The 117,310-nt window shown below is 46.5% G+C and overlaps 4 protein-coding genes and 1 long non-coding RNA gene across 5 annotated transcripts; all 5 read right to left on the bottom strand.

Annotated features, from left to right (window-relative positions):
- Positions 1-9,169: 9,169 nt before the first annotated feature.
- LOC149363390 (uncharacterized) lies at positions 9,170-12,088 on the bottom strand. Its single transcript, XR_016289079.1, has 2 exons — positions 11,948-12,088; positions 9,170-10,830 (listed from the first exon to the last, which is right to left on the bottom strand). It is a non-coding gene; the product is annotated as an uncharacterized LOC149363390 (long non-coding RNA).
- Positions 12,089-26,113: 14,025 nt separating this feature from the next.
- On the bottom strand, positions 26,114-39,862 carry LOC149363389 (uncharacterized). Its single transcript, XM_089568511.1, has 5 exons — positions 39,858-39,862; positions 38,548-39,691; positions 27,134-27,731; positions 26,765-27,022; positions 26,114-26,220 (listed from the first exon to the last, which is right to left on the bottom strand). Coding segments are annotated over exons 1-5 (2,007 nt in total). The 3' UTR covers positions 26,114-26,218.
- Positions 39,863-41,343: 1,481 nt separating this feature from the next.
- On the bottom strand, positions 41,344-55,755 carry LOC149363388 (uncharacterized). The gene is made up of 3 exons (XM_089568510.1): positions 55,615-55,755; positions 53,482-54,439; positions 41,344-41,525 (listed from the first exon to the last, which is right to left on the bottom strand). The coding sequence occupies exons 1-3, from the start codon at positions 55,753-55,755 to the stop codon at positions 41,344-41,346; spliced, it is 1,281 nt and encodes a 426-aa protein (XP_089424636.1).
- Positions 55,756-73,079: 17,324 nt separating this feature from the next.
- Positions 73,080-93,247, bottom strand: LOC149363387 (uncharacterized). The gene is made up of 6 exons (XM_089568509.1): positions 93,224-93,247; positions 84,335-84,805; positions 83,813-84,262; positions 75,029-75,425; positions 74,567-74,902; positions 73,080-73,123 (listed from the first exon to the last, which is right to left on the bottom strand). The coding sequence occupies exons 1-6, from the start codon at positions 93,245-93,247 to the stop codon at positions 73,080-73,082; spliced, it is 1,722 nt and encodes a 573-aa protein (XP_089424635.1).
- A 7,073-nt stretch (positions 93,248-100,320) lies between these two features.
- Positions 100,321-104,840, bottom strand: LOC149363386 (uncharacterized). The gene is made up of 3 exons (XM_089568508.1): positions 102,990-104,840; positions 101,335-102,257; positions 100,321-100,351 (listed from the first exon to the last, which is right to left on the bottom strand). Exons 1-3 carry the CDS (start codon positions 103,050-103,052, stop codon positions 100,321-100,323), a joined length of 1,017 nt encoding a protein of 338 aa, XP_089424634.1. The 5' UTR covers positions 103,053-104,840.
- Positions 104,841-117,310: the final 12,470 nt, after the last annotated feature.

The raw sequence follows: 117,310 nt of genomic DNA, 5'->3' as shown, positions 1-117,310 counted from the left end.
ATTTAGACGAATGAAAAGTCATGTGCCGACGGCTAGCGAGCCTAGCCGCGCACACTGGCCTACACAGCCCGGAGATGGAGAGGCGCAGGCCAGTCAATATTCCCTGTCGGCTGTAGCGACGCGATACGACAAGACACTCAGCCAGGAAGTAACGAAAGCAGGCGCATCTAGACGCGGTTTTCGCCACTCACGCTTCTTCCTTGCGTCTTGACAGCCCAACATCCGAGGCTTATAATATCATAATATACCATGGGAAGTTTGATTTCATACCTAACAATGAATACTGGACGGACAAATGACTCGCTATCAATGACTAATTACTACAAACGCCAAGCAGTTTTGCGCCAAGAGGCAATGATCTCATTTTGCTTAACCACCCTGCTAATGATCTTATATCTCGTTTTATGATGTCGGCCAACGCCGCCATTATAATCGGGAAGCGATCTGTATTGCATCTGAAAACATCCATTTTCGGGAAATACTTAAAATTAAGTTTCCACACGAACACGCACCATTTTGTACATTTCGTTCGTAATCGAACGTCGTGTCAGGAACTCCAGGCTGCACCTGGCGGTGCCAACAATCATCAGGCTCCAAATATATACCATGAAAGAGCGCTTTCTAATCAGAATCCCCGGTCATAAAAGCGGCCATAAAGAATTCTATTTCATTTGTTTTGACTGCAGTTTTTATTCATACCACCACACCCTAAAACTTTGAGGACTACGATATCAGTTGATTTGAAGCAATAACGGTGTGAACGATGTCTGAAGGGCTTACGAGGCTATTAGTCACAGTCCGTAACGCATCTGGAAAAGAAATATTAAAAGTGGTGGCGACGAACAAGCAGCGAATCAACCTCGCTGCTGCTTGGTTGGCATTCGCATGCACTTACTTCTAACCTCCCAGGTTTTCATGCAATCATTCAGTTTACGCCGTCTTTCTCAGATCGCAGCGCAAGCAAGCTTAATGTTGTAAGCATGAAATGCTTTTTAGCTGCCGTTCTCTGCAAACTGCGCTGAGAGGTCGGGAGAACCGAAGGGAAGATGTGACGCCGAAACTGCTGCTAACTTTGCATAACTGTCCGCCCACGTGCTAAACGAATTGGCCGTCTCAAAACAGCCGCGCCTATCACTCAAATGCTGGGTTGCCGGTGGTAGCTTGTAGCAAAGCAGTGCTGCCTCGTCGTCATTCCCAAACCGCGGCGTGGAAGTGACCGAAATTTCAAAGTTTTGTCGCGCCACAGCTGGGCGCTAAACGTTCAGGCACGGGTGACAGCAAAAAAAAAAAAGAAAAGCTGGAGGGGACACTTGCACTCCATCTTAAAGGTATGGCACCATAGCGTTAATGGGTTAATGCCCATGTACGCGGATTTTGTAATTCTCTACTTTACACTCATTCATGGCTGGGAGTCCTCATACCGCGCCTGGCGCCGTGGCAGGGGATGTCACTGGTTTAACTTTAGGAAACAGGTTGCTCTTCTTGAGCAAGGTCACGCGGCCAATCATTAATTTAACTGCCACTTGCCACGTACGGCGTTCACTTTACTTACATTCCGAAGTGAAGGTTGTGATGAGGCCGCAAGGTCATGAGACCTAGTCAATTTTTTTATCTAACATGAGTGTACTAACGCTTTCGTTTTAAAAAGAACCGCAAGGGCGGGGAAACGGAGTTGGCTAAGCGAACTCTTTCTCGCCACGCTCCCGCGCCTTAGGGGCAGTGCGGGTATTATGCTTGCGTTTTGCATTTTTGAAGCATACTTTTGATGACGAAAGAGGCGTTTTTTTTTTCAGAGGTTAAAAAAGAAGAAGGATCGGAATCCTTTCTGGCCGGGCATGTAAGAATAAGATCCGGAAGAAGAAAATGGTTTCGATAAAATGCATACTTCTAGAAAAAGAAGTTTTTCCAAAAGCTGTTCAAGTACACGCAAACCTTTTTAATAATGCAGGAGAACGGCTGTAACTTTGGGGCGAAGCCCTCCCATAATTCTTTTTGACGCTTGCATGGTGACCGGTGTGGAGGTCAGAATACCGCGCCAACCTTTCGCTGCATGCATTCAATGCGCAGAGCACACGAAGAACAGCAGTATTCAAATCCAAGGCACGTCATTCTGGCGAGTGAAGAGGACGATGGTGTGAGGGAGTTTTTTTATTGAGGACAGATTTAGACCCGCATCTCAATGAACCTGAGCAGTAGACGCTCAGCATAAGTGCCATGTAGTCTTCGGTTGTTAATGTGGTCGCTGTTTGCTGATATACGATCTTGATGTTTATCACGCAGGTATGGGCCGCATATTGAACAAGATTATGGTGCCGTTCTACGCGTCTACGCGTCCGTTCTACGCGGCCGGTCATACGCGTCCAAACATGTCTTTTTTTTGGAAAGAATGTAAAATCACTTCCTAGCCTCAGCGATTGGGCAGACTGCATAATTCAACTCATTTATTTTCTGCCAAGTGCAGGGTGGTACGGACTGAAGGAAATTCAAATCGTGTGTTCGACAAGTAGAAAGGAGTCCAACTTTTCCGCCAGAGGCACAGTTGGGATTTAAGTTCTTGCTTTTTAATAATCGGGATGCACCTGTTAGATATCAAATGCTCAAGAACGCATTTCTTCGCTGCCTTAATTGTTAGGTTTATGAACTTAGTAACATTCCACATAGAAATCGCCGAAAACAATATTTCGAGCAAGAAAGAATGTGTAAATGAAAAATTCTCAGGCTGCCTTTTCACAGCACTTAGCTGTTATGGTATCTGCTTTCTTGGATATTTCGAAGCGGACAAAATTAATAGCACAACCGGAACAGTAATGAGGAGAAGTCCTTGGGAATTAAGTAATACGCTACGGGGCGGATGCTTTAACTTAACTTTTATGGTGGGAAATTATTCACTTTAATGAGTCGAAGGCAGTACAGTGTTTTATGAGAGATTTGCTTGAACACCCCTTGCTCTCAATGGGTATGGTATTTCATGATGTAAAAAATAGCGCACAGGGAACACACGGGACGGAAAGTAAACGACGCAGACAAGCGCTAACTCGCAACTGAGGTTTATTGCTGACGCGCGCAATATAAGGTAGTCACTTTAAAAACATAAAACAAAAACAACCACAAACAGTCCCTCCTGGAAAGACCAAGTCAGAGGAAAAAATTGAAATTGAAGCATCAGGCGCCACTCATCGCTGTGGAAGATCAGTTAAAAAACCATTATCAAAAAAGGAATTCAATGCAACGCTGAGGCTAAAAAATCGATTTCACAGTCTGCCAAGTTAACAGAGGGCTCACTGATACACGGATTCCGACATTTCCTAATATGGTATGCCTCCATTATCTCGCGTACACGCTGATCTCGATGTCTGAAAAGTATGACAGTACTAGAAAAAATCGGTTTACAAGTTTTCCCCTTCTGCTCTTCTTTTTTGCTACATTCCCGGCAATGCTCAGGAAGATTGCCATAATGATCTTTTAGGGAGTTACGGTGTTCACCAAGCCTAACGTTGAGGCATCGCCCCGTTTGTCCTACATAGACAGCTCCGCAGGACAACGGTAGTTTGTACACTACACCCAAGCTGCAGGGAACAAACGGGGCGCGGTGCCTAACGGTGCATCCGCGCTTTTTTCGCTTATCTCCAACACCTTCTTGCCTGTTCCGTATCTGAGAGCATAAACTGCTCAGCTTGCTTGGCCCGGAAAAAACCACCTGGACGCCGTAGCGGCTCCCTACCTTCTTTAACCCATGTGCCATTCTTTCCGTCCCGTGTGTTCCCTGTGCGCTATTTTTTACATCATGAACGTTATCCAACTTGCCCAACTTTCCGCTTTGCTGAATGTATGGTATTTCATACACACGGAAGAGAAATTGAAACATTTAATTTGTTAGTGCACTGGTTAATAAAAACTTTCACGAGATCCAGATGTAGGGCCGTTATATATTTCTGAAGTTTCTTGCTAAATTCTAGCGCAGACAAAGGATGAAAACTGATGTGCATCGCCCCAAAGCATCCACAGCTAAGGATATTGCGCTCGCCACCTAGGGCTAGTTGTGAGCTTTATTAGAGGGTGCACGAACATGTTCTCCACTTGGTTCTCCACTATTGAACGCTGAAGAGTACGTGAACACAGATGCTTCGAGCCAATCGCGTGTAGATTGGAAGCGAAAATTCTGTTGGAAGAAATTTGTTTTATATGCATTGTAGAAGAAAATTAACAGGGACGCTTGCATAATGTTGGCAGTACCATGTATTAAATGCTGTTGATGCCTTTACATCGAGTTTTGTGCCATTCGGGCATGTTTGAGTTGCATGCACGTGTATCAGTAGTGCATGTTGAGCTGCTCGTGCGTTTCCGTGCTGCCGCCCGCCAGTACTGGCAGTCGTGTTTCACGCACATATCTTGTCGCTTAGAAACGAAAAGAAGAAAGCGAATTCCTGTTGAGGCGGTGCCATGACGTATACATGTGTGGTTTCCGTCCCTACTTGTAACAAACACATGAGAAAGGCGGGTTTTGTTTGCGATGACACGTCGACAGTAGAGGCGAGAAACCGACTAAAAAAAGTACTGCGGGGAGAAGGGTGGCGAAATCGCTTCGTTATGACGGCTGTACCGCACCCTTAATAGACACCTTTAGCATACCGTGTACCGTGTTACCGTTACCGTTACCGGAGTACCGTGAGCCCGCCCACCGCCGGTGAGCAGACGCTGATTGGTCCCGATGCTACAGGCGCGCGCGTATCTGCCGGGTACGTGGCGCCATCTGGCGCCGTCAAGGAAATTTGCGCACGCGCATTGGCTGCGCGTGGGCTCCCGGTACTCCGGTACCGGTAACGTAAACACGGTACACAGTATGCTAAAGGTCTCTAATGAATCAAAACATTTCGGCAGCTGTGTGTTCCCCAGACGACGCTTGTTGGCTATCATAGTGCAGCAAATTTTCGACAAGCCGGCGGTAACGGGTCGCAGGAGAGTTGAAATCTGGGTTAGTTGGTACATACTTATGAGAAACCAGCCAAAAATACGGGGATAAAGGAGAGACGAGGCACAAACAACGTCTTGACTAACAACTAATCAGTTGCACCGGACTAACAACTAATCAGTTGTTCGTCCGGTCGTTATGTGTGCCTCGTCTCTGCTTTGTTCCCGTCTCTTTGGCTGGTTTCTTATAAGTAGGTAAGGGGTCGTTTAAGAACAGTGGTATTGAGGCGGAAGCCTTTAATGCCTCATCGTTGTAAGCAGGAGCTGTCGACAGAAATGTCACGCTTTTCAATTGGTCGAAACGGTCGTGACGTCGAAGTGCGCGAACTTCAAACGGGGCCAATTGTACTTTGGCTACTAACCATGCAACCAATTAATGGGATCGTATAGTGATGCCCCAGTAAGTCTGACTTAGTTTAGTAACTTGCTTACTTACCCAATTAGTCTAACCTTTCTAGTCAGACCAGGTAAATAAATAAAACCGAGTAAGAAATTGGCCGAGCTTGGGAATCGAACCCCGGTCTGCGGAGTGCGAGTCGAGTACGCTACAATTCTGCCATGCCAGCTCGATGGTTTGGAATGAACAAAGGTGCGTCTAGTGAATACGATGTCTTCGTTCACTTCCATCTTCCTCCCTTCCCGTTACGGCGAGGTTTAGGTGTCCACCGAGATATGAGAGACAGATACATTTCCTTTCCTCAAAAACCAATTTACCGACGAGCAAGGCGTATTTGTCCGCGTTTCAGATTGCTCCAAATTGTCGTGACGGCACCGCGCGCGAATTTTGACGGGTGTCCACCGAAATATGTGAGACAGTTAATGCGTAATTTCCTTTCCTCAAATACAATTTTCATTTTCTTCATTATGGCCCCTCTTTCTTCTTTCACTCACACTTCCTCCCATCCTGTACGGTGCAGCTAAGGTGTCCACCGAGGTGGCAGAATTACAGCCCCATTTCCTTTCCTCAAAAAGCTTTGAGTTCAAAGGGCAACACATCGTGCCGAACGGTTGGTGGCTTTCCTTGGACTCCGTGGCAGCGCTACAACACGCTGTCACGTTCCACTCCTAAAGGCGAAGCTTAAGCGTCATTAATTGGCAGTTTAATAATGCACCAACAAAATGTGCAGTGAACAATCGCGTAGAAGAATGCAGCACTCAGGCTTTCGCCTTTCACCACTTTAGTCGCTAAAGTTCCTTGTAATTTTTTTTGTTAGGACTCAAAAAACTGTACAGGGTAAATCACACTTAGCGGGTACACGGCTTTGCGTGGCCATGCACCTGCGAAGTGCCATTACATCTAACCCTTTCATGAATTAATGCACAATGGCGCACGAGAAGACGGCTCTCGACGTGTTGCTTCGTCTCATCTGTCCCTTTGCACGGGTTTGCAACCGGCTTGGTCGCACTCTGCGTGTGGGCAGCCACGTGGAGCCGTGTTCCCTCTAAGTGTGATTGACAATGTACTATCGGGGACAAAAGTGGTATACTACACGCGGCGGGAGCCGCAGCTACGCAAAACTGCGTTGCAACGCCATCTAAAGGCGGCATCCGGGATTGAGACAGCCAATGCGTGACCTTTACTTTCAGCAGGCATGTCGCCTGGCTCGTTTCAATGTTTTGTGCTTTTGCTCGCCTAAATGCCGATGTTTTCCGTTGCTCCGGGTCCCGCCGCGTAGAGTATACCACTTTTGTTCTCGATAGTACGTACTTCCCATTGGCACGGCCGCTCAATGGAGAGCGCACTGGGTGCGGCCCGTCGCGTCGCCCGAAAGAACCGTTTTGCGCCTAGTTCTCATCGCCACCGCTGCGGCGCCACCGCTCCGGGACGAGTCCGGGCGGAGAGCTGTGCGCAGCGGCCGAGGCAGTGCTTTCGTTTAGGCGTCCGCGCGGTAGGCGCTTTATAATTTTAGCCTCTCTGAGCTGCGTTTCAGAAATTATGGTGATGCCACGTGCAAGTTTGCTATTGATAGCGTGATAGCGGCATGTCAACATCACTGCTATTGATAGCGTGATAGCGGCATGTCACCATCACTGCGCTTTTCCAAATCGCACATGCGTTTACACCGAGAATCGAGGCAGAAGTGCGCTTCGCCGAGCGGTCACCCATTCAGTGACGAGCGTTTAAACCACTGTAATAACTTATTACATATTACAATCTTGAACTCGGGACAAGGTTTCGGGTCACTTATTCAACGTGCACTTTTTGTAAACTTACGTTTGTGGTCGTAACCTTCAGCATTATAGTTCAGCCTGTTGCTCCGTTTCCACTAGAAATAGTTTCAAGTGGGTACCACCCCGTACGAAGGTCATCCCAAAATTAAGGCCTGCAGTTTCTTTATAAATCGAAAGATATGTTTATTTTAAGTAAATTACAACTCACTTAAAAGGGACACCATTATTCTACTTTTCCACATAATCGTTGTTGCGGTCTATGCATTTTTAGACACTGGGGCAGTTTTTGTATGCCCATGTCATACCAGCTCGCCGCTATGCCGTTGAAGAAGCGTTTGACCGCATCTTTCACTTCGTCATCATCAGTGAAGCGCCTTCCAGCGTGGTGTTCTTTTAGCTTTGGAAAAAAGTGGTAGTCAATTGGTGCCCTGTAGGGTGAGTGGCTGATGACGTCCTATGCAAACTGTTCTAGGAGAGCGATGGTTTGACAGGCAACGTGGGGGCAAGCGTTGTTCCTTTTCTGCGATTTTGAATCGCCCGTCTGAGTTTCTTAAGGTCTCACAATATGTCCGCGTTTATGTGGTGCCAGGAGCCAAGAAGTCCAATCGATCCCAAAACACAGTTGCCATGACTTTGCCGGCAGACTTTGTTCGCTTCAATTTTCGCGGCTTGGGCGAAGATGAGTGCCGCCACTCACGTGATTCTTGTTTGGTCTCAGGCGTGAAGTGGAATATCTAGGTTTCATCACCCGTAACAATGAATACAAATATCTCCGTTTCATCTCCAAAACGCGGAAGAAATTCGCGGGAGGAGTCAACGCATTGTTGTCGATGGCCGTCTGTGAGCATTCGCGCAACCTGTCTTGCGCACACCTTCCAATATTTCAACTTTGCTGTTAAACCCCTGTGAATAGTGCTTTTAGAAACACCAGAGTAAATTTCGCAGGTTCTTCCCAGTGACAACACTGACGTCCTGTGGACATCCGTGCGATGTCGCAACAGGAGATGCGGATATCCCCAGCAGATCCCAAAATCATCTGGGGACATCCCTTACACATCACTTTGGCCACCTTTTCTGTATCCCACGGAGGTCCACAAAATATCCTTGGGGATATACAGGGGACTCGGCAGGGTCGTCGTGGCTATGGTTCATTTTGCTCTTTAACAGGTATTTCAAAGCGCTAAAGCAGCACAGGTCAGTGTACAAATGAACACGTCCATGCAACATGACACTCACAGCGAAGCTTTCTGCTACCTGAAGTGTTTAGGGTGTTTGAAGTGTTATAATAGCAGCAAAATTGTCACATTTTTCTTGTTATATGGGTCCCACCACAATCAAAACTGAGACAAAAACACGAGAATGTGTCGTGCGCTTCCATCTCAGTCTTTGTCATCTGCATTAGACCCAGCGTGACTTTAAACTGGCTAGCCCAACTTTCTTTGTTTTGTCAGCATTTAGACACTCACAGTATGCTTGAAGGGATGCACTGGAAGCCCATGGCAGGTGTCCAATAAATATGCAGCTGTATGTACCGACATAAACTGCACAGAGTAGCTCCAACATCAAGAAATTTATTTCACTGAATATAGCAATACAATAATGAGTACCTCCTCAGTTAATGCACCAAAAAGAATATTTTTAGAAAGAAACCGTACACAAACTATCTGCCACAAAACGAGTTACAGAAAACTACTGAACACTGCTGCTGTTAAAATGAAGACAACACGCAAACTGCAACCCATCAAAACTTGTTATCAGTATGTTCAATGTGCAGAAGTGGAACATTCCACAGATTTCGTAAAACTTTTCATAGCAGTTTACAGTGTTTTACAATTTACGCTCTACACATTGAGAGAATTATGTTAAATGTTATAAATACAGAAAGAAAATACTAAACACAACCGCATGGTCGAGCTGACCAGCCTTTGGCTGAATGCTAAAAATGTGTGAAATTAACCATACAAAAAAAAAACCAGTCACACAAGACGACGGACGAGAAGAGTGTGTACACTCTTCTTGTCCGTCGTCTTGTGTGACTGGTTTTTTTCCGTTTACAATGTACCAACTGGCCCACATTTCAACCCTTCCGTAACCATACAGAAGCAGAACAAAGTATTTGGAAAATCTTGTTTGTACCTTACACCTACTAGAAATTGCATAATATGCACATGTTATAACCTAGACACCAGAAGTCACAGAAAAATAAAGAGTAAGGAAATATCAACTTGAAAAAGCTTGTACCATGTTCAGCATACACAAACCTTGCTTGTGCCCTGCAGTATACAAAACACATAATACGCCCACATTATACGCTATACAGGCTAGAGATCACAGAAATATACACTAAGGAAATTTCAAACTGCAAGAGCTTGCAGCATGTTCAATATACAGAAGTGGAACAAAGTTTATGCAAACCTTCCTTAAGCCTTGCACACAACAAATTGCATAATATGAACAGGTTATAATAGAGACTAGAGTTCACAAAAAAAATACGCACTGTAAGGAAATTTTTACTGAATGCTAGAAAAGCTTGTAGCATGTTCTGCCTACAGAAGTGAAACATATTTGCAAACCTTGCTTATGCGTTGCAGACTAGAACACATAATAGAATGCACACATTATAATACACAGACCAGGGAACCCAAAAAATACACACTGTAAGGAAATTTTGACTGAATGCTATAAAAGCTTGTAGCATATTCAGCATACTGACTTGGAACAGTTTTTTTCAAACAATGCTTGTGCTTCGCGGACTAGAAATGACGTAAGTGCACTTCATAACCTAACGAGAATACTGCACTCAACCTACCATGAATGGAACAATGATGATGAAAACAGAGCACGTGTCACTGGCATGGAGCTCTGGCTAGCAAGAAAGCACAGCAAGAAAGTGCCCCAAAAGAGTACTGAGAGCGCATCTGATGTGTTACCCCAGAAGCAAGCCCATAGATAGCATGCCTGCTCTGACTACAAAGACCTTCAAAGAAAAGTTTTCATTCATAAAGTCCCTATTATGAAATTTTCACAAAGCATTTTGGTGTGCAGACTCCAAATACGTCATTAATTTCATGTAAAAGTTCCTGTGCGCTTGTCTAAATTTAAATGCTATGCAAGTTCTTATCAAATTTTCAAGAAATTTTGCAGCAGGAAACTTGCTCAAATGCAGGCTATTTGTTTTTTCTTGACATCAGGGATTGAAATAAGGGTACAATTATCATCCTGCTTATCTATCACAAAAACCCTAAAATTCAAGTGCTGAAGGATGATGTTACCCTAACTGCTTTTCGTGCTGTCAAGAAAAATAAATGACAAGCATTTCAGCAAGTTCCTTACAGCAATATTTCTTGAAAACGCTCGACAAAAACCAGCACAACATATTACAGAAGTGCACAAGGACATTTTTCATGAGATTAACTGACATATTTAGGGCAGACACACAAAATTACGTTTCCTGAAGACTCCAGAATTGAAACTTCGTCAATAATAAATTTTGGTTGAAGGCTACCCCCCTCTTAAGCAAGTACCACAAACTTAAGTGCTACACATCAGACTCATCTCCAGGGCTGTCATCAGAAGCAGGGGCTGCTGCCATAACTCTCGAGGCTGCCACCACAGTTTCAGAGGCTGCCGGATCAGCAGGCAGTGCCGATGTCTGTAGTTTCGTCCTGGAGTTGAATATCAGCTTTGTAACTGAAAGCCGAAAAAAAAAACAGCTGTTGCAGTAAAGTTTTTATGAAAACCGGGACAAGGCCACTTAATTTTGCATTCCGGTATGATACCTGACCTGAGTGCGCAATGTGAGAATCTGACATGACACCCGACCACTGCATTAATGCCATTATATTTTAAATGGGATTAATACGCCTGTCACATGGGCACTGCAAAGGCCTTAGAGAATCGGAGCCCTTCTGCTCAAAGGCACACGGTGCGCGTCTATGCAGCATGCGTAATGTGCCATCGCCTCATTAAAGCTGGCCATCCGAGACCTTTGAAGCCAGCAGCATTCAAGAAGCTGCGATTGCAGCACCACCACGCTAGAAAACTAACCGCAAAGAGAAAACCTAAGCAGTTCAATAACTTTGAAAACATATCGGATATAAAAAAAGTGCCTAAATCTAGTTTTTGGATGCGTCCTATGTTATGCTAAGATCTCAAGACAGTAAAAATGCAGCAGCAACACCGAGTAAATGGTGCCCAGAGCGATAAACAAACCCTGCTGCTGCTGACGAGAGAAGCTATCACTATTTTTCATGAAGGAAATATCATGAAATAAATTTGTAATTTTTAAGCTCAAAGAATGAATAAAATGCTCCACTCCAGCTTTAAAGCTATGCTTCTGCCGCTTTATGCAACTGCAACCGTAGGAGCACAAGTGCAGCTGTTCAACATTTTGAGGTGAATGATTACTTGCAGCGTCACTGCTCCTTTGGGGAAACGAGAAACTTTGGCTGGAAAGGCCTTTAAGGACTAACGTGTGACGGGGGTATAAACATGCTTGCTTTTACTTGAAACCACCGCGATAGTCATCGCTCTCAACCGAACCACACGCCGGGGAAGAAGCATTGTCTGGTAGAGTATGACACGGCCTCGCCTCATCATCTTACGGCTCCGCAAGTTTCAGAAACTGAGATTAGGTCTGCTTCTAATGATGCTGGGCATGGTTCACGGGACGCGGTAGCCGCTGCAATACTGCCCGAGACTGCCTCTTTTAACCGGCGCCGAAAAGTCCGCTTCGAGAGAGCAACGCCATACCCTGCGTATTAGCAAGGAACGTCAGCGCTTATAATAGCAAAGAAAACACGCTTACCTGAAGGCACACTCCTGTCCATGCTTGCTGAGAACACGGACAAAGGAAGTCCGAAATTGGCGCGAACAAACAACGCAACGGCGCTAAGGTCTCAACGGCAGCAACAGCGCATAACAGACACGCAAACAGCGCGAAAGGCGAAATAAACAAAGGCTCTACGGACCCAGGCAATGGACAAGCCGTGGCCGTGGCAGTGCAAGCAGCACAAAAAGTGAGAGGGCGCGACCAGCAGGCTAACTTTAGCGAGCTGCTACAGCCATGGAGGTAAAAAAAACTAGGAGAGAGTGCGCTCAGCCTCTGCAAGCCATCCTGACGCCGCTGCCGAGGGCCCTCTTTCGCACTGACTCTTGGGAAATAGGCCCTCCTCCACAGTTACCAGACTGCCAACCAGCGGTGCTTTTTAGCGAACGTCCGTGCTCCGATGTAGCGCAGAAGCGCAGCGCCTGTGTTGCAGCTTTGGCGGAATGCGTACCGAGCTCGAGGTTGTCTGAAGGCTCCGCGTCTCAACACTTCTGTTGATTACACTAAGCGTAGAAATCGAGAGTAGGCGAAGAAACAAGCCTCTAAAAAAGGGCGCAGCGGCTTCCAGAGCGCTCACGGCGGACGGACGTGTTGAACGAGCGCTCTGGCGCGCTGCGCAAGATTCTATTTCTCGGGCGGACTTCGGCCCGCCCATGGGCCCGCCGTTCTCCGCTATTCTCAAGGCACAAGTCGCGCCGAATACGCTAGCGCACATACGCGGTTCCGACGTGAAATGCAGCAGTGAAGTATTTCTCTCTCTCGCTGTCGAGAGAGAGTGCCGGCGGCTTTACGTCTGCCCCTGCGCGGGGTCTCCCGGCCACTGCGCACAATCACTTACAAAAATCAAACTGTATGTACATAGCCGCGCGCACGTAGCGTCCTGTCTCGGACTAATCGCGCGCGCGGCACACTGCACTAGCGGCCGGGGTGGGGCGCCCGGCCGCGTATACCGTCCGAGGTAGCACCCACGGAGCGTTCGTGTCACGCGTGCACTACCTGGCGAAGAGCGAGCGGGAAGTAAAGCCCGCCTGCTCGATGAACGCACAGAGGCTCACCATTATTCTGTCACGGGTGCGCGCACTGCCGCACGGCCACAGGAGCGCTTCGAGACTGTCCGGGATGATTCCCAGCGCCCTGCAGGCCGCGAGAATCTCGCGACGCGGCACTGCAGAAGCGGCACAGTGAAGGAGCATGTGCTCCAATGTCTCCACTGCGCCGCAGTCAGCGCACGCGTCGCTCGGGGACGGTGGCCGCTGCGGCGAGCGAGCAGTTTGCGCTCACCACGGAGCCGTCAGTGAACACAAGCAGATGGTCGCGCAGTTGCTCGTACATCGAGAGAGCGAAACCGAAACCGAAATCCGGCTAAGAGCTACCACTGCCTTGTCACGTGAGGGCCTATTTCCCATGATTCTTTCCATTATATTTTTTATGACTAGGCTTCAAGATTGTGACGTCATGCTCCCTCCTAGTTTTTCTTCCTCCATGACTACAGCCAACGGCTACACGTCCGTGGCAGATGTGAAACGAATTTGCTCACATTTGAGTAGTGCATAGGCAAGTAACTACTTTTTTTAAACAATTTTTAAGAATCTGAATTTGATTTTGGACATTGCGATGTGCATAATGTGACGTACTTGGCTCGAACACGGCGTAGTTTGAAGCCAAGGCAGAAGCCTTGCAGAGCCAAAATGTGGCGACTGGCCGTGGGACTGGCGCTGTGCTTGCACTCAAAAGGGTACCAGACAGTTGTTGCAATCACGAAATTGTGCAGCATATTAATGTTCTGCTGCCTTCAGCTAATGTTGTTTCGGTAGAGCGATGCGGTACTCACGTTGAGTGCTTCGCAGTCAACACTGGAACGATATTTTGTTAATGCAGCCGTGTCCAGCGCGATACATACGTAGTTGATGCGCGCGGAGCCACGATATTTTATGAAACTGGATGCGACGCTAGAAGCTAGCGCATAATCCTGCCGAATAAACTGCAGTGTGAACCAGTGTTTTGTATCGCACGAACTATTGCGGCGATTTTTGCAGGTGGCTGCAAAGTATGTCTACTTGGTAGAATGAAGTGGTCTATTTAAAAGCGAACAAATCTGAAGGCCGTTGGTATGTATACCAAGCAGCTTAACTGCGCAATAAATGTTTGTTTAAAATGTGCTCTAGATAAGTCCAAATGCGGTGTCCAGCGGACGTCATCTGCGGGACATATAAAGCGAGGACATCCGACGTATATCCCAAGGAGGTACGACCAGGGACTAGGATATTCGGTCCTAATTCGGATATCCCTGGGATATGGTGTTTCACTGGGTTCTTCTTCCACGCACCAGAGGTGCCCCGTCAGAGGCGGTTTGTTCCAACTGAAAGACAGAAGCTTCTTTCTTCGCACCAGGGGTGCCCCGTCAGAGACGGCCTTGTGATCAGTTGAGATGCAGGGATAAAAAAAAGGAATAACAAGATTTATATACAAATATTTACAGAATATACAAGTTAGATACCACGGCAAAAAGACAAACAACCAAAATGCGGAACTGGCTAATACTAGGTGAGGACCCTACTCGGCGTAGCCGAAGATGCATAGCATCTGACCTTAGCGCAGAACCCCGCTTCCAGCTCCGGGGCCCGGTTTTAAAGCCCTAAAGGCCCGGCCCACATTTCATAGCTTCCAATCATGTTGTGCTCTTAACATGATTGGTTCTTCATGGCCAGCCCTCCGGCTTGAACAAGGTAAACCACCCTCTCTACCACTAAATAAACATAAAAACAAACACAAATACACCTTCGTGACAGTACGTGCGCGAATCGGTACCGCGGGGCGGGGGGGGGGGGGGGGACACCCGTAGTTCCCGGCGCGTTCGCGAGCGGCCGCGTTCCAAGAAAGGAGACGCTTCGCTTTGAGCGCCCCCAGCCGCGTTCCGATGACCCCGCGTACACTACCGATCCCTTACACGCCCTTCCCAAGATTCTACAAAGGGCTCAAATGCCACTTTTAGAATTATAACAAAGGGATCGGTACGGGTCACAAAACCACCCTGTGGGTGACATGCCGCAGCTACACCAGCACTGGAACCAACAAAACCAAAAACAAAAAAAAATGCAACGGGCACCAACACAACATTACGCAAAATGCACACTTAAATACACACAGTGGCATGCCTGCCGTGCGCCATAACACAGCGTCCAAGTTGGTGCGTTGCACCCAGTTCACCAGCATGCACACCGCGTCCTGCTCGACACACACACCGACACTCGCAACTGGAGCGTTCAGTATCACTGATAGGGGCCACGTGAGCCTCCTTGGTCGCACCGAGGGTCCCTGTGTGCGTTCGAGCCACCACGCGTCTCAACACTAAGAACGCCTAATGGCCACTATACTCATTAGGTTGGTGCCACAGCGGGGCAAGAACTCAACAGCTGGTGCCCTCCAGGATCAAACACGTCATGATCCTTGACTGGTCCAAATATTTCACCATGCGACGCCCATAAGGGCACGCTCTCGTCGGCGCGCCCGTACGGAGCGCGTGCAGCGTAAGGAGCATAGCCCCTGTCCAGTGTAATCATATCAGTGCGGCCGCTTTTGCCACACGGGATTTGGCGTACTGCAGTACGGAACGTACTGCTCCACGCGCCGACTTTCAACGTTAAGGCCACGCACCTGCCTCCAGCTACTCTGCCTCGCTTGGAGCCATTTGTCCCGTTCCTGCACGGGCAAACCTTGACGTTGCCGTTCCCTGCTTGATAGGCATTTGCCGGCTTCGTGGCATCGTCTAACTCCGAGGCTCCATGAGCTCCCTCGTAGTCCCTTGACCCAAGCTTGTCTTGCGGCAAGTCGCCACTCATTTCCGGGTCCTCAAATGACCTGGCCGGACACACACCGAGTGCGTTCAACAACTGCGCGGCGCTCTTCCCGGTAGGCGCAACAGGCCCACCTCCGTTCTCTGCCTCAGATGAAAGGCTCTTGCAATCAGCAACGCTACGAGGCCCTTCATGCCCTATGACCGACACAGTGTGCCGTTCCGGCAACGTTAGCCTTTCTCCTGTCACTAGCTCCGTGTCAGAGGTCACAATCTCATTCATAGAGCCTGCAGGAATTAGATCACTCTCCTGCTTGGTTTCGGACAATTTGGTCTCGATTGGCCCTAGACCATCAGAATTGGGCAGCTCTTTTTCTTTGCTAGCCGCCCGCAGTGGCGGAAAAGCTGATCCCTTCAGAAATCTCGTTTTCGCTCTTTGCGGCATTTCCTAACAAAGAGGCGTCCGCGCATATACGCTGATTGTCCACAGCGACCTTACTGCTCTTTCCTCCACCTGTGCTTGAGCAGCATAAGGCTTTACCTTCCAGCACAGGTGCCCTCTCCTCTCGGGACTCGGAGTAGTTGTCCCTCGCTAGTTCACTAGCTCTCCTAGACTCCTTGAGCTCAGCGAGCTCCAGTGCTAGCTGCTGGCGCTTTCCTTCTAATACCTCCAAGACGCACTTAACATCCTGAGGTCTTTCCTCGCACAGCGGCGCCTTTCCTACATTCACTTTTGCAAGCTCAGCCTGAAAATAAGCTAACCGCGCCTTCGCCAGTTCCACTCGATACCTCACATCGAGTGAGGGCCGGCATGGATAACCGTCCATACCGCCGTCTGTACCCCTCAACTGTCCTACCGGCTCGAACGCATGCATAGGGACGTGGACAATGCGACGAAGGAAACACGGTTTCGATGCGTCGATCCGCATTGCCAGCTCCTTGGCGTCGCAGTCCACCGCCACTTTCACCGGACGCTGCGATGAGCTGTCGCACGCCGCTGGTGCGCTGCCCGTTGTCGTCACTTGCTGCGACCCGCCGGTGACTGCCGAGTTCTCGACGCGCTGCCTTCGTTGACCGGACGCAGTCCCGCGTCGCTGGACTACTTCCGTGCTCCTTGCATCCTTGCCGCCGTCTCTCCGCAGGTCCTTTCTCGAAAGCTGCTGTTGCCTGACCGTCGCCTTTCTCCCTGCGTTCAATCTTCTTCCTGCGCCGTATTCCGATGGCCGCAGGATCCTCGTCGACTGCGCCAGTAAAGTTCACAGGTTCTTCTGCTTCCACGCACCAGAGGTGCCCCGTCAGAGACGGTTTGTTCCAACTGGAAGACAGAAGCTTCTTTCTTCGCACCAGGGGTGCCCCGTCAGAGACGGTCTTGTGATCAGTTGAGATGGAGGGATAAAAAAAAGGAATAACTGAAGATTTATATACAAATATTTACAGAATATACAAGTTAGATACCACGGCAAAAAGACAAACAACCAAAATGCGGAACTGGCTAATACTAGGGGAGGCCCCTACTCGGCGTAGCCGAAGATGCATAGCATCTGACCTTAGCGCAGAACCCCGCTTCCAGCTCCGGGGCCCGGTTTTAAAGCCCTAAAGGCCCAGCCCACATTTCGTAGCTTCCAATCATGTTGTGCTCTTAACATGATTGGTTCTTCATGGCCAGCCCTCCGGCTTCAACAAGGTAAACCACCCTCTCTACCACTAAATAAACATAAAAACAAACACAAATACACCTTCGTGACAGTACGTGCGCGAATCGGTACCACGGGACGGGGGGGGGGGGACACCCGTAGTTCCCGGCGCGTTCGCGAGCGGCCGCGTTCTAAGAAAGGAGACGCTTCGCTTTGAGCGCCCCCAGCCGCGTTCCGATGACCCCGCGTGCACTTCCGATCCCTTACAGCCAGGAACCAAAATGCAGAGTTCATCGTGTGTGATCCTCCGATACTGCCGCATCATTTCTTCGACCTTCGCGACTTTTTCATCAGAAATTGACGGCCTCCCGCTTCTTTCTTCGTCGTTAATTTAAGTGCGACCAGCTGCGAACTTCCTACACCACTTGCGGAAGTTCTTAACATCCAGGCAAGACTCTCCGTACACTTCCTTCAACTGGCGACAATTTTCTATTGGTTGATCGCCATTTGCGTCAACTTCGCTCCTGGCGGTAGTGGCAAACGGGAGCTCCATTTCAAATGGTTGCCGGGCCAAGACTGACAGTCCCTTTCGCGCTGAGTCATGGCTTGTTTGGAAGACGGGGAACAATGAACACAGCAGTATAGCGAGCAGCCACGCATATAGTTTCCCTGCGGCCGCAGCCCTTTGGAGACCTCACTTTTGGGACTCAGCAGTGGTCGCATTAGTTTAGTTAGAAAGGCTTTGCAGAGGTCCTCGGTGTAACTGCGGTCCTCTCTCTCGCAATTCAACTCCGGACATTGCTCAAAATAGGGTTGAAGGGCTGAACCCACCATGTTGCATAGCTCGCTGCCTCTGCAGGAACTCATGGTAACCGACCTTCGGATCTTTTCTTGGGTTTGTGGTGCACAGCGGCACGTAGCAGTTGCGTGGCATGGTTTCGCATGCGCTTAGGACGCTGTTGACACAGGCACCGATTAAAAGCACGCAGAACTAGCAGAACCACGCGGTCATGCAGAGCATTTACAGCGAAAACACAAACGCCAACATAGCCAGCGCACTCCTTCCGCGTCGGCGGCTTGTCACGGAGTGGTGGCGCCCCCGCGGAGAATAGCGGCGGAAACTTGAACTTCTCCCAATACGCGCTTCCCCAGCCATTGAGGCGCGACGCGGCGGGCCGCACCAAGTGCGCCTCCATTGAGCGGCCGTGCCATTGGTAAGTTATGAAATGACAATCTCTGTTGGTTAATGAATATAATAAGGAATAATTCGCTGAGAATATTGCCCCCCCCCCCCCCCCGCCTCCCCTCCAACCGATTCGAGTCGCGGTCTATTGCTTAAGTCCCTTTCAGTTGCTTTCGGACCTCATTCGAGCTTGACATTCTCACCGTACCTCAGTTCAGTACTCTCCGTTTGAACCAAATTCGTCGAGTCTGTCCGATTCTGAACTTTGATTCCCTCAATTTCACTGCAGAAATCTGTGGGTTTTTCAATAAGTTTTATATAAACGTATTGCACATGCTCGTGTCATTACCCTTATCTATGTAATCCTCCCCCCCCCCCCCAAACACACACAAACACACAATACTCCTTTCTTGAAGCCTGTGAGGCGATATGAATAAATAAATAAATAAATATATGATTTTCTGACGGGAAACCGATTATGGCGCAAGGAAAGCAATGCTTTCAAGTGTTATGGTGGGCCAATTTGGGTTTGGCACCAAGGTGAAAAATACACAACGTTTACGCCTGCTGCATAATGCATGATGCTCGGCGATAGTTGCTCGACTGCTCGCGCATGTGTGGTGTGTTGTGTGGCACTCAGGCTTCGTCACACGTACTGTTGCATGCAGTCACGCATGAATGTCACGTACATGGAGCACGGAGCGAAAATACTTGCCCCTTTTTAGCGCTACAGCGTTAAGGGTACCGTTTTGCAGAAAAGCCAGCGTTGTCGTCGGTGGCTGCCATCGAAAAGTGCTGATGTAAGCCAAGATTTAATAAAATTGAGTTGCGAGCAAAACCGATTTACTTGGTTCTGGGTGGGAATCTAGATCATTACCTTCAGATTGCGAGACGGGCAGGGTATACCTACAGGCCACGAAACCTTTTTGTTTCTTTCAGGAACGGGGTTTTTTAGAGTGAAATTATGTTTTGTTTGCATTAACATTTACATGAACATTATTAACAAACATTTAAAAAACGAGACGCCACCACATATCAAAAAACGAGAGGGCAAGAGAGCATTAGACGGGAGGTAAGGCTCAGCACGCCACCAAGATGGAGTGCCACTGCGGTTTAAAGTCTCTGCGTTCATACCCTCCCTCAGATGATCAGTCATTTCAGAGAAATAAGATTTCTTCTCAGCAACCCAATCACATCGTCGGTCCATTATTGTAGTTGATAGAAGGCTCGTTGGTTCGAGCTGAATAAAGGTGAACATAGTGACTGCGCTGCAGTCTTTCACTCACGGAAGTACCTTAAATGATATGTACAGATGCGTACGTGGGCTATTATGAGTATGCCAACCAGGAATTCGGTAACTTAGTAGGTGATGCAAACGTGACCAGATAACGCCATGAACTTCCACTCTTAAAGGCGACAATTAAGCGCCCCTTCTCCTCCTCCCAATACACAACTTTCTTTCACGCTCTTCGCATATATTTTTACCTTGTTACGGAAAAATTGGTGGGCACTTTTTAACTGCAATAGCATTAGAACCCCTTAGACGGGATTAATCGTCCGGGGCATGGTTGTCTCTGAAGCCTCCGAGAACCACCTGCCGCCTGCCAGGTGGCAAAGAGCAGAGATAGGGATTCCCCATCTCCCAATGTAGGGGAGAGGCCAAACGATGGCATCCAAGATACAGACGATGAATACTGGGATACTTCGGAGCAGCTCGTGAACGAATTTTGCTCCAGCAAACTTGGTGTCTTATCAACCTCGATTGGGAGAGCGCATCGTCTGGGCCGTTTTTCGACATGTAAGAAGAGAAGAATCATTGCTCAATTTTAAAATGATAAATATGTTGAATCTTTGCTAAGTAATGGTTGAAAGCTAAAGGGCACAGACTTCAGCATCTTTCGCGATTCTTCTGAGGCTGTCGGTCAAAAGCGCCGTCATCTCTGGCAGTACGCCAAGTCCGTGAAAAAGGAAGGTGACCGCGTTCGTCTCGCATTTAACAAGCTTCGCATTAATAACGATGCCTATGTATGGGACACTGAGGCTGATCGCGTAGTATGTGTTTCTCAGCACCCCACGCAAGAAGAATGACGTGCTTCTGTCACTTACTCTAATCAGATCCCAGCTTTCCTTTCTTCTCAAAGTATCATCATGTAATACTCCCAGAACTGTCTCTTTCGTTTACACTAACATCAGAAGTGTTTTATCGAAAGGTGTCGCAATATCTTCGCTTTTGTGATGAAGACTGATCTCGCCAACCATTACATGGTCCTGACTTTGACATTAGGTGCTTCGGGTGCAGTGGAGCTGCGGCTGCGCTTAATCCGAAGTCGCAAAATAAATTGTGGCGTTTATCGTACGATCCCTCAAGCAAAATTACATACCGGCCCGCCTCACTTTTGCATATTCAGGCACAACCGATGTCGGCGAGGGAAAGTGAGCGAGGATATATGAAAATAAAGTGCTAAAGGTAAGACGCACTCAGCTAATCCCTGAGAGGTGCCACGTTGGCACCGATCTGCCGAAAATGATAGAAAAGTACGATCTTGAGATATAGGGTATTCCCGCAGACATTTGCGCCTTCACGATGTTGTCGCGGCGCTTAACGATGGGTGTCGCAGGAGTCGTCAAGGACTCCACGAGACGTCGCAATTTTATGGGCCGGTAGATAGAGGCGAGACCGTTCTAGTTATCGCTGACTGCTTGCGAACGCTCTGCGGAGGCAGTTTGGCGGTGGGTGATACTCAAAGGAGCCATAGATTAGTTATGCTCGAGGTAAGTTAACAGTGAAATTTTTATTCTTTCAGGTTTGGTCATGTAGCTCGAACGAAGCGGAAAGGCCTGTCATTATGAAAGCCTGTTTCTGCTACCACGCGTATTTTGAAGGACACTGCCACAAAGGTCATGTAGGTATACGCATCGGCTTTCACATACGTATATTTGAAAACATGTTCCATTGACAATGTTCTTGACTGTTGGTAATAAGAAAGTTTTTGTTTGCACTGCGGGCTTTTCGTAAAGACGGTAATATGCATGGATAATCACGGGTCGTATTTTGTAACATGTCTTTGCAGTCACTAACGTTTGTTCGTGACCTCAACCGTTAAAAAAGGAACAGGAGGTAAGGAAGCAGCCGTGCAATCATAGGGAAAGTAAGAGCTACGCGAAAGACACCGACAAAGAAGACACCAGTAGGAGAACACAGTCGCAGACTTCCAAGTTCGTGTTCGTGTCTTCTTTGCCCGTCTTCTCTGGGCTGGCTTTACTTTTTTAAACATAAATAAACTAGACCGCAAGCATCGGAACTGCCGTTGCGGGCTTGGTACCTCCGCTAGCCATCATATATAATGCCGCCACTTGCAGTCCGAGCCAGTTACTGGGACCAGGTTCTGCCAATTGGTCGCAGTACCAACACATGCTTTATTCATGGACATGGGATTACCGCCGATAAAGCTCGACTTGCACAGGGATTATCCAGCGTCTGTGCCGGTCACTAGTGCAGCGTGGGGCGCATTTATTAAAGTGATTGGCATCATCGGCGTCTTATGACTGAGACAAAGCGACGTCATCCCTCCCCCCCCCCCCCCCCCCGACGTTCGTCGCCGGGAGCAGGCACCAACGGCCTAAGACAGAGTTAAATCAAAACGAATGGAACGTTTACAAAATACTTCACGATATTTCACAAAATGATCGCGCTCCTTCGGTCCGGATTCTATTCACAAACTTCGATATGGAATTTTCTTTCACACTAAACAAAGTTGCTCCCTGATTAGAGCTAACTACAACGGCTACAAAGGGACCTGGGGGGCCTCCTGTATAAATTGAATATTGGAGACCTTTGTTTTAGCGCAAGGATCGAGTATTGAATCATTTATGGGTAACACCTTACTGGGCCTTAAGCGCACACTTTTTCGCAATTCTGTATTCCATACATTCTACAACAAATTTCTTAGTCTGGTTTTGTCACTGTTCATACTGCGCGAACGTCGAAATGTTCACTGAAATCCATGGGCTTCTAAAGTTTACGTGCGTCACCTAACAGATTTCATAACTATTTTTTTTCTTACCAATCACAATACGACAGTGAAATCGGCTCCCAGAAACTGTTTGCGTCGAATTTGACACTGTGAGATTAAAAAACCGCCTAATTCAATAACTATTGGTATCTCTGTTTTTTCATCACAGTGCTCTGTTTAATTGAATTATGACCGTCTGACTGTAAGCTTTTGATCACAGCTTGAGTTCGTGAAATGTATTACCATTTTACCCCTCATGATTTCTCGTTAGTTTCAGTGACTATCGCTGTCTCTCGTAAGTGTATGATAACGAACAGCTCGTTTCCTCACTCTTATCTGCTTTCGTTAGTTTGTTGTCCGGCGAAAAGAATTTTGAAGGGCCTAAAAAAATGCTGATGAATTGAAGTTGTCCCCAAGATGGTGTGCTTGTATATATGCTTCCACACATTTGCACACATATCTTTCTCATGGTGTACTCATTGAATTTGCGTAGAAGCACCTTTTTTTTTCTGAGTAACTATTCGTCTGTCTTAGGCAGTCGGTTTATTGGAAGCTACCTCCCTGCCCTCTAAACTCTCTTTTCTTCACCTGCTTTCGCACTATGTTAGTACCGGGTGTTGCTCCTAGGATGTTCTACAATTTGAAAAGAAAAAAAAGGCTTTTTAAGTCGAAAGCCTTCTATGGCTCATCAGAAACGTAGCCTGCCGTATGTCCAGGTAAGGTGGTATCAAAACCCACGTGACCCCGTGACGTATCACAGAAAAATAAAATTTCTTACGAACGTGCCGGAAACCGAATCGAGGACCTTCAGATTGTGAAGCGAGCACGCAATCTCTAGGCCACAGAGCAGAGTTGTTCGGTGGCGAAGAAAGGTGAATGTAACATTTCCTACGATTGTATTCTAACGGCTTGTGTGTCATTAGGAAGGCAGGAAAAATATAAATTCAAAACTATATACTTTCCCCTTTAAAGCATGTGAGCAATATTAAGTGCACTGCGTCATTTTGAGTTAGGACGATTTTTTGCCATAGCATTTGTAGCGGTGTAGCGCCGCAGATTGCAGCAAACACATGCTAACTATACAGCTGGTTAAATAATATTAAATAGCAGGGTTTAACTATTACTGTTAGTATTCGTATTTATTGAGAGACGTGTAACCAACCGTAAGTACTAACCCTATCTATACACCCGGCACCCTGGCACCACAAATTTTGCCCATTTCGACGAGTTACGTAAACTGGCTGGGTGCTTTGCCGGCAACCTTTCCGAAAGCGCATATATTTTGGTTCGACTTAGGCAAAATTTCTTTTGTCATAGCGCCAAGGGTAATTGCGGTTTCGAATTTTAAAAACTAATACAGATTTTACATAAAGTGAGCTACACATCTCTAAATAAACAAAAAGACTAACGTTATCATTTAAAAATTTTGCTATTCTCTACTACTTAGAAAGTCTATAAATGCATGTCATAGCTGTTTTCTTATGTGCTAGACCATTGGCAACGCTGTGCCGAAAAAAAGCGCTCTTCCAGCTTAAAGTAAGTTTTTAAAAATTGCAGATCTCCTTAGGTAAAGTACCCAGTGAGATTAACGGTTCGGCTGTACGTTACTTCACAATCGCCGAGTCTTACTGTAAACTTGTTTTTCGATCTTCTTATCGATTGGCAGGCCATTTGGCTGAGCCTTCATTAAAAAAATTATTGCTGCTAGCTTTCGGTTTCTCTCAGCCGTGAGCGATATTCTACAAAGGACTGGTTCCTAGCTATTTGAATCAAGGGATGGCGCATATTTTAAACGAAGTTGAAATGTGTCGTCCTAAAAGAGTGCACTCATGCAAAGAGTGCAAATAGTGCACTCAGTTTCTTGTTATTATGTTTCGCACCTCTTTGTTGTCAGCGAAAGTGCCAAGTGAATGGAAGGGAGCCCGAATTGTGCCCATTTTTAAACAAGGTGACCGGCTCGTATTAAGAAACTACCGCCCTATATCATTACTTTCGTCTTGCTGCAAGATGATGGAGCATGTTATCGCCACCCGCATTAACGAATTTTTAGAGTGTAATTCGGTGCTAACAAATCACCAACACGGTTTCCGGAAAGGTTACTCTACCGTGACGCAGCTAGTATCCGTAGTTCATTCCTTTGCCTCAGTATTAGATATTAATGGTCAGATTGATGCAATCTTTCTAGATTTTAGCAAGGCATTTGACATAGTCCCCCACAGCAGCCTAATATTAAAACTACATTCCATTCGCCTGCCGCGTATTCTTATTTCTTGGATAAGTGATTATTTGAATAACCGAAAACAATACGTTGCTCTTGGTGAACAACAATCCGGCTCTCTTCCTGTCACATCTGGTGTGCCCCAAGGAAGCGTCCTGGGGCCTTTACTGTTTTTGCTGTACATTAACGATATTGTCAATGAAGTTTTGCCCGGTGTTCAGATTAGACTATATGCTGATGACTGTGTGTTATTTCGCGAAATCTCCAGTGTTCATCATCAAATAGACCTGAATAATAGCCTCACTAATATAGTGAACTGGTGCAGTCGTTGGGGAATTACTTTAAATCCGGAGAAGACTGTTTCTCTCTGCATTACTCGTAAAAGAAATCCGATAAAACATGCATATATTCTTGGTTCATCCCCGCTTAAGGAAGTCACTTCGGTGAAGTACTTGGGTGTGACAATCACTCATGATCTTTCATGGAACGCCCACATTAACAACATCTGTTCATCTGCGTTCAGAAAACTATGTTTCCTGAGACATAAACTTCGGAATTCCCCTCCCAATGTAAAGCTTCTTAGTTATCTATCTTTGATCAGGCCAAAACTCGAATACGCGTGTGTAGTCTGGGATCCGCACACGGCATTCAACATAAAGAAGATTGAAAAAATACAAAGGAAGGCAGTTAGGTTTGTGTTTCTGTAAATTTTCCAAATCTGATTCACCCTCCGAATTAATGCAATTTCATGGCATTCCGCGCCTTTAGTGTCGTCGACAAGGTACTCGTTTAGATTTTCTTTCCCTCTTGCTCAACCGTAAGTTGGGACTTGACCCGTCATTATATCTTTTCCTTCAGCCCGCAAGAAGCACACGCCACTATCACACCAGCCTGTTAGCACCATATTTCGCACGCACAAATCTGTTCAAATTTTCTTTTTTTCCGCGCACAGTAGCGGTCTGGAACTCTGCCCCACACGGACCAACACTGACATATTTGACATCAGCCATGCTTTGTAATTGTATGCATGTTTCTTTTTCTTTTCTTTTTTTTTGCCATGTGACTTTTTGTTGCCATGTGATTTTTCTGATGTACTCAGTCTGTACAGTGCCCGTCCTGCTTGGACCTAACCATGGTCTGCAGTATGTACATAAATAAATAAATAAAATAAAAGGACGAATATTCGATCTCGGCTTTCAGTGAGTGCCCGTAGTAGAAGCAATCTAACGCATAACTTCACTGGCACTCACGCACGCTGACGTTCACAAGGCAGGACGCATCCAAGGAGCAAACGTAGACCAAAATATTCAACAAGGATTTTATTCCTTTGAAAGCATCACAACTCCAAGAGAAACCTCCATGCGTTGAATTGAGCCGTTGAAAGCATCCTCTTACGTCTTGACGAGTATTTCTGTAGAGAAAAAAAAAAGAAATCACGAAAAGTCAATAAATATCATTAAATGATTCAATGAGTTATCACATGTCATAATCGCTTAATTGTTACACAGTGTGTTCTGCCCTAATATTAATACGTTGGCTGTAAACGAGATTTCGTCCGAAAGAATTAGAAGCACTTCGGCTGTAGGAAACTTCATATTCATGCTGGTTCATACGATCTTCTGCGCATGAGCGAGTAGCAAGTGTAACCATTGTTTAATATTGTCGTAAAAAATGCAGCCAAGTTTGTTGTAATCAAGTCCGGTGCGCAGAAAATGAATTCTTATGACAGCCGCATTTCTGCGTGGGAATGAATAGCGGTCATTTAAATTGCTGATTCCTATTTTTTACTTTATTTCCATGAGAAAGCACCTATTTTACAGGATAAAATCGACTTTATTTATTTAAAACAAACGGAATTATTCCTCGACACGACTTAAACACCTGCTCGTAAGCGTAACTACTAAGAAGTTCTCTAATGTTCTCAACAAGGCATGAAAAGGAGCCTTTCAACTTACACTTCTTCTTGCGGAGGAGAGCGCCGTAGTGGTAGGGAGAGCCGAGGCCATAGCCGTAGTTCAGGCCGTAGCCGAGGAGACCGTGGCCGTATCCGTAGCTGCCGACGCCGTAGCCGAGACCGCCAACACCGTAGCCGTAGACTGGAGCAGCGTGGGCGACGCCGTACGAGGCCACAGCTGGAACGGCGTGGTGGACGGCAGCAACTGCTGGGGCGGCGGCATAGGTGGCGACGGCTGGGGCAGCGACAGCGGCAGCGACTGGGGCAGCGACAGCGGCAGTGACTGGGGCAGCGACAGCGGCAGTGACTGGGGCAGCCACACCGGCAAAGGCTGGGGCAGCCACACCGGCAAAGGCTGGGGCAGCCAAACCGGCAAAGGCTGGGGCAGCGGCATAGCTGGCGAAAGCTGGGGCGGCGCCCACGGCGGTGACAGCTGGAGCAGCAGCAATTACTGGGGCCGACTGTACGACCCTGGTCACAGCTGGAGCAGCATAGGCAACCCTGGCGACGGCTGGAGCAGCGTAGGCAACCCTGGCGACCGCTGGAGCAGCGTAGGCAACCCTGGCGACGGCTGGAGCCGCAGCATAGGTGGCGACGGCTGGAGCAGCGTGGACAGCGGCCACAGCTGGGGCGGCGTGCACAGCGGTGGCGACGCGGGTGACAGCGGGAGCAGCGACAGCGTAGCTGGCAGCCGGTGCGTAGCCATAACCGTATCCGTGTCCAAGGCCGTAGCCGGTGAGGGAGGAGTATCCAATGCCATGACCGAGGCCATATCCGCTCAAGCCAGCGTAGCCGAGGCCGAGACCGTGACCAAGGGCATATCCACCAGCGAGCCCGTGACCAAGGGAATATCCACCGAGGCCGTGACCAAGGGCATATCCACCGAGGCCGTGACCAAGGGCATATCCGCCACCGACGTAGCCAGCAAAGGCGCTGGTGGCCAGGGCAAGGAGGATGCAGGCGCGAAGCTATAAGGAGGTAAAATATTGTAATTAGGCTTCGGGCAGCCTGACAGTCATGCACTCAGAAAGGCTCCGCATAGTCGTTTTGTAAAAGAATAATTCTCAAATCTGGGTTGCGTTAGCGTAGACGTTTGATGTTTTTTGCGCGAAATGTGTGTTTTTGGGTTTTTATCATGAGACATTTTAAAGAATGTTATGTTTAAATTTTTCATTTACGATAAATCTATACATCCGATTCAGTATTGCGGACAAGGAGGACTGAGTAAACCGCTCTAATATTACCATTAAAAAAAAACTACTTTTATTAGACAGACATCACTCTACGAACACCGTCAATTATGGTATCCGCAAAGTTACTATGGATTTCATGTATAACTTCCATTGTAGTAGGTATACAACAGTGATTCTTCATTTAAAAGGTCTGCGAAGTATTTTACACGTCAAAAAGAATAATGAATAGCTATTAATTTTCCTTTTCTTGCCTTTGACTTAGTTTCGAGTGCATCGCTTTTGAAGTCGTTCGCAGGAAACGTATTAGTGCGCTATCATTGGTCGTTATCCACCGGATGTTTTCCTAAGTGTGAGGGGTTGAACTTGATCGCCTTTTTAGGGATCGCATTTCATACTTGCTCTTAATGCTTTTTTTTTTGCTTCTTTCGTCGATTCTGTGCCAAAGATTTAATAACTATGACTTTGCTCTTTTAATCAAAGAGTGTTAAAACTGTTTCTATTGTATTATTCTAGTTTCTTGCATCTTATTTTTATAGCGAGTGAATTCAGGCCGAAGCAAACGTAAAATTATGTTAGGATCATTGGCTTATTAAAGAATACACTAATCGTGCATGTGTTTCTAGTACTTCTCGGAATAGTAGCAGAAAAAAAGAGCCCCATTATTAGAGCATCTTGCTTAAAATAAAACGTTCCACTCATCGCAATATTTCTTTCTAGATAATCGACAAGATTGTTTTCACAGCTTTACTCCTGCGGTGAGCGATGAGTAAGTACAAATGCAAGGTAATTTAGCGCAAAAAATGAAATCGTTGATTTTAATTGAGGCAAATATAAAGTATAGTTAAGCTTCAATTCAGGTGAATCTTTTGTTCATAATTTCGTCGTTCCCGAACCAGTCCCCTTTAGAGTACGGCAGGCGATTAATGAAGGCTAAAAAAACTCAGCCAACTAGCCAGTTGCTCGCTGTGGATAATTAAAGGAACAGAACTATCGCCAAAGCCTTCGGCCATTTCGAACCTTGATGACCAGGAGGCATGATTCGCACTCTTAACTTTTCTTCTAATTCACAGGCTATTTTTCCTTCGAGCTTGACGGTCGAAGAACGCGAGGCGTACATGGCAAAAGGCTGCTGACGGGTATCCTGCTTACCATGGTGTCGGTTTCTTCAAGGAGAAGGAGCTTCTGAAGCTTCCACTGCAAACCGCCTCCCTTTTATACCCACTTTTCACTGGAAAAAGAGGCGAGAGGCACTGGGCGTGGTATATGGCCGGCAACAGCACTCAGCACGTTTCAAACCCGTCCTGGCCCAGTGAAAGGATACGAAGTCGCCGCCGTGGCGCGAGAGAGACAGAGCATCGAACGTCGAATTGTGTAAACATCGCCGCAGAAGCGAGGGAAAGAAAAACGTGCACCACGGAGGTCAAGTCAGATATTCCCGTTCCCTTGCCTCCTCTTGCGCCAATCCTTTCTTCTTGTTGGGTCGTTTCTCTGCCCTATGTCACCTTTTCACCAGGGCCATCCGAACTTCGCCAACGTATTCACGTAGCGTCGCACCGCCGCTTCCCTGCTGGCCCACTTGAAGGAAACCGCATTAATTATCTTGCTCTTTCTTCATACGACGGGACCCCGAACGCCTGCCAGCCGTCAGGAAGATTCGATAATTCAATCCGCGGCCGCCCCACAACAGAGAGCGCGAGATCTGTGAGCGGTCGAGAATCGCTTTTGTTCGCTTGCGCGTGCTTATCTCGTGTGCTTACCGAGGTGCAGATTTTTCGCTCGCATTTGGTTAACAAAAGGAGAGGTGTGCCTTGAGCCCGGAGTATCTTTACGCCTAATGATGCCTTGACGACGCATAGATAGCGCAGAGCCACAACCTAGCTAAGACACTGCTGTGTTTTGTTTTAAAGCTGTGTGTAAGTTTAAACATACTCGTATATACCTCACTTGTATTAACATTAAGATTGGTTCATAAAGATGCTGTGCACAGCGTGCTTTCTTAACAAAAACACATGGTATTATTATGTCACGTGGACACATGTATTTATTATCGCATGGCAGTGACGGGGACCTGAATCAAGATAAACTACTGCGGAGGATCGTTTTTACCCCTTGATCCGCTCTCTTTTTCCTGTTTTTCTACTGCATAAAAAAAGTACACATTTCTTATAGTAGGTTTTTATTTTGCAATTAAGTTCCAATCAAAGCAGACACAAACTGCAGTGGAACTTCTCACATCTGAGTTGCGACAGTTCTGCAATAGTCCTATGAATGCGTTTCTATTCAACACCTTTATTAAGACTCGTGACTTAAATTACTGTGCCCTGCCATGGTTCTTAACATGAAAAAAAGTGTAAAGACGAAGACGTACTTTGTGAGTGCGCGTTCTCACCGAAGGGTCGCGCTACCAGCTTTGTTCAAGTCGCGCAGATCGCAGGTCCGAAAAGCGGCCTGTCTGAGGCAGTACCCCACTGACGGAAGTTTCGAGAAGTGAATTGCAGTCGAAACTATCTCCGTACAGTACGGATTCCAACGGGAAATTCCGCCATGGCACGTTGCATATGTCTGCACTCGACATTGAGAAAAACATTTTTCTGAGGGCGCCGCTTTACTGAGCGTATGGCGATGCACGTGCTCCTCGAGATAGATAACGGCTCTGCCAACTACGCCATATTTGTTCCCAGATGCAATTTTATAGCGCCGCTCTACTCTTGCAGCTGGTTATAGTCTTGGGAGCGGGCGCGGAGACGTCGTAACAGTACTTGCAGGCATGGATGTCTTCAGAAAACAAGATTTTCAACTTCCTCTGCACACTGCAGCTCTCAAACGTACAAGGGCACAGAAATGGCGTTTGGCGAGAGACGCGCAGTGGGGACAAAGTATTTCAGCTACATTCGAGAATTGGCGACATCTACAGTGCTGGAAGCGGTAACCGCTTCCGCTGATACGGATCGTGAGAGAGAAATAACTATAAGAATAAAAATGGTGTGGAGTGCATTTTGCAGGTTTTCTCAGATCATGAATGGCCGTTTACCAATATCCTTCAAGAGAGAAATATAAAACAGCTGTATCTTATCGGAACTCACCTATGGGGCAGAAACGTGGAGGCTAACGAAGAGGGTTCAGCCTGTGTGAAGGAGAACGCAGCGAGATATGGAAAAAAATGATAGCTGTAACGCTTAGAGACCGGAAGTGGGCAGAGTGGGTGAGGGAAGAAGCGCGGGTTAATGACATCTTCGTCGAAGTCAACAGGAGGAAATTGGCTTAGGCAGGGCATGTGATCTGAAGGCAAGATAACCGCTGCTCCTTAAGGGTTACGGAATGGATTCCAAAAGAGGGCACGCGTAACAGGGAGTGGTATAATGTTAGGTGGGCGGATGAGATTAAGAAGTTTGTGGGGATACGGGGCCGCAGCTGGCAAAGGAAACGGTTAATTGGAGAGGCATGAGAAAGGCATTCGCCCTTCGAGCGCTGCACACTAAGGAGATACATCAAACTAATGAAGACGAATATATTACTTTTTAGGATAACTACTGATGTTTTTTTCTGCGTGGAAAGGTGGATGCGTTGCTGAGGAAACTGCGAACGAAGTTCCTGAGACGCCTCTAGATTCAAAGGACCTGCGAAAAAAGTGCCTTCCCTGAAGTCAGTTCTATGACATCTTTGGTGTCCGACCAATTGGAGGCGCCATGTTGAAAGACCGCAAATTCGGCCGCAAACCAAAAACCGAGGGTCAACAGATGAGGGGACCGAAGTGCAAGTGCTGGCGGCCTCTGACCCCCAATATTTCAAAGGGGCTTCTCGCTACATCACGTGCATCTCCATCTCGTTGCAACGCCCGCATACTGTCGCAATATACTCACTGAGTGCAAAACTACATGAAGCTATGAGTGGAAGATTCAGGCAGAGAAAACTGTTGTCCGCGTTCTCGCATGTATATATACATTGGCGACGATAACACGAGCGTGTTGCCTTCGGTGCGCTATGCTCTGTCAGGAAGTGTACACGAAAGCTTAGAGAAATCCTTGACAGCATGGGAGCAGCAGCAGCGCCCGACCGTAATTCATTCAATAACATATTTGAGTTAAAAATTCCAGGCGCATTTCAATCGAACCGCACCTCTGCTGTCGATTCATGCGTGATTTGTTGACTGATTACTCAACAAGTATTATCGCAGACAATCCTTGTGATTGACTATGCTGATTTCATTGCGATTTCTACGTTTCTTGAATTGCTTCTTGTGGTTCGAAAGCTGAAATGAATCAAGGTACCTTCCGCCCAACTGTAGTGTGCCGCCTGTTGGCTATAGCTATCGGCAGGGGATGCAAACACTTGACGAAGACGCATCACCTGGTTAAACGTTTCTCCTGCGGAAGACCCTCTCTTGCGTGTCGGCGCTTCGGGTACTGCGGGCGCTTTGAAACCTTTTCTTTAATGAGCCAAATGAGAGCTGATGGTTCAAACATCTAGTTCTTATCAGATATTTTTCAACTCATCTAAAAGCATATTCGCTTTTCCATTGCGTCCAAAAAAACATGGACGACCAAGAGCTTCTACAGCGTTTCTGCCTTTTGCGTACAAAGAATAATTGAAATAAAACACTTCGAAATTTCAACACACCCGCAGTCTACACAAAGTAGCCGATTAGACGGCTGAAGGCATAACGAAACCTCAGAAAGCTCACGAAAACGTCACTCGTCGCCGCTACACAAATTTTCAACCAGGGGCGCCACGTATACGTCGCTTTTACAGAATTATGTGGTTTATAAAATTGTTGCTTTCGCAAAAAAAAATGGCATATTTACTGTCATCTGACCCCAGCATATAAGTTTAGACGGACTAAGTAATCCCATTTAGTATCCCTTTCAGTAAGTGCGGGCGTTTTTCGTTGAAATTGATCGCACATTGTTATCGCAGCTACTGCGAAATATATGTTCTGGCACTTGTGTCACTCACTTCTAACACATATGACATATAACACTCACTTATAGCACATATACATCTAACACATATGGTGTGGTTTATTTGGTTTTTTGTGGTTTAACGTCCGAAAGCGACGCAGGCTATAAGGGACGCCGTAGTGAAGGGCCCCTGAGATTTCGACCACCTGGGGTTCTTGAACGTGCACTGAAATCGCAAAGCACACGGGCCTCTAGAATTTCGCCTTCATCTAAATTCAGCCGCCGTGGCCGGGATCGAATTAGCGTCTTTCGGGTAAGCAGCAGAGCGCCGTAACCACTGAGCCACCGCGGCGGGGCACATATGGTTTGATTCAGACAAGTTATGCTTGTTCGCTGTGAACGTATGCAAATCTGCAATGAAGAAAGTTGTTTTTTCGCAGGCCAAGAAGCAGATATTTTATTATACTGTGTCGACTTCGTCATAATTTCATCTAGCAGCCTTGCAAAACGTATTTTTATAGTTTCTGATACTCGCGCGTACTGTTCCAGCTGTACGCTTTGTCTAGAGGTTCTTGTCCTTAGCATGTGTAGCATTATCGTCACCTTATGGTACACAAAGCCGTGCATACAATAGATGGACGAACGAATCAATTGCTAACAGATAGTTAATTTCCAGAATGCTAATCAGCATATTACTTTTTTGCACAGCAATACTTGCGGTTTTTACCTTATGAATTTACTTTTGAACAGCGGAATCACAGTGTCTCAAAAAAGAACCTTTTCTGTACTGAAAGAAAGCGAAAATTTTCTCGCACCTTAGGAAATAAGGCGCGCAGGATACAATATTATGCTGTTTGAAATACTCACCTGAAGCCAGAGATGTCTATTTTTTAGTACGCGAGTATCCAAACTATTCCTGAGCCCAGCGAACGCAACGGGTTAGTACGTCACATAACATTGATATGCAAAAGAAGCAGCAAGGTCCCGACAGCTTGCGTAGCGCCACTCTTTTTCATTTCTTGTTTGCTTAAAACGCGAAAAATTAAATCGGAAGCAAAGCTTTGGCAGAAACTTATTCGGGGTCTGCGTACACTTTAGAGGAATCACACTCTATCAAGATGCCCTAAACCTCGATATAAATGCAAGCCGCCGCCGTGGCTCAGCGGTTATGGTGCTCGGCTGCTGACCCAGAAGACGCGGGTTCGATCCCGGCCGCGGCGGCTAGAATTTCTTCGGAGGAGAAATTCTAGAGGCCCGTGTACTGTGCGATGTCAGTGCACGTTAAAGAACCCCAGGTGGTCGAAATTTCCGGAGCCCTCCACTACGGCGTCTCTCATAGCATTAGTCGCTTTGGGACGTTAAAACCCCATAAACCAAACCAAACCTAAACCATCGATATAAATGCGCTCCTCCAAAGCAGAAGCTAGCAAGAAGAGGAAATGTCCTCTCCATTGCACAGCTGCTGCTGTTCAGCTAGCCCCTAACACACGTCTTTTGGCTTCTGTCATTATCGGCAGATCACGAAGCAATTTTTGATGCAGCTGGAATGAAGTGCCTGGTGCGTTCGCTTTTTTCTCATAACAACCAGATTTTTTTCTTTTTTTTTTTGGGGGGGGGGGGGCAAACGACTTGTGCTCGCTGTGAAATGTTGGAGTTTTATACGCATGCTTTTTAACTGCCTGGGCGTCAACTGACGTACTGTTCTTCTTATGAGCTGGGTCGTTCCTTCTGGCACGTCGATGACAACGTGCTTCCGGAACGAGATGCAAATTAGCCGAAGCTGTACTTGTAGACTGCATTGGTGGCGATGAACGTCTCGCTTTTTTTTTTAACTGCAGCAGAGGTGTTCGATGTGACTTCAAGCCATGTGGCGTGTGCCCCTGCTTCATTCGCTGGTTGCAACACGGTGTTCTATGTGAATGTTGTCTTTTGTGGCTGCCTGAGCCCGTCACGACTTTAATTCTGGCGCCAACAAGCTTTCATGCGTATCAGAGCCACATTTGTGTTGTTCTTACGCTACCGTCACAAAGATGATCGTCGCGTTCGCCAAATCAACTAAGCCCTAATGTGTAGGCCTCCCGGCCTATAGCATCATACCTGTAACAAATATGGCATGTAAACTACTTGAAATTACCATTGCATAAACCATTATGCAGCATCCAGAAAAAAAAAATTGGAGAGGAAACTTAAGCTACCCCTTAGGGGATGACGCCATAGCGTAGTGGTTTAGGCTTTACATTATGACCAGTATGACAACCTTGGACACATTTTTAAATTGTTCAATAATTTCAATCAATTATATTAATGCTTAATTTTTTTAATTACCTTCAAGAAACATTTTCTGTTCGTTCTCAGCATTTTGACAGCTTCGAATCTCTTTTTCAATTTTTTTAAATTTTTTCAATTATACATTCATAAAATTATTAATATCATTCACTAACTGATCATGTTCTATCACACACCAATCAACAATCAATCACTAGAACGAAAAATTACCATGATACGATTTTTTTTTACGCAGCCCCTGATTACTTCCAACAAGATCTGCCGACTACTGCTACGCCGACGGCTTTTCGACCGAACGAGCTGTATACGCTCTCGCTTAAAAAGCTTTTTCTACCCTCATCAAAATGTTTGCAAGAAATGGGGGTCGTTCGATACACGACCGAAGAGGTTTACTCGTAAAATGTTATCTAACGAGAACCTTAAACATCAAACAGATCGTATTTTCACTTTAGTTCATAAGGCAGATGATTGGGTACCGCACTGTCATGCAATTTCCGACCTCTTGGCGTGAAATGGGAACTCCGAGTTTTTGTTTTACATTTATGGTTAATTATTGCATTCCATTTCTTGGAGTCCCTTGTCTCTGGTACAAGACACCGGATTTCGAAATAGCAAATATAGCTATTTTAAACCAGCAAAACAGCAAGCAGAAACCAAAACCCGGTTCGTGGCCAAGGCGGTTGCTCCCGTTGACGTAGCAATGAGGTCGCAGACGTGGCTAGAAAAACACTCGTACCCGGGTTGGACGGCTGAATTGACGACTCCGTTCGTAAAATGCCTGGAACGACCTCATATAAGGCTGAAAATGTTTTGTAAGAAAATGACACAAGATTTATGTTTGTGCACGACGTCGCAAACGCATTGCTGCCCGAGAAATTACGGGTTCTTTACAACCCACACTCCATCACTCGTCTGGAAAATATACTCATTGGCTAGCTAGGGGACATGATAACTTTACAGAATGATTGGCTATCCCGCTACCATTCATATTATTTAATGACTCCACAGAAGCTTCACAAAAATCCTAGTAACAGCTGCCTTTGTGACGTGAGCGGTAAGGTAAATTTCTCAAGCAAAATAAGGAAATGTTAAACAGCACGTTACGGTTGAATGATTACCTAATATTCCAATTTGGTCAGCAATCTAGAGAAGCAAAGCACACATTTTTGTGTTTTTTCCTTCCTGCTGCTATCGCTTTGATGGAGGGCTTTATTGTGCTTGTCAAGCTGCCGTTTTTCGTGCTGCGATTACCCGATGCATCCAACCTCATTTACATGAAAGTAATATATGTTACTAAATTTATATTTGTTGTTACTGTATAGAATATCCAACACTCCCCTTTTTACTTTGTCATTTGTTTTTCTACCTGCGTTCATAAATTTTGACTGCGCCGCTGTGAAATGGAATGCTGCCTTCGTTTTGAGATGTGTAGGCAGAGGTCTGCGGTACACGGGGGCGGGACGCTATGGCACTTCGCCTTCACTAATTTTTACGCGGAATAAGATGTCTTTAGAAGAAAATGTAGGGTATGAAAAGAGGCTAAACTGCTTTCCCGGTTCCAACCAAACTGAGAGTGATCCCTTCAGGAAGCGGCGAAGTCAGGCAATTAGTATGTCGTTCATTTGTTTGTTTTCTTTATTCCGTGGGAGTAAAGACGTTGCAGGGATTTTAACATATCCTAAATGAAACGACTACGCGAGGTTTATAGCTTGCTCATTTTAAAATCACTAGTACATGGGCTGCGAAACGAATATGGTGCACACAGTAAAAATTGAAGCTTTAATAGAAAGGGGACGGCTTGCGAAACAACGCTATTTGTACGTGTCTGTCATAGCGCGGAAGAACACGGAATGGCAGAAAGCTCTTGCATAGTATTACAGTAGGAATTTTCAGATATTGGGTTGTGCTCGGCACACAGAAACTAATAATTATGTTCGGGCTAACATACTTATAAAAATGGCTCTTTGAAGCGAAAAATTTACAACTGACAAAAGGTACAGAAATATATATCACAAAGTCTCGTCTCTCTGACACGGAGGCCTAAATTAAAAGAAAAATAGCGCCTCTTCGCTGCATATTTTCGGGCCCTTCAATCACTGGCAAGTTTAGCTCTAAGCGGCATAATCGAAGCCCTTCGAAAGCAGCAATAAAAGGCTTGGCTAGAATAATAAGTGAAAAGAAAAATTTTCGCATGTTTGCGAAGCGAACCTTTGCGATCACGTACCTAGGTGTTTTAGCGTTGTTCGTAAAGTGTACGTTAACTGGAAAATTTGAAGCTGTCTCACGTGCGGGCATCTTCGCAATCAAAAAATATCGAAAGATTCCACTATGACGGGAAAACCTACTGTTAGCGAGGCCTACTAATCGTTAAAGTTACGCAGACGTTATCGAACTGCACTGTTTGGGGGACATTGAGGGGCACACTGTTAATGTTCACGCATTTTTTAAGTTGGGCAATTGCTTGTGTAGACACCACAAGTTTCCGTCTTTCTGCACCGTGGGTTGCTGTATTCCCTTGCAACTATTCAATGAACATTTTTTCCAATAAGAAAGTAAAAATGTGCATGAGGATGAACAGAGCCTGTACCTTTTTCTGAGCCTGCGATGCCACAGGCGATGATCGAGGGAAATGATACGGCAGTCGTTTTAGATTAGAAAATATATCCCAGAAAGTGTGACGCACTCTTCTGTAAATTTCCGCCTCTCTTGAATAGCCTTTGGTCAGCGTTTGTTTGCATTTCCCCTGGAATGAGCTTTTCGTGAATCCTGGGCAGGGAGAACTCCAACGGTGCTAATAAGTTGCCAAAAATTTATAGAAATTAGAACACTGCATATGCCCAGATGATGGGCCGAGAACAGAATTACGTGGAGTGAATAAACTGATATGAAATAATTTTAAAGAATTAACACCCATAAGCGTTCAAAAATTAAGGCCGCACATCGTGTGTAACTAAATATTGAGCATGTGAATCCATTGTCATGGACGCAAATTTTCAAAAGTATCGGTTGCGCAAGTACATGTCAGTGAAACTTGTCGAAGCCTTGAGGCTTGTGTCAGTAGGCGATGGGGTGAATACTTAAATAGTATAGAACAATTTAAACACGAGTATCCATTTTCTATTGGATGAATTTCATTCTTGGCTTGTTAATGGCCAAGACCCAGTTGTCAGCTCTATCAATCATTGGGAGATGAGTGAAGATTTGAATACATCAACAAACAATGCAGGTAGTGACGAACAGTTTATTTCTCGGCTATTATCAGTGCACCTGATAAAGGCCTCGAAATCTGCTCCTCCATTGTTGTAGGCTTCGATCCTTGTGCGATGTACGAAAGGAAATGAATTTCTGGAATGTGAAAGAGAGCAACATATTAGAGAACCAGCGGGCAGATCTGATAGCAGTTGTACACATTTCCTTGAATACTTACACTTCTTCTTGCGGAGGAGGGTAGCGTAGCTGAGTGGGCTGCCGAGACCGTAGCCGTAGTTCAGGCCGTAGCCGAGGAGACCATGGCCGTAACCGTAGGAGCCGACGCCGTAGCCGAGGGAGCCAACACCGTAGCCGTAGACTGGGGCAGAGTGGGCAAGACCGTAGGAGCCGTAGGTACCGTAGGTAGCGATGGCTGGGGCAGCGTGGACGGCAGCGACAGCTGGAGCAGCGTGAACGGCGGTGACAGCTGGGGCAGCAGCGTAGGTGGCAACGGCTGGGGCAGCGTGGACGGCGGTGACAGCTGGGGCAGCAGCGTAGGTGGCAACGGCTGGGGCAGCGTGGACGGCGGTGACAGCTGGGGCAGCATAGCTGGTGGCGACCCTGGTGACAGCTGGGGCAGCAGCGTAGGTGGCGACGGCTGGGGCAGCAGCGACAACTGGGGCGGAGCGGATAACGCTGGTCACGGCTGGAGCAGCATAGCTGGTGGCAACCCTGGTGACAGCTGGGGCAGCATAGGTGGCAATGGCTGGAGCGGACTGCACAACCTTGGTCACAGCTGGGGCAGCGGCGTAGCTGACGGCAGGGGCAGCGGCGTAGCTGACGGCTGGGGCAGCGGCGTAAGTGGCAACCCTGGTGACGGCTGGAGCGGCGGCGTAGGTGGCCACGGCTGGGGCGGCGTGGGCGACGGTGGCAACAGCTGGGGCAGCGTGAACGGCAGTCACGGCTGGAGCGGCGTGGTAGGTGGAGATGGTGCGGGAGACAGCTGGAGCGGCCACAGCATAGCTGGCAGGCCTGGCCAGTCCGTAACCGTAGCCAAGACCGTAGCCAGTCAGGCCGGAGTAGCCAATGCCGTGGGAGAGGCCGTAGTGGCTGATGCCGAGGCCGCCATAGCTGAGACCGGAGTAGCCGAGGTTTCCGTAACCAAGGCCGTAGCCGAGGTTGCTGGCGAGGGTGTAGCCACCGGTGCCAAGGTGGCCAATTTGACCAGCGAAGGCGCTGGTGGCCAGGGCGAGGACAATGCAGGCACGAATCTGGGTGAGATAAAATGTTGCGTTATGACACAGAATATATATGATACAAATCTTTGTGCAAGTTCTTCTCAATAGACAATGCTGCGACTTCCTGGGATCGAAGGAAATATTGTATTAATTACTCTAATGCATTTGTTCGATATTCGATTTTGGAAATGCGTTGGCCCAAAAATGTACATTAAGAAGAAAACGATCGCACTGCGATACATTTGCTTTATTTCAGCTGGTTATCAGCTTGCAGTTACCACTGCACATACCTCATTCATCTGACATTAGCATTACTCACTTGGGTAAAGGCGGGACGGGAGCTATTTTTCCGCGTTCACTTTGTTTTACGAGTTGATTTGGTGCATATGGCCATACATTCTTGGAGTGGCAGGAAAGTCTCTGAATGGATGTGTTCAGTTGTAAAATCAGTATTAATGATCAAGTTATGGAGTGTGTCCCGCGGAATTACTTACATTTATACGCATTTATGGCAAACATTTTCGCGGATTTTCTCATTACATAATAACAAAGTTTCTGAGAACTTCGTTTCGCACACACAAAAAAAGGTTTAAACATCATTTCACATCTGCAGCGAGAAAAGGACGGCGAGGACATGTGAGGTCTGCAGTCATTACCTCTTACTCTTACTGTAAGGGTTTAGCTTATTCGGAGGAATGGAAAGCAATACGGTGGCTTACCATTGTGGTGGTCCTAATCCGTTGGAGGAGCAGAAGCTTCTGATCTGACCGGTCCGCGAAGTCCCTTTTATACCTGATGGTTGGTCACAGGGAGAACCTACAAACCGGCCCAAATGATATGCGAGGGTAAAAAAAACACCCTGTTTTAAATTAATGATTACTTGCCGCGTATACCTCAAGCAGGTACTCTTGCACAACGCCTTTGAGGTTTTAGCAGATCCATATTCCCTGGCGTTCCTCCTCACTTTTCCGGAGTGTTAGCGTCAGACAAGCGCCTTTTCTTCTTGCTTTCTCTTCCGCACAGCTTTTAGCGTTTTCCGTGCCAGAACGAGTATTACGCGGGCACGTGTGCGAGCGGTGCGCACTTACAAATTCAGTCCAGGCTTTTACGCGGAACCTCACGAAGAGCAATGAAGACAAAGTGTGGGTCTGTTCGCGAGATAACCGTAACCGGATGCGTCTAGCTCTCGTCTGGTAATGCACACGATTCTTTCTTTTGTTTTTACAACTCTACAGTGACGAGCCTTGTCACTGACACATTAGTATTTCAATCGCCGCCTTCACATATTTACAGAAGCTGAAGAGGGTATGAGAAGCGAAAGGATTAAGATAGCTTTTTTTCCTTTTACCAATACGCAGAACGAGCCGCAGGGAAAAGAAAGATATCATTATTGGTTTCATGTCACGTTGGGCTCCATGCTTTGGAAATGAAGCGAGTATTTTTTTTGTTTTTGCATGAAACGTAGTTAGTCGAGATGGGTGATTCGGAAGTCTTTCTTGCGGATGAGAAGTAGTGAAGAGGCGGTTATTTTAAAATTTGCAGTTAATATAGGGTAGGGAAAAGCAGAGCAGTATTTTGGAAGACCAAAATTGTTACTGATTAAAAACCTTTAAACGCTGTGATACCTTCTTTTCGGATAAAAAATGTATAACCTAAGTGTTGCATGCTCCTTGTTGATGGAGCAACAAAAGGTGCATCATGGAGTTAGAGAATGGCGGTAAAACATTTACTTTAGGAAGGGTGACTCTGGACGGACCGGTCCTCGTGAACCGGTGCTCAGTCCAGGGCTTCGACAGCTTCTGCTATATTGTGGTCCCGTGCGATCAGCCAGTGCTGATTGCTCTGGAGTGAGCAATCGTTCAGGACAGAGCAGCTACCCTTGAGGAGGTAGTGGGGTAGTGGGGCTACGGTTGGCGTTTGGACACTCTCACGTGGAGTGGCGTAGAGCGGTTGGGAAGCTGCAGCATGAGGGCCACTGCGAGAGTTGTTGTGTGATAAAGATGAGGGACTGTTCTTTAAGAAGCGTGGCGACTGAGAAGGAATCATTGGCCTGAGGTGTCAAATTTCTACGTATTACAAAATTTATGAAAATGCAGTTTTTTGATGTTGCCTGGACGCGAACCCACGCAGAGTGGTTTTATGCCGGACGTCGTTTTCCTGAACAATTAGAGTCAGCGCCCAGAGTGAATTCACCGACAGGTACTGTACAGACACATAAAAAGGTATTAAGGCGAAAGCCTTTAATGTCTCATCGTTGTAAGCAGCAGTTGTCGACAAAAATGTCACGCTTTTCAGTTGGTCGAAACGGTCGTGACGTCACAGTGCGCCAATTTCAAACGGGGCCAATTGTACTTTGGCTAGTAACCATGCAACACCAATTGAAGGGATCATATAGTGATGCTCCAAGTAAGTGGGACTGAGCTTAGTTAATTGCTTAATTGCCCAATTAGCCTAATCAACTTTTCTAGTCAGGCCATATAAATTAATAAAAACGAGTAAGAAATTGGTCGAGCTCGGGAATCGAACCCCGGTCTTCGGAGTGCGAGACGAGCATGCTATCCACTCCGCCATGCCAGCTCGATGGTTTGGAATGAACAAAGGCGCGTCTAGAGAATACGGTGTCTTCGCTCACCGCCATCCTCCTCCCTTCCCTTCCGGCGAGGTTTAGCTGTCCACCGAGATATGAGAGAGAAATACATTTCCTTTCCTCAAAAACCAATTTACCGACGAGGGAGGCGTAGATCCGAATGGGCGATGGCGTTGTATGGACTCCCTCGCAGCGTTGCAAGACGCTCTCGCGTTCCACTCTTAGAGGCAAAGCTTAACATCATAGCCACACATCAGTGACCGCACTTTAGGTCAAAAAAGTGCACCCCCACCCCCTGAATTTTGACGGGTGTTCACCGAGATATGTGAGACAGTTACTGCGTAATTTTCTTTCCTCAAATACAATTTTCATTTTCTTCATTACGGGCCATCTTTGTCTTTCTTCTTTCACTCCCACTTCCTCCCTTCCTCTACGGTGCGGTTCAGGTGTCCACCGAGATGACGGAGAATTACTGCGCCATTTCCTTTCCTCAAAAACCGTTGCGTTCAAACGGCAAGGCATCGCGGCGAACGGGTGGTGGCGTTCCGGGGACTCCCTGGCAGCGCTACAACACGCTGTCGCGTTCAACTCCTAAAGGCGAAGCTTAAGCGTCATTAATTAGCAGTTAATCAGTATTCAGACATTAATCAGTAATTAACCATTAATTAGTTATTTGTCATCACTTAGTAATTAGTACTCAATTACATGCGACGCCACCAGCGCCACAGAAGCAGTGAAAGTGGTGCGTAAAACGCTTTCGCCTCTACGCACTTTAGACAAAGTGCCCCCAGAATTTTTAAAACCAGACTCCGACAGCATAGATTTTCACGAGAAATATTGTGAGCAACACTTTTCGTCACTATGAACAGACTGGAGCCAAACTAGAGGGGCATATAATGGCTGATGTAGCGACGTGCGCTAGACGGCCGCGCGGGTTTGAAGTTACACGTTAGGACAGTTCAATTCATTTGGCAGCCGGAACGCGCAGAAGGGAACGTCTTGAAAAATTCAGCTCAACATGGAGACAAGTGCAAAGAAAGAAGACACATGCGAGCGCTTCTTCTATTGTATTCGTCCCTTTGTCGCGCTCGTTTTTCCAAGATGCATCCTCTCCAACTTGCCCAGCTCAACTTAACCAATAGATATTTTCAAAGCGATGTGAATTTTTCAGCGGCTAGCAACACCCTTGTAACTGCAGTCGGGCGCTCAGTATAAATGTCTAAGGGGAAAGCCTCGAAATGTAGTTGCTCAGCTTGCAGGCAAACAAGAATGGTCAGTTTTATTTTTTTCGCCTCCATAGACATTAGCACACCGCAAAAGCCACGGTGATAAATGAGAAACAGTAGGTTTAAGTATTATTGGTGAGTTTAGCTCAAACCACCTCTATGTGCCTGTCTTCTGATTTCTACATTTCTTTTTCTTTTTATATATGTATATCCTTCTGTTGTGTTTCAGCTTTATCCCTGCAAATGATCATGCTTTAGCGCTTTTTATCTCCGAACAATCACCAACTGACATTGGCAGTCCATTACTCGGGACCCCTGAAGATGCTATCGAAGCTGCGAAATAGTGAGACTGTAATTGGCATGGGGCTGCTATGAAACGAAAAAATTGAAGTAATGTATCGATATGATGCACGCCACTTTAGAATGTACATGCTACCTGAACATGGTAATCATGTGCTGGGGATGATGCCAAATCTTTCGCGAAGAGATTCTTGCGTGATCAAAAATGTCACAGAAAATATGTGACGTCGCGATGAGACTGTTGCAAGAACCAAAAACACAAGTAATATTGTTTTGCTACTCGAAGTGTTCGGTGAACTGCAAGCAGTTCTTCCAACCTGAAGTTCACGACACCCCATTTTCCGACGTAAACTGCTTATTCCACTTTGTTCTTCATACGCCAAAATACTATTAATCAAGCTCTGTGTCATGTCTGTAAAGTAGATATCTGTTAAATGATATGTTTTTTTTTGTTTCAGTCGTTCTTCAAACGCCAAAATACAATTAATCAAGCGCTGTGTCCAGTCTGTAAAGTTGATATCGGTTAAATTATATGTTTTCTCGTTTCAGTTGCTTACAGCCGACCGGTCTTGCAACCCTCATTACTTACGTCAGAAGGGCCTAACTGCCTGCTGGGCGGAGTTGCCGGCGTGCTGTGGACTGTGGACGCTTCATAATTTGGATTAGCTCATTGATACTAACTCATTGTACTTCTTTCTGGATACCGTAAGCGTAGTATAGGAGCGCGCGAGAGAGAAAGAAAAGTTTATAAAGAGAAAAGGCGGGTAGGTCGGCGTGCTCATTGCGTTCTTCTTGGGGGTCTTAGAAGAGGCAAATTTCTACGGGAGCACGCGGTGGCATTAAAGGTTACTTTTAAAAGTACAGTATTCATTCGTTATGAGAGTGGTCGTTTGTTAGCAGCCAATTGCTTTATATCATGTAACACGCGGCGTGTCGTGTGCGTGCCTCCGCCATTGTGCTCATAAAGAGCGGGACAATGTTGTTCCATATCTCACTGGCAAATTGTTTTCTGCTGCACTTATGGTTCGATAATAAAAACATGATATTAGCAAAAGGCGCCAAAGCCCACTTGTACGGCACGAACGGAGCGCGGAAATTTAGGAACGCTGCGACGGAAGAACAGGACTCGAAAAACTATTTGAAATTCAGGACAAAAGTATAACAGTGAACATACACTTTATGCAACGAAAGTAAATGCGCGAAAGAAAAAGCCACCTTCGGATTGGAAGTTTGCTTCACCCCCTTGTACGGAAAGCCATTTCATCGGAGCTGGACGGTCGAGGAAGACTGCGACAGCCAGACGACGCTGGGAAAAGAGGCCTTCATCTTCCTTGTAGTGGCACCAGCGCGGCAGGGCGAGTAAAGGAGCTTATTACTCGTCTCTGGGGAGAGAACACGACAACCTTCTCGGAGCCTGGTGACGTTCCTAGGAAGGCTGCCCCAAGTAGGCCTTCGTCATTGCCCGAGTGCAGGTGGGCTGCTTCACCTGGCGGTTCCTATCCGCCCTACCAGAACTGCAGCGTAATGGTGGCCTCATCACCATCGTTACTGCGAGAGGGCACCGCTGCCGCATCCCCTTGTGAGCGGCCTCCTTAAAAAGCATCACGTGCTTAGAGTCAATTGGACTCTTCTGATGTAACTGCAGTCCTGATCTGGTGGTTTAGGATGGCTCAAGCTTTGAAAAGAGAACCGATGTATGTCCTTAGCCGTTGCTCTCGAGGCTCTATTGCCTCCCTCTTCTCTCTCCTCTTATTTAGACTTCAAGCTGATCATCATGTAAGTATTTTGTGTAAATTTTTCTCGATCCTTCATCGCAACCACGTCTTCGACCTCATCGTGCCTTCTCAGTCCAGACCACGGTACTAGAGCTTTCAGGACTATTTGCCCTGCGAGAACTAAGCCGTGCATATTTTGCTGCTTCTGGGGGGAACTGAATATCTTCATGCTAATTTTTCACTTTACCAACAAAAATACGCGTTTTTGTTTTCGCTTTTCCGAGTGACTTTTCCTCAGCACCATTTCAATCGCGTCGATAAAAGGATAGAAGTCGCGGCCTCTGAATTCACGGCTCACCGAGCGAATGATGCGGCGACGTGTATGTGCATGTTACGTCAGACGAGCATTTGAATATGGCGGTCTCTGTAGGTGAAGGGAGCTCTGTGGTTAGACTACCAATCGCTTTTTACGGAATATTGAACGCGCCCAGGTCACTTACAATTTGGAAGTAGAATAACACGCTCGTTTACTATCCAGTGGAACACAATTCTGCACTATGTTGAAAACCATGTCATCGACCCTTTAAGCTCCTGGTTGTCGCTTTGGTAGCCAGTGATAGTAGTTCAACACGCGTTAGGAATTTTCCTTCTTTAAAACCACCCTTTTCTAGTAGCGATTCCTGTAGACAAAGTAAGCTTTCGTTGTTATGGTTTGAAATACAACTAAGAATTAAAAAAAAACTGATTTTTGAGTCCTACATAGGGCAGCCTAAGACGCACTATTGATGGCTCCCATTACGCAGAATTTTGGCGAAGAAATGTTATCTGGGATTGCTGGGAGATTGTTTCGATCATTCCATGATGCTTGCTTATCTGATATCATCTGTGCCAAACCTGATTTTATAGAGGGCCGGAAGCCTCGTCGAGAAAAGCCACCTTAGGTACTAACCCGAGCATTTCAAAGCGCGATGATGTGAGCTGCACTTACACCAGCAAAGATGTACTGCATTAAAAGAAGATCCGCTTATCAACGCGGTTATGACAGGTAATTTCCTCAGAACAATAAAGATTTGCAGCCAAGAAATAAAGCAGTGTTTGATAGTCTAGGTAACTCTGTGGAAGTGAAAGAAAACCTAGTTAGGGAAGACAGAGGGTAGAGTGGACTGATGATGAGAGAAAGTTTTCTTGCTTCAGGTTTGTTGGTCGTAATATATGAGTAAATTAAACTGTCTAATGAAAACGGTATTTCTGTTGTCAATTGATGACGGTCGCGAGGACTTCTTTCCGGCTACCATCATATATGTCGGATGTTTTCGTCCATTATGCACATCACTATTCGCCCGAAAGTTGCGTCCACTTCAATGAGCAATACTGCCGTGGAAACTCCGCTCTAATATATCCGCCTGAGCAATTGAGAATAGGACACCAGTGGATGAAGTTTTGACATAGAGGGATACAGAACAGAAGCCGACTAGTCTGTTGCTCCAGATATTGTCCGCAAGGACAACAGAGCGGCTTTTTCAGCGTGGGTAATGCAGACTGGATTACTTATAGAAGGCTCAATATCAAGAAGGTGTTGTTTTCTTCTTTTGAAATAATAATACAATGCATTTTGCAAACCTGACTGCTTTTTTTTTTATTCCGAAACTACTTTTTAAGCAGGTAATCCTATTATTTGTGATTTAAAAACAGTGAGCTTGCTGAATAGCGGCATGAAACAGCAGGCTGTTCGTAATAAAAACCAAATGAATGGCAAGAATTTGTGACAGTAATCGTGAAGGTATATTAGGCAGATACGCAGATCAAGCGTGCATATTTATTTGCAAAAAGTGTCAACGTCAGAGCTTCATACAAAGCAGCAAATGACCCAATTTAGAGTCAACAGAGGAATACATTGAACGTTTTCGAAATGTCCTAAAAAGCAGTGTGAGATTCGCGAAGGGAACGAAATTTCACCTCCCCCCCCCCCCTTCCCCCACTGCCGTTCTCACTCACAGGGGTTCCTTCTGCGCGAATAGGGTCGTAGCATGTTGGCGGCTGGCATGAAACCACTGACAGGTATGACATATAACTGCAAGGTGATGGCAATCGCAGTTAAATCAGGTGCATGTTTTTTGGACTGTAGTAGAGTGTTTCCATAAGCAGCTGTTCATGTAAGCTAACTCTTTCGCTCGCTTCAGGCAATTAATAAAATTTCGATACTTGTAATATTTGTTCGAGCAGTTACTGCACCGCACACAATGAATATCAGAATTTGATATGCGGTTTTGCTGAAACAAAAAAAAAATTATTCGTTTGTTGGCATGCTTCTCTCGAGGGAAACGATTTTATCATCGCTTCTAAATGACTAAGTACAAACTCTTGGTTTTCCTTTGTAGGAACGGCAGCAGTGAGTGTATAAACAAATATATCACTATAATGAGAGACTTAGCTATCAGTTGAGAGGATAACGTGATCTCTACCGGTAACACATAACACAGGAGCCATAACTACTTCAGAAATTTAGTTGTATGTTTCCGCCAGCAGAGGGGAGTCGCTTAGTGGGAAGAAGCTTTGTTATTTGGACGGTGCTGCCCCGCTTGAATGGAATGTGAAACATCGTCCAGCACGAAGAACGCCTAAATCATCCACAAGGCTGAAAAAGCAGGGCTGGTATAAACACATCAGGTTTGGGAAAATATCCATGCTAAAGCAGAAATGACTCAAGGCCTGTGGGGAACACTGCGGCATTGCTTGAAAGGTTGATCTTATTTTCGTTATGCATTCTTGTGCGAGTGGCCCGAACGTAGGAGCAAGGAAATTAATGAATGCGTTTCTCTCTGGGCTTTTGTTACCTGGCTTTGCATTTTGCCGGCAATACTTGTTCTTTAAGCCAGGGCATCTCCTTGAATTTGAAAGTTTTCCGATGTTGTGCATCTGCTAGTTCTGTTGCACACCGTGCTAGACCACGGCCCACACCATTGATGAGAATGAAAATCTGCTTTGAACACACATGCTTACGTTTATTGCGCTAAAATAGGCCTTATCACAAGAGTTTTGAGGAGAGGAGTCCGTGAGTGATGAACTACCCTTTCGTTGTCAGAAAATGCACTCGTGCATTTTTTTTCTTAAAATCCTTTATTTGAAGGCAATGGCCATTGCAAAATATTTTAGGTGTGCTGGCCTCAAGAATTCTCAGATGATGTAATACCATACCTGTTGTTTTCCTTGAATCCAAAGTAGTGACTTTGAACCTATTCTAATGCATACATCGCAAGCTAAAATTATGTGAAGGCATTTCAAGATTCCTACGCGAAGCGCTAGCAAAGGTTACAGATCATTTCTGTTGAATTTGAAAGGGGTTGTGTCACAAGGACAGAATTCAGGTAAATTTTTTTCCTTCCAGTTGTCGGTACGAAAACCGCCTTTTTGCAATACCGATTCAACTTTTGCGTCAACAGTATAGCTCCTGCTGTCCGGTCTTTTATCTCGCCTTCTAAGCATGTCAGTGCCTCGATGCTAATATTCTCCATTAGTTATTCGAACTGAAACGGATGTGGCTCGCGGCTTTCACATTTTCGCAACTGGAATAGTTTTCGCGCACGCAATACAGTGGCATGCGTTGACTCGCCAGCTTTCTTAGTCTTCTTTCTAATGCAGCCGTCTCGCAAACAGTGTATGCTGAAAAGAAATAAACCAAGGGCACATGAGTGTCGTAATGAAACGCGGCCGGGACAGGGAAGACGCACGTTAGGAATTTTGTGCCAGAACACCAGCAAGGGCACTTCCACTTTCGCAACAGGAACAGAATGCTAATGCCTAGCGAAGAATACAAGAAAGTCAGCACACTCGCTAGTATGAAGCGCGCCATATAGTCAGCTGTGCAAGTGGATTTCGACGATGGCGAGGATCTTGTTGGCGTTCACTTCGGAACCACCAGATATTTAATGAGCACTGAGCCCAATCTGGAATTTCTTTACGTGTTCAGGCTTGACTGTACCTCACATCATGGCGAGCCCGAAGCTACCAGGACGTAGCCTAGTGCAGTGCACTCGCCACCAAAGGTAGAAATTGCGCTACTCTGTTCCGGTCCATAAGTGTAACCAGGCACAAGCGCGCTTCGCATTTACCATCTCCTTGTCTGAGATTTATCGAAGAAACGTGTCCATGTTTTTTGTCTGCCAATGGAGGCTGGTGAATGATGCAGTATTCTATCTACAGATTATATGACGCATTATGCCGGTGCGCTGAGGAGATGACCAAAAAGCAAGCGTTCAAATAAAAGGCATAAAATGTGTCTAAGATGCGAAGGGTCCTAATTTAGACGATTTTTGGAGAGAACAGCTACAGAGAGAATTCCAATTTATAATTGTCATTTTTATACAAAGAAGATGACCACTGTCTCCTTGACAAGAAAAGCCTTCAAAATTCGTCTTCCGAACACAATAATGCGATTTTCATTTGTATCTAACTTATCTCTTCCGACGCGATTTTCTCGCCCTCAGATATCTGGCGAATGCAAAAATAACGATTCTTGAACCCCTGTCAGCCACCCTGAACTCTGCGGATGCAGCCTAGAAATATCTAGCCTAAAAAATACTTCACGCTGTGTTAGCGAACGCACGCTTGCTCCCTTCTTGGGAATAGCAACTGCGAAAACTGCATTCCACCAACTTTTGCCGACACAGCTTGGTATTAAGCACCAAGCTGTACTCTTGAAACGCGAAGTTCGTTCTGCGAAATTGTGAAAAAAGAAACATTGCTCTGAATTGCATTTTTATTCGTTCCATAGAGGTCTATTTTCATTGACAGCATTATAGTTCCCTTGTAATCTTGCGTGTATTTTTTGCCGTAAGCTTCAAGGTTAAATTTGGTATTTTGCTTCCCAGTAAATAGCTTATTTAATCAACTCGCTTCTTCAGGTGTCCTATGCATTAATAATGAAAGGGTGTAAGCATGTAGAAACTATCGGTACACTAATTTTATATTCCATTGGTTCGATTGCTTATCAAACTAAGTCTAACTTTTTGCTTGCAGTCCATAAAATAGTGGCTACCTTATATGCGATTACATTGCTTTAGTAGCCTTGCAACGATCAACTGCAAAAGACTGGGCACGTACTGTCTCTGCTTGAATTCATGTGCACATGCGGAGACCTATCACCGAGCGCAACATGATTTTCTTGTGTGAGGCCTATAAAAAGTGAGGCCTTTGAGATCCGACTTATCAGTTCACATTGATTGTAATCAAGCAGAGCATCGCTTTCAATAAGAGCTTTGTTCTTTGTGTTTTTTGTTACGGCATCTATGTGAGGTGTCATTAAGCGGAGTAATTATCAAATAGGAAGGTAGACGTCTCTAATCGAGGTACGTCCGCATTATGTAATATCGTTCATTATTTATTGAAAGGGGCCCGCTGAGGAAAATCAGCGAAGAAATGCACGCAGGAAGAGACAGAGACATACGGATGATTTTAGGTTGCAAAGGAGAACGTCAATAAAAAAAAACAACTGCAGCGATAATAACTAGCTTCTATGTGATTTGAGTACGTGTTTCCGCCGAACTCATCTATAACTAGCCTCGTTTTTTCCATAGTCTTCATTGGTGGAGGAGCAGGGGGCCGTCCAGGACTTGCCGGACTTTTGAGAAGATGGCACTTCGCTCCATTGGCTCACCGGAGAGAGATCCACTTCAGTGCAGAGTTCAGTGTCTCGTCCCACCATCGAAAACCACGCACGTTTAGTCGGCAACCAGAAAATACTTAGGGGATTGAGTAAATAAATATCAAGGGGGCAGCACGAGAAACCTTTCGTACCCGACCGTATAGAACTTAGCAACGTTTTCGTTGCCGTTGAGACTGTGCGTCTTGGTTCTGAGAATCCAGAGGGCGACCTAATCCCCTTGAACCCTTTGTTGCCACGACCTCAAAGCACTTTTCAGATGCACCTTCTCCCAAATAGTTGAAAAAAACAGGGCTGCGGCTTTGATAAAATATTCGCGGAGAGACGCGTGAGTCGCAAGTCTGACGTGGAGACGGTGGCTGCTTAGCGGAAATGCTGCCTACACCCTCACTGCCGTTCGGTATTCGACGATCGTGCAATATGGCGTTTTAAAATTCAGCTTCTTCGGGAAAGAAGCCGTGGTCAGGTCCGTGTGGGTGTGCGTGTGTGCAGGATTTGGCACCAATATAAGAGGTGAAAATGGTGGAGCACCGAGATAGGTAGGTGCCCAGCACAATCAGCTCCCCTAGAGAACATCGCAGGATATCGGGGCGATTTCCGGGCACTATCCAGTCCCGAAAGGAACCAGGAGTGCACTAAACGGAGAGAGCTCCAAAGGACGAGGCACAAGCCTGAAGGATATTTGGAGGAGGTAGGTGCCTTCCAAAGCACCTAACATCGCGCGCATCCCCGGGCACCTACAAAATTCTACGGGCCACACTTGCGCGAATGCCAAGGGTGGGTATATGCTTGGGCTTGTTGGTTCATAACTGCAAGGTGAAAAACGTAGCGCAAAGAGACGAGGACACAGAAAGACGGACAACACACGGCAAGGGTGGGTTCCATATAAATGCTTTCGCCGTAAAGCAATATAATGTTAATTTTATCTTTCTGAGTGACGATTCTCAAAAGCTTCAAAACATATATGAAAGAAATAACTGGCTGCAGCGGAGATCTGCTTAATTAAAAGCCAATTAATAAAAACAAAAAGAAGCCAGGCACCAAATAAAATAAATTATTAAAGGAAAAAATGCCTTGCAAAAAAATAAAATAAAACAAGCAGAGTGTCCATCTCAGTGAGTCGTTGTGTGGGCATAGAAAGAAAAAAAAAATCAAACGAAGACAGACAAATCCAAACAGTCGGCATATTACGCGATAAGGCTGGGACATGGCAGACAAACACTGAACGAACCAATCTCTGCCATCTCTTTTGTGAAGATATTGTGGTGGTTCTCACGTAAAAAATGATGGCATAGTTCATTGTAGTGCTTTGGCGCCTTCCGCTGGCGGTCTTTCATATCATGAACTACATCGTCGTTAAGAGATGGCGAGATCAGCTGAAGTCTCTTTCTTAAATACCTGACGGCGTTTTTTGTATGTTATCATTGAACGAGAACTCAGCACAAACTGAAAAGCAGACCAGACTTAATTATGTGAACGGATACGACACGCCTTAAAATGCTGTCTATGAATAACCAGAGTAGGTTTCCGACAAAGAGGAACGAGCACAACATGACTTGGCCATTCTCCGAGGCTCTCAATACAATCGCGCTAGAAGCTCAAACATGCTAAGTGCGATACAAAAATCCTCTCTGGTCAATAAATAAAAACCCACCATATCAGTATCTCTAACCCCCGAATACATAAGAAATACGCAGCGTAAACAACTTGAACTGCACCTGCATGACATTCCAATTAATACCCATTACCGCAATCACAACGCTACAATCGACATGGGCTAGACACCTCGACATAAGAAATTTTGTGTATTTCAGTTGCGGCATTAAAAGGTCTGCTAAACTGTCATCAGGGCGACATCGACATCCGAGAGGAAGCACACACACGGCTCACATAGGGCGCGTGACTCCAAATAAATGGTTTATGAGCGTCCACTTTTCTGACAACTACAGAGCTCCACCACGTTTGTGATTTATTTAAAGTGATATGCAAAGCCATCGGCCATCATCACTAAATATCACTCAGAGCTTTCCAACCAAGGGAGGTGTTTAGCCGGCGCGTGTTAAACTGATATTTACCTTTGCAGTCACTATCAGAACCATTGCTAACTGTATATGCGGGTCATCATAGGAGAGCAAAAACATTTATCAGCCTCCTTGACTTTTTACATCTTTGCCATTATAGCTATGCAGCGGCACAGCTGTTATGACCCTAAAGAAAATCCAGAGATAAGTTCAGCAGACAAAGAGTTTATTTCTTGGCCATTACCAGTACAACTCGTAGAGACCTCGAAATCTTCTCCTCCACTGCAGTAGGCGTTGATCCTGGGGCGATGTCCACCAAGTAAAGAATTTCTGAAATGTGAAATGAATGTGCTTACCAGGTGGAAGACAAGAATGGCGTCAGTTACACAAGTCAGTAAGTACTTACACTTCTTCTTGCGGAGGAGGGTGGCGTAGCTGAGTGGGCTGCCGAGGCCGTAGCCATAGTTCAGGCCGTAGCCGAGGAGACCGTGGCCGTAACCGTAGTGGCCAGCACCATAGCCGAGAGACCCAACACCGTATCCGTAGTAGACTGGAGCGGAGTGGGCAAGACCATAGGAACCGTAGGTACCGTAGGTAGCGACGGCTGGGGCAGCGTGGACAGCAGCGACAGCTGGAGCAGCGTGGACGGTGGCCACAGCTGGGGCAGCGTGGACGGCGGTGACAGCTGGGGCAGCAGCGTAGGTGGCAACGGCTGGGGCAGCGTGGACGGCGGTGACAGCTGGGGCAGCAGCGTAGGTGGCAACGGCTGGAGCAGCGTGGACAGCAGTGACAGCTGGGGCAGCATAGCTGGTGGCGACCCTGGTGACAGCTGGGGCAGCAGCGTAGGTGGCAATAGCTGGAGCGGACTGCACAACCCTGGTGACAGCTGGGGCAGCAGCGTAGCTGACGGCTGGGGCAGCGGCGTAAGTGGCAACCCTGGTGACGGCTGGGGCGGCGGCGTAGGTGGCCACGGCTGGGGCAGCGGCGTAGGTGGCGACGGCTGGAGCGGCGTGAGCGACGGTGGCAACAGCTGGGGCAGCGTGAACGGCAGTCACGGCTGGAGCGGCGTGGTAGGTGGAGATAGTGCGGGAAACAGCTGGAGCGGCCACAGCATAGCTGGCAGGCCTGGCAAGTCCGTAACCGTAGCCAAGACCGTAGCCAGTCAGGCCGGAGTAGCCAATGCCGTGGGAGAGGCCGTAGTGGCTGATGCCGAGGCCGCCATAGCTGAGACCGGAGTAGCCGAGGTTACCGTAACCAAGGCCGTACCCGAGGTTGCTGGCGAGGGTGTAGGCACCGGTGCCAAGGTGGCCAATCTGGCCAGCGAAGGCGCTGGTGGCCAGGGCGAGGACGATGCAGGCACGAATCTGGGTGAGATATAAGTTAGCATTACAGCGCAAAATGCTCGCATTTCTCTTGCGAGATTTCTCATTTCGTACCACGGTAACAAGCTGATAAACATGCGGTTATCAAGACATTAATATTGCTTTATATGTGAGACTTTAGAGAACGGAAATGCATTAAAAAAATGGGCGTAGAATGAATCGCAATGAGACATCGGGAGTTGCTGTAATTAAACTGAGAAAAAAATGTGTAGGCGAGTACTTTGGCTAGGGGAGTAAAGGTTGCGTTTTAAAGAGGTTGGCTATTAACAGAGGAAACTTCATTTTTGTGCTCTTCATTTACTACGACAGGCAATATATCGAAAGTTTCTGGGGATCTTTGCTGACTGCAGTCAGTTCGCAGGGGCGCCATTCAGAAGTAATATTGTTTTAGACATTTGGTGCGGTGTATAAAAGTATATTTAAGAGTCAGCGGGGTAAGTTTTAGAATTTCACGACCATACATAGACGTGTATTACTGGCAGTTAAAACATGTAAATTCCTTTTGGGTTAGTGTGTTAAATGAACTTGCAAGGGCTGGTTTAGTTGGCCACGGCGTTCAATTTTCTCCGCAGCACGCAGCGGCAAGTGGGAGGAGATTTATGACGTCATTAACGGTACCGGTATAATTCCAATGCACAAAAGGTTGCTTTGAAAGATGAAAGCCAACGGAATCGATGGCAAATCCTGCCCTTCGTGGTTTGGCAGCATCCAGGGACGGAGGGTATGGTGACGGCAGTGGGAATTTCAAATCTAACCGTCTGTGGCGTCACACCGAGCTTCCCCACGAATCTCTAGAAGAAGCCTGAGATTTTCTCGTCGGTTACGTCATCGTTTGAAATGCTAGCACAAAAAAAGCCGTGTTTAACTATAGCTGATATAGATTTTATAGCTTGAACATAAAATAATTCCCGAAAAGTCGTGAAATTGGCTTTCGATAGTTCAACCGCCGCTCTTATTCTGCTGATTGATTCCCTGTTCTATTGACGGGATAAGGATATAGTTTTAAGAGGGGATGTTTAAACAGTACAAATTATTTGGTCCTCAAGCACACATTTACCAGTGTGGTAGATGAAGTCTAAATGTTCTTTAAATGTACATAGCATAACCCCAGTGCATTACCGCTCTCCGCGAGAATAGAAAAGAATTTAATGACTAACCATAGTGATGTTCCTAGTCCGTTGGAGGAGCAGAAGCTTCTGATCTGCGCAGTTGGAGAGGTTCCTTTTATACCTGATAGTTGACTGCAAGAACAAGCACGAACTGGTTGTAACCATAGGTGAGAGGGAGCCTCCGCCCATGTTTAAAATGACCGTTACCTGCTTCCTATGCTCAGAGCAGGGACGCTTGTGCAACACTTTCCAGGCTAGTGAGAATTCTTATTCTTTACCATACCACCTAACTTTACTATTTTTTTTCTTCATCGGGAGCTGAACGGCTTTTCAGATTCATTTATGTTCCACGTACCTTTCGCACTGCGCGTGCAAGTACGAGTATCGAACTGTCACGTATACGCTTGTGCGTAATTGCATATTCAGCCCGAGATTTCACGCGGGGAGCGTGTGCACCACAATGATGTACCCTAATCTGATACATCATGCTACGCCCTAGACTAGTTCTTCCTATCGCTCTTGAAACTCTAAAAAGGCGCCTCGTGCAACTAAAGTATTAGTATTTCACTCACCGTTTCCGCGTGTGCAATGAAAGTAAAGGACCAACCAGTAGAGAGATTATTTTATCTTTTTTTACCATTCCGCCACGTGTAGTGTACAAGAATGGCTACTTATCTTTTTGTTTCAGAGACTGAGTTAAAACGATGAATCAGCGATTATGTCGCTTCGATTTCATGTCTCACTCCACATATAATCTTTGACGTCACACCCAATGTTCGGCTGTTTGAAGCAGAAACCGAAACAGGACGCAAAATTTCTATTATGAATTATTCAACGGTTTAAGGCGAGTACCCCGTGGTGATTCATGCCTAGTAGTGTCTTACGCATGTTTGTAGAGAAGGAACCATGCCACAAAAAATAGGTGTCTATACTCCATTAATGAAGACGACGACGTATAATGCCATTAATCACGAGGGATAATCAGTTTAGGTGATATTATAGCACTGAAAATTGAATTACAAATACAGCGATAGCGCTGTGATATCGTGCAATGACCAGGGACGCTGATATTTTCGCACCTTGGAGGGTTCAAAACCTAGGAGGGGCAAAATCGCGGCCATATTTGTTTTATTTCTCCAGGTCTAGCTGGCTTCAGACGCTCAAACAGACAAGGGTGTGTGTTTTTTTTTTTAATTTGAGGCCTTAGCTATAACGCACGAAAATACAGGCTTTTGTGTCTTTGCTGTGTCACTGCTCCAAGTAGTCAGGTTATTAAACGAGCCTTGTTTTCGCCTTCACCCAAGCTCCTTCCCTGGCCCCCCATCTCGCATGAAAAGGTGCGCTATTTCATGCCCGCCTTTTCAAAGGTACCGGCAATACCACACCTACTATCCTGTGCTTACAGTTTATGCTTGTGCAGGTCAGTTACGAACACGATCATTGTTATCGAGATGACGATCGCGTCTTTATCTGTGTAGCGGAAAGGTGGCGGTTAGTAGCATGCTCGCTGTTATGGATGATATCAATGCTGCCTGACACTTCTGGGCGGAGATGTCACACTGACTAAGGGCAAATGCTAGAAAGCTTCCGAGCTTACACCGTTTCCGTACCTCAAATGAGCGGCCTCCAATACTTCCATAACTGAAAGAAGCATTGAAGGTAGCTGTCTAATTTTAGAAGCATTCTGAGAGCGAAGAGACTTCGCGCACATGGAGCGTCTGGCATCGCTATCATTGTAATAAAAAAATATATTTGCCTAATGAAAGAAAGTCAATCACATTTATAACTATGTATTGATTTTAGATGCGAATGCCTATTTACATTCGCTTGGTATTTTAGGCGCATTGTTCCAGTGTTATAGATGGCTTACCAGGAAAATCATATTCGTGAAATTAAAAATTATTTGCTGTGTAACAGCAGCGTGAATGTTCGCACATCACTCTCGGAGACGCGCATGACTTCCTGGCTGCAGCAACCTCCCCCCTTTTAGGTAGGGAGCTGGTGAACTCAGCCGCAGACATCCGCGACCTACTTTCTCCTAACTTACCACAAAGAAAAATCCTGCGTTCGTGAAGCGCCGGCCTAGAGTACCAGCATCCTGCGGAGTACAAATATCACAGGGATCGTCGAAAGTAAATCCAACTACTTTCGCAGGATTGCCGCATCAATTAACTCATTGTACTATACTTTTAATACACACTACCATTAGCATCAGCATTAGAGTCGTTCAGCACTCTTTTGTGCCAGTAAAGCTTAGTATTACTTAAACATGTCACGACCACATTATTAATGGTAAGGTATTTGCATCTATTTTGAGGTGTTTTGGCTGTGGTAGACAACACCAAAGATGTGGGCGGTGTCCTCATTGCGGTAAAGGAAAAAAAAAATCCTAGCTCCACCAATCAGTATCAGTTCTATTCTTGAATGTACATTGATTTAAGTGAAGGCTTGCTGCAAAACTCTGTGGTTATAGTTGTTTTTACCGCCCGTCCAACAATCCTCGTCCGTTTTCCGATGGATAATAACCGGTATTAAACAAAGTGTTGCGCTTGTTTTTATTCATTGTACAAAAACTAATTGCTCAGTGTTCTCTGTAGGTTTGGTTTGGTTTGGTTTATGGGGTTTAACGTCCCAAAGCGACTAAGGCTATGAGAGACGCCGTAGTGGAGGGCTCCGGAAATTTCGACCACCTGGGGTTCTTTAACGTGCACTGACATCGCACAGTACACGGGCCTCGAATTTCTCCTCCAAAGAAATTCAACCGCCGCGGCCGGGATCGAACCCGCGTCTTTCGGACCAGCAGCCGAGCACCATAGCCACTGAGCCACCGCGGCGGCTGTTCTCTGTAGGGGCCACAGATGCAGCGATGATTTCTTTTCTGAAGAGGTCTTCACAATTCAATACAATAAGCCATTAATCAACTAAAGCCATTAATCATACTCCTGTATATATTCTAGACGTATCAATTTGACATATCTTTTGATAAAAATTTTGAGGATAGCATTACTGACGACGTTATTATCACTGAATGCATTGTTTTTGTTCTCGTAAGAGGATAACTACCAGAAAGAATATAACATGTTAAGGTAAAGCCAATTTTTGATGAAAATAACCGTGAGTTACCTATACTGCCACTGCAGGTGCACAGTGGTTATACTGTTAAGGTGCTGACCCGAAAGGCGCGGATTTGATGCCGGCCGCTGCTGTGGCATTTCGATAGAGGCGAAATACTGGAGGCCGTGTACTGTGTGATGTCAGGCAGATTAAAGAGCCCCAGGTGGACGTAAAAATCTGAAGCCCTCCACTACGGCGTCCATCACAGCCGTAGTCGCTTTGGGACGTTAAACCCCGTAAAACCAAATCAATTATCTGCATCTCAGTTCAGCTTTTACAAGATTTCCTTTCGCTCTGCATAGTATAGAACAGGGTTCTTTTACAGCTACCCTTAATGATTTCATCGATTCACTGATTCCAACCATATCCATTATATGCAGCTATGGCCGACTAGTTCAACAACTGCATTCGATGGTTCGGTAAGATAATAAAAGATTATTTTAACTCGCACAATGTAATGGTCTCGTGAGCGCTCAAAACAAATAGAAAACATCGGAAAGGAATATCAGGCTTTGGTGATTTCTACTTGGCATAGTTTTTTGCTCATGAAGTTATTTTTGTAAAAAAAGCGATCGAAGCCATGGCACACCTAGATTGCCATGCACCAGGGTTGCATGCGCGCTGTTTAAGGTTTTGGTCTCATGCACCCTCACAGAAGAACATAACAAAAGTTGTAACTAAAAAAAACATAATGCACGTTTGGTCCCTTGTAAGCATGTAGCTATGACGTAGCGTGTACGAAACTTTCGCCTGTTACCGGCGTTTTGATGAAAGCATTTGTTTTTAATTTCAGTTACTTTCCAATTCTGTCTTGCGTTGCAGGTGAGGTAGGTCTGGCGGATGCAAGGATTGAGGACGCTTCAGTTTTCACCAGGATATTTAAAGACATTTTAAGCGTGCGATGAGCTAAAGACCAAACAAGTCTATCACACTTAAAAAGAGCTAGACACTCGTGCGAGAGAGGATACGAAAGTGTGCTCGAAAACAGCAGAGAATGCATCAGAGAAAAGGCATTGTGCGCGTTCCGCAAGCGCCAATATCCTTCGCCATCTCGTAAGTACTTTGCGCATTCGTAAGCGAATAAAGTTTATGTGATTTATATTTAGGCTCACTGTGGTTCCGTCGGTGGGAACCAGGTAGTAGCATGACGGCGGCTGAACTGAAAATGCTGCCGTGTGCAGTAATTTGAAACATGCGCTGAAGGATATAATTACGAAATGAGGTCCACAATTTTAAGTTCCGTAACAGAGGTTTTATGCGAAGCATATTACTCGCACAACCGACCTCTTCTTTGCTGCGCCGCGCACGGCCGCGTAGCTACCACTTGACCTTCATCGGCGCACCACGTGATATGACGTCAGAACAGCTTTGAAAGCTGGGGCCTCGTGCGCTCGCTTGCGGACGCGCAGCCTCCGCCGGCGGCCTAACTCCCGCTCCTACCGCTAGGAGATACTGACGTCACGCAAAAGGCGACGCACTCGTTGAGTCAGTTGAGCAGCGAGATGTCGGCCAGGGAGAGGGCGGCTCGCCAGACCGCAAAACTATGCTTCGCATCCTAGGCCATTTTTTCCTAAAGAGTTAGCTGGAGTGAGCTGAGAAACCCTGTTGTGCGCATCATGTTTAAATGTTTTAAGCATATATGATATATGTTTGGGCAGTCTATAAGTGTAACCAATAAATATCAATTTAATATGTGCTTTCACAGCAAAAAAAAATTGTCCCTTGTTGAAGCGATGGTCTCAAGGGAAATAATTTATGACCGATTGTTTAAAACTACTAACTGTACCCATTTTATAGAGGTATATCTTATAGGGAGTGTGCAAAAGAACCAAAAGTGCGCTTTACTGAGAATACTTCGTATTCGGTTGCACGGATAACGCGAGCTGTATCCGCGCAACATAACATAGACAGTGGCCATAACTGCTTTTGATAAAGCATGCGCCGTATTGGTCAGAACGTTGTGATATTACCAGGAACTACAAGACGGCGAAATGCGCAGTGGCGCAGGAAGGAGCGCTCATGCATGCTTCGCAGCCATTAAGTTTTCCAGCCCCATCCGTCATGTCCTTCTGTTGTCACTGGCTTGCCGTAACGTAGTACTTGGTGGAATTGCGGGTGACCCAGATCGTCCTGGTACTGTAGCTTCGGTGCCCTGCGTTTGCCTTGTTAGTCGGCATCATGTTCCACGCAAGTGCCACACGGCTGCTTCTCAGCTTAGTAGATTATAAGCACCCTGAGCTTTCCATTCGCCCTTTCTTCCGCCCTGACATGAAGACATGACATACTGAAAATGAGGGAGGGACTAGACATTCTGACCCCACCAAGCCGAGAAACCGCCCACACGTGGTCAACATACACCCTGCCCATGCCGTTCAAGGCGGCCATGGCCGTCGGTCATGGACGCCTGGTGACCTGCGTCCCGGAAGATTTCATGGCCATTGCTCAAGCGATCATGTCTTATCCACCGTGGCGGCAAGCACTTCACGTTCTTCTTTTCATTGCGCAACTATTCAGTAGCGCCCATCGTCATTTCCTGCTTCTGAACGTTAGTGCTCTTCTCGTTCGCGATCGATCGTGACGATCGCTCGGCTCGGCGGTCGCGCATCATGTCCCGGTCTAGAAGAAGAAGTCGACAGTAGCGAAGGATGGAGCATTCGCGATAGGCCAGCCGCCAATAAATGGTGGAATTGCCATGCGTCATATATCTCCGTCGGCTTGCCATGGTGAAAACTTATTTACGCCGGCGGAAGGTAGTTGCATAGTTGGACGAGGCTTAATAATCTGACCGCTTCCACTCAGAATGTCAAGCAGCAACTGTGTTCTTCACGAACAAGCTGAACTTCTCTACAAGGCTGAAAAATAATGTTTTAATATTTATTCAAGAGTGTTGAGAAAATAGGCAGACTAATGTATAATTGGCTCAAAAACTTGAGAGCCTTCCTGGAAAGGCTGACCAGATTTTCGGCATTTCGTTGTTCTGCAGGGTGTCAGAACATGGGTATATGAATTGAAATGAATTATTTTTCACTTTACTTTTATTACTTGGTAGTACATTTTGTTCGTAGTGCGCACGTCTTACCAGCCAGTGCTCATGCTTAAATTAGTAGTGTTTAGATATTCCGTTTATGCTAGTTACATTGCACACCGTCCTCGAACAAGTACACCTTTGAAATCACGCCGTGAATGACTTGAATGCCTTCATAGTACAACGTGTGCTCTAACGCAAGATTTTTAACCGAGGAATAACGGTTGCATGTTGGTAGTTCATTTTAAAGTAACCGCCCCACAATGATACTTGAAAAGCAGGCATTTGTTGACTACTATTCTTTGTGCATGCATTTGTGTTGTAAGTATGAGTTCGGTGTTGTTTGTATAAGAACGTTGTGAGAAGAGGTGTCCCTTAATGAAGCCCTGCGTTTTTACTATCGAATAATGGAGCCACGAATTCCTACTGAGAGGCCATAAATATTAAGAGACTCACTGTTGTAATTTATTTCAAGGGTGCCGAAAAGCCAGAACCATGAAAACCTATAACCGTATAATGCCCTTCCGCTCTCAATATGAAAACAGAAGCTGCGATTCTGTATATATTTCTGTTGAATTGCAGAAAGTTTGTGTGATCTGCTTAACAGGACCTAAATTGGTTTTTTTCTTCTTCCAGCTACTGTTTGCGTAAATGCTCGTTTTTGCAATAGCAGGTCAACGTTAGCGCAAACAGTACACGTCTTGCTGTCCAGTCTTTTACGTGATTTCAAGCATGATCGAGCATCGCAGTGGCTGGGAGTTGCAATTCTGCATAACTTATTGCTATTGAAACGGATGTGGCTAGCGGCTTTCACATTTTCGCAACTCAGATAGTTTTCACGCATGCAATACGGTGGCTTGCATTGACGCGCCAGCTTTCCTAGTCTAGTCTTCTTTCGTATGCAGCTACCGAGCAAGCAGTGCATGATAAAGTGCAATAAAGCAAGGTCGCAAAAGTCTCTTAATGTAACGTGGTCAGAACGGGGAGAAGGCAAGTTAGCTATTCTGAGCCGAGGCGCCACCAATGACACTTTCGGTTTCGTATTTCAGCTAGAATGCTAGAGGCTTGCGAAGAGAATTAGGAAATCAGCGCACACGCTAGTATGTGGCGCGGTGTTTTGCCTGCGATGTAAGTCGAATTGTACGATGAAGAAAATCTTGTTGGTTTTCAGATTCCAATGACCAAACGAATAAAGGAATACGAATCGAATTTGTAGTTTTCTTTCTTTTCATGCTTTAAAGGCCCATGCAGCATCGCTAGCGGGCTCGAACCGCTGTCTCTGTGTATGGTTCTTGAGTCGAGTATTGTTCGTTCCCATGAGTAGCGAACTAACGAAGTTAAATATGAACCAACTATGCCCATTTGCAGCTTTACTTGTTATGCCATATCCTAGTTCTCATCTCTCACCAGCGCCGGCACAAAATGGGCTACACTCTTCCGACTGTGAAGTAATCATGGAGGGCCGGGCTTAGCATTTCGTAACTTCGCGTGTAAGAGCCATCGGAAAAAAAATTAAAGCGGACACTTAAGCTCCGCCTTAAGGGTGCGGCGCTATAGCGTAGCATGTTAATTTTTTATGTATGGAAAAGATTATTTATCCTTTACATTCTTAGATGCCTGTTAGCCCTCATATTCCTCCTGGCGCAGTGGTTCAGCGGCTCAGCGATGCGCCACAGCTCTGCGATGGCAGGTGCTCCAAGCGGTGGACCTTGTGAGGCGCGGTTTGCTATTCCCGAGCCATCAGTCATTAACTGTCGCTCGCCACGTAGGGCAGTTTGTTCACTAACCGGTGGCCAGGCTGTGATGGCACCGCTGTCACGTGACCTATATGGCCTACCTGAATGCTAGGTTGCTCTCTGAAGACAACCTGCGACAGCCACCGCACTAATTTTTCGCTCATAACGCCGACGCCGCTTTTTCTGCGTAACGGGTCCTTAAATGATATCGCGTAAAAAGTGGTCCTCTTTTCCTCTCTAAGCAAAGCAGTTCAGAAGGACGATGGCGACTAATGCGGCATTCTTTCTGCATATTTCGTTACGTATTGAACTGGTGTGGTTCGGAAACGATAAAAATATAAGGATTAAAATAAATGCATAAAATGTGTCTAAAGTATTCAGGGCCCTTATTTAAGAAGACTTCGGGACGGGGCGGGTGCAGAAAGAATGATCATTTATAATCATCTTCTTTGGAACAGAAACATGACCCTCATCACCTTGACAAGCGAAACTGATCCACATTCTTCTGCCGAGAACATTACTGTATTTTTGCATATAATTGGCCTCATTTGTGTTAACGCTATGGTGTTGTCCTGTAATATCCTCTTACGTATTTATAACTGAGGCAAGTACAGCGGGACGCAGACAGGCTGCAAACCATTAAACATCCTGAGCTGTTTGATTGTATGCCTGCGGTATTTGATGCTAAATTTATGGTAAGCTCCGTAGTTCCTGTCTTGGGAATAGCAACAGCTAGCTAATACAGCCAGCTCGGAACGTTTAGCTGCCGAAGTTTGTACTGAGGCAACAAGCAGCAGCTTTGGAAATGAAATTGCCTAATCCGCAATTGTATAGGTCTATCACTCGTAGAGGACTCTGATGCGTGGGTCCAACATGTCATTTCTGCTTTACTTTATTCTGTATTGTAGAGATTATGAGTGTAAATTCTTAGAGCATTGTGCGTCATAACTGCCTCACTTATTTTTCTTTTCTTATACCCGTGCCACACGGACAAATTTAATGCCATCAAGTGCTTACTGCCTTAAGTTTTAATGGCATTCGTGCGGTGCCACATGCATAAATTTAATGGCATTAGCCTTACTGCCATTCGCGACGTATTGAGTTCGCCACAACTCATTCGCCCGTGCAATGTGTACCCTCGTTCACATTCCGCACGCAGAAAAGCATGCAGCTTTGTTAGTGATAACTTCCTAACCGGTAAGAAATGGTTAGTTCTTAACTTTCAGTCAGATGAGGCATCTACCGTATTTTCGATGCGAAGAGCGCCATTTTAACCAGCCTTGTTGACAGGTACTCTCGACTTACGAGCGAGTTTATAGCTATCTTTTCGACTTGTAAAGCAGGAAAAGCCGTATTTTCTGGAAAATCGTTTTTACATTATATTTGAACAACATTCGCGATATATATTGCTCATTAGGAATGTTTCTATTGAGATGAAACTTTTTACTACCTTGCAAGCGTAATCGTTATCGTCAATTTCGAATTTCGATAATGGCATTAAATGTGGACGTGTAGCACCAACTCCGAAAATAATGGCATTAACAATCTTAAGGCCTTGAGCATTTACTGCCATTTCCTGTGCGCGTGTGACACGGGTATTAGTTGCGCCCTCTCTCTGAATGACTTTTAGCTCGGTATTTATCGAGTCACAAGGTCGGCGTGCCTATAATGCGTTGTGATTATTTGGAGTTGAGATCAAACAGCGCAGAATGGAAGAACAGAAAGATAGAGAGCATATGGACTCATGGAAGGTTTTTGGTGCAAAGAACAATGTCAAGGACAAAACAACGACCGTGTCTAATCTTATTATGACGGCGTACTGGTTTCATCAGGTCTGATCTCCGAAGAAACCTCTTTAGAGATTAAACCCACTAAAGTAACACACATTAGGCACCCTCGTGGGTCCAACAATGGAAAATGGGGCTGGGGCGACCCTTACAGTACTTACGTCGCCCCCTCTCCTGGGGAATAAGTGGAAAGCCCAAATTGGGCTTGCCCTTCTTGATTATACATAGGTGCCATATCGGTGTTGCTAGGGCTACCTCATACCGTAGTTCTGTATTTAGCCCGTATCAGTCCGTTGTCGGGTGATGGAACATCAGTGTGGGCTGTATACTCGAAAAGCCTGTGCCAGCCGAAATGGGTCTACCCACAGGAAACCGCTGTAGGTCCCACATAGGCTGTGGCAAGGCTGGAAAACGGGCGTGCCCACCTGCTACCTACTTCGGTTCCTTGTCGGGTACTTGAGGACAGATGTTGGTCAAATGTTCAGGGGAATGCAACTTAAATGTGGGGTCTATGCTGAAAAAACCTCTGCTAGCCGAAACAGGTTTGCCCACGCGAAACAGCTGTAGGGTTCCATTTAAGCGTGCGAGACCACTGTCTCACATAAATCGGTGGACACCCGAACCGCATCGCAAGGGAAGGGATAAAGGAGGTATTGAGAGAAGAAAGGAAGAAAGGTGCCTTAATGGAGGTCTCCGGAATAATTTCGACTACCTGGGAATCTTTAAGTCCACTGACATCGAACAGCACACGTGCCCCTTTTGCGTTTGGCCTCTATCGAAACATGGCCGCCGCGGTCGGATTCGAGCCTGTGTACTTCGGCTCAGGAGACGAGCTCCATAACCACTGAGCCACCACGGCGGGTATCTTCGGTTCCTTGTCGGGTTCTTGAGGACAGATGTTAGTCAAATGTTTAGAAAAATGCAGCGTAAATATGAGCTCTATGCTGAAAAAAACCTCTGCTAGCCGAAATGTGGCTGCCCACGAGAAATCGCTGTAGGGTTCCACTTAAGCATTGGCAGGGCTGGCAAACGGGCTTGCCTAAGTGCTGTTCACATCAGTCCCTTGTAGTGCAGTTGAGCGCAGGTGAAACGGAAATGTGGGATCTCTGCGGTCAAACCTCGTTAGGCCTAACTGGGGCTGCTCACACCACCGTGCTAAGATCTCACATGGGGTGTGCCGGGACTGGAAAGCGGGCGTGCCTACAGGGCGTACCCACCGAGGTATGCAGGCCGTTTTCCGGTGCAGTGGCTGTTCAGGGCACTTTCGGTCGCAGTGCTCGGTGTCTTTCTGTGGACGCTGCGGATTTCACGGCCACCAGGGCGAAGGCTGTGACCTGCACTGCCCTGCCCTGCTGGTGCTGCGGTGACCACACGAGTTTAGCGTGCCCTGTGCGCAGTTCTTATTTGGGTGCAGCTGCAGTTGCCTTTCACCCACAAACACCAGCGACGGCTACAGTTCCGGCCCCCTCTGGCCAGCGGGCTACCTCTTCTCGGCCAGCGAGCCGAGAAAAGGCAAAAATGCACCCAGTGGAGTACGCCACGTCAAGTGCGCTGCCGCGTTCGGATTCTGGTGCAGAGATGGAAGGAACAACCAACAATAATGACGTGGCGTTCTTGAAGTGTGCGGCTGGTCCAACCGAGCATGTTATTGGGGTGTCCGCGTCGACAGCTGATACCGCTGTGGCCCCACTTCATCGGTAGTGCCTTGCGCTATCGACGCAATTCCTTCTGCCACATCGAGGCCTCCAGCCCCACCGTGCACGTCTAAAGTTCTCGATGCCCAGGGCAAGCAAGCAGTTCGCGGAAAGAAACTTCAGTCAACGTGAGCGCTTTGAGCCCTTCCTTAGTGCCCGGTGCCCTAGGAAAACAGGCTGGTCGAGTTGTGAAGCTGACGGCGACGCCTGCCACTGCGGGTCTCTCGAAGGATCGCTCCGCCTTGGTGAAGCAAACAGGGCGCGTGAAGAAGCTGCCGGCGTTGCTCAAGGACTTGCAGGCGGCATCCATGGTTGTGTGCTGAGCCGAGAGCCCGACGTGGACGATTTCAATGGCTCTTTCAGCACCGACCCTGACTGAACTGAGTGTAGTGTGACGTGGACATGGGGCTCCTGCGAATTGTGAAGCGTTGTGTTTCGTCTGTAAGCTCAGGTTGAGACATGGAACGAGGTGGTCGCTCGCCCGTAGGAGCAGCCTCCTAGTAAGTCCCGTCATTCCTCCAGAGCGTGGGGAAGCCCCGCTTAATGTGAGTGCGTGGCGCCTTAGTGGTGGCGTCTCTGTCCGCATATCTTCCTTTCCGGCCTTCTAACTTCAATGCCTGGTATGGCATCAGAGTTTAAAATCCTTTTCTTGAAGGCCCAGTGCTTCGGTAGCCAGCGGAGGCCGATAGAAATATTAAATGCAGCTTTAAGCGCCCAATGTGATGTTTTATGCCTAAAGGAAAGAAATTTTGCAACAGTTTATGATGTCTTGGCACTTAAGCGCACGTTTCAACTGGTGTGCTCCTTTTCTTTCGCAACTTCGCGTTCGAGTTGGGTAGGAAGGCTTGTGTTTAACAGACCCCTTCTTCCCGACAATTACTTCAGATATCAATGTGGCTTGTTGGGCTAGTTTTGTATGCATTTATAATAAGGGAGTAATTACTCATTGGCATCCACCCGAGCGCAGCCAACGGCTACAAAGGAAAGCTATACAAAGGAAAGCTATACAGCTTTCTCAGAAACTTCGTAGTTAAAGAAAAAATCCGTCCTTTTTTTTTTCTTTAACTACGAAGTTTCTGAGAAAGCTGTATAGCTTTCCTTTGTAGCCGTTGGCTGCGCTCGGGTGGATGCCAATGAGTAATTACTCCCTTATTACAAATCTACTCCACCTTGGGGGATTCCCTTAAACGTATGCATTTATCAAAACCAGCTCAAGAACAAACGGGCAGAAAGGTGAAACACACACACAAACCTTTGTGTCCGTGTATTCAAGCGCTTGCTTTGAAAAATAAAACTTCCCATATGATAGCATTCTTTGCACTAGCGCGTGCCGCGCAAGATGTTGTTCTAGGAAATGCGCTCATCAGTGTAAGGGTGGACACTGGGCTCTCGAGCAGTGGAATATCTATCGGGATGAACATGCTGCTTTTGTTTTTAGGGGCAAGAGCAGGATGGTGCTTTATCAGGGAGCACTTTCTTTACGCAAAGTGTTGGAGGGTAGAAAAAGCGCCCAGAACACTAGAACACATAATTTCAGATATGTGGTATGCTTCCTAACGGTTTTGAATGCAGGACGTGTTGCCTCCAGCCCAGATATAAGCTTTTGTTCGTTCGATGTTTACGGAACACCGTTTGAGGCAGTCACATTACAGATGAACAAGCGCATATGCGAGGGTTGGGATGAGCAGGTTAACGAGCTACGGTCCTTTGAAGGTATAATTTGTGCAATATTAGATGGTAGGATTTTTCAAGCATATCGAGCCAACAATTTCATCATTGATTTGAACCGCGTTACATGTTCATGGTCGATTTTAACTTGCGCGCTATGATCGGTACAATTTTCTGGGTAGAACACAAAGATAAATCAGACTCACTGACACGGCTTTGCAAATAATAAAAAACTTGTTGCCGAGGCTTGTCCTGTTCGCTGAAGTATTCTGCACTGAAACTAGCCTGCCTATAAAGGGCATTAAGTTTTCACTGTTGAAAATACCTATGGAAAGTATAGAGGTACATATCAGGCATTATCATAAATCACTGCCATAATTTGCCCTGCTAGGATTGCATGGGAGTGCTGAGATCCGTGTTACTTGCATCCTCGACAAAACTGAAGCAGTCACTTCACGAGATTTCTGAAAACAGGTTTGAAGAAAAAGCTGCTCTTGGACGAGCAAAAACATTGCATTATGTTCTGAACTATTCCTTGCAACAGTAGGACTGAAAAGAACAACACGATGCTTTGTAACTGCACACATTTTCTATAACAACATGATCTATAGCTGCGTGATCAATAACACGTCTCTTATACACAGAAGTGCTCAGTGAATCAAAGCAAAAAACATTGCATTATGGTCTGAACTATTCCTTGCAACAGTAGGACTGAAAAGAACAACACGATGCTTTGTAACTGCACACATTTTCTATAACAACATGATCTATAGCTGCGTGATCAATAACACGTCTCTTATACACAGAAGTGCTCAGTGAATCAAAGCAACTTTTATGTCTCCCAAGTGCAGAACTATTGGGAATCTCTACTGGCTTTTTTGACGCATGTATTCTTCACCATAAAAAATAAGCCGTCCCTGTAACGCACATTCCTCCTAGTACAACCACTCTTCTCGGTACACATTGAACTCGCTCTTGCTGCTTTCCATCGATGACCATTTTTGCATAGCTTAGACTGTGTGTGTTGCCGAAGAAGCTTGTAGGATAACCGGCTTGCAACTGCGTTTCAGGAATGCTTGAAGTCATGATGAAACACGGCTGTTCCCATATGACGTGAGCATCAGGCGGTGTGGTCTGCCTTTGGAGACCATTCAGGTAACGCCACATGCACTAGAAATGGCGGCCTGCTAGCATTGTGCTCTATGAGGCTTCTGATGCACTCATTGAGGAGACTCAAAAGTTTGCAGGATCTTCCCAAATGGTCGTCGTTCGACAAAAATCGAACGTGCGTGCGTCGACAGATTCAAGCCCCGCCATCTTCCCGAGTTGACTGCTCCTATGCTTAGTGAATGTGCATCTTTCTCATAGGTTTAAACTATCATTTACTTTCGAAAGATAACGAGAGTCTCGGGTTTCTTCCTGGATACTGTTAATGAAAGAACAGGAAGCAGAGCCGGAGGATGATAAAAAACATCTTTCGGAGTCAATACTTGCCTCAAACGAATAGGTGCGCTTTATCCAGTGAAGTTCTTTGAGAATCTGCCGAAAGTGAGTGAAGCATAACTATTCAGGAAGAGGAGGAAGATAAGTGAACTACGGCAAGAAAAAGGAAGTATTACATGACTACAGAACGTATTATTTTGATGCTGTGTTCTCCAGAGAATCCACAGTGATCCACAGAGTACACAGACATCCAGAGTTATGAACATTAGTGGGATGAGAAGAGCTTTTAGCCTAATCTTTGCAAAGAATATGTACTGGTTCGGTTTTGCTACTGGTGCCGTTGAGGGAAGAATTTGCGGTTTTCTCTGACGTTCTTCTAGTGCTCTCGATACCTACATATACTGCATGGGCAATCAAGATGATAATATCAATTGCGACTTCACTATGGGAGACCTGAACATAGCTCTAGACTAAAACAATCAAACCAAGGCGTCCGGACCTGACGACTTCACATGTGCTCTTCTGCGCAACATAACTGACAGAGACCGCATAACGCGAATACCTCACATCAACGAGCATTGGAACGGTGACTACCTCCCGGACAAATAGTGAACACTTGATACAATTACCCCCTGAACAATAATAGCAGCCACGCTCAAAAACTTTACACTGATCTCCTTAAAACATTACATGTCATTGAAATGGCTTGTACTGAATAGACTATAAGATCCCCTTACGTCACGCAGGGCCAAGCTTCTGAAGCCAAAGACAATACTCCTCGCAATAATTATACAAGGGGCATTTCATAACGCTGCACATCATGATATATTGGAGTCGTCCAAGGCGTTCTATGAGGCTCAAATCTGTACTATTACATAAGCAGTTTCTTCAAAAATAGACAGTGGGTTTCAAGACTGCAGAGTGTATATCCTTTGCAGTTAACTTCAACCGCGGCACACCTGAAGGATCGATCACATCTCCCAGCCTATATTAATGTATGTGTGGCCTTCTTCTCACCGTCTACGCCAATGGCATTACCATATGGTGCGAAACCGGATCTCCGGCAGACGTTGTAGCAACGCTCCATAAAGGGGTAAACATCACAGTGCAGCACTTACTCCGGACCGGAGTTCAAACTTAAAGGGCTATAGGCACCAATATTTTGCTTTTGTGTTTTTTTCTTTCTAACAAAGCGTTAAACTTTGGTGTAAATGGAGCACGTCGTCGTATTTGCCTACGGATGATAAATAATTTACACCCGCCGCGGTGGCTCAGTGGTTACGGCGCTGGGCTGCTGACCTGAAAGACGCGGGTTCGATCCCGGCCGCGGCGGCTGAATTTCTTGAAGGCGAAATTCTAGAGGCCCGTGTGCTGTGCGATGTCAGTGCACGTTAAAGAACCCCAGGTGGTCGAAATTTCCGGAGCCCTTCACTACGGCGTCTCTCATAGCCTCAGTTGCTTTGGGACGTTAAACCCAAATAAACCATAAACCATAAATAATTTACAACTGAATTTCTTCTTGACGCTGTTTCGGTTTCATCAACCAAACGAGATGTGTGACGTGATAGGTGTGAATTTCAGGTAACGTGTCGCAGCAAAAAAAAAAAAACGGAAATATAACTGCTGATACTTCGTCTACTACAGTTATAGCTATTGATGCTGGCTGTTTTAAGTGTTGCCGGAAGTTAAAGATTCGTGTCAGTGTTTATGTTGCAGTGTTCCGTCCCTGATGGGACTTAAAGTTCAACTACACGTCACATCCATCGTTCGGTTGATGAAACCTAAACAGAATGAGAGAAGAAATTCAATTATAAGTTATCTTGTGGCCGTATGCAGTTACCACGCTGTGATCTATGCATTGTAACATCTAATAGTAATTTGAAAAAAGAAAAGATACAATAAACATAGTCATTTAAGCAAGCAAGCCGGAACTCCTCTTAATGAACCGAATGCAAGAGCAAAAGAAAACGAACGCCTTGAAAGAACTCCGACAACAAAGCTGATATTTAAAGTGTCCTGGTAGAGAAAACTATACTCCATCAAACATCAGCGTTAGAATGCCGACTATAACGTTATACATTGAAAAGGCTGAATCGAAATCGGGGACTTAAACCGATGCATTTTGAGTAAAGAACACGGTCTTAGTAAAGAACAAGAAACACACCTCGTCGCCGCATTCTTGCATATAACATTTTTATACCCCGTCCTCGTACCCAGCCCTAACACAAACTCGAAACCTCAGATAGCACTAAACACTCTCTAGAAAGCCGCCATAAGTTACATGCCCTTGTTAACCTAGATCAAACTTGAATTCGTATTTTTGTATTCAGTGTATTTGAGTAGTGTACGATGGGGGGTTAGTTAGTAATGCATGAACTTAGAACGAAAACCACGCAAAGGACGATACACATGGAAGAAGTAGACAGGACGAGCGCGGACTTGCAACTCTTTATTGAAACACATCCTCCTTCCATCAACAACCCTACGCATGCGCTACAAGCAATCTCTATCTAATCGAGTTCAGGAACTTCAGTTCCTTGTACAGATGGACCGAAGCCTCGCTTACACACTTTTCGGGCCCATATCTACCAATCTGTCAGGCTTCGATGACCTCAAGTGTGTCCTGGTCTTTAGCCCTTCCGATTATCTTTGTACGCTCAAAGAGTGGCGTGCATTTTTTGTCACACGAAAGACAGTATTTTGGCAAATGCATGCCGTTCTGAGTGCCCAACGAATTTTTATGTTCTTGTAGGCGCTTAATAATGCAGCGTCCCGTTCGTCCCACGTAAACTGAGCCGCAACTAAGCGGGATTTCATACACTACTCCCATTCTACAGGACACAAACTTAATTTTGTGGTTTATACCACAGCCTGCTTTTGTTCTTGATTCATTGTTAGTTAACGCGCACAAACGGGACACCTCACAAGCGCCGAAAAGATTTCCACACCGAATTTTTTTGCCACCCTCTTCAGGTCATGTGAGGTCTTATGTACATACGGTAGTACTTCAAACGTCCGCCTGTCACGAATGCCAGATTCTCGAGCACTAGAAGTTGGGTGGAGGGTTTTCAACAGAGTCCCGGCAGTGGCCTGCAGAAGCGACGGGGGAAACCCAGCAGAACTTAGGCGTGCGACTTGAGCGGAAAAGCTTAGTCAAAGCTTGTGAAAACAGGACTTAAATAATGATGACCTCAGGCAGGATGAAGCAATTCCTCTCTTAATAAGCTTGGAGTGACAGAAGTCATAGGGTAAACAAGCCTTTTTTTGTTCTAGGCATGTACATCCAACACAAGTGGTCCGGTTCACTGAAAAACAATCTCAAATCCAAGAACTGTAAGCAAGAGTTCTCAAGCAATTCTACGGTAAAATTCAAACTGGAAACGTTGGATTTAAAAGACGTTAAAACTTCTGCACTCTCCCTGAACACAACAGCTCACAGATAGAGAAGTAGTGCGCACGTCGAAAATGAAGCAGGGATGGGACAGCCTCCAAGAATACAGATTACGCCAGTACTGTTGCCACCTGTTTGTCAGCGCCCCCACATCCCCAAATTTATAAAAAATGTATAGAGCTAAGGTTGCGGGCCCTGCGTATTATTCAGCGAGAGCTCTTATACCTTCGGATTGGCCATTTAGGTTAATTCTACCCTCCTCGCCCTCTACTCTCCCTTTCACACTTTACCTCTGCATCCTCTCCTGCAAACGTGGAGGGAAAGAGGCCGCTACTCGCCATCCATGGCAGGTGATTGTGATCCATTTAAAAAAATGATATTTATAAATTAAAAATAGCTGGTATAAATTACGTGAATAAAATTAATTATTCCACAACTTCTTAAGAACATATGGCTGATGCCGTTATCACACAGTAAGATGTGGGCTATATAGCTGAGCCGAAGCTATAACAGCTTTCACTGTAAACGATGACGTGACACCTCCAACAAGGACGACGTGAAGCTCAACCTATGCAAAGACGGGCATTGCTTTCACACTTTATAGGGAAGAGCTTGCCACTCAGAGGATGAAGACGCCCTTCTCTTCTCAGCCTAAGTTGGGCAACAACTATGCAGCTCAAGTGGCTTTGTGTCTCAACTAAACTAACCATTGAAATGCTTCAATATGATGAAAGCTGACTCAAAGCATGGACGCCAAAGCTAGGACTACTTATATTTTAATGGCTAACTCACCATCCATTATTAGCAGCAAGACTAACTTCATGTGGTTAGCGCACAGAGAAGCACAAACATTTGTTAATCTCCGTGACGTCCTTCCGCTCAACTTTTACGCACATGCAACGCATGGTAGTTATGACCCCAAACAGAATTGAGACAAATATCTTTAGAACAGCAGTTTATTTCTTGACAATTATCAGGGTAGCTAATAGAAGCCTCGAAAACTGCTCCTCCATTGTAATGTGCTTCAGTTGCGGCGCGATGTCCGAAGGGTGCTGAATTTCTGCAATATGAAAAGAGGTGCATTTTAGAGAACTACCAGAAAAAAAAAATAATACTTGATACACAACTGAGTAAATACTTACACTTCTTCTTGCGGAGGAGGGTAGCGTAGCTGAGTGGGCTGCCGAGACCATAGCCGTAGTTCAGACCGTAGCCAAGAAGACCGTGGCCGTAACCGTAGTGGCCGGCACCGTAGCCGAGGGAGCCAACACCGTATCCGTAATAGACTGGGGAGGAGTGGGCAAGACCGTAGGAACCATAGGTACCATAGGTAGCGACGGCTGGGGCAGCGTGGACGGCAGCGACAGCTGGAGCAGCGTGGACGGTGGCCACAGCTGGGGCAGCGTGGACGGTGGCGACAGCTGGGGCAGCAGCGTAGGTGGTAACGGCTGGGGCAGCGTGGACAGCAGTCACAGCTGGGGCAGCAACGGCAACTTGGGCGGAGCGGACAACGCTGGTGAGGGCTGGAGCAGCATAGCTGGTGGCGACCCTAGTGACAGCTGGGGCAGCAGCGTAGCTGACGGCTGGGGCAGCGGCGTAGGTAGCGACGGCTGGGGCAGCGGCGTAGGTGGCGACGGCTGGAGCGGCGTGGGCGACGGTGGCAACAGCTGGGGCGGCGTGAACGGCAGTCACGGCTGGAGCAGCGTGGTAGGTGGAGATGGTGCGGGAAACAGCTGGAGCGGCCACAGCATAGCTGGCAGGCCTGGCAAGTCCGTAACCGTAGCCAAGACCGTAGCCAGTCAGGCCGGAGTAGCCAATGCCGTGGGAGAGGCCGTAGTGGCTGATGCCGAGGCCGCCATAGCTAAGACCGGAGTAGCCGAGGTTTCCGTAACCAAGGCCGTAGCCGAGGTTGCTGGCGAGGGTGTAGGCACCGGTGCCAAAGTGGCCAAGTTGACCAGCGAAGGCGCTGGTGGCCAGAGCGAGGACGATGCAGGCGGGAAGCTGGATGGTATAAATTGTTGCGTTACGACGTAAAATACACACGTTTCAGTTGCGAGGTATTCTGAGTATTTACTGCTGTTACCATTTCGTAAAGATGTAATTTCATATGATTTAATTCTGCTATGTTTGTGAGGATTTCGACATTTGAATAGGTTGGGGAGAAAATTGCGCAAGGGATGAAAGAGACCCACAGCGAGGCGATCAATTTAACATTCATCAAATATTTACGGTGCCGTATGTTACTTACTATGGGCGCTTAAAGAGGCTGGGTATGAGCAGCTGGCCGTAAATTTTTCTAGTACCTTCCTTTAATATGAAAGTCAGTGTATCGAAGGCTTCCTTGTATTACTTTTGCAACTGGTCAGTAATGAGTGTCATGCCCTGAAATTTGGAGACGCGCATTTTTTGAGGGTGATGTTGTTTGTGAGCAAAATTTTTTTAATGCCTCAAGATTACGCCACAAAACACTCATGATTTCCTCAGATGCCTATTAGGGACGCTTGTAGTTTTTTTCTGCTGTCTAAAACATAGCCCATTGGCTTTCTGTGACACTCTTAATTACTCGGTGCGAGCGTAGGATAACGTTTGAATGCAAAATTTTGTCGACTCTTCAGAAGGCTAGTCCATTCCAATCAATAAGTTCATAATAGTAACTTTTAATATTCTACATTTGCCTGACAAATATATGTGATGTCCATGAATGCTGGACTTGCGACGTTCATTGAGACATTTCTTAAAATCATATTTGCTACGTTATACGAGAAAACCTTACAGCTGTTTATCCAATGCTGTTTTACTGGTGGAATCACTGCGAGTTTAAACACATATGTATATAGCCCACAAGTAATAAGCTCTTTCCATGAAAAAAATCTAGCTTGTCTTTATCTACCAGCGGGCGGGAGGCAGGCGGAGTGTAAAACGAAAACTATAGGATTTCTGGCTGCATATTAGAACCCAAAGGCATTACCTCTACCCGCGAGAATATAAAACAGTATGGCGACTAACCATTGTGCTGTTCCTTGCCCGTTGGAGGAGGAGAAGGTTCTGATCTGTGCCGGCGGCGCGGATCCTTTTATACCCGATAGTTGACCACAAGAACAAGAAGTAACTAGTTGTCACGCAAGTGAGCGAAACGCCACTGCTCATTTTGAAATAATCCTTACTCTCCACCATTGCTTCAGGCAGGGCTTTTCTCGCAACACGCTTCAGGCCGAAGAGACTCCATATTCGAAGCCACCCCTCCTATATTTTTTTTTGCTTGCTCGGGAGCCGAAAACGTCTCCTTCTTACCTTACCTTGCTTCTAGCTTTTGCTTTGCATGAACCAGAATAAGTATTGACTTGTCACGTACGCGACAGTGTTTAATTAAATATTCAGCCCGAGTAGTTATTCTCCAGCCGTGCAAAGTGCACTGAAGACGAACTGGTGAGGATGCTTGCGCTAACTTGACTTAATCAGATGCAGCCTTGCTCTAGACTGTGTCTTTCCTTGGGGCTAGAAACTCTACCAAGGCACTTCGCGTCACATTGTAATTAGTATTTAAACCACCGCTTTCACGTATTTACTGAAGCTGAAGGACGGACGAAGAGATTAAGGTCGACGTTTTTGCTTTTTGCCACTCAGCCACGTACTGGAATGAAAAATTAAAATCTTGCAGAATAGTTCTTGCTTTCGCATGATGAGCTGATCGCTGCTCTCCGTGTAAGGTACTGTTCTCTTTCCTTTTAGAAACAGCGTAGTTAGGTGAAACGTACAGTTCAGAAGGCCTTGTCTTGGAATAACCGCACTAAAGATGACGGCGTTTACAGCGTGGCGTTCAATAATTTTAGTGAAAGCAGTTAGTGTCATAAACTCGGCTTTAAAGTGGCGATGAGGAGAAATTGAAGTTGGCCTACATAGATTGATCAGTGGGTTGGAATTGGAAACAGTCTACACCAGCTGCAAATACAAATTTTGTACGTATAGAGACAGTAAAGAGTGGGATAGAGGTTTCAGAAATACAAGTATATGAACCATCTGCCATCTTCACAAGCAAGCACTGGTAGCGCCAACGATTTTTGAAGGGCATAGGCCAGACTGCACGAAGGCCTACTTCATTTCTTGGTCTTGAAGTGGCTTTTCGTCTTGGCGCTACACTTTCCGATTCAGGGCGGCGGAAAACGTTCTAGGCACCGTAGCACCGCCACTGTGTTGTTACGTTCACTGCTGATGTTCCTACAAATCCTGCTGCGGAGTTCCCTTGCCAGGGCATGATCCGTCTCTTCAGTCTGGCTGGTTGCGACGACACCCATAAGCGAACGGCATAGGGGTACGAGCTGAGGCTAGTGGCGTCTTTGCAAGTTGACTTCAGCAGCTTGATTTCACCGCTTCTAAGAAACTAGCAGATGCGAGTGCAGGCGCTAAAGTCGCTGTAAATCTTTATCGATACCATTTGTTATCGTCGTTTGGAAGAATAAAGTGGATATTTTGGGAAAAATTTCAATTTACGTATTTTACAGATACTTGTGCCTCTTATAATGTGATAAGACTGCCTGTCATGAAATGTGTTCGAAATTTTAATGGGAAAAAGCGCCGTCAGTCATAAAATTCGCCTATTGTCAGAAGCGAAGGGACGTCACCAGCCCAAAGCGCTACAGAAAGGTCACTTCAAGAGACCGGAGAATTCTATTCGCTGGAGAGAAGTGACATTACAAGTCTAAACATCCCCATTGACTCTAGAGAAGTGACGTCACCAGATCTGGAGTTACATCACTTCCAATAAACACAGAAAGAGCTGCTAATGTGACTGTTCTGCCAACACATAATGTAAGTAGGTGTCTTCCTGAATATTTGTTTTTTAGTGGGACCTGGACACAAAACTTTTTGTTGTTGCGGGTGAGACTTAGCGCCACGTCGGCATTTACGTTTAATGGTGAGGTAGTTGAGCAGATTAGCATTCGCCAAACATGACATTATTGTGGCCATTGACTCCACCTGGAGAGTGGGGGCACACTGGACTCTGGCCCGCTGAAATTCCTTTCGGGCGTAGCATGCCGGCCTTGATATCCGCTGCAGGACCAATGCAGTGTGTCGCGATTGACAACATTCATCATGAAATATATTGTAAAGATGCAACAAGCAGCAGCACGTGGACTCAGAGAAAGGGACATACGATACGCTTTCAGCCGCTTCTTAATGGAAGATGTGTATCCTCCGGAAATGACAGCACCTTTTGCTTGTACAGACTATTCGGAACTTTGTTTTGTGGCTGTCAAAGTTAAGTTAAACAAATGTGTCTAAGGAGGTATGTATGCGTAGATCGAACTCCGGTGCTTTGAGGTGTTCAATTGGAACAGTGCCAGATGGTACCTATTTTCTTGCACGGGCTGCAGTAGTTTCATCAGCGCCTTGGATCTCATTGTCGATTCAAATTGGAGAATTACGTGTTTAGATATCTGCGTATGCTTCGTGCATAGATCAATATGAGTGCATGGAGCTTTAAGCAATTGCCTGTAAATACCTATACACGCTTATATGGTGATTTAGGTACTTGCCTGCCCTTTGTGCGATTTTTTAGCAAATATTGCTTTTTGCTCCGACATACATGGTCTGTTCTGAAAGTCGTAGGACTCATTTTTTTAAACAAAATTTATTCAAGAGAATAGTACAAACGATTACAATTTTTCAAGGTAGCACCCTTCCGCACCTACACGCCGCTGCTAACGAGTTTTACAGTTTTCGTACGCCTCCAGGAACGCCTGACCGGAATGGTGTTTAGCTTCCTCGTCACGGCCTGTTGAACCACCTCTACCGATCCGTAATGTTCCCCCTTGAGCGTCGATTTTATTCTCGGGAATAGAAAAAAGTCTGGCGGGGCCAAGTCGAGGCTGTAGGGGGGCTGAGACAGCGTTGCCGCCATGTGCTGGGCAAAAAATTGGGGTCCTCATTCACATGATGAAGAAGATCTTACCGGTTGGCCTTTTCCTCCTCTGACAACACTCCCGGCACCAACTTCGCGCACGCTTTCCTCATGGATAAGTTTTCTGTCACGATCTCAAAAACCTGGGTTTGAGGAATGCTCAAGTCATCAGCAATCATTCTGATACTCATTCTACGATCACTGTTGGTAAATGTTTCACTCGCTACACATTTTCGTTGGTCTTGCTGGTCGAAAGGCGTCTGGAGCGGTCGTCTTCCTCCACTCTTTCCTTACCTTCTCGGAACAGCTTGTGCCACTCAAAAACCACCTGATCTACCCATGGAAGCGTCACCGTAGACCTCCTTAATCATGTTGTGAGTCTTTTTGCCCGTTTTACCAAGATTTACTCAAAATTTGGTCGCGTATCGCTGATCGAGTAAACGCGCGATGATTCTGCGTGACGAGACGTTTCGGCAGGGGTTCACAGTACAAGCGACCTCCTCTCTTCAATTGCCGAGAGCCGACTGCCGATTTTCCCCAGCATTCCCAATATCCCCCTTCAACGATCCTGCAAGCGCAGACCACCTCTCGTCCGCCTGTTCGCCCAGGAAAAAACCAGTCCTACTACTTTCAGAACAGACCCTGTATGTGCCTACAAATGCCTGTAAACTTCTAAATCCGGCATTTCTCGAACTCCTGCGCTTTTGCCATGGCAGACGCAGTGCGGGTAGGGAAGCCAGCAGCAAATACTTGCCGTATTCCATTTAGGTACTGAAAGGAGACACCAGTTTCGCGTGTCAACACGTGGACTGCGCACGTAAAATATTAGGAGACGAAGTATCGTTAGCGCACCGGAACAAGAACCTACATGCACATGCACTAAAGAGCATGCTCTCGTGACTGTCGCTCGGAACACCGCGAGCAGTAATGGGATAGATTGAGTTATATGTCTCTTCTGTCCATCGGCGCCAGTATGGTAAATGAACGCCGTAGTAAACTGATTTTTCACGCTCGCTGATGGAAAACTACATTTGGCTCTCCGTTGACAATCTCACAGACGCTTGCCGACGATGTGCGGTCACCTTCATCATTTGAAGAGCGAATGCATAGAAATATGGGCAAGCTATTTTGCTAAACGCAGTTGTTCCAGAAAAGATACTTAAATATATCGCGGTTCCGTTAATTTCTCTCTGGAGCTTGCGTAGCGAAGTTTTAGATGCAACAAAGTAATTGTGTTCTTCGCGAATTTGGCTTTAAGAAAAGGACTGACGCTTCTGCGCGGCAAGATATTTCACCTGACCATCTTTCGCGTCATGCATCCTGTCGCTGAATAAATCTGGCTCTTTTTTTTTTCAGTAGATCTGTTACCATCCCGCACAAAGCATGTCTACTTTAAAACCTCGTCTATAATAGCTGCTTTCAAGAACCCAGAACCTAGCCTTCCGTTGCCTCCAAAGAATTTTTTTTGGCTTGAAAATCAATTTAGACACAGCAGCATCCTCTTAACAAAACTTCGAAAGTGTTCAAGCCCACTTTTCATTAAACAGAAAATGGTGCTCTCTACATTACTGAAGTAAAAAAGGTGTTTAAAAATACGATCATATAAAAAGTCATGGTATACTTCAATGGCAGTTTGTCCACAATCGCGGAAAGCGTTAACAAAGTTGCGGAAGGTTTGGATCTCAATACAAGAATCGTTGAAGGAAGACGATTACCTACGAACAGCACTTTGGGGACTGGAAGCAAAGAACACGACCCGACCTAAGAATATGGAACAGCTGGTAAAACAAAATAAAGGGCTTAAAGCTGCTCGCCAAATCGGAAAATTTCAACACACAGGTTATGATCAGTCCTATGCTGGCCTGAGCACCAATGCTGGCCTGAGTCCCAATGAACTAGCATTTTTTAGTTTGTGTAACTAATAAAAAAATGTCATGTAATGTTAAGGCTTAAAGCTTTTCAAAATGTGCGCATGTGTTTATGGAAAACAGAAGGAACTTCAAGTCGGAAATACAAAGAATGGCAATTATTGTGGCATGCGTACCGCACTGGAAGCGTTGAGGGCTCTACTAATGAATATTACCATAATGTTTTATAAGAATAATTTCAGGAGGCTGAATTTAGCAATATATAAATAGAACCAATTCGGCTTCTCGATAAAAAAAGAGCAGTATTCAAGAATCCTACATCCTGATTGTTGGTGTAACGTAGAAGGCGATACTAAAAACCCACGGTTTTATTTCTATACTCCTTTTTTTATCTCCAGCCCAAATGCCTGCCTTTTGTAAGGACCTTTAGTGCCTAAATTTTTAGGCTCTAAGAATAACATACCTTGCGCACATTGCCACTGCCCCGCAGATGATGAGAAACTTGTTTCCAAACCTTGCTCCTTTTCGCAGAAATGTAGTGTACTTAAGCAAGCCAGGGTAAAAAAAGAAAGCATGTGGCCTTCTTCCATGAAAATGTTTGTGGAAGTGCCTAGAGGTAGTCATGAAGCAATGTCGTTAAAAAGGAGCATAGTTCACCCTGGTCCGAATGCGTGGGACCGCTGATATTGATAGCACTTGCGTCGTGCACAGAACAGAGGCAACCCTTCGCAAACTTGCCGCACTTACTGCTCACATGTTTTATGTAAATGGAGGTGAATATAGACCTGCTCCTAGAGAAAAAAAAATTAGCTTTTGGGGCGTCAATAATTCTTTTAAAGAGTAGGAGTTAGTGAACAACCGTAGTGTTTAAGACTGGCCCTCACGTTTCGAGGCAGGAGTGCTCGCTAATAGTGCCCACTCTGAGGGTCTCCACGAGGATCCGGTGTATTTTACCTCAACCATTGAAATCAGTTGATTTTCGAGGAAACACTTAATGCGCCCTTGCCGCTGAGGAGGCGAGGTGACAGGAACCAATTAACCTGGGACTACAGACGATGCAAATCGAGGTAATAATGCAGTTGGTATTGTGTTTGCTCTATTGTTGCTCAACACAGAATTGATCTCATTTTAATGGTCATGTTACTAAATCAGCGTTTTGTCCCTGTACACTCATTAGGAATGCCATCTCAGTGTTCTGGGTCTTCATTGATTGCAAAATTGTTGGGACACCGAACTCCTTATCACTGCTTCGTTCTCGTCGCGAAAAAAAGGTTCACATGTGCGCGCAAAACGTCGTCTCAGCAAGAAGACAACAGAGAAATGAAACACATTTTTATAATAAGTTTTCGAAGAATAGGTCGCCACCACTGGATGCCATTCTTTAAAACCCAGGCAGCCACTCAAGAAATAACTTTAACTTAGGCGACGAAAAGATATAGTTCGGTTTGGTTTATGGGTTTAACGTCCAAAAGCGACTAAGGCTATGAGAGACGCCGTAGTGGACGGCTCCGGAAATTTCTACCACTTGGGGTTCTTTAACGTGCACACACATCGCACAGTACACGGGCCTCTAGAATTTCTCCTCCAAAGAAATACAACTGCCGCGGCACGAAAACATATGTTCTACAATGTACCGATAAACAGAGTCGGTGCTGCAAACAAGACTCGCCTTAAAAACTCTTTACTTTTAGTGCATTGTTCAAGGACGACATACACTTTTCAGTAAAAGATTGGGCCCCTGAATGCATTACGCACCCAGCCAAACAAATTTAGACAGAAGCGAGAAGCAAAAAGATAGACATGAGGCATGTTCTCATGGCGGAGCTGTACACGATCCAAGCTCTTCAGTGGCTAATACGATTGGATACAGGAACAACCAGTCTTCCACCTTACGCGTTTCCGTGGGTTAAAATGGAGAATAAAATAGTCGATCTTCAGGAGACGACTTCATTTCAGAAAGGCATTTTCTGTGTTGGCTCCCGGATTTTTCTGTCTCCGCTGAGGCCGTTGTCGCTTTTTATTTCTTAAAAAAGCTGACGATTACCTAAGAACGAGAAATCAGGTTTGAAACCCGAACTTTAGCAACTCGTGACCTTCATCGGCGTTCCAAATTTTGCGTGCAATTCTGCGCCACACGGCTAGGCTTGTGTACAATTTAAATTTTCTCATGGACAGGAAGCAGAGACACGCAGCGACGGTCATTGTGACGAAATGTTGCTATAAGCTTGTCACTGAAGATGAGGAGGGGCATCAAAAGGCGTATGAAACTTGTTTTTATGACTGCATCCACCACCAGAAGCAAGAATGATTACATGTTGTTTTTGCAATCAATCAAGAAGCAATTATTCTTGTTCTTGTAATTCTTCTTGACATAATATCGCTGGCTCATTGCGCAAACGGTGAAGTGGTTATGACTCCACAGAAAAAGGAGGCAAAAGAATTCTTGAAAAGAAGTTTATTTCTTGGCTATTATCAGGAAACCTGACAGAAGCCTCGAAGTCTGCTCCTCCATTGAGGTGAGCTTGAAACTTGATGGGTTGTCTAAAAAGTGCGGAATTTCTGCAATATGAAAAAAACGCATATATTAGAAAACTCCCGGGCAGATCTGATAGCATTTGTACACATTTCCTTGAATACTTACACTTCTTCTTGCGGAGGAGGGTAGCGTAGCTGAGTGGGCTGCCGAGACCGTAGCCGTAGTTCAGGCCGTAGCCGAGGAGACCATGGCCGTAACCGTAGGAGCCGACGCCGTAGCCGAGGGAGCCAACACCGTATCCGTAGACTGGGGCAGAGTGGGCAAGACCGTAGGAGCCGTAGGTACCGTAGGAAGCGATGGCTGGGGCAGCGTGGACGGTGGCCACAGCTGGGGCAGCGTGGACAGCGGTCACGGCTGGGGCAGCGTGAACGGCAGCGAAGGCTGGGGCAGCGTGGACAGCAGTCACAGCTGGGGCAGCAGCGTAGGTGGCGACAGCTGGGGCAGCGTGGACAGCAGTGACAGCTGGGGCAGCGTAGCTGGTGGCGACCCGGGTGACGGCTGGGGCAGCAGCATAGGTGGCAATGGCTGGAGCGGACTGCACGACCTTGGTCACAGCTGGGGCAGCGGCGTAGCTGATGGCTGGGGCAGCGGCGTAGGTGGCAATGGCTGGAGCGGACTGCACGACCTTGGTCACAGCTGGGGCAGCGGCGTAGCTGATGGCTGGGGCAGCGGCGTAGGTGGCGACGGCTGGAGCGGCGTGGGCGACGGTGGCAACAGCTGGGGCAGCGTGAACGGCAGTCACGGCTGGAGCGGCGTGGTAGGTGGAGATGGTGCGGGAGACAGCTGGAGCGGCCACAGCATAGCTGGCAGGCCTGGCCAATCCGTAACCGTAGCCAAGACCGTAGCCAGTCAGGCCGGAGTAGCCAATGCCGTGGGAGAGGCCGTAGTGGCTGATGCCGAGGCCGCCATAGCTGAGACCGGAGTAGCCGAGGTTTCCGTAACCAAGGCCGTAACCGAGGTTGCTGGCGAGGGTGTAGGCACCGGTGCCAAGGTAGCCAATTTGACCAGCGAAGGCGCTGGTGGCCAGGGCGAGGACGATGCAGGCACGGATCTGGTGGATAGGAAGTGTTGCGCACTCCTGTCACGATTCAGCTATCTTTTTCTGCACCCACATACTTGTTGCAAGTTCTGCTCTTTAGCTTCAGCGGTGACAAGTTTTATAGTGACCGGTACCAGTTAAGTTGTTGTAAGTTTTTTAATTTCACATTTATTCAGATAATACCATGCAAAGAATGAAATGTAAACAGCCATTCACTGTTCATATGTTCAACCTCTGCAAAAATTTTTGGTAGCATGTTGCACTAACCACACGTGAATACATAAAGTTTGCGACTTAAACAGGCTGGGTTGGAGCAGCGGAGAAATAATTCTTGCACTTTCCATTTAATATAAATGCGAATATATGGAAGCTTCCGTATAATTTCCAATAACTGAAATCATTTGTATGTGGCAACATTCTGAGGTGGCAGTCTTTAAAAAATAAACGATGTTATTTAGCTTAATTATACTTGAGCTCTAACTCCACCGCTATATTCCTGCTCTATAGGCGACGATGTTCACCGAATATTTGTCGAACTTACGCTGTGAAGGGTTTCGAAATAAAAAATAAATCGCCTTTCTCGAGCAATTTTTTACCAGTATGCTGAATCACAAACCTAAAGTACACATTTAAGAGTGGCAGGGGAGAATATGCTATGTCAACAATTTCTCAAAATGTGCATATTCTAACCTAAGCCAATTAGCGCTATGCGTAAGAAGAGAAAGCGAAATGTGGCTAACCATTGTGATGTCCCTTGTCTGTTGGAGGAGCAGGAGCTTCTGATCTGTGCGGCTGCGAGGATCCTTTTATACCAGGTAGTCGGGTTCTCGAACAGGCTCAAACTGGTGTAACGGTACGTGAGAAAGAAGGGCGCACCCTTTTTTAAAATAATCATTAATCGGCGCCGATGCTTCAAGCCACGTGTCTTGAGCAACACGTTTGAGGCCAAAAGATAATCCTTATTCTTCTCCATGCCTCCAAACTTAATTTTTTTTCCTTGGGAGGCAGCCCTACAGCTTCGATGCTTTCTTTATGTTGCGTGAAGCTCTCTCGTTATGCGTACAAGAACCAGTATCAGACTGGCACGTGCACGAAAGGGCTCAATTAAAAATTCCGCCTGAGTTTCTACCCGGAACCCGTGTAAACCGCACTGAACATGGCAAGGACGGATGCGGGGCCTACTCTAATTGAACTCAGCCTTTCTTGGCACTGGTGTCAGAAGAGCATCCTCATTTACGTCTTGCTTAATTAAGCATAAAACTGAAGAAGAGAACGAAAAAACGTAGCGTTGAAACAGGACACAGAAAGTAAAGGAGAGGAAGGGGCTACAACTTAAAACTGAATGAAAGCGATCAAAGATGTTTTTTTTTGTTCAGATTATGTACGACCAATCGGCCGCACAGTGTACTCTGTTAAATTTCTCTTCTTGAAGTTTGAACATTAATTTTTGTGATGCCTTGCTTGTTTGCCTCTCCAGTGGTTTTGCTTATGTATCAACTCGACCGCCCGAAAATTAATTATTTTCCACGATCCTATACCCTCCGAAGTTTTGTCAATTATTTTACGTTTTCGGGCTCGAGGTGTTACTCGTTATTCGTCCCTCTGGGCAGCCACCGCATAGAGAATTGGCTATGCGTGTCGCTATTTGCTTGTAGTTTCATTTTCTTACCGGCAAGGTTACCCCTAGCAGTGTGGAAGTCGTGGTGGACTGATTTCTTTGGCTGTTTGTAATGTACCCTTTTTGTGGTAAAATTGAGAGCGGTTGCGGCAGCCGTGCCAAATCACTGTCTTCACTTGTTGCAGACATGTGATAGAATGCGGTCGTCTGCAGCAGCCCGATCATCAGGAGCTATGCACATGCGCATCGGACACCATCGCAACGGAAGCTGTCATTGTGCTACGGCGGTACAGCGACTCGAGGCGTCATCTTCGCCAATATAAAGGGACACAGCCCCAGTGAACGGACATTCAGAGCGGTTCCGGCAGCCGTGGCTACCACTTCTGCTAAATCACTGTTTTCACTTGTTGCAGGTGGGCGCACAAATCATTATCTGTTATGTTTTCTGTGGCTGCCGGGCTGCTCTGATATGCCAGGTGTTATCGTCCTTGTTTCAATTGGTCGTTAGTGATACACCCTGTTATAATGGAAGGTAAAACTGACCCTTTACCTGTGAACCAGGTAAAGTTTGGTTGGTTTGGTTTATGGGGTTTAACGTCCCAAAGCGACTAAGGCTATGAGAGACGCCGTAGTGGAGGGCTCCGGAAATTTCGACCACCTGGGGTTCTTTAACGTGCACTGACATCGAACAGTACACGGGCCTCTAGAATTTCTCCTCCAAAGAAATTCCAGCCGCCGCGGCCGGGATCGAACCCGCGTCTTTCGGGCCAGCAGCCGAGCACCATAGCCACTGAGCCACCGCGGCGGCGAACCAGGTAAAGTGAACGAAGAAACAACTAATTGAACTAAAGCAGTACAGTAAAAAAAACAACCTCGAACTGAAGAGCATACATGTTGCCGACAGTGAGGACCTCAAGAAGGTTGTTGAAACAGTCGCTTCATTCTTGTCTGCAGAACTACCCAGACATGCCATAGAGGTTGCGCATCGTGTAGCTACTAAGGCTAAAGTACCACCAAATGTGATCGTACTGTTTGTCTCAAGGACCAACCGTGACAGATTTCTTGCTGCTGCGGAAAAGACGCGACTAAAGGCATCAATGCTTGGATTTGAAGGAACTGATCCTATATTTGTCAATGAATTAACACTTGTGCCCGGAAAATAAGATACTGTTGGGGAAAGCAACCCAAACCAAACGCGACGTCAGCTGGAAATTTGCTTGGGTGTCTGAAGGAAAAATATTAATGAGGAATGCAGAAAAATCGAACGTGGTTCATGTGACCTGCTAAGCAGATCTGGAAAGAATAACCCGGGCCCATGGGACACATGCGTAAAGCAATAATAATCCGGACTTATTTATTTATTTATTACTTGTACACCTCAAATGCCCCTGAATAGGGGTATTACATGAGGGGAAAGAATACACAAAATGAATCTGAAATGAATGACTGGGCTTTAAAACAGAACATTTTCAATGGCTTTTATTTTAAAATGGACGGGGCTGGTGTGGAGGGCGGTATCGGCAGGCAGGCCATTCCAGTCTACTGCACTCTTGGAAAAGAAGGAATGAAGGTGCGCAGTGGTGCGTGCGCGGGGGGGATAAACGGCTTTTCTGTGACTGGTGCGAGGAGACACGTGATGAGCTGGTTTTAGATCTGCAAGGGATGAATGATAAAACTTGTGGAAAAGAATGAGTCGGCAGATTTTGCGTCGCAGCTCATGATCCGGCAGGTTAGCTCTTGACTTCTTGGCAGTCACACTAAAATGATAAGAGTAGTCTGAATGGATGAATCTAGCTGCACGGTTTTGCACTGATTCAAGTGCATTCAAGTGTGATTCAAGTCACAAATAAATAAATAAATAAATAAGTGCTTTAGTTAGATAAGAAATGTGCGGGTCCCAAACTGCGCATGCATATTGCAGCTTGGGACGAACCAGCGTTATGTAGGCGAGACTTTTAATAGACGAAGAAGCTACTGGCAAATTACGTCGTAAGTAAGACAGGACACGATTAGTTTCGTTAGTAATGGCAGTGATATGGGTGGACCAAGAAAGATCATGCGATATGTTAATTCTCAGGTACTTACATGTTGATGTCGGAGAAATAACGGAACCGCAAAGTACGTAGCAAGGAGTTGGGTAAATGCGTCGCCGATGAAAAGAAATAATTTTTGAAGAGTTTTTTCCGAAATGAGCCAGATCCACCAAAACAGAAACTTAGAACAAGGCCATAATTTCTTGTCTGAAAGGAATGCGCTGCTATTCAACCTAGTACCTCACAAGTTTTATGGGGCAGATAGAGCAGTCGAACAGCATTAATCGCCAAAAATGTACGTGTATAGTTTGGCCTATACAACAATAGAAACATTGGATTTGGCTCATATCGAAGCGAAGCATTAGATTCGACCCAGCTTTCTTCTCGAAACTTTATTATTACTGCAGTCTGTTTCAGGTTACATTCAAAACAATATGGAAAAATGCTTGTGCTGTGACTTCAGCAGAAAAAAAAATTACAAGTATGCGTCACCCGCTTTACACTCATACATGGATAGCAGGCCTGTCTTCCTGGCAGCATAAGCAGCCTTCTTCGCAATCTGCCATGGGCTCCTTTTCTTGACAGCGACGAAAGGCAGCCTCAAAATACGCAAGTTCTTCGTTTTCTTTCCATGACACACCAAAGTGAGTCACCAGAAGGTTGGTCACGTCTCTCACCTTCAGTTCGTTGAGGTGGTGTGCATACAGCTCGCACTGTTTCGGTGTTTGTACAAGGGTCTTTCCCCTCTTTAGGACCGATACAAAATTAGACACCGAAACCCTGTAGTAGGGTTCGGCTCTAATTTGAGGGCTTCGGCATGTCACATTTCTCTGAATGTAAAAAACCTTCGTTTCAGTAATCTTGAAAGGCAGGTTGGACGTTGATCTCATTACTTCCGTAAAGTACGCCTTCCAGGGAACGTTCACCGACCTCTTCATACCCGTCGCAATCAATGCGGAACTAAGTCCGTCAAAGTAAAAGTCTTGAAAAAACAAAGGAGCTCGCGAAACAGACCACGCAGTCCGCGCTATCACGCACGAGTACCGCCGGCACGAGCCTACAAGCAGGCTGCCATGTTGGCTGAATCACGTGGTCTCCGGGTCAGTCTCCTATTGGTTGAACGGATTTGGCTCATTTCGATCCACACAGTGGAAGGATTTGGCTCGTTTTCGATTAGCTTTCGATTAGATTTCGGTTAGCTCAGTTGGTATGATTTGACCCATTTTGTTCTGATTTGTTTTTTAAAGGAAAGTTCACTGGCTTAGCTTGCCACTATAGTTGGGGTTGCGTTACTTTCGGTTTGTGGATTTGGCTCATTTCGAAAAAAAAACTCCTCAATTAACGAAGTTTTTTTCAGATTCAGGGACATTAACCATGTTTTGCACCAAGTTTTTATGTGTGAAAGGTCAGTTCGGAGGGGATGAGCATCGGCTTGATTGTTAATAGGACGGTAAATAATGCAATCGTCGTCAAATAGGCGATTGGAAGATGAGATGTTTGAAACGATGTCATTTATATACAGGGTGTTTCACCTAATACTTTCTGCAATTTTTAAAAATAAGCTATTTGAATTAGATGCGCGCTTTTTCTGGCATAGCATTGTCAGTGGTGTAGTACATCATAATGCAGCTAAGCCGTGCTAACTAGCAGGCTTGTTAACCAATATATAATAGTTAACTTTTAAACTATTCCCGTTGGGCTCCTTAATTATTGAGAGGCATGTAGCCCACCGTAAGTAATGTCCATATACGTTTTTAGAATTTCGAGAACGCGATTATCCTCGGCGCTGTGGCCCAACAAATTTTGGCTATTTCGACGAGTTATGTTCACTGGAGAGGTTGGTTTGCCTGCAAGCTTCTCAAACCGCATGTATTTTGGCGCGATGTAGGCGAAATTTGTTGGGCCAAAGCGCTGAGGATAATCGCGTTCTCGAAATTCTAAAAACGGATATGGACATTACTTACGGTGGGCTGCATGCCTCTCAATAATTAAGGAGCCCAACGCTAATAGTTTAAAAGTTAACTGTTAAATATTGGTTAACAAGCCTGCTAGTTAGCACGTCTTAGTTGAATTATGATGTACTACACCACTGAGAATGCTAGGCCAGAAAAAGCGCGCATCTAATTCAAACAGCTTATTTTTAAAAATTGCAGAAAGTCTTAGGTGAAACACCCTGTATATTAGAAAGAGTAGAGCACCAAGGACAGTAACTTGAGGCACACCTGAATGTACGGCAGACCTGGAAGAGGCGGTATTGTTAACATACAGAAACTGCTGGCGGTTAGTTAAGAAATCACATATCCATTCATATATGGATATGTTGAGCTCATAGTGGCTCCCACAACAAACATATCCGTACTTCATTATAATGTTCGCTGTCTAAACAAAAACCTAAGCCCCCCACTTTAGTTTATCGTTGAACAGGGGGAGTCTATCGAAATCATAGTGACCACGGAAACATGGCTGAAAAAGAACAAAAACGTAACAATTCCTGGTTACACGACATTATCGCAGCCGCGGAACTCGCAGTTTTGTGGTGGCGATGTGGCAATGTTTGTTACAGACAGCCTGCAATACACTATCTTATCATAAGTTTCATCTTGTTCGCCCGAACTTGAAGCACTTTTTTTGAAACATGAATTGGGGCTCGTAGTGGGCGTAGTTTACCGACCCCCGAGCTTAAGTCTTGCAAGTTTTTTGAAAAATTGGAAATAATCTTGTCATCGTGAGCCAAGAACTACGAAAATGAAGTTATAATCGTTGGAGACGTTAATATTGACACACTTTCTACGAACACCATCGATTATACATATTTACTTCAGTCATAAAACTTTCGCAATTTGATTAATTCACTTGCCCCATGGCGGTAAAAAGACACGGACACAAGAGAGACACACAGGACGGGCGCTAACTAACAACGGAAGTTTATTCCGTGAAACCGCACAATATAACAGACAAGAGGAGATAAAGACATTTGAAATAAGGAAGCACTCAAACAGCGTTATCGTCAAACAGGATTTACAGATTAGCAAATATGAAATGCATTTCCTTGTCAGATAGAAACACCAACACCGAGGCAGTACTGGCGCACATATCTTCCTTTTGTGAATGTATATTGAAGCTTCTACTCTGGTTGATTAATTCTCCGAAGCGCATGACCACTTTTTCGGCAACATCTATCGATCGTGCACTGACAGGTGCACACGCAGGCGTATATCAAACACCAATTTCGGATCACTTGCCGATTTTCGTTAACGTACACACACCCCCTGCAATAAAAGAGAATAAATCGAGAACTGACACAAAGCTAAATAGTGAATCATTCAGCAAAAAGTTGTTATTACTGAATAACTACTTAATCTATCATGAAGATGTTAATACAGTTCTGTAACCTGACTACCACTCTTGTGGAACTAATAAAGAAACGGTAGCCGAAGTACAACAACCTCGAGGCGTTATAAGCCATTTTGTCCGTGGATGACAGAAGAAATTTTGAATGTATTAAAGAAGAAGGACTATTGGTATCACAAATGAATACATCATAGAAGTAACGAGGACTACTTGTACGAGTCCAAATGCGCACGTAATAAATCAGTGTCGTTAATGAGAGCTCGTAAAAAGGAAGTTTTTGCAAGCCGAATTAAAGGCTCCGCCGGGAATTGAAAGGAAATGTGGCAAATAGTAAATGAGGAGACACATAAAGTTAAAAAATGTTCTATATTTCCCTCCGATGTAACTGAACAGACAGTTGAAGACTCTAATACATTTTTCACGAAAGTTGGCCCTGATCTAGCATCGAAACTTCCTGATATAAGTACCAGCAGTGATCTTCCGCGGCCAGTTTTAAATTCTTTCGTTCTGCACGAAGTTGAATTAACTGAAGTGTTGTCTGTTGCAACGGATTTAGTAACAAACATGGCCTCAGGCTGTGGTGCTATTCCTGTGAAGCTAATTAAAGAAAATATTGATGTTCTAGGACCCATATTATGCCATCTATTCAACCCTAGCTTCGATACTCAACAGCACATACCCATCATCCCCAAAGATAGCACGTGTTACTCCTGCATTCAAGAACGGCGACTCCTGTGACCCTTTTAGTTACAGACCTATCTCTGTACTTAGTGTTATTAATACCGTATGCGAAAAAATTCTTTGCGAACGTATTCATCATTTTCTTGAGAAATATAACATTATATGACCAAAACAGCGCGGACTTCGCCCAAAGTACTCTACCAGCTCAGCAGTCATCACTCTTACCAAGGCAATTAATAATGCTCTACACAATAACAAACTCCCAGCAGTTATCTTCCTGGACATTAAAAAAGCCTTGGACACAGTTAACCATGGCATTATGCTAAATAAACTAAAGATATATGGACTTCGTGATAAGGGGCTTGACTTCTCTCTAGCTACCTCACAAACCGCCAACAAATTGTTCCAATGAAATCTTTGTCGTCACCTATTCAGCGCGGACACACAGGGGTAACACAGGGGTCTACTCTTGGACCGCTACTCATTTTATTGCACGTAAATGATCTCCCCAAAGTATTAACTTTATCCAAAGCCATCACGTATGCTGATGACATAGCCATTGTAGTTACTGCTCATCATACGGTCGAACTCGAATGCATTGCAAATGCAGAGCTGGAAAAAATCTCTGACTGGTTTCTCACAAACAAATTAACAATCAGTGCTAAGAAAAGCAAATACATACTGTTCCACTCAAAGAAAAAATCGATTGTTTCAACTTATATTACATTAGCTATTAACCAGACCCAGCTTGAGTCAATTAATACTTTTACTTACCTTGGAGTCACACTGGATAAACATTTACACTGGCAACATCATATTGACGCGACCTGCTCTAAGATGGCATCCGGTTGTTATGCTCTCCTTCAGACGCGCGAATACTTTGATACGAATATCCTGCGCGTGCTATACTTCACATTAATACATACTCACATTTCATATTGCATCGAGTCGTGGGGCTGGACGTACAGTACTTAGCTGGAGCCTATTAAAAAGTTACAAAAGGAAGCAATGAGAATAATTTCATTTTCTAACTACACTGTACGCAGCAAGGCACTGTTTACTAAACTAAGCGTTTTACCACTCGATTTACTTCGTGAGAAAAGAACTGCTGAATGTGTCCATAAAATAGTAACAAACAATCTCCCGTTTGATATATCAATATTTAACATCCCGCCACTTCCAATACGGAGCCGTACGTAAGGCAATTTTAACTTGCCAGTGAAAATAAATGTATACGGCGAGCGTCTCCTAGAGCTTACAGGCGTAAAATTTTGGAAAAATTCAGGGGGCACTTTGACTGTCTAAAGTGCGCAGAGGCGAAAGCGTTTTCCGCACCACTTTCAGTGCTTCTGTTGCACTGGTGGCGTCACATGTAATTGAGTACTAATTAATAAGTGATGACAAATCACTAATTAATGGTTAATTACCGATTAATGCCTGAGTACTAATTAAATGCTAATTAAGCTTAAGCTTAAGCTTCGCCTTTAGGAGTGGAACGCGACAGCGTGCTGTAGCGCTGCCAGGGAGTCCACGGAACGCCACCACCCGTTCGGCGCGATGCCTTGCCGTTTCAACGCAACGGTTTTTGAGGAAAGGAAATGGCGCAGTAAATCTCTGTCATCACGGTGGACACCTGAACCGAACCGTAGAGGAACGGAGGAAGTGGGAGTGAAAGAAGAAAGACGAAGATGGCCCGTAATGAAGAAAATGAAAATTGTGTTTGAGGAAAGAAAATTACGCAGTAACTGTCTCACATATCTCGATGGACACCCGTCAAAATTCAGGGGAGGGGGGCACACTTTTTTGACCTAAAGTGTGGTCACTGATGTGTGGTTAAGATGTTAAGCTTCGCCTCTAAGAGTGGAACGCGAGAGCGTCTTGCAACGCTGCCAGGGATCGCCCATTCGGTTCTACGCCTCGCTCGTCGGTGAATTGGTTTTTGAGGAAAGGAAATGTATTTCTCTCTCATATCTCGGTGGACACCTAAACCTCGGCGGAAGGGAAGGGAGGAGGATGGCAGTGAGCGGAGACACCGTATTCACTAGACGTGCCTTTGTTCATTCCAAACCATCGAGCTGGCATGGCGGAGTGGATAGCATGGTCGTCTCGCACTCTGAAGACCGGGGTTCGATTGCCGAGCTCGACCAATTTCTTACTAGGTTTCATTTATTTATATGGCCTGACAAGAGAAGTTAATTAGGCTAATTGGGTAATTAAGCAATTAACTAAGCTCAGTCCCACTTACTTGCAGCATCACTATATGGTCCCTTCAATTGGTTGCATGGTTACTAGCCAAAGTACAATTGGCCCCGTTTGAAATTGGCGCACTGTGACGTCACGACCGTTTCGACCAACTGAAAAGCGTGACATTCTCTGTCGACAACTGCTGCTTACAACGATGAGACATTAAAGGCTTTCGCCTTAATAACCTACCACATGACCTACAGACTGCCTGCGACTTTTCCTCTGGAATAAAAAATTATTACCTTAATAAGAATGACACACTTTGAGTTCATAAGAGGATTCTGGTGTGGGCTAGTTGGTTCATGCTTAATAAACAGATTCACAACAGCGCCCGTCCTGTGTTTTTTGAGTTCATACTTTTATTTATTGCTACACTTCTTAGATATCTGCCTGATAATATTTTCATGTAGTCGAACACAGATACCTTGATTTATATATAGATTTATACATTTGCGTCTATTGTAAAAAAAATCTATGTAATTAAAAAGTGTGTACCGAATTCTGTTTATCCTCTTCTCGTATGTTGTACCCTTGTGACGCTTTGAAAAGACATACTAGTTATTTTCCCCTAGCTTTTTGTTATGCCTTAATTGTTGTGTAAGTTCTACGCGTTTTGTTTGATCCGTAAGTTTTAGTTTATATAATCTCTAATATGTGTTTGTTTTAATGATGCTCTTACAAGTGTTGAGGTTGATGTACAGCTTTCTGTTTACTAAGTTACTCTGTCGTTATTTTGCTATATTGTTGCCTGCATGCGTGTATACGTTTTTTTATTGTACTAACTAGCCCTCCGGTATGGGTCTATCATTGTTTTCGAATATTTGAGCAAAAAAAAAAACCAACAGGGTCGAAACCGAATTGACTTCACTTCATTGCGATATGAGGTACAAGCAATGGCAAAGTAATTTGGGCGAGTACGCGATGTATGAGGGGTAGCGAGATTGGCAACCTAAAGGCAGTGTCCACGACGGTCTCCGGTGACCGACACAAAGCCTATGTAAAAAGGCCCGACTGTGGCCCGCTTTAATCCGATCCTCTGGGGGTAACACGTTCGCCGAGCCCTACAGGGGTTCCAAGCCGCCGACAACACCGCATCATTGTCGACAACCAGCTTACCTTCAGGAAGGACAGTCGCTTTCTAAAAGTAGTCTGTGTCGAGGTAAATAAAATGTTACTGCGTTTACGGTCACACTAGACGCCTGTAGTGGCGTCTTGCGAGACAGTCGAGGAGTCCGATCGCGGCTTTAGTGCGTCGAAGGGATGCGCAGTCGAAGAGAAGTACCGTGTTACGAAAACGTGCGGCGGGTTGTCTTCTTGTGGAAGTGCCTAGAGGTAGTTATTCAGAAATGTGGTTAAAAGGGAACATACATTACCGTGGTTCGAATGCATGGGACCTCTGAGATTGATAGCAGTCGCATCGTCCACAGAACTGAGGTAACCATTCTCAAACTTTCAGTACTTACTGATAACATGTCTTATGTAAATGGAGGTGAACACAAACCTGTTCCTAGAGAATAATTTTTTTTCTTTTGGGGTGCAAAGAATTCTTTTGAAGAGTAGGAGTTAGCGAAACAACATACGGTTTATGACTGACCCATACGTTTCGAGGCAGGAGTGCTCGCTAATAGTGCCCACTCCGAGCATCTCCACGTTTAATTTTAATCATTTCATTTTCAAGAAAAACTTTATGCGCCCTAGCAGCTCAGTAGGCGAGGTGACGGTAATCAGCTCACCTGGGACTACCGATGATGAAAATTGAAGTAATCTTGCACTTGTGTTTGCTTAATTTTTACAGAACACAGAATTGATTCCATTTCAATGTTCATGTTACTAAAGTAGCGTTTTGAACCTGTACGCTCATTAGCAATGTCGCCTCTGTGTTCTAGGTCTTCGTTGATTGGAAGATTGTTGGGACACCGAACTCGTTATCACTTCTTCGTTCTGTTCGCAAAAAAAAAATGTTCACCTGTGTGCCGAAATCGTCGTCTCAGCAACAAGACAACAGAGAGATGAACTATATTTTTATAATAAGTTTTCGAACAATAGGTGGCCACCGCTGCATGCCATTTTTTAAAACCCAGGCAGCCACTCACAAACAACTTTAACTTAGGTGACGAAAAGATATGTTCTACAATGTACCGGTAAAGAATGTCGCGGCTGCAAAAAAGACTATCGCAATAAAAACTCTTTACATTTAATCTATTTTTCGGGGATAACCTACACTTGTCAATAAAATTTTGGGCCCTTAATGCATTATGCAACCTCGCAAACAAATTTAGACAGAAGTGAGAAGAAAAAAGATAGACGTGAGGCATCTTCTTATGATGGAGTTGTACACGAGCCAAGCTCTTCACTGGCTAATACGATTGTAGAGAGCAACAACTAGTCTTTCACCTTACGCGTTTCCGCGGGTTAAAGTGCAGAAGAAAATGGTCGCCCTTCAAGAGACGACGTGTTTTTAGAAAGGTCGTTTTCTGTGTTGGCCCCCAGATTTTTCTGTCACTGCTGAGGTCGTTGTCGCTTTTTTTTCTTTAAAAAAAACTCACGAATACCCAAGAACGAGAAAAGGGGATTGGCCCAAGAAAATCAGGTTTTGAAACTCGAATGTTACCAACTCGGGACATTCATCGGCGTTCCAAATTTTGGGTGCAATGCGGCACCACAGCGTCCAAGCTTGTGTAAAACTTAAATTTTGTCATGGACAGGAACCAAAGACACGCTGGGATGTCACGGACAGGTCTCACAGCCTTCCTGGAGTATGTACAAAGAGCTCGTTGCAGTTTGTTTGCTTGCTCTCACGTAATAATCGATGGCACTTTACATTCGCTAGTTTGGTATCATCCAACTGCTCTGTTTGATAGCGCGAACTTCATGGCCACTCATGAATGGCAATAGCAGCTCACGTCCCTTACCTTACTCAGTATCATTATAAACATGCCTTAAGGCCTCTCCGGCCCGTACTCCAAATTCTTCAGACGCACTACGCGTACTTCTGTACCGTGTGCTTCAGCTAATTGTAGACAAGCTGCTGTTGGTTGTCATGTCGCGGATAGTATACTTTACTTTCGCCAAACGCAATTATTCGTTAACATTGATTAGCCAAATATTTATTTATTAGTTTAAGGAACAAAGGGTCAATTCAGATCTTAGCGCTTGTCTTGAAAAGCAGCTTACGCAAATTATAAATCGGGGTGCTGTTCGCGTAAAGTAGCTCTTATTGCCTAGCCTAAAAAGAATTCGCATAATAAAAGGTTTATACGTCACTTCGGGGCTGCCTCAGCATTCGAAGGCACGTCTTTAACTAAAAACAAAATTAATTCGTTTTTTTGTAAAAAGGCTTTCACGGATGATGCTTTGTCCACGCACTCGGTTAGGGATGCGATGAAGCTGGTCACGTGGCATCTTTGTTTTAAAGAGAGAAAATGAAACAATTTAAATGGTACCTTCGTGCGCGCATTCCAGCCAGCTAAATTTTAAGGCAGCCCACAACAGGTGATTTGCCACCCTGTTCCTGAAGTCGGTAATTGAGAGTTTGGTTCGATTTATGGGGTCTAATGTCCTAAAGCAACTCACGCTATGAGAGGCGGCGTAGTGAACGGTTCCGGAAATTTCGACCACCTGGGGTTCATTAATGTGCGCTTACATGTCATAGTACACGGGACACTAGAATTTCGCCTTCATCAAAATTCGGCATCCGCGGCTGGGATAGAACTTGCGTCTTTCGGGTCAGCAGCCGAGCACCATAACCACTGATCCATCGCTTCGGCTTAAAATCAGCAATTGAAAAGTTTACTATTTAGTATTAACTGATTATTTACTTTGAAGAAGTAACAAATACTGCGGAGTTGGCCACATTAATATCAACAACGTTTGCTTCGCTGGGCTAAGACGCTCCATATTTTTTAAAAGCTTGGATGAGTTTGTCTGGGGTATCTGCTGTACTTTGTGATTAAATTTCACTCAATGCAAAGAGACAGCTCTATATGATGAGGCTCATCGCAGGACAAAGGCAGCAATGGTGACCTTTCCTATGTGCGCTTATTAACTGCCTGCGCTAAGCCTACCTAACTCCCCGGCTGCTCCGCAACTCCCGTCTCATCACAGGCCACTGCATGGAGCGGCATTTTTTTCCAACAACCTTGTTTCTGGAGGCTACTCGTGGAGATTTTGGCGATTGTTTCTGGAGATCACCACTAAAGCAAGGCTAGAGGTTGCCTTAACTGAGCTCCTGGGAATGTATGTTTATTATCTTACTACACTTCTTTGGTTTTACCTCCCCAATGACGCACAGTGAGGAAGCTCAGAGAGTACTGCCGCTCAAAAACGCTTGAAAGAATGTTGTTAACTGAGCTGCGAGCATATGAAGAGAACAACTTGTTGCATGGTCTGGGTTTTTTAACCGCTCAGCAAATGTGGGCTAACTAGAAACTGCTGTCTACGACACTAGTCCGATGGACTTATTGAGGAGGCTCATCAGATCGCAGACTCAACATGTGGTCATCGAGAACCAGATTGAAGACATGCCACACTCACGAAAACCAGTTAACTTGCCCAGTAAGCGCCAGCCCCTATGGGCGAACGTGTAGCATCAAGATGACGGTCACGGTTTTTTCATTCTTAGTGCGGGTAATCTATAGACATGCAGCCAAGGCGGTAAATGAGAAAGAATCTTTATTCGTAAGCAGCAGTCAGGACGATTTGTGTTTCTGCCCTGATCTCAAGAAAGATAGGATAGTCAGCTGCGTTACCCCATTCTAAGTTATAATGCATTTAGGGGATGAGGAAGTGTAAGTCTGGATCATCAGCAGCATGTGTGCTTGTTCCGTGTTATGTGACGTTTGCGGTGGAGGGAAAGTTCTCTGATTTCCCCGAAGTTCTGGTTGTGTTCAGTTATTTTCTTGCCATCTGAGCAGTCAAGCGCAAGACAGAAAGAAAACCTATGCTCTGACACAACTGACCCAGCAGAGAAGAAGATAACAAAGCTGACATCCAGCAGAACACCCTTATTTACCACGCAAAAATACATCGCACTCTAACGTTATAAAATATCCAAAACTCTCATAATGTCATCCACGTAATCCATTAATAGTAGGCAAAAAAGATGGAATGATAGAGGAGCAATCAAAGCCGCGCTCTTGTAAACTGTCCCGGGCATATTGCAAACAAAAACGCAGCCTCGAAAACTCTGATCAGTACACAAAATTCTACACAGCCCTGATTTATTTTCTATTGCACGTGTCTAATCAACGCCCCAAACATAGAGGCCTTTTCGACACCTTCGCCGCACTGACTTGACCGAATGGGGGCAGGAATGCAACATCCCGCAAGCAGCGGGGATCCACAACCTACAGCTGACAATAATTAGTTAGCGTCCGACAGCTGTCGATCAGCATAACATTCCCCATAGTTCTAGAAATTACGAAGCGCTGGCATCATTAAGCACGCTTGAAGCTTTAGGAAGTCATCACCGAAGAGAGAACATGTATAAAGACGTACACGGGTGCGACACGCTCCAGCATACCGTCATGCACACACGCATTAACGCTCCCTTACTGGCACCACCAATCTCGCGCAGGCGGCTGGGCTCTTCTCACACTCGCTCAACATACGCCCCTTCGAACCACACGCTACAACAACGCCGCACAGTCCACGTCTGTACTGAATAAACACAAAAACACCGCCATCAACGTCTACACCAACGGAAGCAAAGCGGTGCACCATACGCAACGTACACTGCTATGACCTCGGATATACATTCTAATGGAATCCCACAGTTGGAGTAGTAACAATAGAAGCACAGTGCAGTGAATGCCTGGTCACAAGTAGATCGAGAAAAGTTAGCTAGTTTATCTAACTTGCATGCGAGATTAATATTCGGCTGCCCTCCATTACCTTGCCGAATCCAACGTGATTGGCCGATGCCATGTCACATAAACAGCCGCATGAACGAACGCATGACTCCATATTGTATTGCTCAGCCGCGCAAGGTAAAAAATGTGTTTCGAGAGCGCATTTTAAACATTTATTGTCCATGAGTGTAATTGCTCCACACTCCATGTTGCTTAGAGGAAGCGACCTGAGGGGCGTTTCCCGTAAATTACAAGATAAAATGAGCCGTATTTCTCAGCCAGGCCAGATCGCTGACAAGTTAAAAACTCTAGCCGCTTACTTCCTGAACTAATGTGGCATGCAAAATCGACGCTCATTGCGACGAAATATTGAAAAAATCTTGTCACTGAAGATGAGGGGTGGTGTAGAAACGCGTATGATAATTATTGTTATGACTGCATACACCATCAGAAGCAAAAATGATTACATGTTGTTTTTGCAATAGATCAAGTAAGAAATTATTCTCTTTCTTGTAATTCTTCTTGATATAATATCGCTTGCTCATTTCGCAAGCGGTGAAGTCGTTATGACCCCACAGAAAACTGAGACAAAGGAATTCTAGGAAAGCAGTTTATTTCTTGGCTATTATCAGGAAACCTGACAGAAGCCTCGAAGTCTGCTCCTCCATTAGGGTGAGCTTGAAACTTGATGCGTTGTCTAAAAAGTGCGGAATTTCTGCAATATGAAAAAAAGCATATATTAGAAAACTCCCGGGCAGATCAGATAGCAGTTGTACACATTTCCTTGAATACTTACACTTCTTCTTGCGGAGGAGGGTAGCGTAGCTGAGTGGGCTGCCGAGACCGTAGCCGTAGTTCAGGCCGTAGCCGAGGAGACCATGGCCGTAACCGTAGGAGCCGACGCCGTAGCCGAGGGAGCCAACACCGTATCCGTAGACTGGGGCAGAGTGGGCAAGACCGTAGGAGCCATAGGTACCGTAGGTAGCGATGGCTGGGGCAGCGTGGACGGCAGCGACAGCTGGAGCAGCGTGGACGGTGGCCACAGCTGGGGCAGCGTGGACAGCGGTCACGGCTGGGGCAGCGTGAACGGCAGCGAAGGCTGGGGCAGCCTGGACAGCGGTGATAGCTGGAGCAGCGTGGACAGCAGTAACAGCTGGGGCAGCAGCGTAGGTGGCGACAGCTGGGGCAGCGTGGACAGCGGTCACAGCTGGGGCAGCATAGCTGGTGGCGACCCTGGTGACAGCAGGGGCAGCAGCGTAGGTGGCAATGGCTGGAGCGGACTGCACGACCTTGGTCACAGCTGGGGCAGCGGCGTAGCTGATGGCTGGGGCAGCGGCGTAGGTGGCGACGGCTGGAGCGGCGTGGGCGACGGTGGCAACAGCTGGGGCAGCGTGAACGGCAGTCACGGCTGGAGCGGCGTGGTAGGTGGAGATGGTGCGGGAGACAGCTGGAGCGGCCACAGCATAGCTGGCAGGCCTGGCCAATCCGTAACCGTAGCCAAGACCGTAGCCAGTCAGGCCGGAGTAGCCAATGCCGTGGGAGAGGCCGTAGTGGCTGATGCCGAGGCCGCCATAGCTGAGACCGGAGTAGCCGAGGTTTCCGTAACCAAGGCCGTAGCCGAGGTTGCTGGCGAGGGTGTAGGCGCCGGTGCCAAGGTGGCCAATTTGACCAGCGAAGGCGCTGGTGGCCAGGGCGAGGACGATGCAGGCACGGATCTGGTGGATATGAAGTGTTGCGCATTCCTGTCAGGCATTCACCTATTTTTTTTCTGCACCCAAATACTTGTTGCAAGTTCTGCTCATAAGGTTCAGCGGTGACAAGTTTTATAATGACTGCTATCAGTTAAGTTGTGTTAAGTTTTTTTTATATTTGACTGTTATTGAGATAAAACGGCGCAAAGAATGAAATGTAAATAGCCATTCATTGCTTATATGTTTAATCTGTTCAAAATGTTTGGTAGCATGTTGTAATAACCACACGTGAATACATAAAGTTTGCGACTTAAACAGGCTGGGTTGGAGCAGCGGAGAAATAATTCTTGCACTTTCCATTAAATATAAATGCGAATATATGGAAGGTTCCGTATAATTTCCAATAACTCAAATCATTTGTCTGCGGCGACATTCTGAGTTGGTATTCTTTAATATATAAACTATGATATTCAGCTTAACTATACTTGAGCTCTAACTCCAAGGCTATATCCCTGCTCTATAGGCGACGATCTTCACGCAATATTTATCGAACCTAGGCTGGAGAGTTTTTTGAAATAAAAAATAAATCGCCTTTCTCAAGCAATTTTTTACCACTATACTGGATCACACACTTAAAGTACACATTTAACAGTGGCAGGGACAAAATGCGGTGTCAACAATTTCTCTAAATGTGCACATTCTAACCTAAGCCAATTAGCGCTATGCGTGAGAAGAGAAACCGTAACAGTGACTAACCATTGTGGTGTTCCTTGTCGGTTGGAGGAGCAGAAGCTTCTGATCTGTGTGGCTGGCGAGCATCCTTTTATACCAGGTAGTTGGGTGCAAGAACTGGTTCAAACTGGTCTAACGGGACGTGAGAAAGATGGGCGCACCCTTTTTTAAAACAATCTTTAATCGTCGCCGATGCTTCAAGCAACGTGTCTTGAGCAACACGTTTGAGGCCAAAGGGAATCCTTATTCTTCTCCATGCCTCCAAACTTAATATTTTTCCTTGGCCAGCAGCCCTACAGCTTTGATGCTTGCTTTTTGTTGCGCGAAGCTCTCTCGTTATGCGTACCAAAACCAGTATCAGACTGGCACGTGCACGAAAGTGCTCAATTAAAAATTCCGCCTGAGTTTCTACTCGGAACCCGTGTGAAGCGCAGTGAACGTGGTAAGGACTCATGCGGGGCCTACCGTAATCGAACACAGCTCTTTTTGGTACTGGTGTCAGAACAGGGGCATCATTTACGTGTTGTTTAATTAGAATATAAAACTAAAGGAGAAAAGTTTGCGGGAACATTAATTTCGATGCTGCCTTGCTTGTTCATGCTTGTTCACCTCTCCAGTGGTTTTGCTTACGTATCAACTCGACCGCCTGTAAATAATTATCTGCCACGAACCCATACCCTGCAATTTTTTTAAAAATGATTTTAAGTTTTCGGGCTCGAGATGTTAGTAGCTATTCGTTCCTCTGGGCACTACCGCATAGAGAATCCGCTATGCGTGTCGCTATTTGCATATATTTATTATTTTCTTACCGGGAATGTTACCCTTAGCAGTGAAGAAGTCATGGTGGACTGATCCTTTTGGCTGTTTGTAATTTATCCGTTTGGTGACAATGAACACCAACAGGGTTGAAACTGAATTCACCTTACTTCTTTGCGATATGAGGTACAAGCAACAATATGAGGTACAAGTAATTCGGGTGAGTGCGCGATGTTTGAGGGGAAGCGAGATTCATAACCTAAAGGCAGTATCCACGAGGGTCTTCGGTGTCCGACACAAAACCTATGAAAAGAGGCCCGACTGTGGTGCGCTTCAATCCGATCCTTCGGAGGTAACACGTTCGCGGAGCCCTGCAGGGATTCCAAGCCGCCGTCGACACCGCATCTCTGTCGACAATCAGCTTACCTTCAGGAAGGACAGTCGCTTTCTAAAATTGGTCTGTGTCTAGGTAAATAGAATGTTACTGCGTTTCCGGTCACACTATACGCCTGTAGTGGCGTCTTGGGACACAGTCGAGGAGTCCGATCGCGGCTTTTGTGCGTCGAAGGGATGCGGAGTCGAAGAGAAGCGTCGTGCTTACGAAGAAGTGCGGCCGGTTGTCGGCTTGTAGAAGTGCCTAGAGGTAGTGACTGAGCAATGTGGTTAAAAGGGAACATACTTTACCCTGGTTCGAATGCATGGGACCGCTGAGATCGCTAGCACTCGCATCGTCCACAGAACTGAGGCAAAACTTCACAAACTTGCAGCACTTACTGCTCACATGTTTTATGTAAATGGAGCTGAATACAAACCTGTTGATAGAGAATAAAATTTTATGCGAAGCATATTACTAGAGCTACACTACAGCCCGTCGAGCGCGGCGGTGGAGCTACCATTGACCTTTAGCGTGACCACGTGACACCACGTGACAACATGACGTCACAGCCGAGGAGAGATGGGCTGCCGGCTCGCGCGGTCGGCCGCGGCGGTGGAGGCTCCACATCAGAGGCGCGGCGGCTGACCACGTGACAACATGACGTCACAGCAGAGGAGAGATGGGCTGCTGGCTCGCGCGGTCGGCCGCGGCGGTGGAGGCTCCACATCAGAGGCGCTGCAGCTGACCACGTGACGCTACAGCAGCGGTATAAAGCTGAGCTTGCCATGAGCAACGTCTTACTGAGGCGGCTTCGGCCACGAGGAGGATCTGTTCTCGCTTCGGCGAGCGCGGCTTCGGCCGCTTCTTTTTGAGCAGCGTCCGCTCCGGCGGACGCAGTTGTTGCTGCGACGCGCGTCTTTTCTTTCCTTTTTCTCTTTCCTCTGATCTTTTAACTCTGCTCTATCTGCACGTGGCAGCGGTGGTGGCTTGGCTAGAGCCAGTAGCAGGCCCGTGCAATTTCCTCTTCATCCTTCTCTCAGTCACAACAACAACAACAACTCTCCGGCCACTTACGAGGCGGCCAGGTGTTGGGATGGAACGCGACAGCGTGTTGTAGCGCTGCCAGGGAGTCCACGGAACGCCACCACCCGTTCGGCGCGATGCCGTGCCCTTTGAACGCAACGCTTCTGAGGAAAGTAAATGGCGCAGTAATTCTCTCTCATCTCGGTGGACACCTGAACTGCACCGTAGAGGAAGGGAGGAAGTGGGAGTGAAAGAATACAAAGAGGGCCCATAATGAAGAAAATGAAAATTGTATTTGTAACACTTCTAGTGGTTGTATTAAAATGACCAAGTATTCAACCAAGGAAAGCCATGTATTACCAAGCCTAGCCATCAATATGCTTCGCATCTGACTAGGCTTAACCTTAGCTAAGCCTCAGCCAAATTTTTTTCTTTTGAGGTGCAAAATATTCTTTTGAAGAGTAGCAGTTAGCAAACAACTACAGGGTTTATGATTGGCCCCCACGTTTGAGGCTGGAGTCCTCGCTAATAGTGCCCACTCTGATAGTCGCCATGATGATCCGGGATTTTTTGCGACATATCATTGAAATCAGTTAATTTTCGAGGAAATACTTTATGCGCCCTTGCAGCTTATTAGGCGAGGTGCCGGTAATAAAATCACCTGGGACTAGTGAAGGTGAAAATCAAAGTAATATTGCAGTTGTTATTGTGTTTCTTAATTGGTACAGAACACAGAATTGATCGCATTTTAATGGTCATTTATTTATTTGAAATACTGCGGACCATGCATAGTCCTAGCAGGAGGGGCACATTCAAACACTTTTCAATACAAAAAATGACAAGCATATGCATAGAGAAAAAAATAATAAGTCAGACAATCAATCAGAATTGAACATATAGACAGGCATCGCATCGCAACACAAAACAAACAAAACTCATGAAATAAAGAGATGACGTTCCAACTCTGCTACAAAATTGCTGGACAGAAAAATATGAGAAGGTAATGCATTCCATTCGGATGCAGTTCTAGGGAAGTAACTATTTTTAAATGTGTTTGTGCGGGCGAAAATTGGTGCCAGTGAGTGTTCCTGCGTATGCCATGTTACTAAATCAGCGTTTTTTCCCTGTACGCTCATTAGGAACGTCGTCTCTGTGCTCAGGGTCTTCTTTGATTGGAAAATTGTTGGGACACCGAACTCGTTATCCCTGCTTCATTCTCTTTGCGAAAAAAATGTTCACCTAGCTGTGTGCCGAAATCGTCGTCTAAGCAACAAGACAACAGAGAAATGAACCACACTTTTATAACAAGTTTTCGAATAATAGGTCGCCACCACTGGATGCTCTTTTTAAAAACCCAGGCAGCTACTCAAAAAATAACTTTCACTTACGTGACGAAATGAATCGTGTTACAATGTAAAGGTAAACAAAGAGTCGCCGCTGGAAACAAGACTTTTGCATTAAAATCTCTTTAGTTTTAATGCATTGTTTGGGGATGACATACACTTGTCAATAAAATTTTGGGCCCCTGAATGCATTATGCAACCACGCAAACAAGTTTAGACTGAAGCGAGAAAAAAATGATAGACGCGAGGCATGTTCTCATGAGGGAGCTCTACACGAGCCAAGCTCTTCACTGGCTAATACGATTGTATAGAGCAACAACTAGTCTTTCACCTTACGCGTTTTTGTGGTTTAAAATGGAAAAGAAAATGGTCGACCTTCAGGAGATGACTTGTTTTTAGAAAGGTCGTTTTCTGTGTTGGCCCCCGGATTTTTTTGTCTCCCCTGAGGTCATTGTCGTTTTTTTTTCTTAAAAAAATGACGAGTACGCAAGAACGAGAAAGGGGGCCTCGGGAAAGCAGGTTTGAAACCATAACGTTAGCAACTCGAGACCTTCATCGGCGTTCCAAATTTTGCGTGCACTGCTGCGCAACCGCGTCCAAGCTTGTCTACAACTTAAAGTTTGTCATGCACAGGAACCAAAGACACGCTGCGATGTCACGGACAGGTCTCACCACCATCCTGGAGTATGTATAAAGTGCTCGTTGCAGTTTGGTCTGCGTAAATATCTTGGTTGCTCTCACGTAATAACCGATGACACTTTAAATTCGATAGTTTGGTATCATCTGCCGGCTTTGTTTGATAGCGCGAACTGCATGGTCACTCAAGAACGACAATACCAGCTCACGTCCCTTACCTTACTCAGTATCATTATTTATTTATTTTATTTATTCATACTGTCAGCTGCTGCCAAGACAGGAGTTGAGATCCTTGAAATAATCAAGAACTCGATGCCGTACATCAGCAGATCACCGCCTTAGGAGAAATACAAAACAATACAACAATGCAAATTTATAGGAAAGACAAAATGGCATGTGATATGGGTCAAAAACATACTAGTCAAACCAGTCACAAATACTTCATGAGGGCGTTTTCAAAAGCCTTTAAATCCGAACATTGAATCACTTGTTTTGGTAATTTGTTCCATTCGTCAATAGTGCGAACCAGAAAAGAGTATTTGAAGGAATCGTTTCTAAAATCCAGAGGTGTGATATGTTTGGAGTGTTTTGTTCTGCTGCCAGAAGCATTCAGTGGTTTGATGTATCGGTCTAGATTAACCTTACAGCTATCTGTCAGCACATGAAAAAAGAATATCAGTCTGTTAAGCTGCATTTTCTGCTTCACAGTTGTCAGCGCGGCAATGTTTCTAAGTTCAGACACTGAGTGGGTTCTAGAGTACGAGTTAAAAATAAATCTTAGAGCTTTGTTTTGTACCCGTTCACCTTTCAATATGTTTTGTTTAGGGCTCCCAAACATGACTAGCGTAAGTCAGGACTGGAAGCACAGCCATCTTGTAAGCAAGTAGTTTTACCTCTACAGTGGCATCATGAAGTTTTCTTCGCAATAACCAGAGCTTCTGCGTGGCCTTATTGCAAACATTGTCAATGTCCGTTGTCCAGTTTAGGTCATGTTTAAGGTGAACTCCTAAGTATTTGACATCGGTTACTTCAGTTAATGCTGTACCATTGATACTGTAAGTGAAGGTTAAAGGGCCTCTTTTGCGTGTCATGCACATAAAAGATGTTTTCGTAGCATTCAGTTCCATTTGCCACTCTTCACACCAGGAACTAATTTTCTCCAAATGGTTGCTAAGTTCTTGCTGGTCAGAAGAGGAATATATTTTTGAAGGGATCCGCTAGGTGGCGTCGCCCTGGTTAGCTGGCTGACTATCGTGCTCCGTTTTTCACCTGCCCCTGGCCTGGTCCAGGGCCTTGCCCGCCCCTGGATTTACACTCCATCGCGTCAGGAAGACATCCGCACCACGAGGACACCATTCGCATCACGGCCCGCTGTCGAGCTGGCGCTCCAAGCGCCTCCAAAAATCTGCTGCGGCGCGGCGCCTCACTAACCCTAACGCGCCGCGCCTGCACCTCTGGCATGCAGCTTCTCAACAAGCCCCTGAAGCCGAGACCCACCCATACCTCGCCGGTGTCAACTTCTTCCGACGCGGCCGCCGCGGGGCCTACTCCAACCACGCTTACAGCCATGTCTCAACCGGCTGCGTTCAACACCGGCCACACCACCGCGCCCATTCCCGTCGCGTTCACCGACGCTGGGAGCTCCGAATCGACAGCCGCAACGGAGCCGGCAGCGTCCGTCACCGCTGCGGCGTCCACTGCTGGCCAACTCCACGCATTAAGGGAAGCCAAGAGCTTCGGGCCCACAGACGCATCGCAGTCGACTGCGTTCGTCGCCGCCGCCAGTGCCGCCGCACCTACTCGGACCACACTTCCCGCTGACAGCAAGTCCAGCACCTTGGTGCCTGCGTCGCAGATTGCGGCTCAGGCTGACGACACAGCAGACATGGACCTTACGGCGTCCCCGGTCGACGGCCATCTCATTCCGGCCCCTGAGGTCGGCTGGACCACCATCGGTGCCTGCCGTAAGCCTGCCTCCGCCACCCGGCCCCGCACCGAGCTCATCACAGTTGGCATCAAGCTTCCCCCTGGCACCCTCAACCCCAAGATACCGCTCTACGACGTCCTCGCCGCAGTCTCCTCCGCTGCACAACTGTCCTCCGAGAGCAGTGCGGAGATTACCCTTCAGGCCAAGCCAGCCCAAAGCCTCGTCTTTTTAAAAACTCATTCCCCTCTCACCGCCCACCTCCTGCTTTCTATCACGCATCTTCAGCTTCACGGTAAGCCTATCACCATTAAAACATATGCCCCTAATCCTCCCATCTCCTGCCTCGGCGTCATCCATAACGTCAGTGGCCACTTCACCCCTGATGACCTCATGCATGATATCGAATCATTCAAAACCGATATTCTTGCTGCTCGTATGATGGGCACCACTCAGTCGGTGCTCATAACTTTCGCTGGAACCGTAATCCCCCACTTTGTGTATTTCAAACGCGTTGCCTTCCGGTGCCGTCCCCATAAGTCTAAGCCTCCCACCTGCACCCGTTGTCTCGCTCTTGGACACCGCGCCCACCAGTGTCCACAGCACAGCGTTCCGGCAAAGTGCCGTCGCTGTGCTGCTCCTCTACCCGCCGACCCTTCCGCTCATGTATGTGCCCAGCCCTGGTGCGTTCATTGCCAGGTAAACACCCACTCCTCCCTCGACCCCACTTGCCCCTTTCTCCTCGGTAAACAACGCGAGTGTGCCAAAGCTGCGTACTTACGACGCCTAGCTTTGCGCCGGGCCACGCAACCCACCCCCTCCTCCTCCTCTAATCATGAACCTCCTTCAGCTCCGGTCACGTCACCACCAGGCTCCTACGCCGCCAAAGTTAAAGGCTCCTCGGTTCCAGCGTCCCTTTCCAGCGTCTCTTCCACTGCACCACCCTCTCCATCCCTGACTGACGAGAGCCGCTCCTTCGACCTCCGGCTCGCTATGCTGGAACGCCAGCAGCGAGAGCAACAGCGAATTTCCCACGACCTACAACAACAAACCCTCCCAAACCCTCTACAACCCAAACCCTCCAGACAACCACCTCCTCTCTTACCTCCCAGCTTACCAAGCTAAATGAGCACCTTGCCACACTCCCCACTCCCTCCTCTACCGCCCAGGTCGCCCCTTTGGCTGATCTTCTCGAAACCACCACACAGGCACACCACACTCGCTTGGTTCAGCTAGAGACATCGGTTCTGCAGATTCTTACCACCCTCCAAGCACAATCCAAACAATTAGAGTCCTTCACTTCTACGCTCCAATCCCTGCATGAGTCACTGCCCCCGGCCAAAAAGAAGGAACGCGTACCCTCACGAAGTTCTACCTCTACACTATCATAATGGCTTTTGGCGAGGACCTCGAGATTGTGCAGTGGAACTGCCGAAATCTGTGCCATAATAAGACCCCCCTCCACCAGTATCTACTCGCCCGCCCCTCCCTGCCCCATTTTCTCCTTCTCCAGGAGACCCGAACGGCCCGCACTGTCCCAGGCTACCGCGCCTACCATGCCGCTACGGCCACACCACTTGCGTCTATTTATGTACGTAGCGACGTGCTCGTGGAGCCACTTGATATCCCCTCCGTCCTTCTTAAATATTTAGTTGGTGTGGTCTATTACCACCCTTCTTCCCGCGTCTCACTCGCCCTTTTGTCTTTCTACAACCCCCCTGTTACCTCCTCTTTATTTTCCGCCCTGGGCAAGTTCCTTCACTCTCTTCCTTCTAACTCCCATCTCCTCTTTGGTGGTGACTTTAATGTCCCTCACACACTCTGGGGCTACCCTCAAACCCTCAAACCCGGCCGCCTCCTCCACTGTCTGGCCCAGGAACGCCACCTCACCCTTCTCAATACTCCTGACTCCCCTACTCGAGCGGGCACTGCCTCACAGCGTCCCACGACACCCGATCTCACTTTCTCTCGGGGTTCACTTTCATTTCACTGGCAAGTGACAGCCGAAACTCTTCTCAGTGACCACTATCTTGTCCACATTTCCACCTCTCTTTCCCACATCCCTCGAAGTCATCCGGTCACTCATACTGACTGGCACGCCTTCCGCGCTAATCTCTCCTCTGACTCCTTTCAATCCTACGACGACTGGACGTCGCGCATCACTGCAGCGCTCACGTCCAGTAGCCGTCGTGTTCGCTCTTGTCACCCAGTCCCAGACCCAGATCCTCACCTACTCCGTTTATGGCGTCGCCGTAAACGTCTTCAACGCTCCTTCCGCTGCCAACCCCACAATGCCCAACTTTCTTCCCGGATCACTGCTCTACGGGCCGAGATCGTCGCCCACTGCGCCTCACTCGAGCACTCTCGTTGGAGTGCTCTTTGTGACCGTCTTGACTCTGCATTGCACTCGCGATCCACATGGTCTCTCTTCAAATCCCTCCTTGGCACTAAGCCTGCCCTTGCTCCCACTCTAGCTAAAGCCCTCACTCAAGGAACTCCCTCCGATGTTTTTGATCAGCTCGCCTCTCTCTATCTCCCGCCCCCTCTGGCACCCTCCTACCCGGTGTACTGCGGTGGACCTAACCCCGATCTGGACCAATCCTTCAGTCTCCGGGAGCTCGAATCGGCTCTGGCTGCTAATGCTACACGCTCGGCTCCCGGTGAGGATGCCATTACATACACCACACTTCGCAACCTTCCTGACTGCGCCAAAGAATTCCTCCTTAAAACCTACAATGATGCATGGGACAGCGGCTGCCTGCCCAGCTCCTGGACCTCCTCCCTCATTTCTATGATTCCAAAGCCGGGCAAGCCTCCCTCTCTCTCTAACCTCCGCCCAATCTCCCTGACATCATGTGTTGGTAAGACCCTTGAGCGAATGGCCCTGACTCGCCTCTCTAATTTTCTCGAGACGAGGGAGTTCTTCCCTCATTCTCTCATCGGCTTCCGACGCCACGTCTGTGCACAGGACATGTTTCTGGTTCTCCAGCACACGTTTCTGTCACCTACCCCCACTCAAATTCACGCACTTGTGACCGTCGATGTTCGCAAGGCCTTCGACGGTGTTTGCCACGACCACATCCTTTCCCAACTCTCCTCCCTAGACTGTGGCTCCCGCATGTACTGTTATATCCGCTCATTCCTCTCTAAACGTGTCGCTCGCTTTCGAGTCGACACCTATCTGTCCGACCCCCCCAACCTCACCCGAGGCACTCCTCAAGGTGCTGTTCTCTCTCCTACCCTTTTCAATCTTGCTATGGCCCCTCTCGCCCCCCAGCAAGCTGAAATTCCCGACCTGCATCATATATTTTACGCCGATGACATCACTCTCTGGTGTTCGTCTGGCTCTCCCGGTCACGTACAGGACACCCTGCAACGTGGCCTAGATCTCATCGACTCCTTTCTCACCACTGCTGGCCTCTCTCCTGCTCCTGAAAAATCCGAGCTCCTTCTCCTCAACCATTCCTCATACCAGCGCTCACACAACCAATTCGTCTCTCTCCACCTTTCTGGCTCTCCCATTCCTGTCGTCACGCAGTGCAAAGTTCTTGGCTTTCCTTTGCATGCAGCCAAGAACGTGCAAGCCCTCCACCGTGCTGTCACCACCTGCCACTCCGTAACTCACCTCCTGCGGCGCGTGGTCACTCGGCGCTCAGGTCTCCACGAGGCTCATGCGTGCCGAGTTGCCCACGCGCTGGCCCTCAACAAGGTCTTGTACTTTGCACCCTACGTTTCCTTCAATCAGACTCAACTTAACGCTCTTGAGACTGCCCTTGTGGGTCTCTACAAGGCAGCTCTCAACCTCCCTATCACTACCTCTACTGCAAAGATCTTTGCAACAGGCCTGTTTCATCCTCTTCGTTCTCTTCTCTATCTCCATCATGACTCGCAGCTTGCCCGGCTTTCCCTTACCCGTCAGGGTCAGTGGTTACTGACTCAAGCGGGTATCTCGCCCATTCCCTGCGCCCCGTTTACCTCTCCTATTCCCACCCCGGCTCCCAATCTTCGGATCCTCCCCCTTCCGTCCAACATGTCCCCCGTTCTGCACGCCGGCCGTCGTCATGCGGCCGCACAGCACCATTCCCCTCTCTTTGATACCCAGGGTGTAGCTTACACGGATGCCTCCTTCGTGGCTCCTCGAGGTTCCTGCGGCTACGCCCTGTACCACCCCCACCTCCCCGCTCCTGAAACTCACACCAGCGGGCCGTTTCTACGCCCTCCTGATGCATTGTCCCTCGAGGTCCTCGCCATTGCGCATGCCCTCCAGTCATTTGCCCTCCTTCCCTCTCTTCAAGAGTACACAGTTTATTCAGACTCACAAGCCGCTATACACCACATACAGAAACGCACCCTAACCCCTTCTCTTCAACAGGAGGTCGAACGAGCGGTCTCCGCTTTGCAGCCTTCCATCGTTTTCCTCCGCTGGGTCCCTGGGCATTCAGGGATTGACGGCAATGAGCTGGCTCATCAGCTCGCCCGTGACACACTTTTCCGGGCACCGTTGATCCCCTGGCCCAAGCCCTCGGAGGACGGTGGGAGACTCACCCTTCGCCGCACCATAAAAGAGGTCTACCTCGAGCTCCGCCTCGACAAACGCCTTTACCCTCCCCCTCATCCATCACTCACAGTGCCGGAGGCTCGCCTTCTTCGGCACGTTGAAATGAATGCAATCATCACCCCGTCTCGCCTCTTTCTCTATCGCTATCGATCGGACCCTTCCTGTCCCAGCTGCCCCTGTATCTATGCGGACCTTGCCCATTGCCTCTTCTATTGCCCGGCTGCTCAGCAGTCGGGTTCCTACCCCCCACCTTCTTTATCCATCACCACCTGGCTCGACTGGCTTGGCGCTGAAGGGGAGGAAGAACAGCGACTTCTGGTCGCCCAGGCGGTCGATATGCTCGGCCTGTAAATTTTGGCCGAATAAACGTCTTCTACTACTACTACTATTTTTTAATACACAATGGTATGTATCATCTGCATAATGTTTCATCACAACTTGTGGGGAAAAACCTGTGCTCATGTCACTGATATATATTGAAAACAGTAAAGGCCCTATTGCCTTAAGGCCTCTCCGGCCCATACTCCAAATGCTTCAGACGCACTGATAGTACGCGTAGTTCTATGCCGTGTGCTTCAGCTAAAGGTATACAAGCTGCTGTTGGTTGTCGCGTGGCGTATAGTATACTTTCCTTTCGCCAAACAGAATCATTCGTTAACACTGATCAGCCAAAATTTTATTTATTGGTTTCAGGAACAAAGTGTCAATTCAGATTTTACTGCTTGTCTAGAAAAGCAGCTTACGCAAAGTATAAATCGGGGTGCCGTTCGCGTAAAGTAGCTCTTATTGCCCGGCCTCAAAGAAAATTCCCATAATAAAAGGTTTATACGTCACACCGGTGCTTCGTCAGCGTCCAAAGGCGCGTCTTTAAGGAAAAAAATTAATTCGTTTTTCTTTGACAAAGCTTTCACGGATAGGGCTTTGCGCATGCACTCGGTTAGGGATGCGGTGAAGCTTGTCACGTGGCATCTTTGTTTTAAAGACGGTAAATGAAACTGTTTAAATGGTACCTTGGTGCAAGCATTCCAGCCAGCTAATTTTTGAGGCGGCCGACACCAGGAGATTTGACACCCTGTTCCTGATGTCGGTAATTATGGTTCGGTTCGGTTTATGGGGTTTAATGTCCCAAAGCAACTCAGGCCATGAGAGGGGCCGTAGTGAAGGTGACGCGTGCCGGCGTGCTTGACGCGTCGCCCTCAGCGAGTCAGGAAGCTGCCTGACCGATACCAGCCATCGTGACTCTCCAAATTGCGGTGGAGGAAGTGACGCGTGCCGGCGTTCTGTGCGAGCCGAGAGAGACGCGTGCCGGCGTTCTGTGCGAGGCGGGTGAGACGTGTGCCGGCGTTTCGTGTGGACCGAGTGAGACGCGTGATGACGCGCCAAGTGACGTCAGGCGTGGCTCTACAAAAGCGAGCACCTGCATGAGCGCCGCGGGAGAACGCATCTCAGCTGTTGCCCAATAAATTACTACGCAGTGTTCTATCGCTTCTTACTTGCCGGGACCCGCGAACACCACAACTGGCGACGAGGATGGTGGAAGCAAGGCAAGACGCAGAAAAGAAGCGCTGAAGCTGGACAACGGAGTACCGAGGCAACAGTCTGAAGAGCAACGCTGAATTCAACCGCACCTACGACAAAAGGCGACAAGACGTCCGAGATGGCAGCCTCCAGTCAGATTGGTCAAGTAGAAGCCTTCGACGAAACTGTGAGTGACTGGCTATCTTACGAAGAACGCCTAATTTCCTTTTTCGTGGTGAACAAAGTTCCAGAAGACCTCAAGGTGCATGCTTTGCTAAGTGTCATTGGGCCGAAGTCATACAGCCTTTTGAAATCTCTGACCGCACCAGATAAGCCGTCAGAAAAGACGTTCAAGGAGTAACTGAGTTGTTTCGCAATCACTTCACCCCGAGAGTGTCTGTGATCGGAGAGCGAGCAAAATTTCACAGGAGATGTCAGCTGCAACACGAAAGCATCACACAGTACGTAGCCGAGCTCAGAAAACTAGCTCAGACCTGTGAATTCGGTACCTTTTTGGACGAATCGCTTCGTGACAGGTTTGTGTGCGGTTTATTCCGCACCGACATTCAGCGATACGTATTTGCAGAAGACAAAACGCTGGCATTCCAAAAAGCCGTTGTGCGCGCACTTGCTTTGGAAGAAGCTAAGAAAAATGTTCAGGAAGCGCACGATAGAGACGCTGTCGATGACTTCCACAAAATGAGCGCTGAAGACGCAGATAAAACAAAGCATTCTTTCAAGTGTTATCGCTGCGGCTCTGAGAAGCATTTTTCCCGCGCCTGTCCGCACATAGCAGATAAGTGCACGAACTGCGGCAAGAAAAGCCACATTCAGCGTGCCTGCCGTGGTCCCAAGCAGTATCCAACGAGTTCATGGAAGTGGATACGCACTCTTGGAAGCGACTCGGGAAACATCCAGACGCTGTCTGAAAAAATGGCCTGGCTTAGCTTATGGTTAAGCCCAGGATGCGAAGCATAGTTTTGCGGTCTGGCGAGCCGCCCTCTCCCTGGCCGACATCTCGCTGTTCAACTGACTCAACGAGTGCGTCGCCTTTTGCGTGACGTCAGTATCTCCTAGCGGTAGGAGCGGGAGTTAGGCCGCCGGCGGAGGCTGCGCGTCCGCAAGCGAGCGCACGAGGCCCCAGCTTTCACAGCTGTTGTGACGTCATATCACGTGGTGCGCCGATGAAGGTCAAGTGGTAGCTACGCGGCCGTGCGCGGCGCAGCAAGGAAGAGCTCGGTTGTGCGAGTAACATGCTTCGCATAAAAGCCCGGCGTCCCATCGCCGTCGATGTCGAAATACAAGGTGTACCTTTGCGAATGGAGTTAGACACAGGCGCTACGGTGTCTGTAATATCAAGACAGCAGTTCGAGAGACTTAGACCACCTTTAAGACTCCACCCGACGGAACTGCGACTGAAAACGTACACAGGAGAAGTTATCCAGCCCTGCGGCGTTTTGAAAGCAGCCGTAAGGTACAAGGATCAAGTCGGTGACCTTCCGTTGTACGTCGTAGACTACAGCGGACCAGCTCTTCTAGGACGCGAGTGGCTCGAAACTTTGCGCTTGGACTGGGACGAGATCTGCCGTTTGCACAAGCTGAACAGGTTTTGGTGCGCAATTTCAGGAGGGGACCAAGATGACCCAAAGCAACTATCGTGCAGCGCACCGGGCCAGTGTCGTACGAGGTCAAGGTGCAGACACCCCACGGATCATGCACGTGGAGGCGACACAAGGACCATTTGCTACGAGCCTCAGCTGCGAACACGCCGTCACCATTTGCGGTGGGGGAGGAGAGCGACATCTGTTATCCAGAACTTTCAGATTTTCCGTCACACTCATCAACCGCTGTCTCCGCAACTAGCCCTGCACCCGTGGTCAGCGGAAACAGCCCTACGAGGCGGTACCCTCAGTGAGTCAGGAAGCCGCCTGACCGATACCAGCCATCGTGAAACTACAAATTGCGGTGGAGTAAGTGACGCGTGCCGCGGCTCGCACGCTCTGCAGTTCGCACAATGCGGCTGAAAGAGATAGATACTTGGCAGAGACGGTGATAAGACGGCTCGTGAACTATTAGAAGCCTTTCACATCAGGAAGAGGGGGCATGACTGTGTGAGTGTCACGTCTGTTAATCTTTTGCATGCAGAGTACAGGTGTCTCGATCACGCATTGTGAACTGACGATGTGTTTCTTTACTGCGCATGTCTCCATT

Source organism: Amblyomma mixtum, chromosome 2 (genome assembly GCF_055824585.1).
Source record: "Amblyomma mixtum isolate Tamu chromosome 2, ASM5582458v1, whole genome shotgun sequence".
NCBI classification, from domain to species: domain Eukaryota; kingdom Metazoa; phylum Arthropoda; class Arachnida; order Ixodida; family Ixodidae; genus Amblyomma; species Amblyomma mixtum.
This window is presented reverse-complemented; position numbering and strand designations above follow the sequence as displayed.

Excerpts from the sequence above, each read along its gene's own strand:
- LOC149363387 (XM_089568509.1), bottom strand. The coding sequence starts at position 93,247 with ATGTTTATCCAGTGTGACTCCAAG. Across the intron at positions 84,263-84,334 it reads AGGTCGTGCAGTCCGCTCCA|TCCGCTCCAGCCATTGCCAC; the intron begins GCCATTGCCACC and ends AAGGTCGTGCAG. Across the intron at positions 73,124-74,566 it reads CCTCCTCCGCAAGAAGAAGT|GCCACTGCCGGGACTCTGTT; the intron begins GTAAGTATTTAC and ends TCGCTTCTGCAG.
- LOC149363388 (XM_089568510.1), bottom strand. The coding sequence starts at position 55,755 with ATGGGCGGAGGCTCCCTCTCACCTATGGTTACAACCAGTTCGTGCTTG. Across the intron at positions 54,440-55,614 it reads GGACTAGGAACATCACTATG|ATTCGTGCCTGCATCGTCCT; the intron begins GTTAGTCATTAA and ends TATCTCACCCAG. Across the intron at positions 41,526-53,481 it reads CCTCCTCCGCAAGAAGAAGT|CTTCCCAACCGCTCTACGCC; the intron begins GTAAGTACTTAC and ends CTCATGCTGCAG.
- LOC149363389 (XM_089568511.1), bottom strand. Across the intron at positions 27,732-38,547 it reads GTAAGTATTCAAGGAAATGT|CTTCGCGCCTGCATCCTCCT; the intron begins GTACAACTGCTA and ends ACCTCCTTATAG. Across the intron at positions 27,023-27,133 it reads CGCTGCCCCAGCCTTTGCCG|TCGCTGCCGCTGTCGCTGCC; the intron begins GTTTGGCTGCCC and ends TCGCTGCCCCAG.
- LOC149363386 (XM_089568508.1), bottom strand. The coding sequence starts at position 103,052 with ATGCTCGCCAGCCACACAGATCAGAAGCTTCTGCTCCTCCAACCGACA. Across the intron at positions 102,258-102,989 it reads CGACAAGGAACACCACAATG|ATCCGTGCCTGCATCGTCCT; the intron begins GTTAGTCACTGT and ends CATATCCACCAG. Across the intron at positions 100,352-101,334 it reads CTCCGCAAGAAGAAGTGTAA|TACAGACGTGGACTGTGCGG; the intron begins GTATTCAAGGAA and ends GTGTTTATTCAG.